This window comes from Delphinus delphis, chromosome 15 (assembly GCF_949987515.2).
Source record: "Delphinus delphis chromosome 15, mDelDel1.2, whole genome shotgun sequence".
Lineage (NCBI taxonomy): Eukaryota > Metazoa > Chordata > Mammalia > Artiodactyla > Delphinidae > Delphinus > Delphinus delphis.
The window spans coordinates 28807889-28928886 of record NC_082697.1 but is presented as its reverse complement, the minus strand read 5'-3'; the positions used below and the strand labels follow the sequence as shown (position 1 = coordinate 28928886).

The following is a 120998-nucleotide window of genomic DNA, read 5'->3' as shown; positions in this document are numbered from 1 at the left end:
CTACTGTTTTCCAAATGCAGACACAGGTCCCACACTCTCAACTCCGTGCCTCTACTCTGGCTGTGCCCTCCAGCTGTAGTGCCCTCACTTTTACAACACCTTTCTTCTCTGGGAGGCAACGGGGTCCACATTCTTTTCACGATGATTGAATGGCTTTGGTGTTGCAAGTCTTCATGGTTCTAGAAGCCTCTTCCTAAGGTAGATTTGGGGGATAGGTGCTCAGAATTAACCTGGGCAGAAAGGGGAGTCACTCAACCCAGAGATGGGCTCCTGACTTGTGTGGGTTTCTATCTTGTATTAACCACATGGACTAGAAAGAAACCAACCAGGATGGTGTTTGAGGCTTCCCAGGGCCTGCAGCCCCTGAGAAGGTCTTCTGGGTTAGAGCCGCTGAACCAATGGGCAAGGCCCTGGGTGATGAGAATACCAACTGGGCCCAGCAGGGCAAATTCTGAGTCAGCTTTTGGAGTCAGAGGTAAGTATCTCTGCTTTAGATCCAGGAAGTCTGTTTCTTGGAACTCCTTGTGTGTTTTTATTTTGTATTTTTTATCTTAGTTCCTTTGACAAAGTTCTCCTCTCAAACCGTTGTAGCTTCATGAGACAGGGATTTGGGGGCCTCCCGTAGCTGTGTTCACAGAGAGCTGGAGGGGTGGTAGTGACAGATAGATGATGCTGGGTCCAAGGCCACAGAGAACGCCAATCCTTTCTGGCCCAGGCAGAGGCTCACCCCAAGCCACCAGTCCAGAGCCTCTGACCTCATCCTTCTCCATCATGGACATTTGTGCTCATACCACAGGAAGGGTTCTTGTCATGTGCCTGGTGCTAGAGAATAAGCAAAGCCTAAAACACAGGCTGTGTCTTTATGGGTACCACAGTGTGGTGGTGGGAGATGTGTAAACACTCAGTGTCACTCCAGAGTGACCTGGTCTGATAAAGATGCAGGTGCAAATACTGGGACCAGCACAGAAGAAGGGCCTGAGCCTAAGAGGGGAGAAAGCGGTCTTGGGCAGAAGGATCAGCATCTGTAACGACTGGCAGAGCTGAATGAGTGGGTTTGCAGCACTTGCTTCAAGGTAGAAGCTTCTAGCACCTGGAGCATCATGCTTGTGCCTAGGATGCCATGCTGAGGAGCATGGAATTTTTCCTGTAGGCCTGGGCCTTAAAACAATATTTAAAAAATCAACAGAACTCTCTCTCTCTCTCTCTCTCTCTCTCTCTCTCTCTCTCTCTCTCTCTCTCTCTCTCCCCCACCAAAGGGGGGTGCAGCACCGTAGAAAACAAATCCAAAGTGGCACATTAGGCAGAAGTGCCCTTGACCAGACTGTGTGTTGGGCCATAGAGCCCCCTGGAGGCCCCAAAGTGTTAAGCCAGCACTCGGATCCACTTCATGTCAACTTCCCTGATGGGAATTAAAATATAGGAAGAATTTAACAATTAAAGCATGCACTAAATATGGCTGTTCGCATAGTTCTGTGAAGAAACAGAAATGGCTAGGGCCATCCCAGAAGGCTTCCTGGTGGGCATGCCCCAGCTCTTAGCCTTCCTCCCTTTTGCCTCCTGAGGTCTTTTCAACTGCTTCAGGAAAACTTGCACTACAGGTGTTATTTGACCTTAGGATCCATCCCATTCCCCGCATCGAGGCTGAGTTATTAAATTTTATATAATAACTCAATGGGAGCCACAATGGTGGACACTTTTGTCAGGAGAGTTGTACTCCCATCTTCAGTCTCTGGGCTGGAGCATAGGCTGTGTGTCCCCTCAATATTCCAAGTTGTTCACACCCCTTCCAATCACAAACCATCTCAAAGACAACCAATCTCAATCTCAGTCCCTGCTGAGGAAGAGGAAAGGAACCATTTCCCTTGTGGAGCAAGATCTGCACAGGGCTGACCCTTTGTTCATCCTCCAGGTTTCAGAGAGGGTCCAGGACCTGCAGGTTTCTAACCTAAATCTGTGACAGCACCAGCAGTATCCCTGGAGGGCTGCCCCTTAGCTACCCACAGGCAGTGGCAGAAAGTCTGAAATGACAGCATCAGCCCCCACCCCCAATTGTGTAAGCTTCAGTCAGCAGGGAGGAAGGCTAAGAGCTGGAACATACCCACCAGGAAGCCTTCTGGGATGGCCCTAGCCATTTTGTTTCTTCGTGGAACAATGTGAACAGCTATATTTAGTGCATGATTTAATTATATATATATATAACTTGGCATGGGGAAGGTCAAATTTCTTTTCTGATTGCTGTGGGGTCAACAAGAAAGGAAGCCATCACCCCTGAAGTGGAGCAGGGTGGGTAGGGGTCAGGGGAATGGAGTGGGTAGGTTGGAGGGGGCCATTGTTCACCTTGTCCTGGGTGAAGTGGGGAGAAGACCTGGCAGAGGCTGATTCTCCAGGAGGCTTAAGCTCATCCACACAGGCCCTTTCCAAGGCCCTTCACAAACTCCTTGCAATGTGTTCCCATGCTTATATATAATTGTGTATTTGTAATGTTGTATTTTTCTTCTTAGAGGGCCACCCTCCAATTGTATAAGCTTAAGCCCCACCCCACCCCTCCCCCAAACCTAAATCTTCCCTTAGGATCTGGAGTTGGGTAGGAACAGTTAGGTAGGCTACATACTCAGTCCCATAATACTCTGTTTCTCCTTGGCCCTGCCTGACTCATCCGCCACCATTTCTTCACCCCAAAAAACATCTGCCACACCCTTCAGAACCCTTCTCCCTAATTAGCCAACTTCCTCATATTCTCAACATATATTTTAAAGGTTTCTCTCATCTCTAGCCTTAACTGAAACCTGGATGACACCTGTTATGGACTGACTCTTTATGTCCCTTTGAAATTCATATGTTGGAGCCCTAACTTCCAATGTGACTGTATTTGGAGACAGGGCCTGTGAGGAGGTGATAAAGGTTAAATGAGGTCATAAGGATGGTGCCCTGATTTGATAGGGCTGTGCCATTAGAAGAGGAAGAGATACCAGAGCTCTCTCCACCATGTGAGGACACAGCAAGAAGGCAACCATCTGCAAGCCAGGAAGAGAGTCCTCATGTTACCACATCGAACCTGGATTTGCTCTCCTGATGTGCAGCAAAGCAAATCTACTGACATTGGATTGTGGTGATGGAAAGTACAGCCTTTATTTGCAGGGCGCCAAGCAAGGAGAATGGGTAGTTAATGCTCAAAAGACCCAAACTCCTCAATGTTTTTTAGGGAAGTGTTTTTGAAGGCAACATTAGGGTTAAGGGTTGTGGGGTGCATGATCAGCTCACGGACAGTCTTCTTATTGGTTGGTGGTGAGGTAACAGGGTGGTGTTTTGGGAATCTTAATCATTAATCTTCTAGCTCCAAACAGTCTAAGGTCTTTGTGTTTGTGGTCAGCACTTTCTATCCATTGGGGTCCTGATTTCTGTAAAACAACTCAAAGATATGTGTCAGATTGTATTTTTACCCCTTGAGGAGGAACTAGGGGTCCTGTGACTCTATTTTATGGCTGAACTATTGTTTAAGATATTATTACTTTTCTTGCTTGACTGATTTTCCTTTATTCTCTGTATTCCCTCACTTCTCTAATTAGTAACTGCTTGAGTCTGCTCTTTGGAATGTGGTCAAGGCCTAGGATACTAAAGCCTTTTTTTTTTTTTTTACAAACAAGAAATGGGGGACCCAGAGGGGTCTGCCACTGGGAAGGTTCTGCAGGCTTCTGCTCGGTTTCACTCACCAGAACCTGAATTGGCTAGCGCCTTGATCTTGGACTTCCCAGCCTCCAGCACTGTAAGAAAATAAATCTCTTTGTAAGCCACCCAGTCTTTGGTATTTTCTTATGGCAGCCTGAGCAGACTAAAGCAACACCCTAGGACACCCTTTCTCCTAAGGCTCTTTCCAGCAGTTATTGTTTATTTTCTTTCACCCCATGACATGTAAGTACTTGGAATTTGATTTTGCCCTACTTTCAAGCTAATAGGTTTACCTGTTACTGTTTCATGGTTGCTGGCAGAAGACATGAAATTCCTGGATCAGAGACAGAGAACTTTATTACTCAAAGCAAAGCAAGTAGCAAGAGCATCATGCTTGCATCAGTTCCTCTTGCCCCCACTCCCAAGTCCCATAGGGGCAGTGTGAAGGAGCCCTGCGGGTGCTCTGCATACAAGTGGGTTTGTGTTGCATCTGAGCAACAGGAGAATGGGGGACCCACCTCTTTTATAGAAGGCAATAAACAAGCTCTTTGTCCTGGAGAGAGAAATTACTTTGTTCCTTAAGGTTGCTGTATGCACACACAACCCTGAGAAATAGTGCAGGCAGAGTGGTCAGGACCTTATATTCTTGGCATGCCACGTAAAAACGTGCAGTGATGCACAGGGCCTGTGGTGTCCAAATTCTTTCAACAATTGGCCCTACACATTCTTGGCTGAACTTGACAATTCACATGAATATGCCACTCCATTTGCCACACTGTTTAGTCTGATCAAATAGAGGCTGAGACCAAATCTGCTCAATCTGTCTCATACAGAATTTAATTAAGGCTACTATCAATAGAACTTCAAGAAGGAAGATGAGGCTAACCTGAAGTGTTGGCTTCAACCATGCCACCCAGGGTCCCAGATTCAGTCATCTGTAAATCCCAAGGGGATCAGTAGGTCTTATTTCAGACAGCCAGGATATAGTCTAAACCCAGGTTATTATCCACTAAAATTCTCACAAGTGAATTTTAGACTAATCTGCTGATCTTTGGTGTCATTGCCAATAATTATAGGAGGCATTAGATGGGCCCAAAAGTACTCCCCATCCCTGATGGAGAGACATTCCATGGCCCACATACAAACACACACCCCAATAGGTTACGTGTCATTCCAGTTTAAGATTTCTTGTTAAATCTGATTTGCATCACCATGTGGTTAAGCCACATGGGCAGTGTCACCAAATAGTTGCAAGCTTAGTTGCCATGTAGGAAGCAAGGCCACCCAGGTGACAGGAAAATTATGTGCATTTGTACCAGTTGGATTGAAACAAGGTTGTGCTGGATGGCTGGATGGTGTGTTTGTACTACCAGCACAGGGAAGGGGGGAGGTTCCATGTTCAAGAGCTGCCGCTGATGGCAAAGGGCACAGCCAAATTGTTTCAGACCAGCCATGCCCACATGGGTTTCCTGTTTCCATAGCATGTGGACAGGATGACAAACCTAGAGGGAAGGGATCAGATTGCCAGCTGAAACTTGGCTCATGTGAATGAGGTGATGGTGTTGCTAGGCTGCACTGCTGCATCTAGGGGACAAAGAGAACACTAATCGTCCCCCCTCCCTGTACCTGCTGGCACCTAAGATGTCTTCTCGCCAGTCCTCCATAGCCACGGAAGCAGTGTATCCCACGCCAGTACCCATATCTTCACCTTTTCCCCAGTATTCCCCTACTCATACCCTGACCTTTTAATTGGAGGGGCCAGGTGTGAGGGGAGCAAAATATACAGAGACCCCTTCTATTGATATATCCCACCTTGGACTGTGTGCGCCACTGTAGGGGGACTTGGCAAGCAGTATATTCAACCAAGTGGTCATTACATTTATGATTCAGGATCACGTTAATCCACCAAGAGAATCTAGGTGGCTAAACCAGAATTAAGTTTGAACCCCCTAGGCCCCCTTTTGCTAATCTGACACCTGGAGGTTATACCACCTTGGTTAGCCTGGGATTGTTGTTAGGGAGAAAAAAGAAGCACCATGCCCAGGAATAGTCAGAATCCCAAATCTTCCTCCACGCTTTTTGTCCTGATCATTAACTAGGAAATGGCTGAGAGGAGATGATCCTTGTCTGGGGATGGCTGCATTCAGTGACCACACTGCCTCACTGAGGTGTGTGGACAAAAGGAGATGAGGGAAGTAGTCAGAAGTTTTTGTGTTTATTTTTGAGGAGGCCATTCCAGTGCTCAATAATACAGGGTGCCAGCAGGTGGTAGGGAGTATGGCACGGCCATTGGATACCTTGACTATTGGCCCCTGGTTGAGTGGCTTTTGCAACGAAGGGTGCATCACTGTCAGGCTGTGGATGATCTGAAAAGCCAAAAACTTGACATGGCTTAGTTACAAGGGCCACAATGGTGGTGGCCAGAGTCTCCTGATCAGACTAGAACAGCAACACTGTAACTTGAAAATGTGCCCCAGAGCAGTGAGGCACCAACGATAGTCCAAAGAAGGGGTCAAAGGTCTGGAGTAGTCAATCATCCAGGAGTAGGTGGGAGCAATGCCCTGTGCAATGTGGCCTCTTTACTATAAGACAAACAGCTCAACTTTTGGGAGGTGTCACAAGTCTGGTAGGTAGTGGTGGCTTCTGCATCAGAAACATATAGTTCTTTACTTTGTGCCCCATCCATGATGGTGGATGTGTTGCTGCGTCTGGTGCAAGGATGGATCCAGGCAGCGATGGTGGTTGTATGGGCAGTACAGGCTGGATCAGCAGCTTGATTTAAGTTGGTCTTATTAGAGAAGGGCCCTTACCACAGGCATCTCCATGGGAGACCCAGGTTGTCTGATTGGCAGCTGAATTTGTTTCCACAGTTTGCAGCTCCAAAGAAGAATGCCTTTAATTTGCCAGTCTTGCAGACAAGACAGCTAGGCCGTTGGCAACAGCACAAAAGTCAGTAAAAATGTCCTAAGTTTCTTCAGGGGAGGTATTGGCCAGGACTATGAGCACTGCCTTGAGTTCTGCCCATTGAGCAGAATGACCATGCCTGCTTCTGATTCTGCATAGCTGATGCTGAGGTTGAACATGGACATTGCTGGTGTGCTTGAAAACCAGGCAGGCACTTAGGGGACCCTCTGTGAACTGAGGGTCCCATTGAGCTAGCAGTTATGCTTCAGGTGATGAAGTGAGGAATAAAGTTTTTCCCAAAGGGATTGCTGCCACCCTTTCATGTAAAACCCAGATGTAATGTTAGAGCTAGGTCAGGTGTGCTCTTGAATACAGTAAGTCCACTACATACAAACCTTCAAGTTGCAAACTTCCAAAGAGGCGAACGTGTGTTCCCATGTCCAATCATGTAAGTTAGTTCACGCATCTGGCGTACATCGTCACATGCGTGCATCCTCTACACAAGTGGTTGTGCTTTGTGTACTTTACTGTACAGCATTGTATAGAGTACGGTAGTATAGTATTTTTATTTCAAGCCCAGGATGTGCAGAAGCAAGAGTAAAAGCAGTGGTGATGTAGCTGGTACTGCTAAGAAGCGCCAAGTGATAAAGATGGAAACAAAAGTGAAAATAATTGAGAGAGTGGAGTGAGGCAAAAAGATGGTAGACGTCTCTTATTCTTATAACATGAATCATTCAACCATTGGCACGATTCTAAAGAACAAGGACAAGATCATGGGGCATGTGAAGTCTGCTGTGCCAATTATGTCAACAATAATATCGAGGAAGCGTGGAAAAGTGATGGAAGAGGTGGAGAAACTTCTCAGTGTGTGGATACAGGATCAGCATCAGTGTCAAGTCCCACTCAGCTTAATGCTGATTTAAGAGAAAGCTAAAAGCCTTTATGAAGACTTGAAGAAGAAACACAGCGAAGAATCAGAGGGTGCAACTTTTAATGTCAGCCATGGTTGGTTTCATTGCTTCAAGGCTAGAGCCAACCTTCAGAACACAAAAGTAAGTGGCAAGGCAGCGAGTGCAGATACAGTAGCTGCCTGGGAATTTCCTGAAACACTTCCAGAAATTATTGATGAAGGCACATATTTACCCGAGTAGGTTTTTAATGTGGATGAGACAGGACTGTACTAGAAGGGGATGTCAGACCGAAGTTGCATCAGTAAGGAGGAAAAGTTGATGCCAGGTTATAAAGCAGCAAAGGATAGGCTAACTCTGTTGTTTGGTGGCAATGCCTCTGGTGATGTGAACCTGAAGCCTCTCTTAGTTTATCATTCAGAGAACCCAAGAGCCCTTAAAAACATAGCCAAGGGCTCTCTTCCTGTTGTATGGAAGAGTAACCCCAAAGCCTGTGTTACACAGGCCATTTTCCAGGACTGGTTTTTCCACCACTTTATCCCAGAGGTAGAGAAATATTGCTTGGAGAAGGACATCCATTCAACATTCTTTTGCTGCTCGACAGTGCTCCAGGCCACCCCCCATTCATGGACGACTTTCATCCCCATGAATGTCAAAGTAGTGCATCTGCCACCAAATACCATGTCGCTTATCCAACCTATGGACCAGGGAGTTATAGCGACTTTCAAGAAATATTATTTACGTCACACTTTTCGTCAGGCAGTAAAGGTGAGTGACGAATCGGGAACAACTTTGTGACAATTTTGGAAGGACTATAACATCTACAAGGTCATAAAAAACATTGAATTTGTTTGGCGTGAGGTTACGGCTGTCACCATGAACGGGGTTTGGAAGAACCTTTGCCCACAGTTTGTTCATGATTTTCATGGATTTGAGAAGTTGGATGAAGAGTCCAAAGAAGTCTTCAGCAACTTAGTGACCCTCAGCGAGAAGCTGCAGCTTGTTCCGCAAGAGGACGACTTCATTGAACTCTTTGCTGCGCAACACGAGGGGCTTACTAATGAAGACCTGATGGAATTGGAGGCCCAGAGAAAGCATGAGGAGAGACAAGAGGAAGAAGAAGTAACTGAAGAACCGAAGAGATTCACGACGTGGGAAATGGCAAGTGGGTTTTCTTTATTTGAGGAGACACTGTTAGTTTTTGAGGTGCAGGACCCGAATGTAGAATGGTACACGAAGTTTGCAGGAGCCATTCAGAATGCAATCCAGTGCTACTGTGTCATCTATGACGAGAAAGAAAAAAAAAAAAAGAGCTGCTACCCAGACATCACTGGATCGTTTTTTCAAGAGGGTAGATAGAATTGAATCCAGCAAGGAACCAGAACCTGTGCCATCAACGTCAGGCGTGAATGAAATTGCAGCTTGCCCTCCATCTCCTATTGCTGATGATCCTTCAGCTCTACCATCTCCTACCTCCTCTCCCTCCTCCAGTCAGTAACTCTTCTTGCCTGTTCACTCGATGCCAGCCCCTGTATTCCAGCTGTTGTACTGTACTACTGTACTTTTCAAGGTACTGTACTGTAAGATTAAAAATGTTTTCTTTACTTTTCGTGTTTGTTTTTTATGTATTATTTGTGTGAAAAGTATTATAAACCTATTGCAGTACAGTACTATATAGCCAATTGTGTTAGTTGGGTACTTAGGCTAACTTTGTTGGACTTATGAACACATTGGACTTATGAACGCGCTCTCGGAATGGAACTCATTCATATGTAGGGGACTTACTGTATAGCATTTCCATTTGACTAGCAAGGCCTTTTGTTCGTCCCTGGATAGCCACCAAATCCAAGTTTACCCATCCCCAAATGGGAATGTCAGGTTGAAGAGTCACAGGACTTCTATGGGTCAGTAAGTAAGAAATTAGCAGGTTCCAAAAGGAATGTACTTGGTGACTGTGTCCGAAAGGTGATGCTGTTGTGCAGGAAACTGGCCTCCTCTGAGTAATCGTGACCACTGAGTCTATTTCTTCCCGTTTTCCTTTCTCTTCTTGGAAGCCTATAGGGTTTCTCCTGGACCATCTTGGAGGATTCAGGAATCACCTCTGTACATACAGCAATCCCTGAATGAGCGAATCCCCTCTGACACTTATGGGCATTCACAGTACAAACCTGTACAAACATCAGTACCAATTATACTTCCAGCAGTGGCAGCTCCAACAGCAGTACACTGAATTGACCCAAAGGACCCACCGTAGGGCCAATTTAATTTCCTGTCCCCACTTTAAACTTTGCTCATAGCCCGTCAGCTGAAATTGGGTACTTTTTTTTTCTTCCAGTTTTACTGAGATATAATTGACATTCAGCACTGTATAAGTTTAAGGTGTACAGCACAATGCTCATATACATCGTGAAATGATTATCACAGTAAGTTTAGTGAGTATCCATCATTTCATAGAGATGCAAAATTAAAGAAATAGAAAATATTTTTTCCTTGTGATAATTCTTAGAATTTATTCTCTTTCATATATAACATACAGCAGTGTTAATTATATTTATTGTGTTGTACATTACATCCCTAGTACTTATTTATCTTATGGCTGGAAGTTTGTACCTTTTGACTACCTTCATCCAATTCCCCTTTTATACCACCCCGTCCCATAACCACAAATCTGATCTCTATTTCTATGGATTTGTTTGTTTGTTTTTGAAGTATAAGTGACCTACAACACTATGTGAGTTCCTGTTACATGACATAGTGATTTGATATTTCTATAACATTTCAAAGTGATCACCAATATAAAGTCTAGTTACAATAAAGTCTAGTTACAATATGTCACCTTACAGACATAAAAACCTTACAGAGGTTTTTTTTTTTTTTTTTTCCTTTTGATTCTCTGGAAGTTTTAATTTGTTCTGTCAATGAAACTCACACGGCATAAGGACTTAGGCCCTCAGGCTAGGCAAGACATCATGGCCCTTGGAAGAAGCACCAAGGCTGCCTGCAGGAGACGGTAAGATGGACTCTTGGTGGGAAAGGAATGAGCTACACAGATGAACCAAGGGAAGGTTTTAGGGGTCAGGGCCCAAGTGAAAAGGGGGATGAGGATGGACTGCCATAGCCTTAACCTAGTGCTTAAAAAGAAAAAATACCCTTCCCTTCAGTTATTAGGGAGAGGTATGAGTGGAGGGGTTTCTTATTGCTTGCCCCTCCATGGACCTATAGGATCTGAGAGCAGGGGAGAAGAATGCAAGCAGGCTGGTAGGAGAACCAGAGTGAGAAGTCACACAGTTCCCTGGGTGGATGAGTCAAACCCTGGGCTTGGACTTCAGCCCCAAGGGCCAGAACAGCATCTCTTTCTTCTGAAGAGGTCAAGTCGCCTGAGCTCACAGGACTAGGAATGTCAGATTTCTAGCCCCTCCCGATCCATGGTTGTTGGGATTCCCTTGTGTCTCAAAAGCCTTGGAGCAGTAAAGAAAAGTTTCTCTCCAGGAATTTCTTTCCCAGTCAGTAAGCAGCCAACTTTTCTGGCAGAAATGTCCTTTCTGCCCAATCTGCCCCCAGGAGGGTGGGAATGTGGCTAGCCCTCAGGAAGTGTCCCAGAGGCTCATATGGCCCAGGATGGAGAATGTGCACCTTCTTCAGAGGCTCAGAACTCCCACTTGTCCACCTCCAGCTCTTCCAGGTTTGTTACCAGGCCAAAGATTCCACTGTGATCCTGAGACTGGCTGCCTTCAAAATTGGTGATGGGGGTGACAGGACAAAGCAACTCAGGCAAAGCCTCTGAGGCACGTCGCTTGATCAGCTTGAAGAAAGAATGGTTCAGGAGGGTGCAGGCACTTGGTCTTACATCTGGGTTGTGCTGAAGGCACTGCTCCACAAAGTGGTGGAAGTGGGGTGAGAAGATGCGGTGATAGGGGTGGGACAGTGAGTTGCCATTGGAGGTCCTGGGGGTGCTGGTGGTCAGGCTATCACTCAGGCCAGAGTTGGCCACTGAGCGCGAGATGCTCATGGTAAGCTCCTGGGCAGGGATGGTGCTGGTGTCCAGCAGGCAGGGCACAATGCCGTTCAGCTTCTCCAGTAACATCTGGGGGGCAGGCATATCCTTTAAAGGGGACATGGCTATTGGCCAGTTCACAGGCTGTGATTCCCACACTGTAGATGTCAAACTTGGTATCATAACCCTGAAGATTCTGCTGGAGGACCTCTGGGCTGAGCCAGGGCAGAACCTTGATACTGTACTTGGTAAAGTCGTGGACCACACGCTGCTGCTGCCAGTGGCTGATCATGCTGAGGTTGCTGCTTAAACCGGACAGGTAGACCTTCCCATCTGTGGAGATCAGAATGTAGGTGCCTGGCTTTGACACTCCTGTGCATATATCCAATGTGGTGGATGTAGTCCAGGGCCTTGAGCACCCCCTGCAGGATGTAAGCAATTCACAGCTCATTCATGCTGTCCATGAAGTATGTACAGATGAGGTCCTTTGCAGAGACATATGCCATGAATGATGTGATAACCCACAGCTCATTGTCTGTAACAAAGGTGGCTTGATATGGCAGGATATTGGGATGGCTGAAGATCTTAGAGACATGGAGCTCCCCTTGCAAGTATGTCACCAGCTCATTGGAACAAGCTTCTAGGTTAATCCTTTGTACAGTCACATACTTTCCCATTGGTTTGTACCTTGCTAGATTCACTGTCATCAGGTCCTCGAATCCTTTGCCTGTAACGGTGAGTAGCTCATAACACCCTCCCTCTGGCAGAAAGCTACTCATGATCTCCTGTTTAGTGAAGGATGCTATCGACTCTGAGCTTGCCTCGTTGGTCTCCATGGTTCCAAATCTCTTAAGCCCTCAACAATGAACTTTTCCGAGACCAAATGGCTAATTCACTCTATTTACTTACAAGAAAAGACATGAGTTCCTAACATGTAGACCTACTTTAATTTCAAAAATTTAAACCCAGCTCCACCTCCTTGGTTTAAGGCTATACCAACACCAGGCCAATTGCTGGGAGACCAGAGTTATTGACAATATTCCCCATACTGTACATTTCATACCACTGATTCATTTATTTTGCAACTGGATGTTTGTACCTCTTAATCTCCCTCACCTATTTCTTTCCTGCCTCCACCCCTCTCCCTTCTGGCAACCAACTCTTTGTTCTCTGTATCTATAACTCTGTTTCTGGATTCCACATATAAGTGAATTCATACAGTCTTTCTCTGTCTGACAATTTCACTTACCATAATACCCTCTAGGTCCATACATGTTGTTGCAAATGGCAAGATTTCATTCTTTTTTATGGCTGAGTAATATTCCATTTATTATATATACCACATCTTCTTTATCCACTCATCTAAGTGGACACTTAGGTTGCTTCTATATCTTGGCTATTGTAAATAATGCTGCAATGAACATAGGGGGACATATATCTTTTTGAACTAGTGTTTTTATTTCTTTGAGATAAATATCCAGGAATGGAATTGCTGGTTTATATGGTAGTTCTATTTTTAATTTTTTGAAAAAAAAAAACTCTCCATACTGTTTCCATAGTGGCTGCACCACCACCAATGGCATACAAGTGTTCCCTTTTCTCTGCAACCTCGCCAACATTTGTTAATTTATTGTCTTTTTGATAATAACCATTCTGATGAGTGTGAGGTGATATCTCATTGTGGTTTTTATTTTTTTTCATAAATTTATTTATTTTATATTTTATTTTTGGCTGCATTGTGTCTTCATTGCTGTGCTCGGGCTTTCTCTAGTTCCGGCGAGCAGGGGCTACTCTTTGTTGAGTGCACGGGCTTCTCACTGCAGTGGCTTCTCCTGTTGTGGAGCATGGGCTCTAGGCACGTGAGCTTCAGTAGTTGCAGCACGCAGGCTCAGTAGTTGTGGCTCACAGGCTCCAGAGCACAGGTTAAGTAGTTGTGGCGCATGAGCTTAGTTGCTCTGTGGCATGTTGGATCTTCCCGGTCCAGGGCTCGAACCTGCGTCCTCTGCATTGGCAGGCAGATTCTTAAACACTGCTCCGTCAGGGAAATCCCTACCATACTGTTTTGATGACTGTAGCTTTTCTTTCTCAAGATTGTTTTGGCTATCTGGGGTCTTTTGTGTTTCCATACAAATTTTAGAATTATTTTTTCTAGTTCTATGAGAAATGTCATTGGTATTTTGTCAGGAATTGCATTGAATCTGTAGATTGCATTGGGTAATATGGTCATTTTAACAATATTAATTCTTCCAATCCATGGCCATGGTGTATCTTTCCATCTGTCTGTGTAGTCTTCAATTTCTTTCATCAGTGATTTATAGTTTTCTGAGTACAGGTCTTTTACCTCCTTAGTTAGAAGTATTCCTAGGTATTTTATTCTTTTTGGTGTAATTGTAAATGGGCTTGTTTTATTAATTTCTCTCTTGCTGACAGTTCGTTTTTAGTGTATAGAAACGCAACAGATTTCTGAAATTGGGTGATATTTTTACCTTATGGGAAAACAGACCAAGGGGTTTAATGTGTGTGGATCAGGAGCTACTGCAACAGCTTCAGGAGATCATGGTATTCCAGAAGGGAGAGCAGGAAGTGCTGGGTGGCAGGAGAGGCTAGTTCATGGCAGGGGGCAGGCAGCTGGAAGACTTTCATTTTCTCTTCGCCTCTGGCTTCAGGGTTGGAGTGCCACTGCCTCCTCCCTCATGAACCTCCAGCATCAGTCCAGGGAGAACCTGAGCCCAGGACCATTTCTCCCCCAGTCCACACTGCATCCCTGGGTGCCTTCAGCCACCCCTGCCTGCATCCATCCACAGGACTGGATAAGATGCTGACATGGACATTGGGTTTGTAAGGGTTTGAGATCCTCAGCTCCATGAAGTTCCCAGCATACTCTGCTATTTCATCAAAGCAGCTGAGGGTGGAGTGTGGATGGGAGAGAGGGATAGGGAGCACAGGGTCAAAGAGTGGGTCTGTGCCAGTAAGCAAGGCTTTGTGTTTGTTCACTTTGGGTTTGAATGCCATTTGTGGGGCTCAATCAAATAAACTTGTAATGTTTTTGGCTTATCTAAAGCTCTATTCCAAACATCCTGGCTGATGCCATTTATTTCAGCTTTGGGGACCCTTTGATTCAGCAGCCTCATCCACATTGACTTTTGGGTGGGGCTGTGCAGCTTGCTGCCCCATTGTCATAACATCCTTCCTCCTCCTGCATGGGGGAGAGTGAGCAGGAACCAAAGCACCATTCAGGTGGCTTGTTTCAATCCTGCCTCTCACTGCTTAGCCTCGTTGACAGGTAGGACAATGTGAGACGCTCACTCTAGCCACCCTTACCCTGCCACCCACTGTTTGGGTGAGAGGATTCACTAACATGTGCCAGGGAGTCTTTTCATATCCCCTGATCTGGTCCACAGGGTCCTTTGTCCTTCCTATTCCAGAAAGCCATATCTCTGTCAGCACCCTATCCTCATTGCCAAAACTGTCAGGGTCTGGCATTTGAATTTACCCTGCTGATAAGTGAATAATTAGCCTCTTACTGTTTCATAGATGCTGGCCAAGATGAGACTCTAGTGACAGAGACAAAGGACTTTATTACACACGGCACATTAAGCAGCATAAGCATAATGTTTACATTGGCTCCCTTGCCCCCCCAAGTCCCACAGGGGCAGCATGGAGGGCCCCAGTAGATGCCATGCATACAGTGGGTTTGTGTTGCATCTGAGTAACACTGAGCTTGGGGAACCCACCTGTTTTATAGCAGGAAATAAGCAAGCCTGCTTTTTGTCCTAGAGGGAGGTATTACTTCATCCCTCAAGGTTGCTCACTACAAACAAAAGCCTGAGAAATGGCAAAGAGCAGTTAGGACCCTGTATCCTTGGGATACCCAGGAAGACTGGGCAGGGACGCCAGGGCTCATGGCCGGTTGCCTCTCCTAGTAGTTCCTACTCCATGTCCATTTCCAGGCCACGCTTGTCTCTTTTTTAAAAGCTCCGTTTCTCAGTCCTGATCAGCAGGACCTGTTGCCCTTCTCTAGTCTGCCCAGACTGGACCATGGCAGCAGAAACAAAGAAAAGAGAAACTCAAGCTCTTTTTTTTTTCCCCACACTGTGGCACGTGGGATCTTAGTTCCCCTACCAGGGATCATATCCACATCCCCTGCATTGGAGGCATGGAGTCTTAACCACTGGACCTCCAGGGAAGTCCCCCCAAGCTCTTTTAAGATCACAGATGCAAAAGACTTAAATAGATCTTAGCAGATAAAATACAGCAGTATACTTAAAGAATAATATATCATAACCAAGCTTTTCTAACATATAAGGATGGCTCAGCATTAAAGTTTATCAATATGTATTAACAGATGCAAGGATAAATTTCATTCATTCATTTAGCAGATACATATGGGCCCAGGGTTGACAAAAATGACAAAATTCCAGCCCTCAATGAACTTACATTCAAGTGAGAGACACAGACAGAAAACAAAGAAACAAATACATAATATGACATCTAGTAGTGACTGGTAAAACTGAGAAAATAAAGCTCCAGTGAAGTGATAGATATCAGCAGTTTCACATGGTTTCACCTAATATATATGTGGGAATTTAATATTTGACAAAAGTAGAAATTCTTATCTGGAGGAACAGATAAATGATACTGAGGCAATTAGCTAAACTTTCAGAAAAAATAAACATAGGTATTTATATTTCACCTTTTATAAAACTACATTTCAGATAAATTAATGACCTAAACCAGAGAAACACACAAGACCATAATAGCATTAGAAAAAATGTTGGAGAATATGCTTATCACCTTAAGGTACAGGAAGCCTTCTGAAATGAAAGCTAGAGCATTGGAGACAGACTGACACATTTCTTTCTGTATCATGTGGAAGGAGAGAAGTGGTGTGTGCAACTGGCAGGAAGTGTCATTAAAGGGATGGGGGACTCTGCTCTCCCTCTTCCCTGTCCTCCTTCTTGCTGGGTGGAATGCATAAATGGTGCCTGGAGCTGGAATAACTGTCTTGAATCAACTTGGGAATGAAGACCTTGCAAGGTAGACCAACAGGATAATGAAGTCTGAACCTCTGACAGGATGGAGGCCAATCCAGCCCTGAACCAACTATCACTGAACTCTTATGTGAGCAAGAAATAAAGCCCTTTCTTGTTTGGGTTGTGGTTATGTTGGGCACTATCACTTTGCACCTGAATCTAATCCTAACTGATACACCTTCTCAGCCCTAGGTGAAAGATCATGATTGTTTGTGTAAGCCACTGGTTCTCAACTCTGGTTAACTTTTACAGTTATCCAGGGAGCTTTTAAAGAACACCAGTATCTCACCCCAGACCAATTACATCAACACCTCTGGTGGTAGGGTCCAGACATGGGTATTCTTAAAAAGTTCCCCTATGAGTCTAATACGCAGTCAGACCATGAAGAATTAGTTTAAGCCAATAAGGACAAACTTCTTCCCATCGTTCCCAGTCTCCCTTGTAGTAGGAGAGGTCATGGACCTAGTTCTGGCCTGTGCTACCTAAGTGGAAATCCGCGGGATTTTTTCTGGGATACTGTTTACATTTCTGATAAAAAGGAGCATATGTGGCTGTGACTGTTCTTTCTCCCCCTTTCTAGCTTTTTTTTTTTTTTTTTTTTTTTTTTTTGCGGTACGTGGGCCTCTCACTGTTGTGGCCTCACAGGCTCCGGACGCGCAGGCTCAGTGGCCATGGCTCACGGGCCCAGCCGCTCCGCGGCATGTGGGATCTTCCCGGACCGGGGCACGAACCCATGTCCCTTGCATTGGCAGATGGACTCTCAAACACTGCACCACCAGGGAAGCCCCCCTTTCTAGCTTTGAATCCAGAAGTGTTGTCCAGAGCCACAGCAACCATATATGGTGAGTATGAGGCACCAAGGATGAGGATACTAGACAATACACTAAGGCTGGCAGAGTGAAAATTTCGAGAGCCTGGATCTCAGGGTGCATCACCACACAACTAAACCAATCCCATAACTCCTTACCTTCAGAAAAGAAGTGAAAAAACCCAACAACGCTTATTTGTTTAATGAGTTTTCTGTTTATTGCAGCAGGTCACATTCATAACAGAAACATATACAGGTGTTTTGGATGCACTTTTGTAACATTTATCATGTGTACAAAAAAAATTGTACACGAATGTACACAGCAACATCGCTGGTAATAGCCCAGACTAGAAATCACCTAAGAATCCATTGACGTGAGAAAACCTCAATAAATTTAGTAAATTCACATTATATAATACTATGTAGCAAAGTAAAACAATAAGTCTGCTCATTTTCTAAAACATGGTATCTTAGATCTCTAAGACATGGTGCTGAGGGAAAAACGTAAATTATAAGACAGTAAGTATATAGAGTATGAAACCATTTATTCTGAAGCACACACCCATACACTAAAAACAATACTATATATTATTCCGTACGTGTAAGGGGGTGTGCTTGCATATGGAAAACGTTTCGGGGGAGACAGCTAGCTGCCTATAGGGACAGGGCAAAAGGATTGGGGCTGTGGCTGGGGTGGTAAGAAACTTTGGCATTATTTATAATTTATAAATTTTTTAAAAAGGAATGTAATCATTTACCTACTGTCCAATTAAAAATACTCAAGCAAAATTTTATATTAAAATTAACAAGAGGGGCTTCCCTGGTGGCTCAGTGGTTGAGAATCTGCCTGCTAATGCAGGGGACACGGGTTCGAGCCCTGGTCTGGGAGGATCCCACATGCCACAGAGCAACTAGGCCTGTGAGCCACAACTACTGAGCCTGTGCGTCTGGAGCCTGTGCTCTGCAACAAGAGAGGCTGCGATAGTGAGAGGCCTGCGCACCGCGATGAAGAGCGGCCCCCACTTGCCACAACTAGAGAAAGCCCTCGCACAGAAACGAAGACCCAACACAGCAAAAATAAATAAATAAACTCCTACCCCCAACATCTTCTTAAAAAAAAAAAAAAAGGTAATAGTCTAAAATTAACAAGAAAAAAGAAGTTCTACTTTTTGGGGACTCTTCCCACTGAAATCACGTTTCTCATTCTCTGCCATCTCTGACCTCTTGGTCTCTCCTGTTCATCAAGAGCAGGCCCCAGCTCCTGGATCCTAGCCTTTCTCCTGCCTCTGCCATGACACTATCCTAGGTGACTCCCACGGGGACACAGATGACCCAATGTAGGTCTGAGTCCTCTCTGCAGAGGTCTCCTTGAGCTCTCTTTGGGATCACTCCCATAGTCCCATCTGGGACTCCTCTATCACTGGCATCTGCTCCATTTCCAAAACGGCTGGTGGAGACGCCCTCCTTTCCTTCCATCTTACTTGCTCAGTGACTCCCACGAGCACTATTCTGACTATTTTGGGATCTTTGATCCTTTTCTCACCTTTCTATCCATTAGATCACTGTCTTCACTTCCCTCCCGATCCCATTTTGCCAACACCCTCAACTCTCTTGTACCTCTCTCTGGCAAAATACATCTTTAGATGAACCCAAGTGTTGGCTTTCTCCATGAAATCACACATAATCATATCATGGTAAATTCATGGTCACCATTCCAACAGTGTCCTTAGTATTGCTTATTAATCCCTCTCCATTTCTCTCAGCTCTAGAACTTGAACCAGTCTTACTCACTACTCCTTACTGTACCTCATCTCCTCAAACATGCCTGCTCTCCTCACTGGGTCCCAGTGCACCATGGCCATTCTCACCTCCACAGAATAGTAGCTGCCTTCTCCAGTTCTTTTTTGCCAGCTGGTGCATCCAGTCCAACTGCTTCTGGTGTTGGTCATTAACTGCTCACAGCTACCCACTTCTCTGGGAGGGTTGTCCATGGTCAATGGAGCCTCCAAGAGCCAGAGATGCCTGGAAGATTAGCCCATGCAGGGCTGAAGCAGAGTTACTAAGCCTTGCCTCAAATTGGGACAACCCTGAGACATCATTCCTGCTCCAGGGCTCCCCAGAACAAGCTGAGGTAGACTCCAGCTGAGGCTACATCTTGCTGAGCTCCATCCCCTGCCCTCTTCTTAGGAAAGGATTCTAAATGCACAAACCAAAACAAATAGGATTACAAATAAAACTCATTACACTGATAATAATAATGCAACCTTGTAATACAGTGCTATTTGTGCTGCTTTATTAGTGCATTAAATAACAAAATCTAGCATTAGGTCAAATAATGTCAAAGTAGAGATCAGAGTAAAGGATATTTCAGGATATCTGCCACAACTGAAATGCGGTATGAATTATAATTTCTATTAGTGACAAAGTCAAGGGTACTAAAGGTAGCACTACAATTTCACTCTACATTCATAATGATAGGAAATACTAAATTTCAGTTAGAGTTTAGTGAGAATAAAGATGTGATTTTTTTTGATTTTCCCCTTCCAAGTTCATGGTACTGGTTTCTATTCATGGACACCTGGAGCTCTGGTTAGGACCCCATTCTGGACAATTTATAGGCCTAGGAAACTGACATTCAATTCATCCAGCCTCATACTGAACACTCATATATGCTTCATAACAGTTAGAAGGGACAAGATGGTTTAACCTCCCTCACCTGCCCAAGAGTCTGGTTAAGGAACTTTTCAAGGGTCCTGACTGAACTTCCCTATTCTCAGGTAGTATCAGCGAGAGATGCCTTAATAGGGACTCGAAGTCCAGGAGAACTCACCAAACTCACCAGAAGAACACAATGGCCTTAGACAGTGATGGTCACATTTCCTTGGCCTGAATCAACTGGCATCCTTCATCAATTCCTTTCACCCTTTTGACAACCACATGGTGTTATACCAATTAGCAGATGTTGTTTGTCAGGCTGGGCTCAGATCTGTGCAGAATTTAGGGATGGAAATAATGTTGTAGTTGCCCTCAAGAAAATTAATATTTTCTGGGATGAAAAATAGATTATCAGAAATTAGACCAAGACGGCACTCTCTTCTTTCCCACCCTAAATTTCCTAAAGTAACAGAAAATATGGTTTTTAAAAAGTGTAAATCTCCCACTTTTTCTCCATTAGAAAGAGTAACATTTGGGGCTTCCCTGGTGGCGCAGTGGTTGAGAGTCCGCCTGCCAATGCAGGGGACACGGGTTCGTGCCCCGGTTCGGGAAGATCCCACATGCCGCAGAGTGGCTGGGCCAGTGAGCCATGGCCACTGAGCCTGAGCGTCTGGAGCCTGTGCTCCGCAACGGGAGAGGCCACAACAGTGAGAGGCCCGCGTACCACAAAAAAAAAAAAAAAGAAAGAGTAACATTTGGAAGAGAAAAATGGTGGTGGATGGCAATAGCAGTGTGGAACCGGTAACTAGGGAGTCTAAGGAGGCAAGATGGTGTGAATGTTTTCTGGTTTTGATTCTGGAGATGGAGGAGTATGTCATATTAATATTATACATTGATAAATTATTCAATTAGCTACAATATTAACAGCTTTTTCAGGTGTTCAAGCACTTTTCATGTGTTCAGGTTTCTTACGCATTTATTATCTAATTTAAATCTTTTCACCCAACAGTAGAGAATGTCCTTCCTAAAGGAATGCAGAAAAGAGACACAAAGCTTGTGCTTTATCCCCAAGATTAGAACCACTGCATTCTTTCCCTTGGGCTGGGAGAATGCTCTGCACCTTTTTGGATGGATTAGGTATACAAATCACCTAGTTAGTGGTTCGTAAATCTGTGTGTATTACCTGGGGGAGCCTGTTAGACATGTATTTTCTGGCGCCCCAATTCTGAGATTTGGATTCAGCAAGTCTGGCGTGACACTCATAAGTCTGCACTTTTAACAAGTGCCCCTGGTCCACTTGTGTCATCTGTTTTAGCCATGTCGTTTGTAAACAGCATGTGACTGGAAATTTAAAAATAGGTCTTCAATTCCCTTTTAGTCACACTTACAAGCTTGTAATTTCTGTCTCCAATTACGATCCTGCTCAGAGGAGTTCAGGCCTAGGATACACTATTAGGGAAACAACTGTCAGAGCAAAGAACAAGCCCACCTAGGAAAAAACAACAAGGAAACTTGATTAATACAGAGTAACCGGGCAGGCTAGGAGACTGAAGAAGCCAGACACACACACCTTCTCCCATGGATTGTGTGGCGTTCATTAATGCCTTTAGTGTCGGACATACGATTGTTCAGTGAGAATTGATTAAAAGAATAACAAATACGTGGACACATAAACATTAAGAAAAGACAGATTCTCCAGTATTGTTTTTCAACTTGTTATTAAACTCGTTTGATAAAATAAAACCTCATATTCGCCTTTAATGTTATTTTGAAGTTTCAACATAAATACGGTGTCTGAAAATAAAGCAATAGACAAAGCGGCGCTGTGCAGCATCACGGTGCAAGGGAAGTGGTGAGTAGAAATGGATGAAGGCGGAGGAAGAAGAAACGGAGGAAGAAGAACGGATGGGAGGTTTCGGCTGGAGAAAATGAGCTTACCTCCCAGCATCAGTCCCGGACCGGAAATAGGGGCGCCGGGCCGCGCTGGCTTCCGGCGTCATTTCGCCGCGACTTCCTGTGGAGAGCATGGCGGCCCTTGGCGGTGTCCGCTGGGTGACCCGAGTGAGGCCCGGGGCATGCTGGGGTAGGCGGGAGGGCGGCGGGTTTGTACCGGGCTCACCGAAGTATTCGGGGAGCGAGGCTCCCAGATCCGACCTCAAAGGTTTATGTGACTGTCGTAGACGCTGGTCGCCGCCCCGAATCCCGGGGCATGGAGGAGCCTGTGTACCTCGGCCGTAGTGCAAGCCGCCTCGCGGAGCCAGGTAAGTGCAAGTCCGGCTCCGGTCTGGCCCACGCCCCGACCCCTCCTCTCCTGGCCTACCCCAGGACTCCTGCCCCAGCCCCAGCTCTAGCTCTGCTGACCCCGCTCGCAGGGCGAGGACGTGAGGGTGGAGGGCGCCTTTCCCGTGACTATGCTACCGGGAGACGGCGTGGGGCCTGAGCTGATGCACGCTGTCAAGGAGGTGTTCAAGGTGAGTGGCCTGGGGGAGTCAGCCAGCAGGGGCGATGGCCTGGGTTGGAAAGGACTTACTCGATTCTGACCCTGCGATTTTTGACACCTGCCCCTGAAGGCTGCCTCTGTCCCAGTGGAGTTCCAGGAGCATCACCTGAGCGAGGTGCAGAATATGGCATCTGAGGAGAAGCTGGAGCAGGTGCTGAGTTCCATGAAGGAGAACAAGGTGGCCATCATTGGTATGCGTGCCTCCTTGCTACCCCACCCATGTTAGTTAAAATCAAACGAATAAATGTTCATTAATCTTACCTCAGCACACACATAATACATTAACTCTCCCGATCTCCCACCACTGGATTGGTGGCCATCAGTGAGAGCCCAGTTGGAAACCCAGGAATTGAGAGATCGTGTGCCTCTCATGCTGTCTATGCAGGAAGGCTCCATGAGTTTGTAGTCTGTCATGGGGCTACATTATGGGTCACCAAGTCTTGTTAACTGTGTTTCTAGAATGCCATTTCTAGCTGCTTCTTTTCTTTTGTCTTCCCTTCTGCTTTCCTACTGTAATCACCTCATTAGATTTTTTGGCTTTCATTTCTGCCCCTATAGTCCATCCTCTACAGCTCTTTTCTTGGAAAAACCAGCATGACTTTCAGGCCCAGCCTTAGTGTAGGAGAGTAAGCTCTTTATGAGCTGACCCTCAGCTTTTCTGCCTTTGTTTCTACAACACTTGTTGTGTGCTTTGGTCACACCAGACTATATTAGTTTCCAAATACATGTACTGTCTTGACTTTTGCTGTTTCTTCTGCCACAGTGTTCTCCTTTTGGTGCCACCTGTCAGAATCTTCCTCACTCACTGTATTAGTTTCCTAGGGCTGCCATAACAAATTACCACAAACCTGGTGGCTTAAAATAACAGAAATGTATTCTCTCCCAGTTCTGGAGGCCAGAATCCTGAAATTAAGGTGTAGGCAGAGCTCCTTCTGAAGACTTGGGTAGAATCCTTCCTTGCCTCTTCCAGCTGTTGGTGGCTCCTGGCAGCTGCTGGTATTCCTTGGTGTTTCTTGGCTTCTGGATACATCAGTTCAGCCTCTGTCTCTGTCTTGATATGGTTTTCTCTACTCTGTGTCTGTATATCTGTTTCTTCTTCTTTTCTTGTATAAGGACTTGTCATGGGGTTTAGGACCTACTTGGATCCAGTGTGATTCCATCTCAAGATCCTTAACTTATTATATCTGCAGACACTGTTTTCCCAAATAAGGTCACATTTACAGGTTCTGGGGGTTAGGACATGGGCATATCATTTGGGTGGTTCACTATTCAACCTAGTACACTCACTCAGCCTAAGGTCTGGCTGAAGTGCCAGCTGTTCTATGATACTTCCTGATGTTACCAGAGGGAATTTCTTCTCTGTGCTCCTGTGCGTGTTGGTAATATCTCTCCCATTGTATTTATCATTTCTTTCATATTAACTGTCTTCCCCCAATGCATTGTTTGCCCCTTGAGGACAGGAATTTGTGTTTTTTGGTTGATATCCCTAGTACCTGACACATGATATTCAATAAGTGCTGGTTGAAAAGATGTCAAATACATAGACATAGAAACATCAAGAAAGGTCATGGATCCCCTAGATTGTTTCTCAACCTATTAAACCCAGGCTGCTTTTTTTTTTTTTTTGAATATATTTATTTATTTATTTATTTTGGCCGCACTGGGTCTTAGGTGCGGCACACGGGATCTTTAGTTGTGGCATGCATGTGGGATCTAGTTCCCCGACCAGGGATCGAACCTGGGCCCCCTGCATTGGGAGGGGCGAGTCTTACCCACTGGACCACCAGGGAAGTCCCGAAACCCAGGCTCTTTGATAACATGAGAAAATTCTTTTCTGTCCTTTTAGGTCATTTTGAAGTTTCAACATAAATTAAATTTGGTGACTAGAAGTGAAACAGTGGGCAAAATGTTTCTGGTTTTAACTACATTATTTTCCTTTGCCCCGTGCCTCCAGAGGCATTTAATGTCACTCATTTGGGAGTGGGAGATGGGAGTCTGGGGGGGATCACTGAGGGGATTGGACACCAATCTGGGTTCCCTTGGGCTTGGCCTGTGCCTAACCACCCCCCACCTCAACTTTGTTTATGCAGGAAAGATCCACACCCCGATGGAGTATAAGGGGGAACTAGCCTCCTACGATATGCGACTGAGGTAGGTGGTGGGAGGACATGGGTGAGTGGGGTACTGGGGCACCAGGCACAGTGCTCATGGCTCTGCCCCATCCCCAGGCGTAAGTTGGACTTGTTTGCCAACGTAGTCCATGTGAAGTCACTTCCTGGGTACAAGACTCGACACAACAATCTAGATTTGGTGATTATTCGAGAGCAGACAGAAGGGGAGTACAGCTCTCTGGAACACGAGGTGAGGCCCTAGAAATCGCAGAGGGCAGGGGTGAAGGGGGGAGAGAGGCACAGCTCCTTCCCTTTTTTCTAGCGTCCCCCAGCTGCTTCTCTCTTACGCAGAGTGCGAGGGGCGTGATTGAGTGCCTGAAGATTGTCACTCGAACCAAATCTCAGCGGATCGCAAAGTTCGCCTTTGACTATGCCACTAAGAAGGGGCGGGGCAAGGTCACAGCTGTCCACAAGGCCAATATCATGTGAGGGACGTGGCTTTGCATGGGGTAGGTTCATGGGAAGGTAGCTCCCTGCACTCTTTCGGCTGAATGTTCCCTTTGGTCCATGGACAGGAAACTGGGGGATGGGTTGTTCCTGCAGTGCTGTGAGGAAGTTGCTGAACTGTACCCCAAGATCAAGTTTGAGACAATGATCATAGACAACTGCTGCATGCAGGTGAGGCCCTCCCGGTGTCCCCATTCTCAATGCTGAGCAAGGCAGGGAATAGGATTTACGTCTCCTCCATGCCCACATTTTGCTCCCAGCTGGTGCAGAATCCTTACCAGTTTGATGTGCTGGTGATGCCCAACCTCTATGGGAACATTATTGACAATCTGGCTGCTGGCCTGGTTGGGGGAGCTGGTGTGGTCCCTGGTGAGAGCTACAGTGCAGAGTATGCAGTCTTTGAGACGGTGAGTGAAGTCACCACCTCCCTCAGCCCTCTCTGTGCCCTTCTTCTGACCTCAGGTCCCCTTGATAGCTCTCCCCCAGTGCATCCTCCTCCTAAGTGACCCTGGCCTGCTTCTGTCCTCCCAACCCTTACATCTTCTCGGTGTTCCTGGCTTGACCTTTCATCCTAATGCCCTTCCCTGACCTCAGCTTCTGCAGAATGTCTGCCCCCAGTGACTCTGGCCTGCTTCTCTTTCCACAGGGTGCCCGGCATCCATTTGCCCAGGCGGTGGGCAGGAATATAGCCAACCCCACGGCCATGCTGTTGTCAGCTTCCAACATGCTGCGGCATCTCAAGTAGGTCACTGTCAGCCCGGGGAGGCAGCTGGCTGTTGTTCGGGGAGCACAGGTGGGGAAATCAGGGGGATGATGTGGGGGGAATCTCAGTTTCTTTCTGTCCACATTGACAGTCTCGAGCATCATTCCAACACGATTGCAGATGCGGTGAAGAAGGTGATCAAAGTCGGCAAGGTGAGTTTAGAAAGGCTGTGGGGTTTAGGGTCTCGGCAGGACTTTCTGGGGAACCTGAGTTGGGGCCTCCTTTCCCTCCAGGTCCCAGGAGCCTCTGCTCTCTGCTTTTCCCCCAGTCCTGTCAGGGCTGTTCATTTCCCTTCTCTTGGCTGTTTCATCCTCTTGATCTCTCCTTTGCCTCCTAGTTCCCATCTGCTATTCCCTCTTTCCTGCTCCGTCCATTGGCACTTTAATTGGCCATCTTAATGCAGAACTTGCAGCTTCCTATCTAAGGGGAGATGGAGGAGCAGAGGGAGATAGCTGGCAGGATGAGGCACCAGTGCCACTTCCTCCACACCTGGAAGCCCATCATCTGCCATTCCCCTGCCAGTCATCTGTGCTTCCACCTGGTCTTCTCTATTTCCCCCGAGGCATCCTTCTCCTGTCTCCAATCTGCATTTCCCTTCTCACTCATGCTCAGCTTCCCACCATCGCCCAGGCCACAGCAGAACTCGGAACAGTGGCTCTGGCCCTCAAAAGACAGGAATGGATGGGTCCATGCTCTTCCAAACCTGGCCACCTCCTTGCATCTCTGCTGCATTGTCTTCTTTTTCTGGCCTTGTCACCCTCTTTGGATTCCATTTCCATCATACTTCCCTGCCTTCATGGGCTCTCTTTTCTTCCCCACGGCTGTTGCCGGTGGTGGCTGTAGGTGCGGACTCGAGACATGGGCGGCTACAGCACCACAACCGACTTCATCAAGTCTGTCATCGGCCACCTGCACCCCTATGGGGGCTAGAGCCCTTTATTCCCTCCAGCCTCACAAGGACCATACACCTCCCTTCAGTACAGTGGACCAGAGAAGAGCCCTAAACCTGTAGACGATTATCACCTTCTGGGCAGAGCCTAGGTTGTCTGGGGCTGGCTTCCTTAGGGAACTTAGGTGGTGGGGGGTTAGGGATGGGGCCCAGGCCACAGAGGTGATGACAGTTCTCCCCCACAGGTTCGAACTTCTCACATGGGTGGTTATGCCACCTGCCAAGACTTCACTGAGGCGGTCATTGGTGCCCTGTCCAACCCATAGGTCCCACCATGTAAGGTGTCCAATAAAACATATGACATGATATGACTCGTGAATTTGTTTTTATTTTTATTGGGCTATAGGGGATGGGCTGGGAAATATCTCTGTAAGTTATGCCCTACTAGGGAAATGTCCATTCTAATTTTCCTGGGATAGCTTTCGGAGCTTTTTCTTTTTCTTGGAGCTGCTGTTCTTGCTGGCAGCAGCCTCTTCAGGTCCACTGCTAAGAGGCTCCTCCTTGGCAGAGAATTTCCTCTTTTTCTTGGGGACCCTCTTGTTTCCTGACTCTTCAGGGTCACTATCTGGTTCCTCTTTGGGGAATGATTTCTTTCTCTTGGTAAGACTTCCACTGCCAGCTGTCTCTTCAAGATCACTAACCAGCTCCTCCTTGGGAAAAGATTTCTTTTTTTTGGGTTTGGAGGAGACAGATGGGTCTTCCATTCCATTCTCCTGAGGAGCCTCCTGGGGCTTTTGCTTTTTCTTCTTTTTGGGTCTTTCACTTGTCTCCTGATGGCAGAAAGGGAAAAATGGGCATGAAAGAGTGTCATCCATTGTATGAACACGCGCACACACCCCGTTAGAATTCCAGCTGTTAAGTACCCAGGGCAGAAAGACTGGTGGATAGAAATGGTGTTAAAATTGTCCAGTGTTTCTGGGATGATTTTTAAATTGTATGGCTCTAACTCTGGAAATGCATGTCAAAGGTGACACCCCCCCCCCGCCCCCCGGCCAATCACTTAGAAGGTAGGGAGAATACACAATTATCTAAACCCAATAAGTAATTTACAGAAAGCCCTACCATGCTGGTTGCAAAAGAATCATGACACCAAGTTCCAGAGTGGACCCTGAAACATTGGCAGACTGGGCACAACGACAATCCCAGGGAGAATGATTCTAACATAGCACACTGGAGCCCTCCCTGCCCTCAACCCCCAGTATGAAATGCTACCATTTCTAGATATGTCTGGGAACAAGCAGAGCAGGAATTTACACTACCCACAGTTGAGGACTCCTGGGAAGCAGCCAAGGACAAAACACACTAGCCCAGTGAACAGGTGTTGCTACAAACCAGCGCTCTGGGCTCTTGAGCGAGTTCTCTCAGCACCTATCTCCTTCCTATAGAATCAAGAGGTAGTTTTAGAGGTTTCAGATCCTTATTTCAGTCCAAAAGCCTGTATTCCAGACCTTGACTTGAGGTGGCATATCCTCTGTTCTGCTGTTTTCTGTCCTATGGCTTAAGATCTTCACCCAGGGGTAAGGGCTGTCTACTACTGACCTCACATTCCTCCAGAGTACTACTGCTGTTTTCTGAAGACGCCAGGGCAATCGCAGCCAGCCTTTTCTTTTCCTTCTTCAAGCGTTTCTTCTCCTGTTTCTCCAGCTTTCTAGTAATCTCAGCAGCCGCTTCCTCTGCCTGGCCAAAGAAAAGTGCTGAGAAGGCTTGAAGACCTCTGGTTCCCCAGGTCTCTCTCTTGGCTTTATTGGATCAGGCTCATTAAATCAGTTTTATGCCTCCACTCTACATGGTCAGGCTAAGACAGTTCATCAACTCCAACAGCCAGCTCTGGTTCTCCCCACCTGACCTGACCCAAACTGACCTGAACCATTGCCTCCTTCATGACATCCAGATTCTTTCGTGGAATCTCTCCAGTCTCATAGAAGGACAGCCGCTCCTCAACTTGTTCTCGAAGCTTCTCCCCAAATACACTGGTAGGTACCTCTGGATATGCATGTAAGTAAACATAGCACGTCAGTCTCTAAAGGGACAAACTACTCACCACCCCCAGTATTCCCTCTACCCTCAGCTTCACTCAGACCCAAAGTTATCAACACTCACTAGGTGAACTGCTGTTGACGAAAAATACTGCCATCATTGTAGAAGCTGCTAGGGTAGTCAGCCTCCCTCCCTCCCAACTGCCAACTTCCCCACCCATACCAGAGAAGCAATCGATTCGTGAGGCAATACTGCATTTGTTTGCCAGGTATCGTGAGATGCGGCCTTTGTTCTTGGCAGCTGCTCGGCCAATGAAGGTAGAGTGGAAAATGAGTCCATATTTTGGGGTGTTACCCCTTGTCTTCAGGGCTCTGGGAGAAGAATATTCAGCGGAGAGTTTTAAGATCAGAAATTTCAACCGCGTTAGCTAAGGCAGCGCCTCCCTTCCCCTCTTCCCCGTTTCCAGGTAAGCCTCAGGCCGGGATGGGTCTCTACCCCACCTCATGCCAAGCCACCACTCCCAGAGGCAGAGGGAAGGCATCCAATGTCGCTGACCTGGAAAGTTGGTCCCTGTGCTGGGCCCAGGGAATCACTCAGACACCAGGACTGGCCATCACCCCCATAGCAGAGGCCTGTACAGGTCAGGGAGCCCTGGTCAACCATCACCGTGATCCCCAAACAAGCAGTGGGCACCAGAAGTGGCACCTGAGTGTGGGCAGGTGCCCTCACTGGTACCTGAACAGGGCCTTTTCAGCCCCAAGGATCTGCACTGTGGATGCTGGATACTTGGCCAGATTGGTGAGACTGCCAGCGTGAGCAATGAGACGTGCACCTACCTGGAGAAGGATTCAAGGAATTAGAGAAGCTGGGATTGCCAACCTACCAACTGCATAATCCTGCTTCACCTCCTCCCCATCAAGTACAACTGAGGAAGATATGATGGGTCAGGACATACAGCAATACAAATATACATGGTAATTCCTTAATCCCCCATTTTTTGGTTTCCCATGACGCACCGCTTCCCCAATCAGGGCGGATAGGCTGGGGGCTACTTGGCTCATCTTGGATCGCAGGTAAGTGTGTAGGCTTTGGCGGTACTCTGACAAAGACACCACACGACTGGAGAAGCTCTCGATGTTTATCAAGTCAATGGCTGATATGTCCATGCCTAAGGGACATCAAGTATGAATGCAGGAGCCCAGTATTCAGAGCCCTGTACCTTATTTTGGCTGCCAAGCTCTATACTGACCCATGGAGGACCGCGAGGCATCCAGAATAGCCTTAGCCTTGGCTGCATCCATTGTCAGCTCCTCCAGCTTCTCCAACTTTTCTTCATTCAGCTCCCTTCGGTTTCCAATGAACTGAGCAAGGCGGCAGTATGTAGCATTGTCATTGATGATCTTTACCAGCTCAGGAAAGTGATATCCATACCACTCCCTGCAAAGAGCCACAATCACTCCATGGCCCAGCTGCCAAGTCTCAAAGCTATAGCCTCAGCCCTCTCCAGATCTACTCTTTGCCTGGAGGAAACCGGAACAAATCAGATCCAAAACCTCAACTCCATGTCCCCCCATTCACAATACAGACCAGGCAAAGGGCCTGGGCTGAGGTGTATATGAGGTGCGTTTACTCTGCCTCCTCTTTCTATACAGTCAGTGTAAGAACACAGCCTGTGGTAAGCACCAGGAGGCCCAGCTCCACCCCACGTGGTTCTACCCACAGGAGCCAGTCCTGATTTCAAGATTCAAAATTAGCTAAACCACAGACCCAAGACCTTGTTTCTAAGGGGTCACCCCTGCACTTTACCTGACACGCATGGAGAAGGTATTGATGTCCTTATCCAGCTGGTCCAGGAGGCTAATGGACTGGATAATCATATTGTCCACTCGGTTCACATTAAACTTAACTTTGGCACGAGAATAGCTGTGTCCCAGCCCCAGTTGGGCTTTACAAGCAGACAGATCAGTCAGACCCTTCACCAGGTTGTGGAAGTGCAGACGGACTCCTGGAGGAGGGCAACACTGTGAGCAAGGAAGGGCTGAGCTAGCTCCTGCACCCACGGGCACCAGCCAAGCAGGAGGGCTTCCAAAAAGCAACCTTAAGCCTAATGAGTTTCTAGACACCCCCACCCAGAATTCAAAAATGTCAATAGATGGTCTCACCTCGAAGGATCTCGGCTATGACACCTCCAGTCTGGCAGTTGTACCCTAACTCCTCTTGTATAGCAGCACCTATCTTGGGGTCCCCAACCCCCAGGAGCACTTTCTTCTTTTTGGATGGTAGGTGAGTCTCCAAGAGCAGGCGGAGGTCCTCATGAACAACACCTCAGGGCAAAGAACAGAGATCCCACTAACATGCTGAAGGATGCTTAAATTATAAAAAGGAATCCTGTCCCCTCAACTGATCACTGACAGACTGATCTTACGTTGGTCTTGCAGAGCATGCTAGGATGGTGTGCCTAGAGCCCTCCCCTTCAGGCTTTGCTCAGAGACATGGAGACATCAGTGATTATACTCAGGGGATTGACAGACTCAGGTCATCACTGCAAAGCCTGCATCAACCATGGGAGGAACACGACTCGGGCCCAATAACGTAAGTATAAAATACATTACTGAAAGCTTAAAAAACACCCTGGAGCACAACAGCATTTAGTACTGGATTTACCTTCTGGGACCAAACCTCTTTCTCTTGGGTTTTGGTATCCAAATCAATTGAACAAAGTAGCAGAAAACCACATTTGATTGGGTCTAGTATTATACCAGTCCCCCCACCCCAGCCAGATTTCATTTAGGAATCATTTATCACTACAGTGCCCACAAGAAATAAAGCCTACATCCTAGACTGTGCAATTTAAAAGGTTAACAGTAGCAGGTTATCTCCCTAAAATACTTAGTGGCAAACTCACCTTCAGACACAGCGTTGGCATTTTCCAAGGCAACCTGGGACGAGGAAAAGGGACAAAAAGCCACGAGACGAACGATGTTGTGGAACTTGCCCAGGTTCAGCACGCACTCCTCCACCTGGGGGAGAGAAAGACGATGAGTAGTTTCCTTCCCTCCCTCTTGCCTCTAGGGCGCAGTAAAGCAGCTGCAGGTCTGGACCAACCGAACACTTTAAAAATGAACGGATCACGGGCCCTAAATCCCGGTTCCGCTTCATCGGTACGGGGTGGAGTCCGGGAGACTTACTTTCTTATATTTTTGCATTTTTCATACAGAGTTTTATTTGCTCTTTACGCAAAAATGAAAATCTGCATTTTGTAGAGAGTGCACACAGATTCGAATGCGGGAGACTTAAATGCTTCTGACACGATTCTAATCACGAATGCAGGTAAGCACCCCCTGCTCTTGAGCTGTAGCGCACAGCGCACCCCCCAACGCGCGGCCGGCCACGTGGGAGCGCGCGGTGCATGCTGGGGCCCGCGCTGCCCGAGGGGCTGCGGCGCGGCCGGGAGAGCCCACCGCGTCCACTCACCTGCGGCAGCAGCAGGCTTATCTCCTCTACTTCCTTCAGCGCCAGCAGCGCGTAGCCAACCGCATGCTCGAAGAGCACGTGCAGCAGCACCTGGAAAAGGAGCCGGGGCGCGAGCGTCAGCGCGGCCCCCGCGTTCGCCTGGCTTCGATCCCCGGGCAGGCCCGGGCCCCGGCCAGAACCCAAGCCCAAACCATGGCCTCCGCCTCGCCGGCAACCCGCAACCACTCCTCACCATGGCGCTCGCTCCTGGCCCGGCTCGCACTGCGGCGAGCGGGTTCTGGAGCGCAGAACCAGGCTCCGGAGGCCGCGCCCCCGCGTCGTCGGCCAATCAGAGGCCGGGGACTGTACCTTTCCGCGCCTTCGGAGGGGGTTCGCCGGGGTGGTACGGCCCGCAGGGCTGGGGCGCAAGTGCGGACTAGCGGGCTTTTTCCGGCCTCGGCTGAGGCTTGGTTGCAGGGGACGCGCGGGGCCGAGGGGGCAAAACGGTTTGGAAAGGCTCTTTTCCGGATAACTGTCCAATCCCTCATGTTTTCATCCTGTAAATTACGGGCAGCAGAGCTCTGTGGAATCCGGGCTGGAGGCCCCCGCGCGGGCCGCGGCGATCCTTCCGGGCAGAAACTATTGCGGAGCCCACTGTCTTCAGCGCCGGGGATCTCTGGACCCAGGCGACCTCATGACCCCTTTCGGCCCCGCCGGGCACTGGGGACGACCCTGTCTGGAGCCCCGGGTCCGCGCGCCCTCCCCTCCTTACCGGAACGGAAGCGGGGCCTGGGGTGGGCTGGCGCAGACCCTGAGGCATCGTGATTCCTAGTGGCTGGCTTCGTGCTTTTAAATTGTTTTTTATTTCTTCTTAAAAATAAGGGCGTCAGACGCTGAAGTAAGAAAGAACGATGATCCCGCCTCTTCCTAGGTCGGTTTCTCGTTCCCTGCTTCTGCAGAACCCTGCTCCTTTTGCGGGGCCACGTGTCGCTCGCCCTAGTGCACGGCCCTAAATTCTTAACACCCGGTTAGCTCCGAGTGAACTGGAGCTGCTTCCGTGTCCTCGGGGCAGCTTTTGGGCACTCGGGCGACTATTTTGAAATTACTTTTGCTTTAATAATTAATATTAGAGTTATAAATCCAAATCCTGGTTACCCCAAAGTGGTATATATGCTGGTAAATTTAAAAGTAAGTCATCTTAAGGAGATTTTTTTATAACTTAAATTCCCACAGCTAACGTGCATTTATAATTTTAAGATATTTTCTTAAGCAGTTCAGTTATTTGATAAGATCCAATTACTGAGCTCACTCTTTTTTTGTAATTATTATTTATTTTATCTATTTATTTTTGGCTGCGTTGCGTCTCTGTTGCTGCGCACGGGCTTTCTCTAGTTGCAGAGAGCGGGGGCTACTCTTCGCGGTGCGTGGGCTTCTAATTGCGGTGGCTGCTCTTGTGGAGCATGGGCTCTGGCGTGCAGGCTTCAGTAGTTGTGGCACAAGGGCTCAGTAGTTGTGGCTCACGGGCTCTAGAGTGCAGGCTCAGTAGTTGTGGCGCATGGGGTTAGTTGCTCCGTGGCATGTGGGATCTTCCCAGGCCAGGGATCAAACCTGTGTCCCTTGCATTGGCAGGCAGATTCTTAACCACGGCACCACCAGGGAAGTCCCTGAGCACACTCTTAAAACCTAATAAACTTTACTTAATCTTAAATCTTAAAATCGCATAGTCTCAATATTGCTTGCAAATGTGCTTGAATTTTGTTACATGTATCCACTTACAGTCATGAGTCTGAATCAGTCACTCCATCTCACATTTTAAAATGGAATTGCAAAATTAATCTATTACATCAGAATATTAAATTTTCTTAAACATTATAATTACCAGATTAAATAGAAGTTTCCAAAATGTGATGGAAGGGCTTCCCTGGTGGCGCAGTGGTTAAGAATCAGCCTGCCAACACAGGGGACACAGGTTTGAGCCCTGGTCAGGGAAGATCCCACATTCCATGGAGCAGCTTAGCCCCCGTGCGCCAGAACTACTGAGCCTGCGCTCTAGAGCCTGTGAGCCACAACTACTGAGCCCACATGCCATAACTACTGAAGCCCACGCACTTAGAGCCCATGCTCCGCAACAAGAGAAGCCACCACAGTGAGAAGCCCGTGCACTGCAACGAACAGTGGCCCCCGCTCACTGCAACTAGAGAAAGCAGTTTGCAGAAATGAAGACCCAATGCAGCCAAAAATAAATAAATTTAAAAAAATGTAATGGAAAATGTTAATGCTATGACTGATTTACTTCGTACTTCTGTACTTAATCCTAAATATTCCTGGGGTTACAGGTGCTTATCTACTAAGGTAGGGGGTTTCAAAGGAGAAATTGAACTGGGATTGCAGAATTAATTTAGACATTCTTGGCCAGCATTAAAAAAGTAGGATGAAAGAATATATGAAATAATAATACATCACATAGAGTAAGGAGTATTGATTTATAAAACTTTTGTCTCAAACATACACATGTATACGTGTAAATATACACATATACATGTATATACAAATATATATACCATATATGTAAGTTATATAAATGCACACTTCTGTGGATTAAATACAGAAAGCCTGAGAGTCACTGAGCTGAAAGTTAACCAGAGTCATACTTTGACTTAGAGAGTCATACTTTGCTAACTTAGAGAGGTGGCTGAAGAAAAGTGCACTTCCACTAGTGAGGCAGAAAAGCTTTTGATTAGATGGGGACATGGTATAAACAGTAAGAATATTTCTTTGGCTTCTTTACCTCCCTCTACTAAACTATCTTCCCTGGTACTTCATAATCCTGACCTCCATGGGCATCTCTGTAGCATGTGATGTCAAAGACCATATCTCCCTTGCCTTTGGGCTGTTTGTTAGGTTCACCAAATTTGGGGATGATTTTTAAGCAGCAGTGAATATGAATGAGGCAGCAAACCTGGGTTCAGATCCCAGCTCTGCTACTTACAAAGTGACCTTATGTTAATTGCCCAACCTTCCTGAGTTTTCATTTCTTTTGCAGAATGAAGATGGAGGATTCATTCATCCTGTCAACAAACATTTTACTGAACATAGGCCAGGTGTGACAGAGGTGTGGTAGCTAGTATGTGACACAGATGTGGTACCTGGCATGTAGTAGGAACGAATGTTAGTGGACTTTCATCTTGTTCTTTTGTCCCCCTTATCAATAAATAGTGATACATTTTTTTATCACAATATTTCATTTTACCTATTCTCAGTTGAGTCTCAGTTCTCCCATCACTTCCCATAAAATCTACTAAAACCCCATTTTTTATACACCCAGCTGCTCTGATTCATTTCTATCATGTTAGCCATTAACTTGCACATGTAGACAGAACACCTCTAAACATTTGTTTCACACAGGAAACAGTTTTGCATTTCATTTTTCAACTTCCAGTGGCAGTAGATGGACAGTTTACTGATTAAATGTTGTTGGAACCTGTAAAATATGTTCAGTGTGTAAACTTGCCAGTTACTGTTATCTCAGTTGTTTCAGGTTTAAACGGGGTTGCTAAGAATCCTTCAGATTTCCTCTCTTCTTCAGGTCTTTTCAAAATTGCACTAGGGGGCTTTCCTGGTGGCGCAGTGGTTGAGAGTCTGCCTGCCGATGCAGGGGACACGGGTTCGTGCCCCGGTCTGGGAAGATCCCACATGCCGCAGAGCAGCTGGGCCCGTAAGCCATGGCCACTGAGCCTGCGCGTCTGGAGCCTGTGCTCCGCAACGGGAGAGGCCACAACAGTGAGAGGCCCGCGTACGGCAAAAAAAAAAAAAAAAAAATTGCACTAGGGTTTATGGGAGCATTCTCATACCCTAGTTGCAGGGGAAAAGGGGGGCTCAGTTCTCTGTGCTCAGGATCTCTGTGTCTCAGTTCTCTGTGCTCAGGATCTGGTGCTGTGTCTTGGGACCCCATCAATCCCTGCTATAAAATGGCTGCTTTGGACTGGCCCCTGGACCTGTGTACTTTGTCCTCTGAGACACACTGATCTCAGCCAGGTGCTTGAAATCTCTGAGCTCTGGGTCTCCTTATGTCAGGCCTCTACTGGTTCCATGCCATGTGGCACCAGTGTATTTCCTCACTGAGGCAGGCGTGGTCTTTGGGATCATCTGCCTGCCACTCGTAGGCTGAGAGGACCAGGCTCATTACCAGAGGAACTTTTATCCTAACCTTTCCCTCATGAATGCTCTATAAGCTTTCCTGTGTTGCACTGACCATTGCATTGGGGTGAGTGTGGGACCTCTGGAGCGAGGTCAGTAAACCATGACCCTGGGACCAAATCTGGCCTGTGGCTTGTTTTTGTAGGGCCTAAGAGCTAAGAATGATTTTCACATTTTTGAAGGGTTATAAAAAAAAAATTGTGACAGAGACTATATGTGGCCCACAAAGTCTAAAATATTTATGATCTGACCATTTATGCAAAAGGATTGCCAGTTCCTGTTCTTGAGGTATGCGGCTTCATCTGTGCCATGTTCGGGGAGCATGGCAGAAGAGAACAGATATTATATTTGTAGAAATGAAAAACTCGTTGAAATTTAAAAGAAATGCATCGATTCATTAGCAAATTAGGCATGGCTTAAGAAAGTATTAGTGAACTGGAAGATCTAACCAAATAATTTATCCAGAACGCTACAAAGAGAGATAAAGAGGTGAAAGAGCGATTAGGAGATATAGAATGTGGAATGAGAGAATCTAGCTTCTGTTCTGCCCAGAAAGCAGAAAGGATAAATAGGAGTGTATTAGTGAGGGTTCTCCAGAGAAACAGAAGCAATAGGATATAGCTATAGAAACAGATATAGATATAAATATAGATAAGAGATTTATTATAGGAATTGGCTCACATGGTTATGGAGGCCGAGAAGTTCCTTGGTCTGCAGGCTGCGAGCTGGATGATGTAATTAAGTTTGAGCCAGAAGGCCTGAGAATGGGGGTGGAGGCAGCTGATGTTACAAACCCAGGTCTGATACTGAAAGCCTGAGAACCCAGAGTGCCAATGTCTAAGGGGAGGAGGAAATGGATGTCTCAGCTCAAGCTGAGATGGAACTAATGTGCCCTTTCTTCACCTTTTGGCTCTGTTCTGGTGCTCAGCGGATTGGAGGATGACCACCCACGTTTGGGAGGGCCATCTGCTTTACTCAGTTCAATTCAGATGCTAATCTCTTCCAGGAGCACCCTCACAAACACACCCAGATATAGTGTTTTACCAGCTATCTGGGCATCCCTCAGCCCAGTCAAGTGTACAACATAAAATTAACCATCACCAGGAAGAACAATATTTGAAGAGCTGGTGGATGCAGTTTCCCCAGAACTGATGAAAAGCATGGATCCAAAGGTGCAGGAATGCATCTCAAGCAGGATAAATAAAAAGAAATCCAGGCTTTCACCCATTGTAATAAACCAGCAAAACACCAAGAACAAAGAGGTCTTGAAAGCATATTTTAAATTATTAATTCAAATTTATAATGGCCACAGATTATTCAGGATTTCTACTTTCTTGGACCATTTTTGTTATAGTTTTCTGGGAATTTGTTCATTTCATCTGTGCTTTCACATTTTATAGTATAGATTTGAATTGGAGAATTTTTTATGTTTTCTGCATCATCTGTAGTTGTGATTTTTTTTTATCCTTAATATTTATTTTTACTTTCTTTCCATCAGTCTTGTCAGAAAGTTTTTAATCTTATTACCATTTCAAACAATGAACTTTTGATTTTGTTGATTCTCTCTATTGTCTGTTTATTTTCTTTTAAATTAGTTTTTGCTCTTATATTTATTATTTCCTTTCTTCTACTTGTTTGGCTTTATTTTGCTGTTCTCTGTTTCATTTCTTAATATGAATGTTGGTTCATTGGTTTAAACTTTTCTCCTTCAATATGCATTTCCCTCTAAGTACTTCTTTAGCCGTATTCCGCAAATTTTGGCGTGCAATACTTTCATTATAATTCAATTCCAAATTTATTCTAGTTTCCATTATGATAGCTTCTATGACCCACACATTGTTTAGATGGGTGTTAAAGGTTGAAGTCTGCCTTGCTTTCCATTGCTGCTTTCTAAGCATTATTTCCTCCTCTTTTAGAAAATCCCCAGCCACCCATCACTGCCTGGTAGCATCCAATTTTGCACTGGAAAGGACACTACTTACTTTTTGGATGAGGAGGCAAGATGCTATTGATCAAAACAGTTTTGGGGTGCCACAAGCTGTTGCATTTCCTCACCTCAGATTTACTATCCTGATTGCATTGTTCCAGCTTCTGTCAATGTCAGACTAGTTCTTTAAGTTGCCAGTGTGGCCCTGACAGCTGGCATCATTTTATGTGTGTGAGGCCCAGGCGACTCATTTTAGTCTGCCGACACTTCACAGACAGGAAGATTGAACTGGTGGGGGTGGTGGGAGGGTGAGCAGAGAAATGAGCCCAAAGCTGCATCTATTCATCTTCTCAGAACCCAGACTAAGCAATGTAATTCAGCTGGTCTCTTTTGGGCCCCTGAGAACATAGGTATGTTTTGAGCTAGCAGGCACCTTGGAGACCATATGATCTAACATCCTCTTTTGTGGATGAGGAATCAGCTATAACTGTTAATGTTCAAGAAGCTACAGAATCAATTTTTCCATTCACCAAAAAAAAAAGGAGGGGGGGAGCTTCTCTGGTGGTCCAGTGGCTAAGACTCCACACTCCCAATGCAGGGGGCCCTGGTTTGATCACTGGTCAGGGAACTAGATCCCACATGATGCGCCTAGGAGTTTGCATGCCGCAGCTGAGGATCCCGCATACCACAGCTGAGGATCCCACATACTGCAACTAAAAGGTCCCACATGTCACAAGGAAGATCCTGCACACAGCAACAGAGATCTGCGTGCCGCAACTAAAACCCGACGCAGACAAATAAATAAATAAATACTAAAAAAAAAGTGAGTGTGAAGGTACTGTAAGTGTACTTAAAAAAAAACAGGTTTTGTGTGCCTATTGCATGCCAAGTATCTTTTTAGGTGCTGAGGGTACAGTTGTAAACAAAACCAAGTCCCTGCCACCATGGAGTTTACACCCTAGGGGAGACAGAAAATCAAGTAAATACGTAGGACATCAGGCTTTGGTACGTGTTAAGGAATGTTGCATTGTTTTATAGAGACCATTGGTGAAGAGGCGACATTTTGAGTAGAGAGCTTAAGCGGATAAACCATGCAGAGATCTGGGAGGATAATAAAAGCGGTAGTAGTACTAACCCACGACCTCTTCCTTCAGAGACGTCACTGAAGACTTCATCTTCAAGTGCTAAGATGTTTCACCGTGGGAGGCTGACCAGGGTTCCTGAGGAAGATTTCAGGGTCAGGAGGGAATTTAGGTATTCACAGAAGAATGTGTAGGTCATTTGGAGATGGAGGGTGGAAAGAGAGTGAAGGCAAGAGGTGTAAGATCCATTCTGGTCAGTAGTTGGACAAAAGACTAAAGGATCTAGCATGTAAGATCCAGGATGTAAGAAGCCTTGAATGAAAGCCAGGATGAGTGGCTTGGGTCTGATGAGACTCTTACTCTCCATAAAGCAGTGTTTGATTGGAGATTAGTTTGGAGGTGACGTACAAGACAGATTTCTCACCAAGTTCCAGCTGAGAAAATGTCCTGCACGGGCAGCAGGTCTGAAGCATGCTCCAGGCTCAGCTTTAAAAAGCCACATGGCAGATCTTCCCTGGTGGCGCAGTGGTTGAGAGTCCGCCTGCCGATGCAGGGGACATGGGTTCGTGCCCCGGTCCGGGAAGATTCCACATGCTGCGGAGCAGCTAGGCGCGTGAGCCATGGCCGCTGAGCCTGCGCGTCCAGAGCCTGTGCTCCGCAACAGGAGAGGCCACAACAGTGAGAGGTCCTCGTACAGCAAAAAAAAAAAAAAAAAAAAAAAAGCTATGTGGGTCTTTTCTTTTCTCTGTGTTCACCCATTGGGAAGGATAATACACTATAGCATCTCTTCCTCTTTTCTTTTGCCCAGCCTTTGGCTCACTGTGTCATTTTGGTATAAATTAACACAGAGTTTTTACTCTGGGCAACACTAATGGGGATCTATGGAAATGAATGTGCTATTTAAGTTCCAGGGACCAGGGAAAGTTTCAGGAAAGGACATTGCATGAAACAACCACAGGATGGCGGCACTTCACACTCACTTCGTGAATTTTTCACATCAAATTTCAAAGGCTTCTAGCAATTCCTAGGCCAAAGAAACCCTGCAACATTCTTTGGTAATGAGTTACACATATATGCAACATTTCCTCACAAAGACTCAGAAGAATGGGAAGCCTTCTAGGACGATCATTTAGGAGTACAGGGTAAAAGTTTTGATCAGTCATTGCTGCTTGTGTTCATAACCTGAGCCTGAGGATGTTTGATCTTATAATAATATGTGATAATATCTGTTATTTATGGAGCGCTTAGCCTAATGCTTGGCACTTAGTCTTACATGTGTCTGCTTGTTGAATCTTCACAACAGAGTTTAGAAGTTGGGTTTATATGGTTAATTCTCCAGACACAGTCAGTGATAGAGAGATCTGTATGATCTACATACCTCATCTGCCTGACTATGATGCTGGGCCTTTCTTTACATTTTCCAAACTAATACTGCATTGAAGAATAAATTATGTGGCACAATACTACAGACAGCTCTCTTTAATAGAAATCTTCAGCACTCAAAACCAATCCCAATTTACAGAATTGGATGGCATGCACACACCTGGTGATTTTGCCCTTGAAGATTGAATTTCAGTTTTTGTTCCCTAGGAACCAAAAAGGATAAAGTCCATATGCACCTGTCCTTAGGTTTTAAAGGTATCCCTTGGAAACAGCACATGAGATATAAAAATATCCATCTGATGATCTTTGTCTGCTGTCTGGAGGGTTTAGTCCATTTGCATTTATTTTGATTCCTGATATATTTTGATTTATTTATATTTATATGCTTTGTATTTTTTGTGCTGTTTTTGTTTCTTTGCTCCTCCCTCCCCCCCTTTTTCTTGGAGGCACTAGTAACCCAAGATCACTTTATATTTTTATTTTTTTAGTAGCTAATGTTCTTTATTATTTTTCTTTTTTTAATTAAAATTTTATTGAAGTGTAGTTGATTTACAATTTTGTGTTAGTTTCAGGTGTACAGCAAAGTGATTCACTTATGTATATACATGTATCTATTCTTTTTCAAATTCTTTTCCCATTTAGGTTGCTACATAATATTGAGCAGAGTTCCTTGTGCTATACAGTAGGTCTTGTTGGTTATCCATTTTAAATATAGCACTGTGTACATGTCAATCCCAAACTTAACTATCCCTCCCACCCACCCTTTTCCCCTGGTAACCATAAGTTTGTTCTCTAAGTCTGTGAGTCTGTTTCTGTTTTGTAAATAAATATCTAGGAAGATATTGAAATACAGTTCCCTGTGCTATACAGTAGATCCTTGTTGTTTATCTATTTTATATATAGTAATGTGTATCTGTTAATTGCAAACTCCTAATTCATCCCCCCCTTCCCCTTTGGTAACCATAAGTTTGTTTTCTATGTCTGTGAATCTATTTTTGTTTTGTAAATAAGTTGATTTGTATCATTTTTTTAAGATTTCACACATACGTGGTATCATATGATACTTGCCTTTCTCTGTCCGTCTTAGTGTGATAAACTCTAGGTCCATCCATGTTGCTGCAAATGGCATTATTTCATTCTTTTTTATGGTTGAGTAATATTCCATTGTGTGTGTGTGTGTGTGTGTGTGTGTGTGTGTGTGTGTGTGTGTGTGTGTATATATATTCCATGTATTCTTTATCCATTTATCTGTTGATGGACACTTAGGTTGCTTCCATGTCTTGGCGACTGAAAATAGTACTGCTATGAAGATTGGGGTGCATGTACCTTTTAGAATTAGAGTTTTTGTCTTTTCCAAATATATGCCCAGGAGTGGGATTACTGGATCATATGGTAACTCTATTTTCAGTTTTTTTAAGGAAACTCCATACTATTCTCCATAGTGGCTGCACCAATTTACATTCCCACAAATAGTTTAGGAGGGTTCCCTTTTCTCCATACCCTCTCCAGCATTTATTATTTTTAGACTTTTTGATGATGGCCATTCTGACAGGTGTGAGGTGATACCTCATAATTTTGATTTGCATTTCTCTAGTAATTAGTGAAGTTTAGCATCTTTTCATGTGCCTGTTGGTCATCTGTATGTCTTCTTTGGAAAAATGTCTATTTAGGTCTTCTGACCATTTTTTTTTTTTTTTTGCGGTACGTGGGCCTCTCACTGTTGTGGCCTCTCCCGTTGCGGAGCACAGGCTCCGGACGCGCAGGCTCAGCGGCCATGGCTCACGGGCCCAGCCGCTCTGCGGCATGTGGGATCTTCCCAGACCGGGGCACGAACCCGTGTCCCCTGCATGGGCAGGCGGACTCTCAACCACTGCGCCACCAGGGAAGCCCTGCTGCCCATTTTTTTGATTGGTTGTTTTTTTGATATTGAGCTGTATGAACCGTTTGTGTATTTTGGAAATTAATCCCTTGTTGGCTGCATTGTTTGCAAATATTTTCTCCCATTCCATAGGTTGTTTTTTCATTTTGTTTATGGCTTCCTCTGCTGTGCAAAAGCTTTTAAGTTTAATTTGGTCCCATTTGTTTATTTCTGCTTTTGTTTACATTACTCTAGGGATGAATCAAAAAAAACTATTGCTGTGATTTATGTCGAAGAGTGTTCTGCCTTTGGTTTTCTCTAGGAGTTTTATAGTATCTGGTCTTATATTTAGGTCTTTAATCCATTTTGAGTTTATTTTTGTGTATGGTGTTAGGAAGTGTTCTACTTTCATTCTTTCACATGTAGCTGTCCAGTTTTCTCAGCACCACTTATTGAAGAGAGTGTCTTCTCTCCATTGTATATTCTTGTCATCTTTATCATAGATTAATTGACCATAAGAGCGTGTGTTTATTTCTGGGCTTTCTATCCTGTTCCATTGATCTATGTGTCTGTTTTTGTGCCAGTACCGTACTATTTTGATTATTGTAGCTTTGTAGTATAGACTGAATTCAGGGAACATGGTTTTTCCAGTTCTGTTCTTCTTTCTCAAGATTGTTTTGGCTATTCAGGGTCTTTAGTTTTTTCCATACAAATTAAAAAATGTTTTGTTCTAGTTCTGTGAAAAATGCCACTGGTAATTTGATAGGGACTGCACTGAATGTGTAGATTGCCTTGGGTAGTATGGTCTTTTTAACAATATTGATTCTTCCAATCCAAGAACACTATATCTTTCCATTTGTTTGCATGGTCTTTAATTTCTTTCATCAGCATCTTATAGTTTTCGGAGTACAGGTTTTTTGCCTCTTTAGGTAGGTTTATTCCTAAGTATTTTATTCTTTTTGATGTGATGGTAAATAACCTAAGATCACTTTAAATTAAATTTTCCATTTGAGTTTTTTTTTTTTTGAACATGCAGCTGGTATGGGGATTTTGATTCTCTGTGTGAGCGCTGCCTTGTGGATATAAATCCTCAAAGGAGACTTTTTGTCCACCACTTTCTGCTGAGGTCAAGAGAGACAAATGTCCCTTTTGTTTGGCAGGCTTATTCCTTATTGTCTCTTATACAGCATGTGGAACTTTGGTGCCCCAGCTTTGGGTAGGGCTCTACAAAGCATATCTGAATTGAGGATCACCAGTGTAGTGGATGCTGTTGGTACCCTGCCCAGGTACCTACTGGCTGGTTCATCACTCCCAGTTTCTGTGAGTGTGTGAGTCACGGGGTGATCAGGTGCCCCCTTGATCTTCAGCAAAAGTGTGTTCCTACTTATGTGGTTCTGTGTATAATGGAGCTCTTTATAGACATTGAGCATGTATATTATTAGAAATGAAAGGATCAGCCTGTAGAAATAGTGTCTGACAGAAAAATTCAGTGTCTCTTTCATTTCCCTCCAGTAAGACAAATTCACAGACAAACTAAGGTAATATCAGTAAGATACCAGTTATATTCCTATGGATGAATTATTAAATGGACTTTCTAGTTCAAATCATTCTTAGGTGAGCTGAGGAAAGAAAGAAAGAGAGGAAAGAAGGAAGGAAGGGAAGGAAAGAGGGAAGGAGGGAAGAGTGGTCTTCATGCTTGATGACCCCTGGATAGGCTGAGTAGCGAAGCTTTAAGATGGAATTAGCTGGAAGATCAAACCTGAGAATGCAGAGATGAAAGCACAATTTAGACAGTTTTCTAACGACATGTCCCAGCTGTAAAGCCACACCACATGAACATCCCTCCTCTCTTACCCTTGCCTTCTTTCTCTACCCAACTCCCTAGCTCACCTAGTTTCCTGTTGCGCTTGACAGTAGCAGGAGCCATCATTAATGAATCCTCTGACGGATGTCTTTCAAAAAAGCTTTAGCGTTTTCTTGATAGAGATCTGGTAACTATTCGAATTAGGAGATCTCCTGTTAAAATATGTCCAAAAATTCTTCGAGAGATGAAGCCAAATTTCCTTCTCTTTGAGTGTAAGCTAGACTTAGTGACTCCATTCTAATGAATAGAAACTGGTGGAATTGATAGTGTAACTTCTTAGAACAGGTTATAAGAGGCCTTGTGGCTTCCTCTTTGCTTTCTCTCGGATCACTGGCTCTGGGGGGAAATCAGCTGCTGTGTTGTGAGGACACCCAAGCAGCCCTATGAAGAGGTCCACGTGGGGAGTAATCAAGTCTGTGGATAGCCAGCAAAGAACTGAAGGCTCCTGCCAGCAGCTGTGAGTGAGCCATTTGCAAACATATCTTCTAGCCCTGTCAAATCTTCTGATGACCATAGCCCTGCCTCAGATCTTGACTGCAATATGCAGAACCAGAACTGCCCAGTGAAGCCAATCCCAAGTTCTTGACCCACAGAAACTATGTGAGATAATAAATGTTTATTGTTTTAAGCTGTTAAGTTTTGGGGATACTTTGTTATGCAGCAACAGATAACAAATACATTCCTTCACATAAACTTGTGCGTCATCAGAACAGGATAATTTGTCTGTGTTTGTGGTGGGTGTGTAGGGATATTGGTTAACCTTGGAAGCCTGAGGGTAACCATTGGAAGTCCTGGGTTGTTACTGGCACCCTGCTGATACTTGCCCTTGCTGGCAAGGCCTCTTCAGTGGTCAGGCCTCCAGGGCTGATGCTCCCATGAGACTTCTGCACAGAACCAGTATGTGACACACAGCATTGCCAGAGACAAGGCTCTGCACTGCACCCTTTGCAAAACTCCCCCCAAAACCATCTTCCGTGTCCCTTTATAATAAACAATCAAATTCCTTTTAGAATTTCATGCATGAGAAAGATTTTTATGCCCTGAGAAATATTTTGTTTCCTTCAATTAGATAAGGAGAACCACACTGCTCTCTCTCCTTGCCTTGCTGCCAGGGAGGCTCCAGTGCATTTTTGGTGCTTGATGGCATCAGCTCCCCTCAGGCTAGTTTCTGGGGAATCACCATCTTCCCACTCACTAAGGCTGGACTTCAGTTCATTTACTTTTATTTTCATCGGCTTCTTCAACCTTTTGTTTACACTGGCTCACCTCCTTTGGATAGAGGTGGTGATCAGGAATGTGGGTCCCTCTGCAACCTCCTCCCAGTTGATGGGGCTGCCAGAAACCTGTCCCAACATGGGCTCCTTGCAAAAAGTCTATGATGGTGGTCATGGTCCTGCCCCCTCTTCCCAAGTCTGGAGCCGAGGGAAACCGCTGTGAGTGCAAGGTCTAGAGCTGCCTGAGCCAAGATACAGGGAAGGGCAGTTAGTGAGGGGAAGGCTCAGCTCTTCTAAAAAGTGGATAAAGCCACTGTCCTCCTGTTTTGGTAGCAAACAAGGGCTTGAGACTGAGTAATCAAGGTTCCCACGTTCACTGAGAAGGGGGAGAATGTGCATGTGTGTGAGAAGAGAGAGGAAGAGAGAACGATTTCCGGGGGTGAGATGAGCCGGTGGGAATCCAAGGATCAGCCCCAGGACCCTGCTCCATTAGTCCCAGCTGTCAGTGGGGAGGTCTCTGAGCACTCCTTCCAGAGGCTGACCTCCAAGGACGAGCCTGAGGCTGGGCTTGGCCAGAGTCTGGTCTGACGCCAGGGGGTGCTGGGAGGCAGGCGACACAGTCCTGCCAGCAGAACTGGAGGCCCTAGAGGCCCTAGAGCCCTGCGCCTTCTGGTCCAGGGTCTGGCTTGGGCTAGCAGGGTGATGTGCGGTCCCTGCAAAATGAACAAGACAAGAATGAGGATGTGGGAGATTTCCCTACAGTTTTCTGGTGTGGAACTGGAGCTCTCTGGAGCTGCCCTGTGCTGTCATTAGCTTTCAGTCCTATTTAGTGATGTGAGAATGGTCGGATCACCCTCAGGCAACTAGGTGCACCTTGGCCTAGTCTTGGCATAAACAGCTGTGCAGGAGGAGCTGGCTGGAGAACTAGATTTTGAATGCTGGCCTTAGGCTAGACTCTGTGAGCCTGGTTTTCTTGAGAATAAAATTGGAGCAATAATAACGGCCTCACAGGTGGCTACCAGGGTCAAATATGACAATAGGGTTACGGAAACTGTTTGGATCAACCCCAGAATGGTGCTCCTGCTAATCAGATCCATTTCCAGCTCTTTCTCTTACTTGTTTCCTTCCTTCAACTCTGAGTTGGGGGCAATTACTGGCTTGTTCTTCACCAAATCCAGTTCCAGGGACATAGAGATAGACTAAGTTTACATCGTGGATGGTATGGCCTGTGGCTGAAGCCCCGGCTTTGATGGGCACCATGTCCATGTGTGACCTCCAGGCTCCTCCCCGTCCCCGCTTGATGCAGGTAGAATCACAGGATGGACAGAGCCAGGGTTCCCCACATCACTGTAATGGAGCAGGACCCCATGGGGCCTTCCTGGGACAGGCTTTCCCCCATATCCTCTGCTTTAGCTCTTCTCTGAAGTACATAGATAACAGTATTTGATGCACATTTCCTGAGTTGTTTTATAGATGTGAAAACACCCCACCAAATGGAAGAGGTTAACTACTTGATGACCATGAGCACATAGCCCCAGGCCTCCTGGAGCCTAAGGACTGATAACATTAACCCCTGTGACACCACCCTGTTTCCTCACCATCAGCCAATCAGAGAACTGTGCATGAGCTGATCACACACCCTAGGATCCCCTTCCCTCACGTGGCTTTTAAAAATGCTTTGTCGAAACCCTCTGGGGAGCTTGGGACTTTTAGGGCATGAGCCACCTGTCTCCTTGCATGACACTGCAATAAACCTTTCTCTGCTCCAAACTCCGACGTTTCAGTTTGTTTGGCCTCACTGTGTGTTGGGCATGTTGCAGCAAAAATAGAAATAAGACTTAAATAGAAATGAGACTTTTCTTTTCTGATAAACAAGGAAAATAAGGAAACAATGAACAGGCTGGGGAAACAGAATAAACAGGCCTGAAAGAGTTAAGCAATCTTGGTTATTCTTTAGCGGTTACTACTAACAAACACTTGTAGCTAGACTTGTCCTTCACAAAGCTAAACAAAGCTAATTACTCTCTGACTCCATAGGAATTGTTCTCTGCACCTGGCATTCTTCTCCCCCTACACTCCCCTGTAGCATTCTGCATTTCAAAAAGAATGTCTTGACAACTTCAGGGACACCAGACCTGGTTGCTGAGCTGCCTGAGGCCAGCTTTGGCTGTAAATTTGCAGAAGAAAAGAAAAACATGCAAGACCTTCATTACTTTGAGCCTGACCACCTACCCCTGGGATATAAACCTCTATTCCCCAGGGAGGGGAGCACAGTTCTTGAGGCCCTAGCCCACTGTGTTCCCTCTTTGCCTGGCAAAGAATAAAGGTACTCTTTCTCGTTCCTCCAAAACTCTGTCTTCATATTTCCTTTTGGCATCAGTGCACAGAGAGCCAATATTTTGGCATCAGGCACACAAACTTACGTTAACATTACCACTTGGGAAGAAAGTGGTCATCAAGTGGAAACACCCAATTTGGACATTATGGAGTGAGAAATAAAGTTTTATTGTGTTTGAGCCATTAGCTGTTTTTGGCCTGTTTGTTACATCAGTGTCATTCTAGTGCTAACTTCAAGAAAGAGAAGCTAAATGAGGGCAGCAACAGAGGCTACTGGAGTTTTCCAGGGAAAGATTAACCATCTTCCTCAGCTCTCCCCCACACCCTAGTCCCACTGATGTGTTCACATAACCCTTTCATATACTGTAATATTGACTTAATCAGCATAAAATGGAAAGAAAGAGCTTTTGATCTGAAATAAAAAATTCAAATTTGGAGAGGGGCAAACTTTAGATCAGCAGCAGTAGAGAAAGGAGGGGAAGGGAGTGGGTAAGGTGGACAGGAACAGTGGGACTGTAGGTGAGGTAGGAGATAGATGGGGCCACCCCACAAGGGTAAGCAGCTGGAGTTCATTCCCCGTGGACGCTCAAGAGAGGAGGCTGGGTCCTGCCCAGATAAGAGATAAAAGACCACATATTTCTCATTCTTGAAGTCAAGGAGACCTTCCTGACTAGAAAGCTCCTTGGAGGTCAAAAGGGGAGTGATGTCAAGGCCACCCATAGGCCTCTTTGCTGGAATCCATCTTAGCTGAGAGATGCTCACACACACAGGGGAGGACCCTGAGATATACCAAATACAGACTCAGAACCAGGCAAATCAAAATGATAGGCCAAAGGAAACCCAGAAGAAATGCCCCATAGAAGTGATTTAAATTACCACAAGGGCGTGACTCTCTCTCTGAGCCCACCCGTGTGTCTATCCACAAGTACTGTACTTTTTCCTCCTAATAAACACTTTGTTTCACTACTTTCCTTCTTTGTGGGAACTCTTTTCTGCAAAGCTGAAGGGTCAGGGCCTTATCACTGACCATTTGTCTAATGGCTAGGATTCTGCACTCTCACTGCTGCAACCCTACCTTAATCTGTGGCCGGGAACCAAAACCTTGCTTAAAGCCGCTGCAGGCCGAGGCCACCCAAGATCATGGGCACGTGAATGGACCACTGTCAAACCAATGTAACTTTCTTGCTTTCTCATGTTAAATGTTTTATAAACCTATTTTTTCCTTCCATCGGTGTCCAAATAAGTCCATTCCATTTTTTTGTCTTGTTTTTGTTGGTGATATGACAACATAGTATCACATTTATTCCATTTCCTGCCCTGTGTGGAAAAATTAGGTGAATTCAAACACCTTCTATAGGGACTTCCTTGGTGGTCCTGTGGGTAAGACTCCACTCTCCAAATGCAGGGGGCCAGTGTTCAACCCCTGGTCTGGGAACTAGATCCTGCATGCATGCTGCAATTAAGAGTTCACATGCCTCAACTAAGAGTCTGCATGTCGCAACAAAGAGTCCACATGTCACGACTAAGAGTCCGCATGCCGCAACTAAGTCCGCATGCTGCAACTAAAGATCCTGCATGCCACAATGAAGACCCAGCGCAGCCAAAATAAATAAATAATAAAAAAAAACCAAACAAAAAAGCCCCCCCAAAACACTTTCTTCTGCTCCACAATAAGTGCCAGCCATTCGCTCTTCTGCATTCCATCTCTCAATGAGGCTTCCAAGCTATTGATGGACTGCAGCTGATCTTGCTGACAAGAATGTCTGTAGTTTTGAAATGCCTTCCATATATTTTGGAGACTTACCAGGAATAGGTTCTACATTGACACAGACCTCTTGTCCTCTTTTTGTAACATCCACTTGTTTATGGCTTATTTGAATACTTATTGCTATTCCAATATCAACAAGTGTTTGCTAGGGATACACACAGGTGCCCTTTTTTGCTCCAGATCTGCTTCTACAGTCACTCTTTGCACTATTGGAGCTCGAGAACTGAGGATTTTCATCTTCAGGGAAATACTGCTATGTGCTTAAATTCTTCTTGGTTCTGTTTCCTAGAGATGCCTATATGTTACAAAGGCATCAAATAAATGATAAGTAATCTCTGCACTAAAAATTCTAACTCCTAAACTCTCAGCCATTTCTTGAGCATCTCATTCAATTTCCACATCGAAGGTCAAAATTACCGCATATTGACACTTTAATTTTGACACAGGGACAATCCTTGGAAAATGAGATCAGATCAGAGATGGTCTCTTTCAATTTGACCTTTCCTCACTCCCAAGGTAGAGATGGTCTGTGATTATTCCCCTTTGAAGCTCTGTGACACCTTTTTTGGAATGTGTGTGGCTTTTTCTCACCCTGTTATCCTAGCTATTCCAGTGCTGCTCTTTTCTCTAAGAGAGTACAAACTGGTTCTGGTGGGAGTAGCAGCTGCTAGATGCAAATCTCCCTATTTCTCCTCCTAAAGAAAATGCTTAAAACAACACACAAAACAAATACCTCCTCCATCCCTGGCAGCTGTGATCCATGTCAGCCAACTTCAGAGCATCTTAAAGGATCTGGATGGGACACAAACCCAATGCTCCTACACTGGGTTAAATAGCCAGATATTAAGAGGATCGGACACGGGAAATGACAGACTCGGGAATGAGAGTGAAGAAGACAAAGTCACTTCAGAAACGAAGATGAAATGACTAAGAACCACCACCATAGAAAATGTGAGAGACTCAGGGGATAGAAATGAGGGAAACAACCCTGGTATTTCCCCATTTTACAGACAATCCTCCTCCTCCTACCAGCTCACGTTCATTGGTTCTCTGTGCCAGAAAGTCTGTGTAGCACTTCACATGCATAATCCCACCTCACTTGTACCGCCCCTCGAGGTTGCCTGTGATTCACTCTTGTTTTATTTTGCCCAGCTTCATACAGCTAATAATTGCCAGAAATCTGATTTCAATCCCAGATGTATCTGATTTCACAGCATTTGCTCTTTACATTTTCCCACGTGGCCTTGTAAAAGTAATCATCGTGAAATAGAATTTACCTTCTTTGGTGAGCTGGGTGGCATTTTTGGAGTTGCGTTTAGCTGTGTCCTCTGAATCTCTGGCTGTGGCTCTGCCTTTGAAAGATTTGTGGCTCTTTTCAACTTCACGTAGCTGCAGGAAAAAAAATGAAAGGTTGATCCTGGTCAGGGAAATGAGTGTTTGAGTTTCGGAGCCCAGGATGGTGAGATCTAGAGGGCAGCCACCTTAAATAGCCGGTTCTTGTCCTCACCGCTGGTTGGAGACGGCACCTGGGACTCAGGTTTGCATGGCATTTGAAGGAACATCTGGCCAGGGGAGGACAGAACCTCTGCCAATCCTGTATTTCAATGGTTTTCTATACCTGGGCAGGAGGAAGTGTGGGTGGGGAACTGGCAGTGAGGCTGATGAGATTAGTTCCAGAAGAGGGGGTGAGGAAGCAAGGAAGGCAGGGCTTAGGGAGGGTTGGTGTAGAGCCTTTACCGCGTGAAGAAGGTGGGGTTGGGGGCTGGGAGAGCAGAAGAGGCAGTCAGCGTGTCAGCAGATGTTGAGAGAGGCTGCCCCAGTGTGGAGGGGACTTAAGAGACTCCTTAGGTCATGGGGCACAAGCACTATGTTGTTCTGACAATGCTGTTTTCTTTAGTATTTCTAGTTTTAGTTTTAATAGGTAGGAATTACTGTGGGTACTGGTTTTATTGTGTATGAACATTGGTTTAATCTATTGAGTTTCTCCTGTTCTTTAGCAACCGCTCAAAATTTAAGTCATTACTGTTATGTATTCCCAAATACCCTCAGAATATAAATGCATGTCATTGAGTCTCTCAAGGCTGCTTCCTACCATGCAGATAATTTGGGGTTTGGTTTAGAGGAAAGCCATTTAAAGAATACAACTGGGCTCAAAGAGCAAATCAGCAAAAACCAAAAACATAACATCTTTTTGAATGAAAATGCCCGACAGACTCACCGCTTGGATTTTCTTTCTCAGCTGGGCATTAGCTCGGGAAAGGCTTTTGGAAACTGAGTTCAGGTAGTAAATGGCCAGGCTGCAAGAGAAAAGCATGCTCCGGGGGTACTGTGATCTTGGAAAATGGCAAGAGCTGGACACCTTTCCCAAAGAATCACAGCAGGCTTCCCGGAATAGGTGACCAGGCTTTGCCCCTGGGCAGGGTGGAGGGAGGTCTTAGCATCATCTTAAGTTCTCCACTTAACATCATTGACAAGGTCTTGGACATCCCTGTTCTCTCTCTATTTTTTTGAACACATTTCTAGTTCTCAGAGTGTTTAATAAAGGTTAGCTAAAGGAATCAGTCCTCTTCTGGGGAACCTGAAGAGGCAGGGAAGAGGCAGGGTTTCTTGTCTGCAGAAACAGCTGCTTGTGTTTCCTGGATACCTGCCCTGTGTCAGGCTCTGTGCCATGTGCATCCCACTCCACGTCTCACTGGTTTTGATGAAACCCTGTGAAGAAGAAAGGATGACTCCCGTCTTTACAGGTCAGCATCCTGGAATGCAGAGAGTTTAAGTCACTTGCCCAAGGCCGCCCTATCTATTTGCACTTGTCGGAGACCACATTTGATGCCAAAGCCTTCAAGTGCGGAGAGAGGAGAGAGAGGTGCTAAGTGACCTGCTCCAAGCTTGCCTAGAAACACAACTGCACAGACCCCAAAGGCCCTCTACCCAGGGTGCCCTGATGGGAATGTCTGTCCTGGGCTTGTGGTTTTCAGAGTCCAGCCCCCACTGGCTGACTGGGTGGCTGGGTGTCCTTTGAGGCCATAGCCTGGGCTTCCCTTTCACAGGATCTAGGATTTGGGGCTTGTCCTGGATGTACCACCTGAGAAGGAGGGGCCACAAAAGCCCGGGATGCCTCCTGGACTGGGTGCTCCAACAGCCTGTCCTTATCTGTCACTTTTCTTGGGTCTTCTGATCCTTGCCCTCAGGGTGGATCCTGAGGTGGAGCCACTTCAGCAGAATCCTCGAGCTCTCTTACAGGCAGAAGGGAGGAACCACGCAGCCTTTGGTAGAGTATGGGTCAGAGGCTGTCCCGTGAGCTTCCTGAAGCAAAGACTCAGAGGACCGTGGGCGACAAGAGGCCAGAAGGAGGACAAGCAAGGGACCACCATCTGCTGGGAAGGCGCCCATGAGGCCTTGCCCTCTCTCCTAATTCACAGCCCATTTGTTAGGGAGGAACCAGAGATCAGAGAAGATAAAATGCTCCTGGGTGGCTGTGTTCCTCCTGAGGCTGTTTCCAAGCTTAGCATTTCCCTGTGCCGCCCCCGTAAGGTCAGGTTTGGTGTCTGGGTTCCAGAATTTCCTCAGGTGGTTGTCACTACCATGTCAGCCCTCCTTCATGCCGGGACTAGAAGCAGAGGATGTCTGAAGTCAAGGATGTAAGGAAATACACCTATTTTGGAGAGCAATTCAGCACTATCTTCAAAGATTGAAGAAACGCATACCTATGACCCAGCAATACCACTTCTAGAAGTCTATCTTAGAGAAAACTGTAATATGCACGCAAGGAGACATATAAGGAGATAGCCAAAAAGTGGAAACAACCTATCTCTATGCAGAGAAATGGTTAAACTGTGGTTTAATCACACAACTGATAAAAGAAATTTTCATATATTGAGGTATGGGGAAGTCATTCTGGCTTATACATGAGCTAACTTGAATTTTATGCTAACTAAAGCAGCCTGCTTGTGACCTATCAAGCATACGTTGTACATCTGCTTTTTTTTTTTTTTTTTTTTTTTTTTTGGTGACCTCACGACTTGCGGGATCTCAGTTTCCTGACCAGGGATTGAACCCGAGACACGGCAGTAAAAGCCCAGAATCCTAACCACTAGGCCACCAGGGACCTCCTATATCTATTTTAATTATGAAAGAAAAGGGCACATTGACCAGAAGTAAAGAATGTCCATGTGAAAAATAAAGATTAAATGTCTCCTTTCCTAGGATTCCAATGCTGGTCCTCCTTTGATGATAAGATTCGCTTCCCAGATGCCAAGGCCATGCTGACTCGCTGTGTGTGTGCTGATCGGTTTTTTTTTTTGAAATCTTGAAAGAATGTATCCCTGATTTGTTTAATGTTCTTTGTTCTGTCAAGATATAAAATTGTGCTGAAAACCATGCTTCTCTGGAGCAACTTCTCAGAGTTATCCAGGAAGCTGTCTTCTGAGCTATAGTCCTCAGTTTGGCTCAAATAAAACTCTTTTCTATTCCTATTACAGATTGTTTATTGATTATTTTTGTGACACAGTGGAATACAACAGAGCCATGAAAATGTGTGCTCGTGTATCCACATGAAAAAGTCCCCCAAACATAACGTGAGTGAGGAAAGCTGTGTAGTCTGAACGAGTCATGAAAAATTTTTGAACTCAGAAAGCAATAGTACATACACGTGATTAAATGGTCCAGATTGGAAATGATGAAAACGCATCCAAATAGTGGTCACCTTTGGAGAGGGAGGGAGAGAGAAAGACTGGGTGGGGCTTGAAGTATAACATTTCTTTCTTTTAAAAAGAGAGACTGATCTGAAGCAAATATTGCTAAATGTTAACATCTGTTTAATCTTGTGATCTTGTACATGCTTGTCTGTATGTTTCTGTACGTTAGGAATATTTCACAATTTCCTGCCCTGCTCCTTCCTTGAGCGTTCATTGTTTGCCTCCTATGCCCCAGGCATGGGGCTGGTGTTGGGGATACAGATATCGCCAAGCCCACCCACATCTTCAGTCTGTGAGAGGGATGGTGACAAATGCACCGAACACTCTAGTGCACGGGGTGCTCTGTAGAGAAGTCCTGCGGGCCCAGCCAGGGACAGGCTGCATCAGGCCTCAGCTTTCTTGGGGAAGGGGTCTTTGATATTTCCAGTGGATGTTTTGGAGGGTGCTGCAGACAATGCCAGTACTCACCTTATGCTTTGGGCCCTATCTTCAGTGTGCTCACTGAAAGACTTACAGCTGCCAGTGTAGCCCCGCCCCACACTCAGAAACCATTCTGTCCATGAAGGCAGCTGGCCCAAACTGCCGGGCAATTAACCAACGCCTCTTCCCTTCCACATCTCCCAGCAACACTCAACCAGTGATGGATGGGACCTGGTCTACAGATGTCCCGGATCCCTCACCCTTGAGCGGGATAACTCAGAGGCACACTTTCTCAGAACTCCCAGCAGGATTAAAGTCACCCCAGTAGTAAGAATGCACCTTCCTGTCCCTTCTCTGTCTTACTTCCCTACACACACTGCTCCCTCCAATTGCGATTTAGATTGCGTTTAAGTCTTTGTCTGAGGATCTGCTTCTGGGAAATCCAGATTGAGAGGGCAAGAAAGAAGGACCTGCCAAGGAAGTCTCGGGGAGGTTTCCACGAGGCAGAGCCACGGCCCCTGGCTAACTTACAACATCAGCAGGATGGCTGGAATGATCAGGCCTGGATTGGCGAGGAAAGCAAAAATCTTGCCCAGGAAGGTTGGGAAATCGTTTTCGACCGTCTCTTGGATGACGTCATACATTCTGTTTTTCCCACTGGAAAGAGGAGAGAATACATTATAGCGTGCTGTGAAGTTCATACGGCATAAACAACTGTGTCCATACCCTGGAGGGTCCAGGCTGCCACTCACAACTACTCTCCTGGAAGAACAGAGCTCTTCTCCACAGGGACTGCAGTGGAAAAAGCCCCCACGTGGGGCTGCCCTGTAGGCGAGGGCTTAGAGCTGCCTCAGCACCCTGGCTCCCCAGCTTCAAGTCCTCGGGGCCTCACAACCTCTCAAACTACCTCGGTCTCCTGTGCCTGGTACCTTCCTCGGCAAGATGAAAATGGGTTTTCTCCTATACTCTCATGGGAGAAAATGACCTGTGATGTAGCTATGAGACCAACATGGAGCTTCCTCTGGGTCCCTGGGCCTGGAGGCAGCTCTCCAGATACTGATGTGATGGACAGCCTCATGGTGACTCAAAAATACCTACAATTAGTCTTCAGATGAGAATTCCAGTATTGCCTAGGGCAGGCTCTTGGACTGTTCACAACAGTGATTTTGATTTTCTTCAAATACCTAAGAACCATTATGCAGACTGCCTTCTACAAATACCTGCCCAGAGATTACTGTCTGCTCCTGGCTTTTGGTTGGTAGCTTTGGTGCCAAGAACAGGAATTTATGGTTTGAAATTCCTGGTTTAAATCCTCTCTCCTCCATTTATTAGCTGTGGGACACCATGGACAATTTACTTACTCACTTTCTGCCTGTATTCATACCCTCACTCTCCCCACTAGAGCTGTACTTTTCTTTTAGAGGAGCACAGGCTCCGGACTCGCAGGCTCAGCGGCCATGGCTCACGGGCCCAGCCGCTCCGCGGCATGTGGGACCTTCCCGGACCGGGGCACGAACCTGTGTCCCCTGCATCGGCAGGTGGACTCTCAACCACTGCGGCACCAGGGAAGCCCGAGCTGTAATTTTCAATGTGGTTATTAAAATTAAATTAAAAATTCAGTTTCTTAGTCACACATTTCAAGGAGTCATGTGACTAATAGCTACTATATTTGAGGAGCAGATGTGGATTTTTTCCCCTCATATAGAAAGTTCTATTGGTTAGTGCTGCAGAGGTTTGATATCTTTGGGCAAGATATTGAAAATTTCTCTGCCCTGATTTCCTCGTCCGTATAATATAGTACAATAATAAAATAGTATATACAATATGGTATTATAAATATAATAACAGCATTTGTCTCAGATTGTTTAGAGGACATAGACATGAATTCATATAAAACATTGAGTATGGGGCTGTCAAATTATAAGTGCCCTCCAAAATGTTGCATCTAGAAGCTTCATTTTTCTCTTATGTGTCAATCAGGGGTTAGCAAACAATGGCCCATGGACCAAATTTGGCTTGCTACCTGTTTTTATAAGGCCTGTGGGCTAAGAATGGCTTTTACATTTTTAAATAACTGGAAAAATATCAAAAGAAGAATAATATTTTGTGACACATAAAAATTGAAGTATGAAATTCAAACTTCAGTGTCTGTAAATGTTTTATTGGAACACAGCCACGCTCATTTATTTATGTATAGTCTCTGGTTGTTTTTGTGCTATAATAGCAGAGATGAGTAGTTGTGTTAGCAAACATCTGCGGCCATCTCAATGCTTAGTACTGCTGCACAGCACACTACAAATTGCAATGATGTAGTTATAACATGACAGCATTTCAAGTGCCATGCATATCACCACATCATAACATTTAATTTATCATTAGTAGTATTATTTGGCTGTGCCCTGCAGCTTGCGGGATCTTAGTTCCTCGACCAGGAATTGAACCCGCACCCTCGCCAGTGAAAGTGCAGAGTCCTAACCACTGGACCACCAGGAAATCCCTATTATTTTTTAAATTACTACTGCATACCCATTTTGTAAAAACAAGAAAAGTGGACTTCAAATGTGATGCTTAAGTCACAAGAGAATGTGGATTATTTTGTCATTGAATTATGACATATTAGATGATGCATTAGTTTTCAGTGACTACTGTGTAACCAATTACCACACTGGAGGCTTAAAACAATACAAATTATTTTCTTACAGTTCTGGAGGCCAGAAAGTCTGAAATGGTTTCACTGGACTGAAACCAAGGTGTCAGCAGGGCTGCTCTCCTTTCAGAGGGAGGCTCTAGGGAAGAATCTGTTTCTTTTTCTCAACTTTTAGAGCTTCATTCCCTGCATTCCTTGGCTCATGGTCCCTTCCTCTATCTTCAAAGCTAGCAGCATAGAATCTTCAAATCTCTTTCTGCTTTCAAGGTCACATCACTTACTGCTCTTCTAAAGTCAAATATCTCTTTGCCTCCCTCTAATAAGGACACGTGATTTAGGGCCCATCTGGGTAATTCAGACAATCTCCCCATCTCAACATCCTTAATCAGATAAGCAAAGACCATTTTGATGTATAAGGTAACATCCACAGGTTCCAGGGATTAGGACCTGGATATCTTTGGGAGCCATTATTCAGCCCACCAGTCTGCTCTCTGGCCTCCAAACATTCACACTCATTCCACCTGCAAAATATATTCACCACCATCCCTACATGCCCCAGAGTCTCAACCTATTACAGCATCAACTCAGAGTCCAAAAATCTCATCTAAATATCATGGACTCAAAAGTCCCAAATCTCATCTAAATCAGGTGTAGGTGAGACTTGGGGTGTGATCCATTTTGGGGCAAAATTTCTCTCTATCTGTGGAGCTGTGAAACTAGAAAGCAAGTTATTTACTCCCAAAATACAATGGTGGGTCAACCATAGGATAACAGTTATAGATATTCCAATTCCAAAAGGAAGAAAATGGAAGGAAGAAAGGAATCACCAGTTCCCAGCAATTTTGAAGTCCAGTCAGCCAAATTCCATTAGATTTCAAAGGCCTGAGAATGATTTTCTCTCGGCTCAACCCTCTGTGCCTGCCTGCAGCTCTGTCCTCCAGGCCCAAGACTCTGGCCTCAGAGTCATCCTTCCTTTTTCTTGAAGAGTAGCACAGGTTTCAGCTGAGTAGATTTGATCAGCCTGTTTACTGACTATAGAATATCTGGAGTCCAACAGCTTTCCTCTTCTCTGCCCCTTTCAGTCCAAGCTCTGATACTGCTCATACAACAATCTCAAATACCTGGTGGGGCTTCCATGTATGTTGTGGGAATTCAGTCCATTACACAAGAGGGTCCTACACAGATCTTTCCTGGATAATTCCATTTCTATTTCTGGCTTCTGCTGAGATGGTTGAGAGGATCCGAGTTACATGCTTAAAAGAATCATCTGTGTGAATGAATATTCAGATCCTTCAGAAGCACTAGCAAAATGTTGTCCAGCCTCCTCCTTGGCTTTCTCCTTAGAGCATGCTTTCCTAACAGTGGACCTGTTTTTAGAGTCTTCTGCAAACTGGACAGACTGAGAATTTCCCAAATCATCAAGTCCTTGTTCCTTTTTGCTTATCAGTTCTTTCCTCAATTTATCTCTTTCTTCTCACATTTTTAGTATAAACAGCAAGAAGAAACTAGGCTGCACCTTCAACACTTTACTTAGAAATATCCTCAGCTATAATCTCCAAAATATACAAACAGATCATATAACTCAACAACAACAACAAAACAACCCAACTGAAAAATGGGCAGAAAACCTTAACAGACATTTCTCCAAAGAAGACATACAAATGGCCAGTAGGCACATGAAAAGATGCTCAATATCACCAATTATTAGAGAAATGCAAATCAAAACTACAATGAGGTACCACCTAACACTGGTCAGAATGGCCATCATTAAAAAGTCTACAAATAACAAATGCTGGAGAGAGTGTGGAGAAAAGGGAACCCTCTTACACTGTTGGTGGGAATGTAAGTTGGTGCAGCCACCATGAAAACAGTATGGAGGTTCCTCAGAAAACTAAAAATAGAACTACCATATGATCCAGCAATCCCACTCCTGGGCATATACCTGGACAAAACTATAATTCAAAAAGATACATGCACCCCTATATTCATAGAAGCACTATTCACAATAGCCAAGACATGGAAACAACCTAAAGGTCCATCGACAGATGAATGGATGAAGAAGATGTGGTACATATATACAATGGAATATTCCTCATCCATTAAAAAGAACAAAACAATGACATCTGCAGCAACATGGATACAACCAGAGATTATCATATTAAGTGAAGTAAGTCAGAAAGAGAAAGATAAATATATGATAATTACTTATATGTGGAATCTAAAATATGGCACAAATGAATTTATCTACAAAACAGAAACAGACTCACAGATATAGAGAACAGACTTGTGGTTGCCAAGGGGGAGAGAGGGAGGGGAAGGGATGGACTGGGAGTTTGGGATTAGTAGATGCAAACTATTATATATGGGATGGATAAACAACAAGGTCCTACTGTATAGCACAGGGAACTATATCCAATCTCCTGGAAAAAAAACATAATGAAAAAGAATATTAAAAACATGTATATATGTATATAACTAAATCACTTTGCTGTACAGTAGAAATTAGCACAACATTGTAAATCAACTATACTTCAATTAAAAAAAAACACAGAAAAAAGTTTTTACTAAGATTGATCTTCAAAAAAAAAAAAAAAAAGAAGTATCCTCAGCTGTGGACTTCCCTGGCAGTCTAGTGGTTAAGACTCTGTGCTTCCACTGTAGGGGGCGTGGGTTCAATCCCTGGTCGGGGAATTAAGATCCCACATGCCACACGGTGCAACCAAAAAAGAAAAAAAAAAAGAAATATCCTCAGCTAAATATAGAAGTTTATCATTTACAAATTCAGCTTTCCATACAACTGAAGGACATAGTTTATCTAAGCTTTCTGTCTCTATATAACAAGGATACCCTTTCCTCTAGTTTCCAAAATCATGGTCCTCATTTACCAGTGATGAAGTAATTAAATTGTAGGAGCTGAAGGAATGTATTCAGAGAAAATATACTTAAGACTTTTAGATTTTCCAGCAAGAGCAGTTGCTTGAAGAGTTGAGGACATTCAAACACAAGGCAAGTGATCTCAGGTGGTTTTCTTTGGCTCTTAATGAGTCAATAGATGTTTCTGATACTGCTTAGTTGTTATTCGAGGAGTTAATGCCAAGTCTGAAGTGACTGAAGAATTAACTCCTATGAATATTCTGTGCAGGACATATATGGGTGAAATTTTCTCAAAGAAATTGAGAAAACACTAATTTAGTACAACTGAATGGAACGGAATTCAGTACAACCGAAATGAAGTGGAATCTGCTATGATGTGCTACAGCTGATAATGGTCAAACTATATGTAGAGCAGAAGTCAGAGCTGAACAAATTAACAAAGCTTGTGAAAATTTCAGTGTGTGCACACTGATTATTCATTTTCTTATTCATCAGTAATTTGTAGAAAATATTTGAATCTATCATGTACAATTGAGTCAATAGTGTCAATGGTAAACTTCATTTGCTCTCATGACTTAATCATTTTCATATCTGTGAATTTTTATCAGAAATAGAAACCGAATATCCTGACTTGCCCTACTGCACAGCAGTCCGATGCCTTGGCAGTAATGAAGCTTTATGGCAAATTTTTTTTCTATGGTGGTAGATGTGTTGCCATGTCTGGCACAAAAATTGATCTGGCAGCAAAGATGGCTATCTGGGCAGGACAACTGATTTTTGATGATACAGAATAGTAACTCTGAACCTCTATTATGTGAAATATCACCTCCTTCCCCTCAAAAGAATTCCATTCTTCTCATTGGTAGTCCTGTATTACAAAAAATTATACTCTATTATTATTATCATATTTTGAATTTTGCCAGTAAAAACGTTGTGGGCATTTGTTTCTCTCCTGTTATATAAGTACCTACATAATAGTCTTGATTTTGTCTCTTGATCCTCAAAGCCTAAAATATGTACTATCAGGTTCTAAAAGAAAAAAGTTAGCTGATCCCTGATGTAGATAATGCTTCCCACCTCATAGCATTGTTATGAGTACCAGCTACCCCGAATTCAGGCAGGGCTCAAGCTTAACAAATTCGTATATATGCCCTACTATGGGTTAGCACACTCCTCCAAGTACTTTACAGATAACAGCACACTAAACCCTCACAGCAACAACTGAAATAAAGTGGAATCTGCTGTGATGTGCTACAACTGATAATGGCCAAACTATATACAGAGGAGAAGAAGGCATAGCTGAACAAATTAACAAAGCTTGTGAAATTTTCCATCTCAGAGGCAATGAATCTGCTGTGTAACTTGCTCAAGATGACCCAGCTGGCAAACGACAGAGCCAGCTCTAGAGTCTATGCTCTAAATCAGGAGTGGGGGCAATTTTTCTCCAAAAAAGATTTTAGGCTTTGTGAGCCAGATGGCCTCTGTTGGAACTACTCAAATTCTACTGGTGTAGTTAGAGAGCAGCCATAGATTATTTGTAAGCAAATGAGTGAGGTTGTGTCCTAATAAAACTTTATTTACAAAAACAGGTGGTCTGGATTCGGTCCACGGGATGTAGTTTACCAACCCTTACTTTTAACTATACACTCTACAATGCTGCCCATCTCACTCATTTATCTTGCCTGCCTGGATCTGGTCCCAACCCTAAAAGTGAATTTCTGCCAGGTGAAGGGTCTGGTTCAAGCACTGACCATAAATTTTCTCCTAGACACTGGGAGTAAAGCAGGGAGAAAGGAAGAAAAAAAAAAATCCCACCTGCATGGAGCTTATGGTCTGGTGGGGGAGATGGACAGCAAACAAGATGAAAAAACAAAAAGAATGGCATGCTAGATGTTGGTAAAGAGATGTGATAAACAGAAGTAATGACAAGACGTGCGTGCGTGTGTGTGTGTGTGTGTGTGTGTGTGTGTGTGTGTGTGACTTCAGTTAGGGTCTCCAGGGAAGGCCTGAAAAGGTGACCATTGAGTAAAATTCAGAAGCAAGTGAGAGGACAGCTGTGAAAATGCTTGAGGGATGAATGTTCTCGCTGTTGGTGTTTTTTTTGTTTTGTTTTTCTGTACGCGGGCCTCTCACTGTTGTGGCCTCTCCCGTTGCGGAGCACAGGCTCCAGACACGCAGGCTCAGTGGCCATGGCTCACGGGCCCAGTCGCTCTGCGGCATGTGGGATCTTCCTGGACCAGGACATAAACCCGTGTCCCCTGCATTGGCAGGCGGACTCTCAACCACTGCGCCACCAGGGAAGCCCTGTTGGTGGGTTTTATCAGAAGAGTGACAGGAAGGAGGTGGCAGCCACGTGTCCTCCTGGGCTCCACTCGTGGGTCCCTTCCTCTGCTATCTGGGTGTCAGCTGTCAGGGCCTCAGGGAGCAGATGAAGCAAGAGTGGGGCAGGTGGCGAGGGCCAGACACGACACGGGCCTACTCACTGGCCTCCTGCCTGGAACAGGTGGGTGGTCTGGGCAAAGGGGCACCGGCTGAACCTTTGCACCCAGAGCCCAGCCCTCCAAACCTTGCTCAGGAAGAAGCCTAAAGAAGCTTCTGCCACTTCTGCCATGTGGTTTTCCCTCAGCCTGGTGCCCAGGCCTCCTGCCACTCAGCCTGGTCCTCCACTCTGGATCCAGCCCCCCTTCCCTTCTATCTGGACCCCCGTTCAGCCCCATCACACTCTGCTGTGAGCTCTCCTGCTAACGACTCCTCTGAGCTCCCACAGCCCTTGCTGTGGGGCACCAAGCACAGGGCTTTATCAAGGTCAGTCTGTTATAAACTGAGAAGTGTCAGTTCAGCATTTCCCAAAGCGTGTTGATCCACCTTAGTAGGCAGGGTTGGGACTGGAATGAGGCAGGTGAGGCCCTGGGGTGCACAGTTTAAGGAGGTACTGCCCTCGGGGTTGTGCAGGTGCAAGGTGGGCACCTTACTAGCCTCACCCTCCTCCCTGCCCTAGATGGTGTTCCATGGAGCAAGGGTCTGTGGTCAGCAGGGACGGAAGCACCGGCTTGCACACGGTCTCTCACTGCACGTTTCTTCAGAGCCTTGAATAAAGGAGTGTGCATTGTGCATTTCTAAGCGAGGAGGTGGCAGATAAAAGGGGCAGCATGTCCCAAACTCTTGAACCACAGAATCCCTTTTTATGCAGAAAAGAAAGGGCTTTGTTTTCAGAGGGTGTCGCATTTGGAAATTGAGCAGTAGATGCACATTCTCTCTCCATCTACCTCCTTACATAGTTGTTTATCTCTTTATATACAATGTCCAGTCTCTGAAACTAGTCTGGCTTATACCTTGAGCCTACAGTGCTCTGTAGAGCATGAGGGCCCTGTCAAGAGTCTCAGTAGCGGCTTCACATTTGAATGGGACTTGTAAATGTACGGTCGTTTCATTTTCAGAATGCCCCCTGTTACTCATCCCACGGCAAGGCAATCCAGGGCAGTAGGCTATCCATATGTTAAAAGGTTAGAGCTGTGCTGTCCAATATGGTAGCCATTAGCCACTGGTGGTTATTTAAATTAAAATTAATTTAAATGAAATAAAATTAGAAATTCAATTCTTGGTCCTCATTTCAAGTGCTCAACAGCCACATGGTGGCTACCATATTGGATGGCACAGACATAGAACACCTCCATCCTGCAGAAAGCTCTGTTGAACAGCATTAATGATTTTCCCAAAGCTCCATGGCCTTTCGCAGGCTGACGTGACACCAGAACTGGAATTCTGAGCCTGAGATCTCTGAGCAGACTGCCCTGGGAGAGGAGGTGCCCTCCTGCAACTGAGGCTGTGCACCTGAATGGCCCGCAGTCAAAGGAGGGTGGAAGGGACATGACGGTGTAGGCCACCGGCAGGAGGCTGAGGAAAAGCACCAGCAGCAAGAGGCCCATGTAGAAGTTGTTGGATCGGGAGGCTTTGAACACGCGTTCGTGGGGGACGTTGCTGCTCATCACTGCCCAGCACTGGAAGTACATGGAGGTCAGCAGGCGCAGCACGTTGATGCCCACCAGTCCTGGGGCATAGAAGGAGCCCATCCTGGAAGGGCAGAGACCGCACACCTGGTTGGCTCGACAGCAGAAGAGGCCGGGGAAGGACGACACAAGGAAACGGGACTGATGGGCTAGGGGCAGGAGGCCTTGTTGCTTTCTCTGTAGGTCCCAAGGGAAGGGGCCTCCCATTTAACCAGGACATTTATCACCAAGCCATAGCCATCCATTCCTCAGGACAGGGACTCTCTGAGCATTCCTGGCTTGGGTTCTGGCCAGGATTTTACCACTGCCCCACCGCCAGGCATGGAGCAAATTACATGGCCTCTTGTCTGTTTCTCCATGGTGTCCATGAAACAGCACTGCTGCTCAGAAAAGTATTTGACGTCCTTAACTTAAAAGAATTGGACATTGGCTTGCTATGAGCCTTTGAAAGCCTTTGGCTGAAGTCAGGCAGCCTCCTCTAACTCCTTCTCAGAGGGAAGTTCCTCAGTTCATTTATCTCCCTCCCTCCTCTCTTTCCTTTCCTCCCCTTCCTTCTCCCTCCCTCCCTTTCCTTCTCTTCTTTCTTTCCCACCCGACTTTTTTTTCCTTCTTCCCTCTCTCCTCCCTCTTTCCTCCCTCTTCCTTTTTTCCTTCTCTCTCCCTAGCTCTTCTCTCCCCTCTCTACATATATGGTAGCAAGTGGGTAGGCCAGACATTGTCCTGGTTCTCCTCTAGTCCTGTTCAAGCAAAAGAAGGGAGCTCAGAGAGGCCAGATGATTTGTCTAGCCTCTCTCTAGCTGGTTGAAAGGCAAAGCCTGGGATTCCAGCTTTTTGACTCCCCAAATGAGGTGATCACCAGAGGAAATTGATAACTCACCAGATCATTCCTTGGTTGAAGATCAAACCAAGCACATTTCCACTAATATCAAACTCAGCATATGAGGGCTGGAGGGAGAGAGAGAGAGAGGAGAGAGAGAAAGTCTGTTAGGTCGTGTCAGCCAGACCCCACTACCGGTCAACTGACCAAGCCACTCCATCCCAAAGAGCCTCTCTGGTGACCAGAGAGGAACCTTAGATTCAGATTTCTATTTCTTTAACATGTTTTCAAATTTTAAAAAAGAGTTTTCAAGTTCTCAAACTTGAAACTTTCTTCAGTGTCTTCTCCAATGAAAATAATGAGAATTTTTTGGGAATTCCATGGCAGTGAAGTGGTTAGGACTCCACACTTCCACTGCAGGGGTCTGGGTTCAATCCCTGGTTGGGATATTAAGATCCCGCAAGCTGTGCAGCATAGCCAAACTAAAAAAAAAAAAACAGAGAGAGAATTTTTACTTTTTATGGCCTGCAGGCTGACAGTGTGTTCTTGGGAGACCCCAAGAGAACATTTTATCAATGTTCTAATCAGAAATGTAACTTGAAATTATAAGCAAGGAGTAAATCAAATAAATAACAAAATGTAAATAATTAAATGAGGAGTCAAATGTAAAGAAAGCTTTAAAAACAAAATAAATAAATCCTCCAATTCTCTTTTCTCCTTCTCATCATTTTTTCAAATTAATTAATTAATTAATTTTTGGCTGCGTTGGGTCTTTGCTGCTGCACGTAGGCTTTCTCTCTAGTTGTGGTGAGCAGGGGCTACTCTTCGTTGCGGTGCACGGGCTTCTCATTGTGGTGGCTTCTCTTGTTATGGAGCATGGGCTCTAGGCGCACACGCTTCAGTAGTTGTGGCTCGCGGGCTCTAGAGCGCAGGCTCAGTAGTTGTGATGTACGGGCTTAGTTGCTCCATGGTATGTGGGATCTTCCCGGACTAGGGATCGAACCCGTGTCCCCTGCATTGGTAGGCAGATTCTTAACCACTGCACCACCAAGGAAACCCCACTGTCATCTTCTTTTTCATGGAAAGGAACCACCTCAGCCAGATGCAGATTTTCAACCTGACTCTGATTTTCAGAGTTTTGGAAATTTGTCAACTGTTTGAAAGAACATAAAGTGTGTGAGCATTAGGGAGTAGTCGGTGTCTTTGTGAGGCCACCTGAAACCTGTTTCCCAATTTGTCTTCCAGAAATGGAGATAAAAAGTGACAAGAATGAGAGAAGGAGGAAAACAAAGTGAGGAGAGAGAGAAGGAAAGTCAGGTGAGCGTGGATTAAAGGAAGAAACATGCAGAATCCAAATATAGGAGGGTTAAATCTTGGGAATTTAAAATTTAACATTTGAAAATATTAAAAATACTTTTTAGGGCTTCCCGGGTGGTGCAGTGGTTGAGAGTCCGCCTGCCGATGCAGGGGACACGGGTTCGTGCCCCGGTCCAGGAAGAACCCACATGCCACGGAGTGGCTGGGCCCGTGAGCCATGGCCGCTGAGCCTGCGCGTCCGGAGCCTGTGCTCCGCAACGGGAGAGGCCACAACAGTGAGAGGCCCGCGTAACGCAAAAAAAACAAACAAACCAAAAAATACTTTTTATCTACTGGATTTTATGTCCTGCTTAGAAAAAATGAAATACCACTCCACAGAGTAGAGACTGTCATTAAGCATCTAAAGAAATGCACAGAATGCATCTGACTGTAACAGAAAGGATGATTGGAACGCCTTTCTGCACAATGTCCATGAAGTGGTGACCTACAAATCCAGCCTCCAGGTCCCAGCACCAGCAGTAGTTCATGAACCGGACAAAGCAAGCCCGCAGGAAGTCCCCCAGCAGGATGGTGATACACGTTACCAGCATGTCCGACACTGTCAGCCTCATGAATTCCTGCGAGGAGGAACATAGAGAAAGGGGATGGTCAGGGTTTGACCATGCCTGCTTCTCCCAACTGACTGCATGCCAACGCTCCCCCACCCACTCTTATTCTTCTCTGTGACCCTCTGATTAATGGTCGTGCAGATAAAAGACCCCATGCTTTGAAAAATGCTTACTATAGGTTCCAGCTCTACAAGTTACTAATTCATTGCTTTGGAATAGTCTCTGAACCTTTTGAAGTTGATACATTAACCTTGCAGGGTTACTGGGAAAGTTAGTGATTATGTATGCAAATTGCCTAGCAGTTGGCAATACCCAGTATTTGGTAGTTATCAGCACTATTGCATAGATGTAGGATCTGAAGGCTCACTCCTTGCTTCCCCCATCTTCTCTGAAGTGCCAGCTGCCGCAGCTAAGACTGAATCTGACCACTGTCCCTGGGGACAGCTGCTGGTTTTCTTCACCCCCTGCTAACTGGATTTTTTTTGGGGGGTATGTAGAGAAAATAATGTAGGTTTTTCACAGAGGCACATAGAAGAAGAGCCAAAAGCAAAGGAACAAAGTTTTCTTTGATGTGTAGAGTACATATAATTTATTAATTTTTTTTGAAAAGTTGGAAAGACCTACCCGACTTCATCACAATCTTTAAGACATCTAATAGACTTGGAGTTCCCAGGGGACACAGGGTCTGCTCTATTCATTTTTGTATCTTCCAAGATGATTAATAAATGCTTGCTGGATGAACAGCTGATGAGTTTTCAGGGTTTTTCCTTAACAAGAATTCAGACTCTTACTCTTAAGTAAAACACAAACTGACTTGTATCAGGTCTCCACGTCTATGCAAGGTGATGCTCTGGGGCCTGGGGTGAAGGTGGTGGTGGACATAGGTGAGCAGGACATTATGCCTCAAACCCATCATTACCAACAAACTCAGAAGGAAACAAGTTTTAATCAGTGGTGGGCATTCAGGGAGGAGGGCAAGAGAGATGCCTTCCAAGATGTGAGGAAGGAAAAGAGAAATTCTATAGCAGAATATTCCAAAGGAATCATATAGGTAACGAACTCTCTTTTGTCTTCTAAAGAGGGTAGGTTTCACTGACTTGAAGGTTTTCTCTGTTACACACTGTGATGGGTTTAGAAATGTGAGCTGCTCTACATATTAAAGATGAGGATGATTTGAAGAGAATGGGGGAATTTAGACTGGAGGAGATGAGAAGTCATGAGTCTGAGCCTTCTGTGAAGGAAGCAGGGAGAAAAAGCCCCCAGGACCCCGTGGAAAGGAAACCCTGCCTCAGGAAAATATCTGCTGTTGGACTTGTAGGCAGTGTTTGATGAAGTGTGTGATATAATCCTCTCCTCTATGGGACTTCATCAACCTCCGTTAAGAACACTGTTGTCCAATGCTCTATGGGCATGGATTCTTCAGGGGTGGCAGGTGAATAGAAACCCCATGCAAAGAGATGGAGTTGAGGAAGAGAAGGCAGCTGATCCCTGTGTTACCTGTGAATACTTCAAGTTTCTGCCTAGGAAGGCAAAGAACACTAGCCTTTGAAGTCCACACTGTGTAAGCTACAGGAACAGTAGTGAAAGTGGATAAGGGGAAATGGTCGTTGTTAATTTTTGACAATCTAATGAAAATCTTTAATTCTCTTTACAGAAAAATGCACAGATGCATATACACACAAAATCTTGTATACAACTTTTAGGAGTTGTATTCATGATTTCCAGGTGGAGAACCTCAGGCTTTCAGTGAAATCTGCAGTAAAACTCCAAATAAATCCAAGTGGTATTAGACTGCTAGAAGAAGCACAGAGAGAAATGTTTGGGACACTGAAAAAAAGATAATGTGAAAAGGTGGAACTTTCCTAAGAAATGCTAGCTTGACATTTTGGTGGCTTAAAAATGGAAACATCAAGAAGGGACAACGAAGAACTGAGAACAGGGATCATCTTTTCAGGAGAGCGTAACTACTCACAATGCCCACAGCTGTCTCCCAGCAAGAACCCCGGGGCACATCTGCAGGGTGTAGGGGTGGCCGGGGGACGCTCTCATTCCAACCCGAGGAGTTGTAGTAGTGAAACAGAGTCCAGTGAGTGATGTTCTTTATTGTCTCTTCGTTAGAAAGCTAGAATGGAAGATGGAGATGTGGGGTTGGAAGGAGCCAGGGAAGGTCCAATGTTTCTACAGGAACAACAAATAGAGCCAGCATATGCCACAACCCTACCATCTAGCGCCTGCCCTACCCCTCAACAGGTCTCTCCAGAAATGCCCTCCCAGCCTTTCAATCTATAGAGGAGAGGGGGGCAACTGGCTAAAGTCCTTGGGTCTTTTCCAGGAAGTTTTCTTCTCTGTTATTAGTCATCTGTCCCTTCATCCATTTGTCCATCCATTCGGTTACTCATTGTTCTTTTGAGATTAATTTATTCAGGGTCTATTCTGGGCCTATAAGGCAATGGTGACACAAGAGTGAACAGGAGTGACACAGGAGTGAACGGAGCTTTCCTCAGAAAGTTCATTGTCTAGTAAGTGACAGAGATGAACAGACAATTACAGACCAGAGTGATAAGAGCTGTGGGAAATTTTCTTTGGGGACTGAGGAAATCCACATCAGACAACAGGGCCCTTCCTGGGGGCAGTGACATCTGAGCCACACCGCAGGAGGATTAGTCAACTAGTCAAACACGGGGAGAAGGATGGAGAGAGAAGCAAGAGAGAATTTTGCCCCGTGGAGGAAATGTGAGTCTCAGGAGGGTGAAGGAGTTTACTAGGGTAGGAGGGAAGCAAGAAATGAAGATGGAGAGTAGGCAACGGTCAGATCCAGTCACTTCCATGCTGAGAAACTTCCAGTAGCTTCCTGTTAACCTCAGGAAAAAGTTCATGAGGAGGGACGTGTGGGAAAGAGGAGCATCATAATCTGGCCCTTCCCCCAATTTCACTTTTCACTTCTTCCCCTCCACTCTATTGTTCAGCTAACTCATAGTTCCCTGTGTGCATGAGCTGTTCCCTCTGCTTTTTCCAAGGTCTGCTAAGATCCCCCACGGTGGGGTTTGCAGCCCCTCCTGTGTACTGCCACACTGCCCGGGGCTTGCTCCCACTGAAGCACCTGCCCCAGCATGCTTCGATGAATGAGTCTGTCTCCCCTGGAACAGGACCGTGTCTTACTCTCTGCTGTACCCCCAGGGCCTGGCTTGGTGGGTACGCTATATCCACCTGGTGAGCAGTGATGAAAGGTTAACTCAACCATGACTTATCAGCTCAGTGGGCACATACTGGGCTGGTAAACATTTATGGTAGCTAAGAAACAATATGGAAAAGCCTGCAGATAAAATATTAAGGGTACCAAATGACATGCAGATGATGTGAAAAAGCCTAAGAAAAAGACAGTAAAGAACTGAAGCAAAATGTTAACAATTGGGTCATAGGAATCTGGTGATATTTTTCTTCATTTTACTTTTCTGACCTTTCCAAAAAATTTTAAATTGATATAAATTATGCACAAGGAAATTATTATATTTAAAAAAGAAATTTGGTGGGCACTAGGAATTGGGGGGATGTTTGTGGTCTTTACCTTCAGGTGGACGTCATCCATCAGGGCCAAAAGAAACGTGTAGAGGTTTCCCAGGAAGAGTGCAAAGATGCGTCCCAGCTGCCACTTCAGTCCAATGCGTGGGTGGTAATTCTCCAGGGCAGCAATGGTTTCAAACAGAGGGGGACAAAACATCCCAAGCAGGGACATCACAATTTCTACCTGAGAAATTGGGAGAGCTGGGTTAGTTTTGTCATCAATATCACTTGCTTCTCCACCATCTCTGCACCCCCAGGGCCATGCATCTCCATCTCCTTTTTGCCCCCTCCTCTGCCTCTGGAAATGCCCCGGGGTCTCCACAACTTGCTCTATGACCCTGGCGAAGGCACCAACAAGCCCTGAGCAGTCAGTGTATGTTCCACAGGTCCTAACTGCTCTGTGACTGGTTGTCACCACGATTGCTGTTATTAGCATTGATAAAAATAGCAAACTATCTTTGAGAAGTAAATGAATTAACATATGGGACAGTGCTTTGTGTTCTGTAAAAGCTGTGAGCTAGGTAAGAATCTCCTCATCTCAGGAGCATGCAAGACCAGAAACTCAGATCACAGAACGGAACCAACAGTAGAGGGATGTGGTGCAGGGTGTGGCCTTTGGGGTCAGCTTCATTCACACATCTGGTGGTGGATTTGCTGTCACCTAAGGTGATGAGATAATTGGGCCATGTGCCGCTCATCATTTAGGAGGCTAGCTGGGCATCATTCACATGGTGGAGGTCTCAGGTTCCCAAGAGAGCAAGTTCTAAAATACAAGCACTTTTCAAGTCTGCTTGTATCATTGCTGCTACTGTTTCACTGACTAAGGCAAGGGATGGGGAAACAGATTTCACCTCTTCATGGGAGGAACTAGAAAACCACATTGCAAAAAAATGTGGATACAAGGATGGGAAGAATTTGTAGCTATTTTTGCCAACTACCACAGATGTCAAATTCCCAGGAGAGATTTATGGATTCAATGCAAGTGCAATAAAACCTTAATGTGTGTTATTGTGGATCTTGATGAGAGAACTCACTCTGTCAGATATCAAGACATACTATAAAGCCATAGTTAATCAGTGTGTTATTAGTGCAAGAATAGACAAATAGACCAATGGAACAGAAAAGGAAGCCCAGAATCACACCCATGCATTACTAGACAATTGATTTATAAGCGATGTAATTTCACTTTTTAAAATTAGTCCAATAGTCCAGAATTCAATAATTCAGCTGAATGGCATAGGAACCAGGGTAATTTCAGTATTTTCCTGAAATATTCACTTCAGCAGAGATGCCCTCCTCACCTCATTTCTTTCATACCAGCTGACATTCTGCATTTTGGAGAATTCTTGGGATCGTTTCACCACAAAGTAAATGAGGTACCCACTTCCACACAAACAGCAGATGATGAGAAAGTTGGCCAGGACACGGAGAAATCTTGTCAGATGGACATTTTCTTCTTTGTTACTCTCTTGTTCATCCACTATTGATTCCTTGATGTGTGAAAATGAGATGTGAATAATAACAAGAAACCACTGTTGTTGGGTTCCTTGAGATTACTACTTTCTATATTTCCAGAAATGAAAGAATTCAGAGGGGGTGGTATATGGATAATTCTTTTCTTTAAGAAAATATATTTTGAATAGGTGAGGGAGATTAAGAGGTACAAACTTCCAGGTGAAAAATAAATGTCACGAGTATGAAATGTACAAAGTGGGAAATATAATTAATGACTATGTAATATCTTTGTAGGGTGACATATTATAACTAGACTTACCATGGTGGTCATTTTGAATTGTAGAGAAATATCACTCTGCTGTATAACAGGAACTAACATAGTGTTGTAAGTCAATTATACTCAACAAACAAACAAACAAACAAACAAACTTATAGAAAAAGAGATCAGATTTGTGGTTACCAGAGGTGTGGGATGGGGTGGATGGAGGGAGAACTGGAGGAAGGCAGTCAAAAGATACAAACTTCTAGTTACAAGATAAATAAGTACTAGGGATGTAAGGTACATGTTAAATATAATTAACACTGCTGTATGTTATATATGAAAGTTGTTAGAGTAAATCCGGAATTCTCATCACAGGAAAAATTTTTTTTTTCTATTTCTTTAATTTTGTATCTATATGAGATGATGGATGTTCATTAAACTTACTGTGGTAATAATTTCATGATGTATGTAAGTCAAAGCATTATGCTGTACACCTTAAACTAATACAGTGCTGTATGTCAATTATATTCCCTTGCGCCTCCAGGGAAGCCCAGGGAGCTGGCTTTTTTAATTAAAAAGTTCTGGCCAAGTTTTTTTCTATTAGAAAACCAGATAGCAAATATTTTTGGTTTTGCAAGCCACGTGGTCTCTCTCATAGCTACTCAACTATGTCTCTGTAGCATGAAATCATCTATAGATAATATATAAATAAATGAGCATGATTTTGTCTCAATAAAATCTTATTTACAAAAAGAGGCAGGGCTTTCCTGGTGGCGCAGTGGTTGAGAGTCCGCCTGCCGATGCGGGGGACATGGGTTTGTGTCCCGGTCCGGGAGGATCCCACATGCCGTGGAGCGGCTAGGCCCGTGAGCCATGGCCGCTGAGCCTGCGTGGCCGGAGCCTGTGCTCCGCAGTGGGAGAGGCCACAACAGTGAGAGGCCCGCGTACCGCAAAAAAAAAAAAAAAAGGCAGCAGGCTGGATTTGGACCCTGGGCCGTAGTTTGCTGACCTCTGTTCTAATCCATGGGCATGGTATATTTTTCCATTTATTTAGAGTTTCTTAATTCCTTTCAGCAATGTTTTGTACTTTTTGGTGTAGGCAGTCACACATTTTTTTGTTGTTGTTGTTAAATCTATATTCCTTGAAATTTTTTGTACTTTATGTCATTTTATTGAAAATGGAATTAAATTATTTTCTAATTATTTGCTGCTAGTGTATAAAAATACAATAGATTTTTTATTATTAACCTTGTATCCTGCATTAGTAAGTTTTTCATAGAAAGACACAATTAGTACATGGCAGAGCCAGGAAGGAAAATGAGGTCTCCCGGACACCAAAGTACCTGGGAGATTTTTTTTTAATTGAAGTGTAGTTGATTTACAATGTTGTGTTAATTACTACTGTACAGCAAAGTGATTCAGTTTTTTATATATATATATATATATATATATATATATATATATATATATATATATATATATATATATATACATTCTTTAAAAAAATATTCTTTTTCCATTATGGTTTATCATAGGATATTGAATATAGCTCTCTGTGCTATATGGTAGGACCTTGTTGTTTATCCATTCTATATATAAAAGCGTCCATCTGCTAACCCCAACCTCCCACTCCCATTCCTCCCCCACCTCCCTCCCCCTTGGCAACCACAAGTCTGTTCTCTATGTCCATGAGTCTCTTTCTGTTTCCTAGATAGGTTCATTTGTGTCATTTTTTAGATTCCACATGTAAGTGATATCATATGGTGTTTGTCTTTCTCTTTCTGACTTACTTCATTTAATATGATAATCTCTAGTTGCATTCATGTTGCTGCAAATGGCATTATTTTGTTCTTTTATATGGCTGAGTAGTATTCCATTGTACCACATCTTCTTTATCCATTCATCTATCAATGGACATTTAGGTTGTTTCCATGTCTTGGCTACTGTGAATAGTGCTGCTATGAACATAGGGGGTGCATGTATCTTTTTTGAATTACAGTTTTGTCTGGATACATGCACAGGAGTGGGATTGCTGGCTCGTATGGTAATTCTATTTTTAGTTTTCTGAGGAACGTCCATACTGTTTTCATAGTGGCTGCACCAACTTACATTCCCAGTAACAGTGTAGGAAAGTTCCCTTTTCTCCCTTTTCTCCACCTCGTGTGAGGTGGTACTTCATTGTAGTTTTGATTTGCATTTCTCTAATAATTAGTGATGTTGAGCATCTTTTCATGTGCCTATTGGCCATCTGTATGTCTTCTTTGGAGAAATGTCTATTTAGGTCTTCTGCCCATTTTTGGATAGGGTTGTTTGTTTTTTTGCTGTTGAGTTGTATGCACTGTTTGTATATTTTGGAAATTCAGCCCTTGTCGGTTGCATCATTTGCAAATATTTTCTCCCATTCTGTAGGTTGTCTTTTTGTTTTGTTTATGGTTTTCATTGCTGTGCAAAAGCTTGTAAGTTTGATTAGGTGCCATTTGTTTATTTTTGTTTTTATTTCTATTGCCTTGGGAGAAGGAAGGAGATTTTTCAATCAATTAACAGTTATTGTGTTCGGGTTCAGTTTCAACTAACTCATCAGGTAGTTAGTATACATTAACGCACACAGTTCTCACGACATGTGTCCTGTTATATAAGTGGTTTTTAACAGACTCAGAGGGGAAGCCTTCTCCTTCCCATATGTTCAAAGTGTTTCACAGGCATTGACCTTCTTTGTCTCTCTCTAGTGGTCCCGAAGGAAGGGTCAAAGTCCTTGTTGACCCCTACCCTGCCCTTGGATGCTCCACCACAGGCTTCGCATTGCTGAGAAGGAGAAGGAGAAGGAGAACTGAGCCCGCTCCCTGCTCTACCCACTGCCAAGCTGACTCTGGGGCTCATGAAACCCATGTAGTGAGTTGCTGAACCCAAGCCCTGTCCCTGGTGGGTGTACCTGTCTTCTGTAGGCAACGATTGGTATCAGTGGGCAGCAGCCCACTTCTCCTCCCAGAAGGGCCAGGAGAGAAGAGAGAGAAGAAGGCAAGACAACCAAGCACCGTTGCGGTGTAGATCTGACCTCTGCAAGGTTCTGGGGTAAAAAAGTCTGACCGATCAGACAGGAGAAGCATTGGACTATCAAGAACTTTATTTATCTTTTTTTTTGAGGACTATCAAGAACTTTGAATGGTTTTTAAGAAAACATACAGATGGCCACCAGGCACATGAAAAGATGCTCAACATGCTAATTATCAGAGAAATGCAAATCAAAACTACAATGAGGTATCACCTCACACCTGTCAGAATGGCCATCATTAAAAGGTCTACAAATAATAAATGCTGGAGAGGGTGTGGAGAAAAGGGAACCCTCCTATGCTGTTGGTGGGAACTGCAGCCACTGTGGAGAATAGTAAAACTAAACATAGAGTTACCACATGATCCAGCAATCCCACTCCTGGGCATATATCTGGAAAAGACAAAAATTCTAATTTGAAAAGATATATGCACCCCCAATGTTCATTGCAGCACTATTTATAAGCACCAAGACATGGAAGCAATCTAAGAGTCCATTGACAGATGAATGGATAAAGAAGATGTGGCGTACACACACGCACACACACACACAATGGAATATTACCCAGCTATATAAAAGAATGAAATAATGGATGGACCTAGAGATCATCATGCTAAGTGAGGTAAGGCAGAAACAGAAAGACAAATACCATATGATATCACTTATATGTGGTATCTAAAATATGATACAAATGAACTTATTTACAAGACAGAAACAGACTCATAGACATAGAAAACAAACTTATGGTTACTAAAGGAGAAAGGGGGGAATAAATTAGGAGTTTGGGATTAGGCAGATACAAACTACTATATACAAAATAGACAAACAACAAGGTCCTACTGTATAGCACAGGGAACTATATTCAATAACTTGTAGTAACCTAGGAAAAGAATATGAAAATGAATATATATGTATAATGGAATCACTTTGCTATACAACAGAAATTAACACAACATTGTAAATCAAATATACTTCAATTAAAAAAAAAGAACTCTATTTGTAGTGAGGTGGATGGACCTAGAGTCTGTCATACACAGTGAAGTAAGTCACAAAGAGAAAAACAAATACCGTATGCTAACACATATACATGGAATCTAAAAAAAAAGAAAGGTTCTAATGAACCTAGGGGCAGGACAGGAATAAAGACGCAGACGTAGAGAATGGACTTGAGGACACGGAGAGTGGGAAGAGTAAGCTGAGACGAAGTGAGAGAGTGGCATGGACATATATACACTACCAAATGTAAAATAGATAGCTTGTGGGAAGCAGCCACATAGCACAGGGAGATCAGTTCGGTGCTTTGTGACCACCTAGGGGGGTGGGATAGGGAGGGTGGGAGGGAGAAGCAAGAGGGAGGAGATATGGGGATATATGTATATGTAGAGCTGATTCACTTTGTTATAAAGCAGAAACTAACACACCATTGTAAAGCAATTATACTCCAATAAAGATGTTATAAATAAATAAATAAAAAAGAACTCTGAATGGTTTTTACAGTCATGGAGGGAAAAGTGAGATGTGCACTGCTTCTGCCTTCATTCATCTGCTCACCCTCAGGCTTGTTTTCGTTCTATATTCTGTAGGCCACCTCATATCTCTCTTGTGAACAAATTAATAGATAATTAAGTGTGGAGTTGTACACTTAATTGATTCCTTTATTCCCACACCCCCAAACCGGGTTCTCAACTCTTTGTGGGTGTTCTTGGGGGATTTTTTAAAAAACCAATGCCAGGGGCTTCCCTGGTGGCGCAGTGGTTGAGAGTCCACCTGCCAATGCAGGGGACACAGGTTCGTGCCCCGGTCCGGGAAGATCCCACATGCCGCGGAACGGCTGGGCCCATGAGCCATGGCCGCTGAGCCTGTGCTCCGCAACGGGAGAGGCCACAACAGTGAGAGGCCCGCGTACCGCAAAAAAACAAAACAAAACAAAACAAAAAAACCAATGCCAGGACCCCACCCCAGACCAATTACACCAGAATCTCTAGGGGTGGGGCCCAGAAGATTTTTAATGCTCCTTAGATCATGCAAACATGTGTAAATGTTGAGAACGGCTGCCCCAAGTGTGTCCTTTCACTTCCTCCAGCAGAAAGCAGTTCCATGAGGAAAGAGGCAGAACCAGGGACCAGCTCCATGATTCTCTGCCATGTTAAGAAACAGATGGTGGGTACCAGCCATGAACATTCTTTCTTGAAGGCTTGAGAGCTATGCTCCCACTTCTGGTAAAGCTCTTACCACAAATTAATCAGGGATCTTATTTCCCATGCCCCAGCTGGGAGAAGTCTCCCAATGAGAGGAGGGACCCAAAGTTCCCCCGGGAAGTGGGAATGGCCCTGAAGCGACTACCTTGAAGCTGATGGTGATGGAGGCGTATTTGTTGTCGGCCGTCTCTGAATTCCCGATCAGGTAGTCCCAGCTGGTGAACATCTTAAAGCTGAATGTGAAGTTATCGCTCTCCCCGTCGTTCGTGCTGCCCTGGGTGTTGCCGGCCATCCTGTAGGGTGCACACTGCTGTTGTTATGTCTGCCCCTGTGTCTACTGTGTCAGCCCAAAGGAACCTGGCCTAAGCTAGTCTTGGGCACAGGTGGCAGATATCCAGTGAAGGGAAAGAGCCAAGATGGATTTGAATCAGGTTACCGATAGCCAGAGCACCTTCCCCCCAAATTCAGAGTCCCCTGCGAGCACACATGGTGTCAACTGCGTAACAAGGAGTCTGCAGGGTACAGAAAACACTAACCATGTTTTCTACCCTGACGTCTGATGTCTTGCAGCTTGACTCACCTGCAAATGTTTTAGAATTCTTCATTCTCACAGAGAATATCCCCTTCTAATTCATCTGTTTTCTTGGATAAAAATCATATTTTTCTGATGTAAAATTCAATAAGCCCTGAGGCAGTTAGTACTACAACCAGATAATACGCACATCTTTTTCTTAAGCAAGCTCGGAGGAAAGTACCTTGGACCTGCCTTGATAGCCCCCTATTTCAACCTACCTGTCCTCATCCTCTTGAGACAGGCCTGGGACCTGAGACCCTTTGCTGCAGTGCTGGACACACCTCTCCTTGAGCTACAAAATACAAAGAAACTATATGGGACTAAAAATAACTGTGTGCATGCTCAGTTGGGGCAAATTCTGGACCCAAAAGATACAAAAAGACAAAAGAAAAAACAAAAAAAACCCAACTGCCATTTCTGAAGAGCCAGGAGCAAAAACAGGGCATTGGGAGCAAAAGCAGAGTACTGAGCATGCCTGCACACACCACCTAAGGAATGGGCAAAACACCTAAGCCACACCTCTGGCCTGACCCCTGGACACGCCCCTACCTTCACCCCATATAAGAAACAAGCTTTCCCCCCCTCAGTGAGCAAGCAAGGGAACCTGCTGTTTGTTCTTGCTCCTCCACTGCTGCAGCAGCGGCCCCAGGAAAGGCTTGCCTGAATTTCTCATCTGGCCTCTAGTCAATTTCTACTGATTAAGGAAGCCAAGAGCCCTGGTTGGTATCACTCTCTTTGTGCTTCCTGGAGATCAGCCCTGTGGGAACCATGGAATCCCAGGCAGGGGTCCCATCAGATACAATGGGGGTGGGGTTGCCCCTCTTTGACGCTATCTGATGTGTTAGGCTTTTGGGATTTGCAGTTCCAGGGGCCTGGTTGCCTTAGCTAATTTTTTGGTTCAACAGAGAAACATTCCACATCCTTAAATCTGGCAGGGAAAAACATAGCAATGTGAAGGCTAAGAATAAAACCAAGCCTGTCTCGCCTGTCTCCTTTTTTTTTTTCCTTTTGTTTGATAGAGCTGGGCAGCCACATGTCACCTAGTGGTCACTGTCTTGTGCCAGGCAGGCTCTTGTAAACAGCAGCATTTTCCCCTGAGACGATGAGATAGAAAACCCAGCTGGGCCCGCACATCGCTTTCCGCTTTCCGGGGGTTCTAGCCGGGCTTCAAGGGCGCTCTGTTTCCTGTGCACACACAGCGGCCCTGTTCTTCTCTTGTGGCTCTGCTGAAGGGTGAGTGGGCCTGGTGGTCAGGTCTGTGCACAGACTGTGTCCCCACCCTGCACAGCCTGTGCTAACTGGGGTCCTCTGACTTAGAAGAAGGCAGTTCGGGCTGGGCCAAAGTTTTTCTTCAGAGAACATGAATTAAGAGGCACAGACATATTAAAAAGCCATTTCTGACCACAGAGACAAGTAGAGTTGGGGCTGGAGAGGACACCAAGGTTACTCACTGCCATATACACTGGTTTAGCCTCATTGTATCTTTGTAGGCACCAGCTCAGTTCTCACATGCCAGCTAGACAGAGAAGCAGAGGGTTTTTCTGAGGATGCTGGGCTCTGGGGAAAATAGAAACAGGCCTTGGAAACTTCTCCAGCCTCTCCTTAATTAGGGTACCATGTTCCCTTTCAAGCCACACTGTTTTTTTTGACCGTTTTGGGGACTCAGTAGGATATTTGCTGCCTCAGGGCCTTTGCACATACTCTTGCTTTGTCTAAAGTGCTGTGCCCAGCCTCCTCTAAAGGACTTGTCTATCCCATTTCCCAGAACTTCCCACATTACCCTGTCTATGTCTTTTATACCCCATATGACAATCTGCATTTGCTTTATTTGTTTCCTTGTTTTCTCTCTAAATCCCCAACAAGAAGGTAAGTAGGCACAGTGTGGCCACAGGAGTGGGCTGTTTCTGGGAAGAAAATTAAAAGCCTGTAAATGAGACAGTCATACTTACGATCTAATGACGATCATCAGGCTGTAGCCGAACACGCTGACCCCCACCATGAAGTAAGCCATGGGTAACCTGTACCTCAGCCACCCGATGGTCCTCTGGTTGTTGTAGTAGCCGTAGAAGAGAGCGGAATACTTGATGTAGCCCTGTGGGGCAGCAAAGCCAAATGCTCTGGGTTTGTAAGCTCAACGTGACCGTCATCGGATGCTTCCATCGACCTGGGGTTTCTTTCTCGGGTGTGATGGGAGCCGGAGGGGAGGAAGGAAGGGTTCTCGATGTTCCTGTTCTTCCCTTCACTCCCCCAGTTGCCCCAGAGTCTATGCCTGTCTCCATGTCTCCCCTCGTCTTTCTCCTGTCTATTTCTCCGTTACACAGAGTGCATGGAGACACAGCACGGGGAGGAGAGTGTTGTTAACATTCAGGACAAATTAGGGATAAGGGGTGTGTGTGTGTGTGTGTGTGTGTGTGTGTGTGTATGTGTGTGTGTGTGTGTGTCTGTGTGCACATGCACACACGGCTCCAAATTCCCCCTCCAACCCCCACCCAGTGCTCAGGGTCTTACACTCTGGAACTAGAAGGGAGTCCGTGAACTTTCTCAGTATTTCAAAACTTCTAAAGAAAACTATGTGATAAGGCTCACAATCTAACCTGAGCTTCAAGTTTCATTTTGGTTTTTGGTATAATTGGCTTTACGTGTAATTAGCACACTTTTTAGGTATAATTATTTAGGTGTAAAATTAATTTATAATTTTAGCACTTCTTTTATGTCTTTGCTGAATATAAAACGGGATTATTCTGGCCTCACACAGATATGTAGTTGGACAGGGGAGCCAAATTTTAATAGTATTTTTTCATATACTTGGGGCTATTTCTTCTTCGATATCATACCTCAACCCAATAACTAAATAGTTATTTCTTAAAGGTTAGTTGCAATGTGGAATATGAATCATATAATGAACTTTTTCATACCTTAAGATCCATTGCTCTCCCCCAAATACTAAGTAATTAAAAAGGGAAAAATACTAACTTTACAGCAGAGAATTCTGGCAGATATCACTTTTTTTTTTTTTTTTTTTGTGGTACGCGGGCCTCTCACTGTCGTGGCCTCTCCCGTTGTGGAGCACAGGCTCCGGACGCGCAGGCTCAGAGGCCATGGTTCACGGGCCCAGCCGCTCCGTGGCACGTGGGATCTTCCCGGACCAGAGCACGAACCCGTGTCCCCTGCATCGGCAGGCGGACCCTCAACCACTGCACCACCAGGGAAGCCCAAATTCTGGCAGATATCACTTTAACCAAGTGGTCAACATAATGTAACCCTGATTTGACACTCTGAGAAAGGCACGCTACCTCCCCAACAATGCATAAGCTTAATACAATCATGAGAGAACATCAGACAAACCCAAATTCAGGGGCAAACAACTGACCAGCACTATTCAAAAGTGTCAAAGTCACTGAAAGATAGAGAACAGTCACAGATCGGTGGAGAGTAAGGAGATGTGACAATTAAATCAATGTGAGATTGTGAGTTGGGTCCTGGGATAGAAAAAGAACATTAGTGGAAAAACTGGTGAAATACAAATAAATACTATATTTTAGTTAATAATATTGTATCAAGATTAATTTCTTAGTTTTGATAATTGTTCTATCGGTATATGAGATGTTATCATAAGGTGAATGGGTGAAGGGTATATGGGTACTCTCTGTACTATTTATGTAACTGTTCTGTAAGTCTAAAATTATCTCAAAATATAGTTTTTAAAAATCTATTGCTCTGTCTTTTACTATCAAGATGTGGGATCTTTTACTCACACATGATTTTGTAACATCATGTATTGGTCATCTGGAAAGTAATGGTTCATTGAGTTGTGAACATATGCCAAATGTTGACACATTTCTTATACAATATAAAAAAAATCACTCTGTTAATATCTCCATTGATCTCATCAGAAAAGTATTTAACTACTGAGAAACTGCCACTGTCATGGTGATGGATATAAGTTTTCCAAAATTTTAATTTTTACTTGAAAAATAAAAATTTATCCTTGGCAACAACAACAAATACAACATGGGATTGTTGCTGAATAAATTGTTGGTTTTGAGTGGATAGGACATTTCAACAGCAGCCCTTGGGTGAAATAAAGAATAAAGGAAATTCTTAGTAGTAGCATATAGTGGTAGTAGTAATTCTTAGTGGTATAGTAGTTATTTGGAACACCCCTGTTCCAAATGACTTAGAAAAATACTCCAACTTACTTTCGCACATTTCTGAGGTGTCTTGAATCTGACTATGAGAGTGAAGGATGGCAGCAGCAAGATGTGTTGCTTGAACCACCACCGCCAGTCCTCCTGCCTCTGGAACTCCTTGGAGCTGCAGACCAAGGCCCCCAGAGGCACGGGGGTATGAGGATTCCAAAAAGAGGGAGGGATGTTCCAGGCATAGGATCGTGAGCAAAGGCAGGGAGGCACTGGACTTCCCCGAAAGTTGATAATATTGAGGCATGAAGTGTGAGGTCTTAGACAGACATGGGACTGGGACTGGAGAGGTAGAGGGCAGCCAGGTCATGAACAATTCTTTTGTAAACACAATTCAGAACACTCGGCTTTATTCCATCTGGGAGTGGGAATAAATGAATATCGGAGGTGGGGAGTGACAGGGTCAGGTTTACATTTTAGAAAGGTCACCTGGCAGCAGAGGGAATGGAGATTTGAGGAGACAAGCCAAGGCAGGGAGGAGAGGTAGCAGATTCTGACAGTGGTCCTGGAACAGTGAGGTTTGAGGAGAGGTGCGAGGGATGGAGAAAAGGAGACTGGTTTAAGAAACGTTTAGTAGATAGGCTCAGATTTAGTGAGTGATTTGATGTGAGGGGTGGTGGTGAGGAGAGGAAATGTGGGATGACTTTCAGGTTTCAGACTTGAATGACTGGATGAACAGTGGTTCCAATAAATGAAATGGGAAAAAGTGATGTAGGTTTGGTTGGATAGTTGTTGGACTTGAGAAGCAGGTAGGATATTCAGTTGAAGATGTCACGTGAAGGTTGGGGAAAGGCTGGACTGGCAATAGCCTGGGGGTCTTACTGTGGTTATGCCGAGATAAAACCATCGTGTAATATCACCTTACATAGATCTGGCAGAATGCGGGGACCAGTGGCCTCATGGGGAAGTCACGTTTATCAGAGTGTGTGATAAAAGGACCCACGAAGGGGGTCTAGGAGGACATGGTTGGCTAGCTCATTTTGCACAGTGCTAGGATCCCATTTGATTAAAGCACTGGCTTTCCAATAATTAAACACTTCACACTCATCCACAATCACAAAATGGAAGTGCATTGGCATGTTGGTACCTCAAAATCCCAAAGGACGGAAAAATCCATGGCTTTTTCTTCCTCAGCCCGAGGCACCGTCTTTCTGGGTATGCTTCCATAGGGCATGCCCATCAGCACCTTGTGTTGGGACAGAACGACACAATTACACGTGGAGAAGATACAAACACACGGAGATGTGCACATAGTGGGCTAAATCTCACCTCAGAGCAGGAATATCCATTCTTTTTCCTTTAAATAACATTAATCACTTTTCTGATTTTAAAAGTATTACATACTCGGGCTTCCCTGGTGGTGCAGTGGTTGGGAGTCCGCCTGCCCATGCAGGCGACACGGGTTCATGCCCCGGTCCGGGAAGATCCCACGTGCCGCGGAGCGGCTGGGCCCGTGAGCCATGGCCGCTGAGCCTGCGTATCTGGAGCCTGTGCTCCGCAACGGGAGAGGCCACAACAGTGAGAGGCCCGCGTACCGCAAAAAAAAAAAAAAAAAAAAAGTAATTAAAAGTATTACATACTCATTGTAGAAAATGTGAAAAAGTATAGAAGAATGTTTAAAAAATTACCTGTCACCTTCACATCCTAAAGATAATGACTGTTAAATATTCATGTATTTCCTTTCAGAGTTTCTGAGTTTTATATACGTTTTAGCTTGATTATCTAGCTTAATATTATTTTATGACCAATTCCCTATGGCATATGGTATTTTTCAAAATAAAATGACTTTAAAATATCTAATCACATGTATATACCATAACCTTACTTACAAATCCCCTACTGTTGGACTAATTGGAGTATTTCTAGTTCTTCATGTGTACATAATTCTGTTATTAATACCCCTTTATATATATGACTTGATTCACAGCCTTAATTATTTAAAAAATAAGGATTGTATTAAATTTATATATTGATTTAGGAAGGATTGATCTTTTTTATGATATTAAATTTTCCCTTCCACAAATGTGCCTTCCTGTTTATTCAGTCATATATATATTTTTAAAATATTTATTTATTTGGCTGCTCTGGGTGTTAGCTGTGGCATGCAGGATCTTCGTTACCACATGTGGGATCTTTAGTTGCAGCACACGGAATCCCTAGCTGCGGCATGCAACATGTCAGAGAATCAACAAATGTAAATGAGAGAGGAAAAAATTACACTATCATGCAAAGGGGAGTATAACTTCAGATACATGAGTGATTTTAAAAAAAAGAAACTATGTTATTTAACTTTAAGCCAATACATTTTAAAATGTAAGTTGAAATGGAAAGTTCAGGAGAGTGATTACTTGTGAGAGTTATGTGGGTAACATAATTGGGGAGAAGTAGATGGAGGACTCTAGCGTGTGTGTAATTTTTTATTTTTAAACTTAGTGGCAGGCAAATGGGCTCATTCTTTATACCTTTGCATATATCTGAAAGTTTTAATAGTTATTTTTAGAGGAAGTACCCATATGAGGCTTACTGACTGACTGCTGCCTATGTGAACCCTAGAGCAGAACTTACAAGATATTTTAAAGAATTATTTAATTAAATTAATTAAGGTACACCAGCAATGTTCACCCTGGCTGCATATTAGGATCACTTGGGGAGCTGTATTTGTCATCTATTTTTGTATATCAAATTACCATAAAACTATCTCCTCGTTTCTGCAGGTCAGGAACCTGGGTTGGGCTTAGCTGGGTCCTTTGCTTCAGGGTCTTTCACAGGCTTCAGTCAAGATGTCTGCCAGGGCTTTGGTCTCATCTGAAGGCCTGGTGGGGGAGGATCTGATTCCAGATGCACTCCCGTAATTGTTGGCAAGATTTAGTTCCTCATGGGCTGTTGGACTGAGGGCCTCAGTTCCTTGCTGGCTCTTGTCCAAAGGCCACACTGAGTTCCGTTCCAGTGGGCCTCTCCAGTCTGGCAGGTTGCTTCATCAAAGCATGCGAGCCAAGAAGGGAACCAAGAGAAAATGCCACATGGAAGTCACAGGCATTTATAACCTAATCATGTAAGTGACAGCCTGTCACTTTGGTTACATTCTATTTGTTAAAAGCATGCCACAAGGTCTAGGCTTTACTCAGGTGGAGGGGATTGATTATACAAGGGCATGCTACCAGGAGAAGAGGATCACTGGCGGCAATCTCAGATGCCTGCCTACCATAGGAACTTTTAAAATAGGGACACCAGAGCCACATTCTCAGAGATTCAGATTCAATTGATTGGACTTCATATTTAAAAAAAAACTCCCCAAGTGATTTTCATATGCAGCCCATGTTAAGACAAGAAATACATGAGCTCATCGTGTAGCAAGGCCTTGATAGCGAGCTCCTGCAGCATAACTGAGGGCACTCCTGGGACCATGAAGGCATTCTGGGATCTGCAGGCAGTTGTCATTAAAGCCGAACAAGATTCACTCAAGCATTCAGAGAAGTTTGATTCCATTAAAATGTATCAAGGATTTGTGGCAAAAGAAGATGAGTATGAGGAAAAATTCTGTTAAAGTTGTCTAACATTTGAGCACTTCTAATATTCTTATTCCTAGACCCTCTGAGTCACGGTGGTTAGCCTTAAAACAGCCATGAGCCATAGGAATATCTGATCATTAGGTTTAGGCTTAAAACCTTTGGGCCCTGAAGTTAGCCGTGTCCTTGAACAAACAGGTCATCTCCTCTACTCTACCTGCAGTGAATTTGGATGTGTCAGATTCCCATGAAGCCAATTTCCCACTATCCTAATTAAGAGGGCATCTTAGGATACCCCACATTCTCAACTGCTGTTATCCAACCTATCATCAAGTCTTGTCTGTTCTACTCTTTCCCTGTCTCTCTCTTTCTCTTCTTTCTCCCAACCTACTCCAAGACGGCTTCCCAAACACCTGCCAATCAAATCAAGGTGTTCTTTCCTGAACAGTTCAGGTCTTGGCTGCTTCATTGGAATGCAGCAATCACTAAATTTTCATTGTTTCAAACAAATGTCCCCTTGATAGGAAATATTTATAAATTATATCAATTTATATAAATTATATAAAATGTAATATTCTCTTTGAGGAAAAAAAAAAACCTCAGTGTTTTAAAAATTATTCACCTTTCCCAAAACACTGCCTTTCTGGACCACTGTATAGCAAAATTCTAGTGATGTCTCATAGGCCTACAGCCTTTAAATGTAATCTGTTCTCATGGAAATAAATCTATTTGGAATCAAAAACTCCCAGGAAGAAAGCAAAGAGTCTGTGAGAGTAAATTTCCCCAGTAACTACTGGGGAAAACTGTCTCCTCCTTGGCTATGGAGGGGAGAAGTAAAACTTCTATTTAACTTCTGACAATACTGGGGAGAACCAGATTTGTTTTCAAGAGCATTTGTACACATTTGCCAGAAGGTTTAAAATCTTTATCTCTGGGGACTTCCCTGGTGGTGCAGTGGTTAAGAATCCACCTGCCGGTGCAGGGGACACAGGTTCAATCCCTGATCCGGGAAGATCCTACATGCCGTGGAGCAACTAAGCCCACGTGCCACAACTACTGCCTGCGCTCTACAGCCCATAAGCCACAACTACTGAAGCTCACGCACCCTAGACCCCGTGCACCACAACTACTGAGCCTGCAGCCTGCAACTACCGAAGCCCGTGCACTCTAGGGCCTGCGTGCTGCAACTACTGAAGCCCGCATGCCTAGAGCCCGTGCTCCACAACAAGAGAAGCCACCGCAATGAGCAGCCCACGCACTGCAATGAAGAGTAGCCCCCGCTCGCTGCAACTAGAGAAAGCCTGCGCCCAGCAACGAGACCCAACACAGCCAAAAATAAATAAAAATTTTAAAAAATGTTCATATGGAATCATTTAACAAAATAAAATAAAATCTTTATCTCTGTATTGGAGAGTGACAATGGTTTAAGAATATATATAGGACAAAGTGGACTGACTCATAATCCTTGATTTCCAGGTGTGCACATAAAGGAGTATAAAGGTTAGTTAATGACATAATTGTAAGCATACTCTTTGGGTAATGTAGAAAAGAATTCAATGGTTTTATCAATAATATAACACTCCTTTGCTACCAAGTACTATTATAATAAACCCTCCACTTCTTCTAACTAATCTGATTTAATTCACATTCCATGGAAGTCTTTTAATTTTGTGAAAAATAGATGTTCAGGAAAGTTTCCCAAAGATGTGACTACAGATAGAGTTGACTGTAATATTCTCATGGAATCATTTGTAATAAAGTAGGAATCAGTAACCTATCATAGAGCCAATTAATAAACCTAAAAGGAAAAAATACTAAATGCATAAATATCATTACCCTGTAGGCTGTAAAGGTAAATCCACTTGTGTACCCAGCACAAGCACCAAATGGTTCAGGCAGGACTGTAGCAATTACTGTGCTAAGCGCTAATGGACCACAGGCACCCCTGGAAAAGGCCCCAGGCCAACACTCTGGAAACCTGGAATCTCATTCACCACAAATTTACTGTGTAAATTTGTACAGGTCATTTGTTCCTTTCTTGTCTCTCAATTACTAAGCTATAGGTAAGGATCTACCTACACCCATAATAAGATTGTATCTGGGAGAACAGTGAGGAGTGCTATTCAAATGCAGGGTTTCTTTGGGGTAATAAATTATGATATAATGCATTCTATCTCTTTTTTTTTCAAGGTGAAAGAGAAAAAAACCTCACTGAGATATTAATTCTCCACTAATTTTAAAGTAAAATGAAAGGTAGAAAAATGTAGGGTCCACCTGTTAATTCAGAAATGGAAATATTTGGTTCCATTCTTTGTACTCGGCTATCTGGGCAAATGATGTGAGCACAGAATTTAAAATGAATGACGGATTCTTTGTAAAACAGAGTATTTGATTTATATAAATGAAGATGGCTGTCATGATAAGCCTCAACACTATCTGAAGTTGTAAGCAGTTCTTTTCTTACCTCTGGGATTATGACTAGACCAAATATTAAGCCAAAAAGGACGAGGTTAACTCCATACATCCATCGGAGAAAGATGAAATATGATGCCACTGAAGAACCAAAGTGACCTGAAGAGAGAAAGATGGTGGATGTAAGTGTTGCAGAAGGACATTAACATAAAGGAGGACTTTATGTGTGTGATGGATTCAATTTTCATGTCAGTCTGTGGAATATACATCCCTTTTCTTTTTCTAGATGAAAAAAAGGGCCTAACCGATGTGAAGAAGCACATCTTAAATTTTGGTCTGACTAGTCCAAAGTTCATCTTTTTTCTTTTTTTTTTAATATCTTTATTGGAGTATAATTGCTTTACAATGATGTGTTAGTTTCTGCTTTCATCTTTCTCCTAGTACAACAGAACCTATAACATAATCTAGTCAGTTAGTCAAGAACACAGTCCAAACCCTTGGAAAACCCTTCAGCAAACGAACTAAAAACAGTGACACCAAAATACTCACTTTCAATGTCCTTGATCTTCATTTCCCAGGGAATACATTGAGTCTTGAAATTATCAAAGTCTCTTTTAAACTTGACCCATTTCTGAAATTAAACAGGCAACACCCTTAGTTCATTAACACGCTGCCTTTGGGCCTGGAGGGGAAATTGGAGGTGCATGTAGATGTTGACATGTTGACATGTGGGTGAGGCTGCCATGTTGGAGCTGTTGAGCCTAGGCTGTCAGAGGTGGATGTGCACATCTTCACTTTCCAAAGTCAGGTGTGAGTCAGAGAGAAGCAAGGGCAACACAATACTTTGCATTTGTCTATAGTGCTGATAAAGTTTCAGGTTTGGACACTTTACATATGAACTTAGAAAGTCTGTGTATAATTTATGATTTGGGGAATCAAATTGGCTTAGCAAACTCTGATACAACTTCCTTCATCTTAAACCAAAAATTCAAGAGAAAAAAGAAATTTCATAACTCTCATACCTACATTTGGCAGACAGCCAAGTGCCTTAATCTGATAGGAACTATTGCTAAACTACAAGGCTGGTGGAAGTGGTAAAGAGATCTCAGCCCGTGGCTTCCCATTCTTCTCCTAGTGAAACAGCAGCCTGTTTTTTTTTTTTTTTTTCCTAAAAGTAGTTGGGAAGGCATTATGCCCCTTTCCATGGTCTATTCCAGCTCCGACACTTTGTACCAATCAGAAACTTGAATAGCTGTCTGTCTGCCGGCTGCGTGAAAGTTTGTCAACTCTTCAAGGGGCTTCTCTCCAACATCCCCACCCCCTGGAAATAAATCCATTTGGAATGAAAAAAACCCAAAAACACCTCATAGAAAACAGCAGGCAAAGAGGAAGTAGGGAGAAAATCCTCAGATCAGTTTCTATTATTACAAAGGTCTCAAAAGAACTTATTCATGAAGGAAATGAGATTTTCCTTTGTAAATTCGCTAAAGGATAAAAGGGAAATTTTATCTGAAGGAATCAGACGAGCTTCCAAACCTGAAGGCTTTGACTATATCATGATTGGATAATTACTGTATAAGGAAGGAAACCACCTGTCAGAAGAGGGAAATGTTCACAGATGCCAAGGAGAAGAGGGGTTCATAAGCAAAAGACAGGTTGATAATAACAGCAAAGATCTCCCTAAGACAGGAAGGGATGTGGGGAATGGCAGATGGTGGACATGGACACCCCAACCCCATTGCTTCCTCTCCCTTCCCTAGTTCTGATTCTGTGCTCAAAAACCATCTTTGGCTTATTTGGCTTCTTATCTAGGTCTGTCTCTAAGGAAAGCATTTGCGCATCATCTGGGCTGTGAATATTTTGATTTCTATGGCAGTAATTTTTTTCATTGCAAATTAATAGATTGGAATTGGGATTATGGTTTAGTTTCCCATATAACTAACTGTACTATCAAAAATAAAAGGCACTGGGCTTCCCTGGTGGCACAGTGGGTGAGAGTCCGCCTGCCGATGCAGGGGACACGGGTTCGTGCCCCGGTCTGGGAAGATCCCACATGCCGCGGAGTGGCTGGGCCCATGAGCCATGGCCACTGAACCTGCGTGTCCAGAGTCTGTGCTCTGCAATGGGAGAGGCCACAACAGTGAGAGGCCCGCATAATGCAAAAAAAAAAAATTTGTTTTTCATTTCTTGCACCAGTTATTCCTCCTTGTAGATTAGTAATCTGGTATCTGGTTTTATATATCAGTCTCATAAGCTTTATTAATGTGAGTCCTCCCCCGAGAGACAGATCCCCTGTCAGGGTGCTGATAAAATCAGTATAAAATATAGCCTTGCAAGGCAGAGGACCAATGGAGTAATGAATGTTGTCAAGTGAGGCCCCTGGAGACATAGCCTGCCAGTTGATCACTTGGCAACCACCTGACAGCCCCTCAAGGCTGTCGGCATCTTGGCCTGAAAAGATGATGCCTGGGGGCGGGGGGCAGAGGCAGAGAGAGGCCTGGGAGAAGCTCTGCATTGAAGCTCTTTCCTTCATTGGTTTAGAGAATCAGAAAACTGAGCTTGGGCGTGGGCGGGAGAAGACCCCCAACTCCCTTCCTCAGAGCTGTGTGATTTGGTAGCTGCCGTCCTCAGACTGGGTTACTAGCTGTGCATGTCATCTTACTAGTCAGCTGTATATAGGAAAACAGATTTCAAACAGTGGTCGAACAAGACACAGGCACATCCTGTCCATGGATGAAATCTGGATCTGAATAACTAAAGACAACCAGTGAAGCCTGAGAATTAGTACGTCAAAACAAGGAAAAAGTGATGCCATTCTTTGAAATTTTTGGAAAGCATTTCCTCCAGGATACATAATTAAATTTTGAGAAATGGCTCAATATTCTTAGTAGGATACAAAAAATATGGCTTCTAGAGTACAGGTTAGCACTTAGAGAGTTAAAAAAGAATACAGGAGGGGAAATTCCTGGCGGTCCAGTGGTTAAGACTCTGCATTTGGTTGGGGAACTAAGATCCTGCAAGCTGCATGGCGTGGCCAGGGGAGAAAAAAAAAAAAAGGTTACAGGTGAAGTATGGAAGGATTGATTACAAGGTTGCTAAAAGTTCAGTAATAGAATGAAAATAAACATTACACTTTGAGACAGAAGAAAATTGATCCAATGATATTGAGAATAAACCTGAGAAATTTTTGAGAATGCAAAGAGAGAGAAAGCAAAGAATTAAAAACCATGAAGGAAAGTAAACACAAAGAATGGAGAGTTGGCAGCCATCCTTCTGCTAACAAAGAAGCTAGAACTGTTTGAATAGAAACACGATTGAATAGACCATTTATCAGGTATATGTGAAGAACACATTCCTTAATTGGGAAAAAAGTTCTGAGTGTGCAGTTGTTAAGTGGTAAATGGTTTTTAGATAAAATTAATAAACGACCCATAGATAGTTGTCAGGCAACTATAACTGAAAAGGAAGAAAAAAACAAAATTAGGAATAAAAGAGATTAAAACTCAACATATGTAAAATGTAATGACAAAAATTATGGGACTACCTATATGCAACTTTCTGTTAATACATATGAAAATCTTAATGAAATGATCAAATTTGGGGAAGAATATAAAACATCAAAATGGCCCCAAGAAAAAGTTAAAACTTGACTACACCAATTGGAAAAACATTAAAAAATTATCAAGATATTCTATAAAATGCTTCCTGATCTGTACAGTTTTAAGGGTGTCATCTTTCAAATTTCCAAAAAAATGAATGAGCTGTACAAACTGATTTACAGCATAAAAAGGAGGTGATGCTATTCGTTTAATATTATAAAGCAAGTGCAGCCCTAATATTAAAATATGTCAAGATAGTGTACGTGCACGTATGTACACACATAAATTCAAATCAATCTTATGAAAAGTTATGTAAAAATTATAAATAAAATACTTGAAAAATCAGATGTGCCTGATAAAAGTAAGTGTATGAACAGAAGGGAAAGGTATTTAATAAAATCTAACATCTATTTCCAATAAAATGGAAGTCATTAAACTAGAAATAAAAGGATAATTTTTTATTGGGAGAAAGAAAATCTATTTCAAGGCAACAACTCCCATCAACTTAGTGTGAAACAGTAGAGCCATTTTCATTAAAGTAATGGAAAAGCAAAGAGACCCACTATCACCATCATCAATTGAAACTATTCTAGGATTGCTAACCCGCACTTTAGGACAGGAATGATTTAGAAGAACCCAAGAAAAACACCTTTACATACACAATCAGATGAAAATGATTAGAACTAATAAGGGAGCACAACAGGGGAACCAGATTAAAAAATTAATATTCAAGGACTTCCCTGGTGGCACAGTGGTTGAGAGTCCGCCTGCCGATGCAGCGGACACGGGTTCGTGCCCCGGTCCGGGAAGATCCCACATGCCGCGAGCGGCTGGGCCCGTGAGCCATGGCCGCTGAGCCTGCGCGTCCGGAGCCTGTGCTGCGCAACGGGAGAGGCCGCAGCAGTGAGAGGCCCGCGTAACGCAAAAAAAAAAAAAAAAAAAAAAAAAAAAAAAAAAAAATTAATATTCAAATACGTAGCTTTCCTACATACCAGGTATCTCTAGTTATTAAATAAATGGAAAAATGATTCTATTCACAAAAGCAACCAAAACATAAATTTTGTAGAAATAACATATGACATGGAAAAGATCTATATGAAGAAAATGACAAACTTTGCTGAAGGTTGTAAAAATAAGGCTCGAGAAATGTATGGTATTCTTAGATGTAAAGACTAAATATTGTACAGATAAATCTTCCCAAATTAAATCAAGGATTTAAAAAAATTTCCAATCAAAATCTCAATGGGCTATACTGGACCTTGGCAAAGTGATTTTAAAAATGCATGTGGAAAAAAAGAATGCAAAGAAAACAAAACAAAATGCATATGGAAACATAGGCAAGACTGGCCAAAACATTTCTGAGAAAGAAAGGTAAAAGGAGGAAGCCCTATGAGCCATTAGAATTAATCAATAGCTGAAAGGATGAATTCAAATAAAAGCTCCAAAAAAGGCCCTATACAAGAATTAAGTGGATGAAAATGATAGTTTTTCAGATCAGTAGGTAAAGGAAGAATACTTCCATAAGTTCCACATTAAATATCCAATTAGAGATCATTACCCTAGCCTGAATCAGAAGCTCAGTTTACGGCATAACTCAATAAACCAGAGCTGCCCCCAATGCCCCGTCGACACTACTGTTGTCCTTCTGTATGACCCTGATTACACCATGGCCCTCTGGGTCTCCACCAAATCAAAGTCTTGATTTGGGGGTTTGGAAAATAAGATCCCAGTGGATTCAACATCATTAATTCTGTGAGTTTAGTTCTTCACTGGAGAGGAAACAAGTCTCAAGTATACTGAAGCCCTCACAGATAAGTAGAGAGAAATGGACAGGATACGGTTGGTTTCCATTCTTGGATAAATTGGAATGGTTGACTGGACCTCACGCTCAGGATTCTGGGGGAGGTGGACACAAATGGTGAAGCTGGGCAGGCACTGTGATGGTCACCCAGATTCAGGAGTTGAGCAAGTCCCCCCACAGGTTTGCGCCTCTGCACCACACACCTTAGCCATCAGCATCCTATAGGCGTAGAGTCGCTTGCCTTTCCCCTTTCCCAAGGCTCCTTCATACTTCTCCACAAATTCTTGGGCCTCCCTGGTTAGCGGGGGGGAAAAAGGCAGAAATTCAATTAATGCCCAAGCAAAAGAAATCTGAACTATGAGGGTGTATATGTGGCTGAAAGCCTTAAGTGTTTTATATCCCTAGTTAGAATGTAAGTTCCACGAAGGCAGGGCATTTTGTCTGTTTTGTCCACTGAAGTTTCCCAAATGCCAAGAATAGTGATTGGAACATGGTAGGCACCAGTAGGCAGAATTTTGGCTCTCATGACCTTTGCCCCTTGGTGAATGGCACAAAGGATTCTGCAGATGTAATTAAGATTACTGACTTGAAACCAGGGAGATTACCTTGGATGTCTGGAAGGGCCCAATATAATCATGTGAGCCCTTAGAAAAAGAAGAGGAAGGCAGAAGAGTCAGAGAGAGATGCAGCAAAAGGGGAAATCAGAGAAATTAGAAGCAAGAGAATTCTCCACCCTCTGTTGCTGGGGCCCCTCTGGAGGATGCCACACTGGAAAGCAAGAGAAGAAAATGAATTTCTATCAAAAGTCAGGGAACCTGGAAGAGGACCTCAAGTCCCAGGTGGGAGGGAACCACAGCCCCACTGATACCTTGATTTTAACCTGGTGAAACCCTGAGCAGAGAATCCAGCCACACCAAGTTGGACTTCTGACCAACAGAATTGTGACCTAATAAATGAGTATTGTCTTAAACTATTAAGCTTGTAGTAATTTGTTAGAGCAGCAATAAAAAAACCAGTACAGCATTCAGTAGGTATTTGTGGAGTGAATGAACGCTGGATGAGTGAGTGAACATCCAAGGAAGACGGCACGGGAAACACATGGATGGGTTTGTCTGTTAAATATTCTGGGTGGTGTGCTGGAGCTGGTGAGGGCTGGCTTCTGAGAACCAATTGTTAAATATTCTGGAACTTGGCCAACAAATTATTAAACTGTTGGTAGCTTGAAATCGGCCATGGTGGGAGTATTTAGACTATGGGATTCAGCAAGTGCTCCAAATCAGGGTTCCCCCATCCATCCCCCCACAGAAACAGTTTATCAGGAAACACTGGATAAACCCACACAAGTAGATGAAGAATGAAGTCCATCTCAGGGTGGGTGGAAGAAGACATTGGGTCCTGTGTGTCTGACTGCTGTTGTTACAGCGCCCCCTGCTGGCAACACAACCTAAACCACCTCCAAAGTGCAAACGCAGGTAGTAGACACCTGTTAAAGTTACATTCTAACCTGGGGTTAAATCCAAGGTTGGTTTTATTAGGATGTCTCAATGATGTCCTAATGTTAATGAGGCCAACTGTCTAGCTTCTGAGTCCAGGGTCAAAAGCTGGATTGTATGGGATTAAGACTCCTTTATGGGGTCAGCCCCTGTTTTCTCCCTAGGCAGCGCTCATTCTGGCAGTGAGTTATCTGTGACTACCAATGACTCCAAGACACCAAAGAATGTTTTCATGAAATTCATATTTTTGTCCTCTTCCTATATCTTATGAGTGGGTAGAGACTCCTAAGCATTTGAGGTTTGTGAATTTAAATGTGATAACTAGTAAGATTTGAAGACTTCTGATAAAAATTCTCAAAAGTAAAGGCCAACTCTTATGCCTGCGCCATTGAGCCTGGCACCAAATGCTTCTCTTCTCAATGTCCAGACTGTGTCCAGATGCCCAGAGGGCCCTCAGGAGAACAGAGGGCCCTGCCCAGCGCTGGGTGCAAATTCTGAGGACCATTCACTGCAAAGAGAACAACTGGTCTAACAGTTTTGATGGACACAGCAAGCTTTTTTGGATCCACTGAAAGTATATAAATAATCACAACTAACATTTTTACAGCAAACCCCTTTAAACATGTCATACGTGATCAGTGTTCTTCTTACTAGAGATAGTAGTTGGTTTATGGAAATACTGGCTCTTGCACTGCACTTCCCAACTGTTGCAAATCTTACTTCTTCCCCTCCCCTCCAACAGTTTTGCACATCTTACTTTTTTTTTGTTTTGGCTGTGCCACATGGCTTGCAGGACCTTAGTTCCCCAACCAGGGATTGAACCCTCACCCTCGGCAGTGAAAGTGTGGAGGCCTAACCACTGGACCGCCAGGGAATTAATTCCCTGAAAATCTTACTTCTTCTTTTTTATTCCCCTAACAGTTCTGCAAATCTTACTTCTGTAGGGTGCTTCTGTCCCCTCCTTTCAAATGGGGAACTTTCTGCAAGCTCATCTCTCCTTTTCCTCAAACCAGATGGTGTGTGGTAAATGAAGTAAAAAGGCAAAAGAAGAGAGATCCTTTGCTTTGTGGAAACTTCTAGGGGCCTGGATCTCAAGGTCACTTTTGGCAGGTGATTAGCAACCCCTCAGGTCCCTCCAACACTCAGGAGAGGAGGAAGCCATTGAGGCAAGGCTCTCCTGGGCAGCCATCCACAGCAGAAGACAGCACTTCAGCAGCCCCTCACATTGCCCTAGAAAGACCCTCCTTGTCGATAAAAGGGCCCAAATAACAGTTTGGAAGACACAGTCAGGGTGGCCAGCAATTACTGCTGGGAGAGAAGGGGTGTATTGTGTGGCTTTAGTGCCAGAGAGAGCCAGGCAGGATTCTGTGCCTCTCAGGGTGGCAGTTCTCATCTAGAAATGGGGACAATGTTATGAGACTTAAACGTGTGGATGCATGCCATGTAAGCACAGCAATTTCATTTACCAGGCAGTCACCCTTCTCCTTCTGGGGAAACAGCAGCTCCTGGAGTGGGCAGCTGATAGGATTCTTTCCTAGCCCAGGGGGCTGCTGTGAGGAGACTTCTGTTCCCCAGGGGTCTGGACAAGGGGCACAGCAATGCCGCCTTCCACAATGAGAATACTCTGAAGTTGATCCAAAGCATCTCTCAGAGACTACATATTTCCAAAAACTATCCCCTGGTGAAGGAGTTCAGATTCAAAATCACACTTAATTTTGAGATGCAGAGGTATAAATAGACACAGGGCAGCCCGCATTTGATGGCATCCTTACAGAGCTTTGCCGTCCCGTGCAGAACGTTGGGAGAATGTATCAGCCAGCCTGAAATCCAGAAGACAACCAAAGGTAGGGAATACAGGTGGCCAAAGGGAGGTGGCTACAGGTTGGAGGTGGTCAAGAGGTTGAAGGTGATCTGGGCTATGTTGGTTTGGTGTCTCCCTTTGTCCCTAAGCAGTTTTTATTTTTCAGTTATGGAGACAAAGATCAAACAGAGGCTGAGCTCACTCTAAGTGGAAATTCAGATGAGTCAGGTGATGGCATCTGTTCTAGAGGTGTCACTGAATCAATTTAAGGGCAGTTGAGTTTAACCAAGCATGCCTGGCTTCCCATATGTGGTGGTTTTAAACTATGTCAGCAAATTATTTGACATTCCTCCCTTTAAAATGTAGAACTGGGGAGTTCCCTGGCTGTTCAGTGGTTAGGACTCTGCGTGTTCACTGCTGAGGGCCTGGGTTCAATACCTGGTGGGGGAACTAAGATCCCACAAGCCAAGCGGTGCAGCCAAAAAAAAAAGGAATTGAATTCTCCTCCACTTGAATGCAGGGCAGACTTAGTGATGTGCTTCCAATGAATAGAAGGTGGTAGAAGTGACAGTTTATGACTTCTGAGACTAGGACGTAAAAGGTATTGTGACTTCCCCCTTGAAATCCCCCTCTTCAGTGGGAAGCCGGCTGCCATGTTATGAGGACAGTGAAGCAGCCTGTGGAGAGGCCTGTATGGAGAGAAACTGAGGCCCTTACTAACAAACAGAACCAACTTGCCATCCATTTGTGTGAGTAACCTTGGAAGTGGATTCACCAGCCCCAGCCATCTGAAGCCTGAAGCCCTGACCAACACCTTGACTCAACCTTATGAGAGACTCCAAGTCATAACTGACCAGCTAAGCTGCTCCTGAATTACTGACCAACAGGAGATAATAAATGTTTATTATTGTTTTAAACTACTAAGTTTTGGGGTAATTTATTATGTAGCACTGGAAAATTAATACTCTGTAGAATCCAAACCACTGATCTCTTTGGTGCATATACATTTAGGATTGTCCTGTTTGCTTGGTGGATTGACCCTTTTATCATTATGTAGTGTCCCTCTATGTCCTTGGTAATTTTCTTTATTCTGAAATTGACTTTGTCTGGTATTTACATAGTTTCTCCTGCTATCTTTTTTTTTTTTTGCGTTACGTGGGCTTCTCACTGTTGTGGCCTCTCCCGTCGCGGAGCACAGGCTCCGGGCGCGCAGACTCAGCGGCCATGGCTCACGGGCCCAGCCGCTCGCGGCATGTGGGATCTTCCCGGACCAGGGCACGAACCCGTGTCCCCTGAATTGGCAGGCGGACTCTCAACCACTACGCCACCAGGGGAGCCCTAGGTGGTGTTTTAATTTTTACTTCAACTGTCAAACATAATTTTAAAAATCAAGAGGAGAAGGAAAATCCATGGTATTTTCCAAGATTTTTGCTCTCACCATGTTCTTCCTTCCTGATGTTCCAAGATTCCTTCTTTTACCATTTCCTTTATGTTTAGAGAACTTCCTGTAGTTATACTTTATGGTAGGTCTGCTGGTGACATGTTCTTTTAGTTTTCCTTCATCTCAGAATGTCTTGATTTCTCCTTTATTCTTTGTTTTGTTTTGTTTTTGTTTTGCGGTACGCGGGCCTCTCACTGTTGTGGCCTCTCCATTGCGGAGCACAGGCTCCGGACGCGCAGGCTCAGCGGCCATGGCTCACAGTCCCAGCTGCTCTGCAGCATGTGGGATCTTCCCGGACTGGGGCACGAACCCGTGTCCCCTGCATCGGCAGGCAGACTCTCAACCACTGCGCCACCAGGGAAGCCCCGACAATTCTTTTCATTTAGCACTTGAAGAATCTTTATGTCACCTCCTCTGTCCTCTATAGTTTCTGATGAGAAATTTGCTGTCATTCTAATTGTTCGTCCTTTATAGTAATGCATTGTTTCTCTCTGACTCTTATAAGTGTTCAGAAGTTTGACCATGATGTGTATTGGCATGGATTACTCTGGATTTATCTTGTTGGGGTTTTGTTTAGCTTCTTGAATCTGTAAGTTTTGCCAAATTTGAGAAATTTTCAGTCATTATATCTTTGAAGACTTTTTCAGTTCCACCCTCTTTCTCTTCTTTTGAGACTCTATTTTCTTCTTTTATCATCTAGGGATTTGGAGGAGACACTAATGTTAGATCATTTATAATAATCCTACATGTCCCTGAGGCTCTGTTCACTTTTTTCCCCAGACCATTTTCTCTCTATTGTTCAGGTTGATTTGTCTTGTTCTACCTTCACTTTCACTGATTCTCTACTCAGTTCTCTCCATTCTGCTGTTGAGCCCATTCATTGAGTTTTAAAAAACTTTAGTTACTATATTTTCCACTTCTAAAATTTCCACTTGTTCTTCTTTATATCCTCTATTCATTTTCTGAGACTTTCTATTTCTTCATTTGTTTCATGTGTTCATAATTGCTCACTGAAACATTTTTATGATGGTTTCTTTAAAATCTTTGTCAGATAATTCTAACATATATGTCCTCTTGATGTTAGCATCTGTTGATTACCTTTTATCACTCAAGTTTGAGATCTTCCTCGTTCTTGGTATGATGACTGAGTTTTCAACTGAAGCCTGGAATTTGAGATACTATGTTATGAGACTCTGGATCTTATTTAAATCTTGTGTTTTAGCAGGCCTCCTCTGACACTGCTCCAGTAGGTGAAGGGGGATGCTGCCTGCTTACTTCTAGGTGGAAGTCCAGATTATTCACTTGGCCTCCTTTTATACCTGGGGCTGGGCTGGAGCTCCTTGTTACTGCTGAGCAGGGATGGGAGTTCAGGCTCCCACAAGCCTTCCACTCATATCCTCCTGGCTTGAAGAGATGCCTTGTTACTTCCAGGTGGTGGTGAAATTTCAGACTCCCCATGTAGTCTCCACTGACACCCCAGGGAGAGGGAGGGCTCATTACACTGCCCAGTGGGGATGAGAGTCCCTGCTCCTCACTTGGCCTTCTCTGACATTTGATGGGGGTGTTAGGGGCACCATGTTACAGCCTGGCAAGGGAGGAAATGTAGGCTTCTCCACTTGGCTTTTGCTGCCAGGGCTGGGGCTACAGCTGCTCATTTGTTTATGATGTTTGGCTGGAGTAGGTTTGTTATTGTTTACAAGTCTTCTGTCTTGCCAGGCTGTCCCTTTTCTGGTCCTTTGGCTGGAGACAGCAGACTTTTCTTGAGGTGCTTTTGTGTGTGACTGTCAGTGTTTGGGGGCAGCCAGCTTCTCCAATATCCAGTCTGGATATACAGGCAAAAAGGAAAATTGGAACTCAATGCTCTGTCATTCATTTGACCCTGAGGTCCTTAGCCAGTCTGCCTTTCTTCTCTCCACCTTTCTGAGTCTCTTATGTTTGCTTTACACATAATATCCATGGTTTCAGTTGTACTTAGTGGGAAGACTATGGAGAAGTATATCTACTCCATCTTCCTAGAAGTGGAATTCTTCAGATCTCACTTTGGGTAATTTTCTAACACATTAGGTTTCTGACAAAGCTGAGTGACATACCTGATTAATTCTATGATTAAAGCAAACATCCCTGACTCATGAGCACTAGAAACTCTTTTGCCAACATCACAGCCTGCCTCGTGTCATTATTAATGATGTGCGTTAATAATGTCTTCTCTGATTCATCTTTGTTCCCCATCCTCATCTCTCAGGGTTCAGCACAGTGTCTGGAACAAGATGTTCAAGCTTTAATAGCAATAATTACTATCTATTAATTGCATATTATATGCTGGGTATTTAAATATTTTTTATTTGTCAGAACAACTCTGCAGGTAGATATTATTATTCCTACTTTACAAAAGCCAGCTGTGAGGCTCAGAGAGGTTAAGAGAAGGAATCCAGCCTGAGGGGATTGAATAGCCAGTCAAACCACACAGATATGGTAGAGGTGTGAAGGCAGGCTTGCCCCAATTCACTGCTGTTGCTCTTTATGCCTTGCCATCCTTCTTTGATTGTCTACAACAACTATGCCAGCTGCCTGAGTGGGCCAGAGACTGGGGTCCCCACACCATTGCTTCTAAAAAAAGATGTAGTCTGGACATGTTATCTGCAGATCTGCAATTGAAGACTTTACTGCCAGAAGAGGAAATCATACAGGAGGCAAAGGGGTGTATTCTAGAATGTCTAGTAATCCTAGAGAAGCAGTTACAATTTAAGAGTGCAAGTTCTGGAGGCAGAATTCCTGAGTTCAAATTCTGGCCAGACCACTAAACTCACTGTTTAGCCTTGGACAAATTACTAGATTGCTCTGTGTCTCAGTTTGCTCATCAGTAAAATGGGGGCAATAATAATGGTACTTACATCAAAGGGTGATTATGAAGATTAAATGAATTGTTACACACCCAGCGCTCAGAACAGTGCCTGGCACATAGGGAGCACCCAGCAAATGTTGGCAATATATATTAAAAAAAGAATATTAAAAGATTAATAAAAAACAGCTCTGCAAACAAGAGCATCCAGTCAAGTGAGGGCCTTAGGGGTCAGAGAGGCCGTAACTAACTCAGCCTGAATGCAGGGAGGGGCAATGGGGACTTCCCTGCAGAGGGGACACCTGGCCTGAGTCTCAGAGTGTGGGAACTAGCCAGGTGGGAGGGCAGAGGCACCAATGGAGCTGAGACCCAGAGGCTGGAGAGCCTGAGCCTGGGATAAGGAGTCTTGCAAGAGGGAGAAGGAGGGGAGACCTGCTCCAGTGGGAGAGACAAGTCTTTTCAGCTTCTAGGGCCTTAGCCACTTCCCACCCCCACCAAGAGCAGGAACTCTGCCCCCAGGCCTGGAGGAGATGCAGACTTCTCCTCAGGGCAGCTGAATGGCCCTCAGGGATTTTCATGGTCCCTGAGACTTCCAGCCAGCTGGAGATCTCATTTCCACAAGCATCAACATTGCTCTTTTTCCACTGTTAATAAAAGATGTGTTCCGGTGACACCTGAGTTGGAGTGAGGTTCTTTTAGACTGACAGATGGAAGGAGGAAGAACTCGGCTCTGGGGGAGCAGGGAGAAGAGACTCAGAAAAAGGGAGGTGGGAAGGCAGACAGCCTGCTGCATGAAGCTGTAGCTACTGCCCAAACTGTCGCCACCATTCACCTGTGATGATTTAAATTTAAATAAATTAAAATAAAACAGAAATTCAGTTTCTCAATTGCACTGACTACTTTTCAAGCGCTCACTAGTTTCATGTGACTGAAGGCTACTCTATTAGCGCAGATTTAGAACATTTCCATCATCCCAGAAAGTTCTGTTGGTCAGCACTGGCCTGGAGGCACCGCAGGGAGGCATTTCTTCCTGCAGCTGAGTTGTAGACAACGTAATAATTTGCAAAACAGTGGAGTAAGCTCTGTTTACCAGGCTCCTTCCTAGTCAGGGTTTGCACAGCAAGCATCTTTGTTGTGCCTCCGAGACACAGTGAGGCTGAACGTCAAAATATGTCTGCCAGGGCTTCCCTGGTGGTGCAGTGGTTGAGAGTCCGCCTGCCGATGCAGGGGACACGGGTTCGTGCCCCAGTCTGGGAAGATCCCACATGCCGCGGAGCGGCTGGGCCCGTGAGCCATGGCCGCTGAGCCTGCACGTCCGGAGCCTGTGCTCCACAACGGGAGAGGCCACAACAGTGAGAGGCCTGCGTACAGCAAAAAAAAAAAAAAAAAAAAAAAAAATGTCTGCCAACCTGTTCTATGTGATAAGGGGTGAGGCATTTGACTTGAGCAATGAGGAAAATCAGGTGTGAGAGGAACCAGGGAAAATGGCTTCTTACACAGAGGGAAGGAGGGAGTCATTCCAGTCTTGTGGCAGAAAGACCGAGGTGGGACTTGGAGGAAGATGGTAACACTGAATGGGATTTTTTCAGGAAAAACGTCCTGCCCTTCTCTCAAAACTTCAGCAGAGAGTCAAGAGCCATAAAATGCATGGTGGGCTGGCTCATCATATGGAAACCAGGGAAATAGCCGAGTTGCAAATAGGAGTCAGGGGCGTGGGCACCAGGCCACGCAATATTCATGGAACCTCACTGCAAGCTTGGCCCTGTGTTAGGCATTTGGACACAAGTGTAGCTAAGACAGCCCCTCCGCCTGCTCTCCACACTGTAAGGGTGAGTGTGTGACACGGGGAGAGATTCTAGTGCTTAGGGAACACAAAAGAGGTCTGAACTTGTTGAGATGGGGGTCATGGAAAGTCCCCCCCACCCCCAAGGAAGGCGTGTCTTTTTGGTTGTGAGGGAGGTGCGGAAGCCACCAGATGGGGCACGGGACAGAGAGGTGACCTGACAGTGGAGGGGGGTGCGTAGCCGGAGGGCCACGATCCTCCTTGGCTTCCGCCAGGCCCTGCTCGGTGCTGGCCAACAGCAGGGCCCGATGGCCAGTTGAGTGCTGGGGATGACATGACCAAAGCAGGGTAGGAGGGTGAACCCCCCTTCTTGTTGAGCCCCCTTGGAGTGGAGAGGAGGAAGGGACTCCTGCGCCCATCAGAGGAGCTGAGCCTTCTGGATGGGGAGGGCCCTGGTCGACCACCACTGCTCACCTGAGCCCCGCCAGCTTCCTCGCCATGGGCCAGGGCTTGGTCCGCATGGTGGCGATGAGCTTCTTCTTGTCTTCCACCTGCTCCAGAATCCGGGCCAGTTCCTCCTCAGACAGAGACTCCCCACCGGAGGTGCTGGAGGCCAAGGAGGATGACCTGGAGCAGAGGCGGGGTGGAGCAGAGGGGAGTGAGGAGGAGGCCGGGGTCCTCAGGGGCACTGTGGGATGTGAGGGGCCCACACAAGATGCCCCCATCTCCCGCCCACACAGGCCTGCCCCGCTCAGAGCCCTCTGCGACTCTCCCCACCTGGCAGAGGAGGCCACTTCTCCTCCTGGAGCCCAGGGCCCCTCGCGGGCTGCCTCCTCAAGCTCCATGCCCCTGAGTCCCCCCCACGCTGCACATCCTCGCTCGTGCAGGGCTGCCCAATGGGAATATAATGTGAACCATGTATCGTAACGTTAAGTTTTCTAGTAGCTATATTAATATGATAAACGGACATGGACATATTAATTTTAATAATACTTTTCATTTAACCCAGTATATGAAAAATTTATAATTTATAATTACAGTAATGTAATCGGTGTAAAAATTATTAATGAGACATTTTACATTCTTTTTGTACTGTCTTCAAAACCCAGGGTTCATCTTGTACTCACCACGGATGTCAATTCAGGCACAAAATTTTCATTGAACATATTTAATCTGTACTTGGATTTCATAAAATTTAGTTGAAAAAGTAGATTTACATATCCAAATTTTTAGACATACTTAAAAGTTTCCTTGTAAATGAATAAAGTAACATAATATCATTTTCCTTTGATGTTCACATCTGCACTGACAAAATTAGTTTGTGTTTTTTTTTTTTTTTTTTTTCCAGAAGAAATGCTTTGGCTTCAAAGTTAAATCAACTTCAAAACTACATCTGGGGCTTCCCTGGTGGCGCAGTGATTGAGAGTCCGCCTGCCGATGCAGGGGACACGGGTTCGTGCCTCGGTCCAGGAAGATCCCACATGCCGCGGAGCGGCTGGGCCCGTGAGCCATGGCCGCTGAGCCTGCGCGTCCGGAGCCTGTGCTCCGCAACGGGAGAGGCCACAACAGTGAGAGCCCCGCGTACCGCAAAAAAACCCACAAAAAACAAAACTACATCTGTTTGTCCAAGTTCAGTAAATTTTTTAACTCAGTGGTATTAACATCAGATTAAAATTAAATTGAATTAAAAATTCAGTTCCTCAGTCACACCAGCCACATTTCAAATGCCTAGCATGTGGCTAGTGGCTATTGTATGGGACAGCACAACTGCAGAGGCCTTCCAGCTGGAGGGTGTGATGACCCTCACCAGCTCACAGACAAGACTGTGTGCTCATCTGCCACAAAATCCAAGTTCTTGTCTGTGCTACTCACAGCCTCCTTCACTCATAAAAACAGTGACTCTCAGCTGAGATGGCAGCAGCTGACAGGGGGTGAGGGAGGGGCTGGAGAAGTGTTCTGCCTGTGCAGCCTTTTTAGCACGTTTGATAAACGGAAATATCAGGATGTGGGCTTGGGTTACCACAGGTTTTAGAGACCAGTTTGCCTCTGTGAGTTTAGCTTCTGATCAACTCCTAAGGAGCAAGGAGAGGTCACAGGAATAAGGTGGAGAAGGGGGGGACCCTAGCTCTTAAATGCTGGAAAGCCTAGAGCACAGGGACATTTTGCCTTATCTCACCCCCCCCTGCCCCCCAGGATATCTGCCTTTGAGTCTTTGCATAAGTTGTTCCCTCAGTTTGGGTGGTGGTAGGGGGGTGAGACATTCAGTCATTGCTTGTTCAAATTCCACCCGGGCTTTAAAGTCTTAACGAAATATTTACCTTCCTCATGGAGGAACCACAGCCTCCCAGCAACATGCTCTTAATCAAATCCTTTCTTGCATACATATTGCCTTCTGCTTTGTGTTGTGATAGCTGATGCCCATGTCCTACCTCCCCTGCTAGACTGTCAGTTTCTGAGCAACAGGACTGGATATTTTTCATCTCTCTATGCCCTGCCATGGCACTCAGCTGAAAATGGCACAAATGGGTCCTTGTCTGCATCCCTTACTTTGCATCTGCCACCCAGACCGCCTCCTTCTAAAGTTCCGGACACTCTGGGGCCCATCAATGATGCATTCAAGTTCTCTCTAAGTTGCTAAGGACACCATGCACCCTTTACCCTGTTAGCTCAGGTCTACGGACAACCAGACAGTAGACAAAAGCCCTAACTGAGCCAGGGATGGCTGGCAGGGGTGACAGAAGAAATCAGTGGCCCTTGTTGTGGGCCTTAATTTCCTCTGTAAAGTTGGAGATGTACAGTGGAACACCTGAGTGAGGGTGTGGGCAAGGAAGGTTTATTAGAAACCATTGGAAGGAGCATCAGCTCTTTGCCATAGTCCTGGTATCTCTGTTTCCAAAGCCTCCCAGCCCATTATCAATGGGGATTCTTAAAACATCCTGAGAAATGATGCAAAGTAAAGTGGAAGAAGGAGGCAAAGAGAGGGAGATGTCCCATCAAAATTGGTAGCGAAAAATGAAACTAAAATCCCAACTTGCTGATTCCATAAACTGGCTCTATCCACTAACCCCCGTATGCAGATGCTAATGGAACAAAGGAAACACAGCAAGTAAACCAAACCCCCAAATCCTAGAATTTCAGAGCTGGTAGAACTTTTGAAGTTCTAGATCAAAGCCACATTTCACAGAAGAGGACACAGGTCACCTTAGGAAATGGTGTGCTTAAGCCCTGGAATGACTCCTAAATCCAATTTTGTTAATTTCTCTCAGCTCCTCATCAAGAGCCGTGGTGAGTCACCAGCTGAAATTGAGAATTGGGATCTTTTCTCACCCTGCTGCCATATCACCTCCCCACTCAGAGCTCCACTTGCACCTGTGCTCCAGGAGGGCTTTGAGTCGAGAGTGTGCGGTGGCCCCTCAACCTGGGATGGCTGTGACCCTCATCCCGGTTCCGCCCCCAACCGCGAAGAGCTTGGCAGGGGCACAGGCAGGGACTAAGAAAAGAGAGCAGGGGCCACCCGTTTATAGGAGAGAATGAGGGGGGAAGACGACACCTGACCCTTATCAAGGGAGGAAGCAGGGCTGGAAGGAGAGGGAGAGCGCGGACTGAAGCGCGCCTGAAGCCCGGTCACAACACACCTGTGTTTCTTCAGCTGCTTCCACATCTCCTCCTTCCTCGGCACCTCCTTTTCCTTCTTTGGAGGTGCTCGGTGCTCCCTGAGGGAAGCTCTCCCGTCCCTCTTCCTCCTTCCTCCGCAGGTCTTCTCTGCCGAGCCTCGCTCCGGTTCCCCCAGCTGCTCTCTGCGTCCCCTGCGCTCTGCCTGCTTCCTCCGGGGAGACCCCGACCCCGGGCTGCCCCCGGCCCGCTCCTTCTGTCCAGGCGGGGCTCGGCGCCTGCCTGGCGCGTTCTCGGCTTTGTGAGTCCGCTTCCTCGAGGGTCTCCTCCCGGACCTGTCACCTGCAGGGGCAGGGAATGAACAGTTCTGGCCTCACGGGCCTCGACCCCAGGAAAGTGTCCCCAGCTGTGAGAAATCAGATGTACAAGATGCTTCCTGGACCTTATTGGTTCCAAAAGCCACCTCTTTCAGACAGAGCCTCTGGTCTCGGCTGAGAGCTAATGTCTCCCTCCTCTGACCGGCTGGCACTCCCACACTCTCACCTAAACCTCAGCTAGAGACCCAGACACATGCCTTTCTCTGCTTGGGGGTGCAGTCCCTTGGGTCAGAGCTCAGTCCTCTCCTGACGCCCAGGGCCAAGGCCAAGCGTAAGCCTCTGTTTGGTAAGGCTGGAAGACTGAGACGCGGAGGGCCTGCTGGCTCCGTTCTCCAAGGGCTGTCCCCTCATGTGCCCCACCTGGCATGAGGGAAGGGACGGGGGGTGGTGGTGGTGGTGAGAGCAGCGGAGTCGGTTCCGATCCTGTGTCTCAACGCTGCTCCCACGTTGTTGCTGTTATTTTAAACCATGACTTTATAGCACTGGCAAATGGCCTGGCTGAACAGAATCTACTCTCAAGTGTGAACTTTCCCCAACAGCTTGCCCAACACCTAGTGTAAACACAGCTATCCCAGCTGGGCAGTTACACATTAAATGCAGGAAAAATTGTAATGAGGTTCTGGTATTAATAAGCAACCTCTCCACCACTTACTAGCAGGGTGTCTTTGAGCCAGTCACTTAACCTCTCTGAGTCTCAGCTCATCTCTAACATGGGAATGTTACTACTCCATCAGCTTGTTAATGAACATGACACAATGACTGACTTCTGAGAACGGAAGTCATTACCCTGATATTCTTATCCGGAAATAAGATCTTTTTTTTTTTTGCGTATGCGGGCCTCTCACTGCTGTGGGCTCTCCCGTTGTGGAGCACAGGCTCCGGACGCGCAGGCTCAGCGGCCATGGCTCACGGACCCAGCCGCTCCACAGCATGTGGGATCCTCCCGGACCGGGGCACGAACCCGTGTCCCCTGCATCGGCAGGCGGACTCTCAACCACTGAGCCATCAGGGAAGCCCGGTCAAGATCTTTTTACTTGTATAAAGAACACAGGTTTGGAGCTAGGCCAGTCTGCCCGAAAATATCAGTTCTATCATTTACTTACCTCTGTGACCACAGATAAATTACTTAACTTTTCTGCACCTCAGGTTCCTCACCTGTAAAACGGCTCTAGTAGCCACTACATAGTTAGGTTAGGTTAAAACAGGAATAGTTAGGTTAATTTAAAACAGGAATAAAGGGTCTGACTCATGAGAGGTACTCAGCAAAGGCCCTCCTCCTTCCCTCCCACCTCCAGCCTGCCTTGCCATTTTTGTGCTCTAAGTGGGCATCACCTGGAACCTGATCTGTCTGCAGAGCACAGGTTCTCACTTTTCACAGTGGCTCCCCATCCAGGCTTTTCTGCCACCACTAGGCAGATTTTCCCAACAGAGCTGTGAGAGCCCCAACTTTGGGCAGGGCAGGGCAGAGTGGAGTTTCATCACCCAACATCCCCAGCAACAGTCCCATCAGTGATGGAGTCCAGGACAAGGAGTCCCAGGTTGTCAAATTCTTGCCTCTGTCCACCCCTTTTCCAGCCTCTCAAGGTTGTGCATGCAATGTAGCAGCCACAGAGAGTTTTCCTCGCTGCTCCCTGACCCTTGAGCTTTACATTCTGAGAAGCAAGCCACCCCGTGAAACAGCAACCAAAGCTGGTCGCTGGTGGATTTGGGTAGAGTAAGCTGGGGATTCAGAGTCTGGATATGTGGGCCTGAAACCTTGTTCTGCTGGTTATTACCCCGGTAACACTGGGCAGGTTTCTTGTTCTCTCTGAGTCAGTTTTCTCGTGGGTGTGCTGTGGGTGGTCTACCCAGATCTCCATTGTCTGGCCGTGGCATTGTCCCTTAGCTGCTATGCATGTTGGCTCTTACCGTTCACAGCTTCTCCCTTCCCAAGGGACCCGTGGTTGATGGAAACCATCTTGGGAAATGTCTGGGAGTTTACACCCCTCCCCTCTCCTCAAGTCAGCTGACAGCCAATTGCTAACTGATATGGGGTATAAAAAGTCCAGTCCTCTGGCCTCCAGGCAGAGCAAGTCTGTGGTTCATTCACTCTCCAGAGCTCCCTGTGGGATCAGGCAGAGGCTAGACCCCAGCTGAACACACAGCTTTGCTCAGCTCCTTCCCTTGATCTGTCCTGATTCCCTTACTCCTTGTCTCCTGAGAGCTGCCCTCAATAAATCACATGCACAAGAATCCCCATCTCAGGCTCTGCTTCCAGGGGACCTGATTTATCTATAGGCATCTATCTCAAAGTGTGGTAGGTAAATCCAACTGAGATAATATCTATACAAGTGTGATGTAAGGGGAGCATGCTGGGTTTAGCAAACAGAATTTGCTCTGTGGTTCAAAGATAAACTATCCAGAGTTCTCCTCTTGGATCTCAAACTAGGATACTGGTAGAATCCAAGAAGCACAGTGGTGGGCTTCACCCAGACCTGAGGAAGATATTCTGGAGGAAGAAACTTCTAAGCTAAGACCTAGAGTGAAAATAGAGTGTGTGTGTGCAGCGAGTGGGTATAGGGCAGGGTTAGGTAGTGAGTGGGTAGGAAGGATGCCAGAAAAGTTTTACGCAGAGGTGACATGGTCAGTTTTGTGCTTTTATAAAGGCCCCATTCAGTATTCAAACCCCAATGGAGGGAGTTTCTTGATAAAGATACTTCAAGAAACTGTAATCATAAAGGATACTGGAAAAAGAATTGTTCTGCCTTGGCTAAGAAGATAGAGAAAATAGGTAAAAAATGAAATGATTGGACTTCTGGGTTTCACTCCAATGTGTAAAGAGCTCCATCCTACTAACAAGAAAAAAGCTGAACAAACTGAAAAACAATTCTTTTTAGATCCATCAGAAAATTGAGTTTGTAGGGCAAGCTACTGTCCGCAAACTGGAGAGGCAGAGAATCATAGCTTACCTTGAGCAGAAGCCCTCCATGGGAGCCAGTGCTTATAGTGCTTAAAGGGAGAGTATTCAGGACTTACTTTAATTAGGTACGGTAAGATACTCAGACATGGAAATGACTGTCATGGAGGAAGAGGTTTTTGGACTTACAGATCCCAAGCAACACCGTGTCACATAGGGCCACATGAGGAAGCACAATGTTCAGTCAGTAGCAAGGCAGAGAGGAAAAATGTGGGCATGAGCCTTTATTATGGTTTCTAAGGAAAGGAAGGGGTGAGGCAGGGTAAGCAGGTTTAGGATTGGCTAATTTGAATAATTTCAGTGGGCCCTGGAGCATAGGGGCATTCCCTAGTTGTTCTGATACCAGGCCCTGGGGTGAATAGGGCAGGTGGATAGAGGCCCAGAGTATGAGCTTGATAAAGATTGAGGTTATAAACCTGGGTTGGTTGGTTTGCATACGAAAGGAAAGCTTGCAGATGAGTTGTTTGCTATCTCTAAGAATTAGCTAAAACTGGGAGGGCTGTCCTTCCAGGGTCAACAAAGCCTCAAGGTGCCAAAGGATCAGAATATAGAAGATAAAAAGCATGGCTATTACTGGTAGGAATACAAACTGTAATTGATGAAATGCTGGAGGCTTATTGTGTGCTAGCTTGAGAGTTAAAAACTATGGGGCCCAGTCTTTGGAGGAGGGGGCACACTTTCGTGAATTTTACCTCCTGGGAGCACTAGCAGGTTCTCACTGTGAAGACTGGAGGAAAATGCATGGTGCTTCCAGCAGGGGGAGGGGAAAGTACTCATTTTAAAATATGAAAAGTAACCCAGATTGTCCTGTTCTCTTTAACAAAGGCCTGCTGTGAGATAATAGAAATATCTATTGGTCTGTGTCCCCAGTTCCAGGCACAGAGGTCCTAAAATCTTTGTAAAATCCTAAGAGCACTAGGAACATCTATTCTTCTAATGAGATGATTCTGATGGGCTCCTGAATGGCTGGATGGGGACTGGTCACCAGAAAGACAAACCCATGATTAGAAGCTTGCAATTGTCAGCCCTGCCCCACCCCCAACCTCAAGATGGGGGAGAGGGGCTAGAAATGAAGTTAAGAATTGATGATGCCTATGTGAGGAAGTCTCTATAAAATCCCAATAACAGTGGGTTGGGAGAGCTTCTTGTTGGGTAAACACATCCACATACTGGGAGGGTGACACACTCCAACTCCCAGACCTTCCCTCATGTATCTCTTCATCTGCTATTACTCTGTATCCTTTATTATATCCTTTAATAAACTGGTAAATGTAAATAAATATTTCTCTGAGTTCTGTGAGCCACTCTAGCAAATTAATTGAACCCAAGGAGGGGGTCTTTGGGACCTTGGATCTATAGCTGGTTGGTCAGAAGGACCTGGGCTTGTGATTGGTATCTGAACTGGGGGTAGGTTTCAATCTTGGGGAAATCAGCCTGTGGGGTCTGAGTAAGTAGTGTCAGAATTGACTTATACTGTGGGACACCCAGCTAGTGTCACACTGTTGTAAGGGAAAACTTCCATACATTTGGTGGCAAGAAATATCAGAAGTGAAGTGTTCTGTGTGAGTAGTAAAGGAGACACATAGGGAAGAAACTCACAGTAGGGAAGAAACTCACAGTAGGGAAGAATTGGGTTTTTCCCTATGTGGGAAAGAAAAAAAACAGAGTGTTTCCTTTACACCTATGCTCCAGGGAAATTATTTTACCAGAGTGAGCCTAACTGACCAGAGTTTACCAGCTTTATTGACCTGGAGGAATGGAAATACCCCCACTCCAGCCACCTTTAGACTTCTTGTGTCACCAAAGGCTGGGGGGAGAAGGCTGAGAAGCTCTTGTGAAGGTCACAGCCTAGAGGCACAGGCTCACTAAAGATTGAAATCTAGTCATAGGATTATAGCATTTCCCTTGCCCCATACTTCACCACCACATAAACAAGACTCCAGTATAATGACAGGGGATGACAACAGAAAAAACTGCAAGGCTCAGACTCAAAAAAAAAAAAAAAAAAAAAGGAGTTCCTAGGGAAACTCAAAACAACAGGAGAGACAAGAACAAGGACACTAAAGGAAATTGAGTCCTCTGACACCTACAGCTACAGTGAACAATGAACATGGCCTAACAGCCAGACAAACATAAAACAACATACTAAAGGCCTATTTACCTCAGTTCTGTTAACCCAGTACATCATGTTTCTCTCAGCAAACAATTACAAGGCATACTAAGAGATAAAAAGCACAGTTTGAAGAGACAGAGCAAACATCAGAACCAGACTTGGATATGGCAGAGGTTCTGGAATTATCAGACCAAGAATTTAAAATAACTATGATTAATATGCTAACAGATCTAATGGAAAAGGTGGACAACATACAAAAACAGATGGGTAGTGTAAGCAGAGAGATTGAAACTCTAGAGAAGAATTGAAAGGAAATGATAGAAACCAAAAACACTGTAACAGAAATGAAGAATGCCTTTGACGGGCTCATTAGTAGACTGATCATAGTCAAGTAAAGAATCAGTAGAGTGGAAGATATGTCAATAGAAACTTCCCAAACTGAAAAGCAAATAGAAAAAAGGATAAAAAGATAGAACAAAACATCCAAAGAACTGTGAGACAATTACAAAATGTGTAACATAGAGTAATGGGGATACCAGAAGGAGAAGAAAGAGAGAAAGGAATAGAAGAAATATTTGAAGTAATAATGGTTGAAAATTGTCTAAAATCAATGACAGCCACCAAACCACAGATCCAGGAAGCTCAGAGAACACCAACAAGGACAAATGTCAAAAAATCTCCACCTAGTATATTGTATTAAAATTACAAAGAATCAAAGACAGAGAAAAAATCTTGAAAGAAGCCAGAAGGGGGAAGAAAAAAACTCATTTTACCTCTAGAGAAACAAGGATAAGAATTATATGATTTCTCTTCAAAAACCACACAAGCAAGAAGAGAGTGAAGTGGAATATTTTAAAGTGCTGAAAGGAAAACAAAAAACAAAACCCCATGGTCTAGAACTTTGTATCCAGCAAAATTATTCTTCAAACATAAAGGAGAAATAAAGACTTTCTGAGACAAACAAAAATTGACCAGACTTGCCTTGAAAGAAATGATAAGTTCAAAAAAGAAATGGTAAGTTCTTCAGAGAGAAGGAAAATGATGTAGGTCAGAAACTTGGATATACGTAAAGAAAGAGCATTCAAGAACGAACAAACAAATGACGTATAAAACTTTTATGTTTCTTACTTTTAATCTAACAGATAAGAGTTTTAAAATAATAATAGCAACAATATATTAGATGACTATAGCTAATGGATAAGTGAAATGAATGACAGCAATGTTAAAAGGATGGGAAGGAGGAATTGGGAAGACTCTGTTATAAAGTACCTGCACTACCCATGAAGAGGTATAGTGTTACTTGAAAGTGGACTTGGCTTAGTTGTTAATGTATACTGCAAACTCTAGTGCTAAAAAAAGTGAAAAATGTAGTATTTAGTATAATATGCTAAAAAAAGAGAGAAATTGGAATCATATAAAATGCTCAATCAAAACACAGAACAAGAGTGGAAGACAAGAATAGGAACAAAAAACAAGGGCAGTGAATAGAATCAGCAAAAAATATGGTAAATATTAATCCAACTATATCAATAATCACTTTAAATGTCAATAGTCTAAATGAAGCAATTAAAGACAGATTGTCAAAGTGGATAAAAAAAGACAACTATATGTTGTCTACAAGAAATCTACTTTAAATATAAAGACACATATAAACTAGAAGTAAAGGGATGGAGAAAAAAATATCATGCTAACACTGAACAAAAGAAAGCTAGAGTAACTGTACTAATTTCAGACAAACAGATTTCAAAGCAAGGAAAATTACCTGGGATAAAGTAGGGTATTACATAGTGATAAAGAGGTCATTTCTCCAAGAAGACAAAATAATCTCTTATATGTTTGCACCTAACAACAGAGCACCAAAATATGTGAAGCAAAATCTGATAAAACTGCAAGGATAAATGGACAAATCCACTACTATAGTTGGAGACTTCAACACACCTCTATCAGTAATTGAAAGATACAGTAGGCAGAAAATCAGTAAGGACATAATTGAACTGAACAGCACCATCAATCAACTGGATCTAATTGACATTTATAAAACACTTCATCCAACAACAGCAGAACATACATTCTTCTTGAGCTCACGTGGAACATTCACCGAGATAGACAACATTCTGGCCCATAAACATATGTTAACAAATTTAAAAGAATAGAAATTATTCAAAGTATGAGGTCAGATCACAATGGAATTAAACTAGAAATCTGTAACAGAAAAATAACTGGAAAATACCAAAATATTTGAAGATGGAACAACACATTTTTAAATAACACATGGGACAAAGAAGAAGTCTCAAGAGAAATTTTAAAATACTTTGAATTAAATTTAAATGAAAATAAAACTTATCAAAATTTGTGGATGCAGCAAAAGGAGTGCTTAGAGAGAAATTGTAGTACTGAATACCTACATTAGAAGACGCTTAAAAATCTATAATCTAAGCTTCCACCTTGTGAAACTAGAAGAGCAAATTAAATCCAAACTAAGCAGAAGAAAAGAAATAATGAAAATTAGAACAAGACATCAATGAAAATTAAAACAGGAAAGCAATGGCGAAAATATGAAACCAAAAGCTTTTTTTTTTTTTTTTTTTTTTTAAAGAGCAGTAATATTGATAAACCTCTAGTCTGGAAAACCAAGGAGAAAAGTGAGAAAACACAAATTTCTAATATCAGAAATGAAAGAGTAGCTATCACTATTATCACATGGACTTTAAAAAGGGTAGTAAAGGAATATTATGAAAAACTTGATGCTTATAAATCTGACAGCTTGGATGAAATAGACATTCCTAGAAAGACACAATTTACCAAAACTCATACAAGAAAAAATAGGTAATTTGAATAGGCCTATATCTATTTAAGAAATTGAATCAACAATCTTAAACAAACAAACAAACAAAAAGAACCCAAGCCAAAAACCAACCAAACAAACCCAAAACCAGGCCCAGATGGTTTCACTAGTGAATTCCACCAAATGTTTAAAGAAAAAATATAATTTCTTTACAATCTCTTCCATAAAATTTCTATTAGGGAATACTTCCCAACTCATTTTATGAAGCTGGCATTACCCTAATACCAAAACTGTACAAAAATATTACACAGAAGGAAAATTACAGATCAATATCCCTCATGAACGTAGATGTCAACATCCTCAATAAAACATTAGCAAATTGAGAGTTCCCTGGTGGCCTAGTAGTTAGGATTCCAGGCTTTCACTGCCATGGCCAGGGTTCAATCCATGGTCAGGGAACTGAGATCCCACAAGCTGCATGGCATGGCAAAAGAAACACAACAAAACAAAACAAAAATATATATATGAAGAATAACATACCACAACCAAGTGGGATTTATTCCAGGTATGCAAGACTGATTCAATATTAGAAAATCAATTAATATAATCCATCATACCAACATGATAATGACAAAATGTAATATGATCATATCAATAGATTCAGAAAAAACATTTGAAAAAATACAAAACCTATTCATAATAAAACCTCTCGGCAAACTAAAAGTAGATGGGAACTTCCTCAACCTGATAAGGAATTTTTACAAAAAACCTACAGCTAATATCACAGTTAATGGTGAGAAACTATATACTTTCCCCCTCAGATTGGGAACAAGATGTGGATGTTCCCTCTTACGTATTCAACATTTTACTGGAAGTCCCAGCTAATGCAATAAAACAAGAAAAAGAAATAAAAGGTATACTGATTGGAAAGGAAGAAATAAAACTGTCTTTGTTTACAGATTATATTATTATCTATGTAGAAAATCTCAATGAATCCACAAAAAACCTTCCTAGAACTAAAAAGTGATTATAGCAAGGCTGCAGAATGAAAAGCAAATGTGCCGGGGCGGGTAGTGCGGGGGCGAGTCAAGATGGCTGTGTGGGAAGACGTGGAGTTTGCATCTCCCCACAACTAGGGTGCCTGCTGGACGCTGGTGGGGGACCCTGATGCCCAGGAAGATGGGAGGAACCCCCAAGCAACCGGCTCATTTGCTCTGAGGGAAGCCGGCCACCATGTTGTGAGAATGCTCAAACAACTCTAGGAGGGCGTCGATGTAGGGAGGAACTGAGACCTCCTGCCATTGGCCAGCATCATCTTGCCAACAGCCATGTGACTGGAGCAGATACTCCAGCCCTAGCCAAGCCTTCAGATGAGACTGCAGCTCCAGCCACCATCTCACCCACTCCCTCTTGAGAGATCAGGGGTCAGAACCACATCGCTAACCACCCTCAGATTTCTGACCCACAGAAACTGTATGTGATGATAAATATTTATTGCTGCTTTAAAAAAAGAATGTAATGTGCCAAAGTCCTATATACCAGCAATGAGAAAATTGGAATTGAAATTAAAAACAAAACATCATTTACGTTAGTACCAAAAAATGAAATACTTAGGTATAAATCTAACAAACTATGTAAGGTCTATATGAGGAAAACTACAAAACTCTGATGAAAGAAATCAAATATCTGAATAAATGGAGAGCTATTTTATGTTCATGGATAAGAAGCCTCAATATTACTGAGATATCAGCTCTTCCCAATTTCATCAATAGATTCAACACAGTCCCAATCAAAATATCAATGAGTCATTTTGTGAATTTTGATACATTTATTCTAAAGTTTATATGGAATAGCAAAATATCCAGAATAGCCAACATAAGAGAAGAACAAAGTTGAAGGGCTGACACTACCCAACTTCAAGACTTACTATAAAGCTACAGTAACAAGGCAGTGTGATATCAGTGAAAGAATAGACAAATAGATCAATGGACCAGAATAGAGAGCCCAGGAATAGACTCACACAAATATAGCCAACTGATCTTTGACAAAGGAGGAAAGGAAATTCCCAAAATGGTACTGGAACAACTGAACATCACATCATATGTCAAGAAAAAAAAATCTAGACACAGACCTTATACCTTTCACAAAAATAAACTCAAAATGAATCATAGATCTAAATGTAAAATGCAAAACTATAAAACTCCTAGTAGGTAACATAAGAGAAAATCTAAGTGATCTTGAGTTTTGAAAGACTTTTTAAACACCTAAAGCATGATCTGTGAAAGAAAAATTTGATAAGTTGGACTTTATTAAAATTTAAAAGTTCTGCTCTGCAAAAGACACTGTTAAGGGGCTTCCCTGGTGGCGCAGTGGTTGAGAGTCCACCTGCTGATGCAGGGGACACGGGTTCGTGCCCCGGTCCGGGAAGATCCCACATGCCGCGGAGCGGCTGGGCCCGTGAGCCGTGGCCGCTGAGCATGCGCATCCGGAGCCTGTGCTCCGCAACAGGAGAGGCCACAGCAGTGAGAAGCCCGCGTATCGCAAAAAAAAAAAAAAAAAAAAAAAAAGACACAGTTAAGAAGAAAATGAAAATACAAGCCATATGCTGGAAGAAAATATTTGTAAAACACATATTCAACAAAGAATTTGTACACAAATACACAAAGAACTATTAAAACTCAACAGTAAGAAAAACTCAATAAAAAAAAGTGGACAAAATACCTGAACAGATACTTAACCAAAGAAAATATACAGATGGGAGATAAGCATATGAAAAAATGTTATCACATGTCATCAGGGAACTGCGAATTAAAACAAGAAGATACTACTACACAGCTACCAGAATGACTAAAATTCAGTAGACTAACAGCACCAATTGCTGGTGAGGATGTAGAACGGCCACAACTATCATTTATTTCTAATAGGAATACAAAATGGTACAGCCACTTTGGAAGACAGTTTGGCAGTTTCTTAAAATGCTCAACGTAGGTTTACCCTATGATGCAGCAATTGTACTCCTAGATGTTTACCCAAATGAATTGAAAACTTAGGTCCACACAAAATACCTAAAAATGTTTATATCAGCTTTATATTTGCCAAAAATTGGAAGCAACCAAGATGTCCTTCAATGAGTGACTGCATAAACAAACTGTGATACATACAGACAGTGGAATATTACTCAGTGTTAAAATGAAATGAGTTATCAAGCCATGAAAAAACGTGGTGGAACCGAGACCTCCCTGGAGGTCCAGTGGTTAAGACTCCACGCTTCCACTCCAGGGGGCGTGGGTTTGGTCCCTGGTGGGGGATCTGTCCCGCATGCAATGCAGCGTGGCCAAGAAAACCCACAAAAACATGGAGGAACCTTCAATTCATATTCCTATCATATTCCTAACTGAAAGAAGACAGATTGAAAAGGCTACATACTGTATGATTGCAACCATATGACATTCTGGAAAAGGGAAAACTATGGCGATGATAAAAGATCAGTGGTTGCCAGGAGGGCAGGGGAAAGAGGAGGGACATTTTTAAGGCACATCATTCTGTATGATACTGTAATGGTGGATTTGTTAAAACCCATAGATTGTTTTATACTTCAATTTAAAAAAAAGGAAAAAAACCCATAGAATGTACAACACAAGGAGTGAACCCTAACATAAACTGTAGACTTTAGTTGATAATAATGCATCAATATTGGTTCATCAATTGTAACAAATATAACACACTAATGCAAGATGTTAATAATAGGGAAAGCTGGGGTGAGAGGAGGAAGGAAGATTATATATGGGAACTCTGTATATTCTGTGCAATTTTCCTGTAAATCTAAAGTTATTCTAAAAGAGAAAATCTATTAAAAAATGAAATCATTGGTCAATGAGATGCTCCAAGGGACATCTAAAGGAGAAGTTTCTCTAAAGATTAAAGGAGCTCATTTGATTTGTTTATAAGATATCAATGTGTTTATATAAATTAAATATTCCAAAAAATCGTAGAAATTTGGTAAAAATTTGGCAAATGAACTAGTTTATTATGTCTGGTTTAATAAAAAGAAACATGCCTTCTTTGATTTTTCAGCATTAAATACAACACAAGATTATACTTTTATTCTACTTAGGTATCCTAAACTTATATAGGTTCATTGATTAAATATGCTAGTGATACTTCTACTTAAAGTTTAAGATTATGAAATACATAAATTTGTGCTTAATTAAATTGATTCATCATTCTGAACATTTGATTTCAATAGATTTATGTTTTATAGTATTCCAGCTGCAAGATTAATTTCCAAGATTTATAGGTATCTTGAAACTTTGGACTGATACTAAATTGAGCTAATGGTATTCATTGGATGCCTAGATCATTTCTAAGTAAGATGAAATTCTGAAACATTGATTACTAAGCAAGATTTTAAGTTTGTATCCTTTTGCTTCTGTTTAAAAAATATGCTACCTAGAAGTAATATCTTTGTGTCTGTAAATGAACATGTACATTTCTGTCCCTTTGAAAAATTATGTGTAGGGTGTGTTTGTTTGCAGAAAGTTGTGTTATGTGTACTCATGAGTTCTGCTAGTCTAAAGTGCTGATGTGTGACAGCTGACAATTATCCATCTTCCCAGCTTATTCTGTGAGATAGAAGTTCCTTCAGTTAACGGTTATAATTCAGTGAGACTCTACTATGATTAGTCTTGACAGAAAGGCACAACTTTGTATGCAAAGTGAAAAATGTGTTTTTGTTAAGGGAGAAGGAATAGGTTTGCCCTAAAATGAAATGACAGGCTGTTGCAGAGTGAATGGAGCATGGTGAAGGACAAAACCTGAATGGATATAGAAAATAGCAGAAGGTTCATGGAAAGGGAATTTTACTAGCCTTGGATTATAGGTGAGTAAATAATGAGTCTGAGAAGCTATGAAACCTGTTAAAATCCTAACAAAATCTGCTCAGTTTTGATGGGCTTGTTTCTGTTTATTTTTATAGTTTACTGTTAGTTGCCTTCATTTATGATATAAAGCACCCCCCCATCCTTTATCTGACTATATAGCAAAGATTCTGAGTCTTCCCACAATAATTCTTTGTGTTGGCTTTATTATGGCTTTGATTATTTAGGAAAACAAAGCTTCCTCACTTATGAAGTGCTAAGGTTCTTGGTAGGTGATCATGTTACCCTCTAAGTATATTTTTCAAAGTTTTTTTTGTCACTTTCAAATGAGTAGCCAAATATTGTTTCTAAGGCATCCATGATCCTATCTTGTGTTCAAATCTGAGAGCTTTTTTTTTTTTTTTGGCAGTGCTGCATGGCTTGCCGGCTCTCAGTTCCCCAACTAGGGATTGAACCCGGGCCACCGCAGTGAAAGCGCCAAGTCCTAACCACCGGATCGCCAGGGAATTCCCATCAAATCTGAAAAATTTTGATTTCATTTTTGTTTCTAAGATTGACTCGTAAGTGTAAAATGAAGTAAAATAACTTTCAGAATATCTTTTGTATCTAAAACTTTCTTTGTGATTTCCTAGAGGGCCCTGGGAAGTCACAAAGATTTGTTTTTCCATCTCTTAAAAAAGAAAGGTGCCAGAAGCAGTTAGGATTATTTGATATGTTACTGTTGGAGTTTCATGGGAAGTGGTGTCAAATCAGAAGAGATGCTTAGCCTTTTCTAGGTTAAACTGGTATAGGTCAAATGTTAAATATTTCAGCAATTGTATGCTCTATGGGTTGCTCCTAGAGATTTTTCAATGCCTTTGCTGCCAGGATTGGTTTCTATTTATCAGAGTCCTGATGATGATTTTCTCATGTTAGGCAATGCTATAATTATCAGTCATAATTCAGTTATCATTTAAAATGTTTATTTGATAACAATCTTTTAAAATTTGAATCTAGTATTTTTAAGGCCAGTGCTGTTCAACTGGAGATGAACATCAGACTTACCTATGGAGTTTTATTAACATAT

General features: G+C 44.1%; 3 protein-coding genes, 5 non-coding genes and 1 pseudogene across 10 annotated transcripts; 1 reads left to right on the top strand and 8 right to left on the bottom strand.

Annotated features, from left to right (window-relative positions):
* Positions 1-11124: 11124 nt before the first annotated feature.
* LOC132438603 (STE20-related kinase adapter protein alpha-like) lies at positions 11125-12393 on the bottom strand (annotated as a pseudogene).
* A 9581-nt stretch (positions 12394-21974) lies between these two features.
* IDH3B (isocitrate dehydrogenase (NAD(+)) 3 non-catalytic subunit beta) lies at positions 21975-27104 on the top strand. Of its 3 annotated transcripts, XR_009522101.1 has the most exons (13): positions 21975-22029; positions 22149-22229; positions 22341-22439; positions 22539-22659; positions 24559-24619; positions 24697-24829; positions 24931-25064; positions 25155-25257; positions 25347-25493; positions 25733-25827; positions 25941-26001; positions 26693-26890; positions 26984-27104. XR_009522101.1 is itself a non-coding variant. In XM_060031112.1 (12 exons), exons 1-12 carry the CDS (start codon positions 21994-21996, stop codon positions 27062-27064), a joined length of 1152 nt encoding a protein of 383 aa, XP_059887095.1. In that variant the 5' UTR covers positions 21975-21993; the 3' UTR covers positions 27065-27104. The 3 variants fall into 3 exon arrangements, 2 of the variants coding, with proteins under 2 accessions (XP_059887095.1, XP_059887094.1); XM_060031112.1 differs by lacking the exon at positions 26693-26890; XM_060031111.1 differs by having other exon boundaries at positions 26693-27104.
* Positions 27105-27115: 11 nt separating this feature from the next.
* On the bottom strand, positions 27116-32505 carry NOP56 (NOP56 ribonucleoprotein). The gene is made up of 12 exons (XM_060031109.1): positions 32482-32505; positions 32250-32339; positions 31681-31795; positions 30938-31099; positions 30582-30780; positions 30025-30212; positions 29792-29943; positions 29511-29611; positions 28998-29146; positions 28660-28781; positions 28338-28475; positions 27116-27568 (listed from the first exon to the last, which is right to left on the bottom strand). The coding sequence occupies exons 1-12, from the start codon at positions 32482-32484 to the stop codon at positions 27200-27202; spliced, it is 1788 nt and encodes a 595-aa protein (XP_059887092.1). The 5' UTR covers positions 32485-32505; the 3' UTR covers positions 27116-27199.
* On the bottom strand, positions 28545-28615 carry LOC132439031 (small nucleolar RNA SNORD57). Its single transcript, XR_009522266.1, has one exon. It is a non-coding gene; the product is annotated as a small nucleolar RNA SNORD57 (small nucleolar RNA).
* LOC132439032 (small nucleolar RNA SNORD56) lies at positions 28869-28940 on the bottom strand. The gene has a single exon (XR_009522267.1). It is a non-coding gene; the product is annotated as a small nucleolar RNA SNORD56 (small nucleolar RNA).
* On the bottom strand, positions 29363-29448 carry LOC132439048 (small nucleolar RNA SNORD86). Its single transcript, XR_009522280.1, has one exon. It is a non-coding gene; the product is annotated as a small nucleolar RNA SNORD86 (small nucleolar RNA).
* LOC132439041 (small nucleolar RNA SNORA51) lies at positions 30336-30467 on the bottom strand. Its single transcript, XR_009522275.1, has one exon. It is a non-coding gene; the product is annotated as a small nucleolar RNA SNORA51 (small nucleolar RNA).
* LOC132439050 (small nucleolar RNA SNORD110) lies at positions 31256-31323 on the bottom strand. The gene has a single exon (XR_009522282.1). It is a non-coding gene; the product is annotated as a small nucleolar RNA SNORD110 (small nucleolar RNA).
* Positions 32506-46255: 13750 nt separating the features above from the next.
* Positions 46256-109158, bottom strand: TMC2 (transmembrane channel like 2). Its single transcript, XM_060030968.1, is given in 20 exon segments — positions 46256-46356; positions 46359-46466; positions 51136-51247; positions 52077-52155; positions 55504-55629; positions 64325-64564; positions 65378-65445; positions 67123-67251; positions 69215-69364; positions 70808-70987; positions 72105-72293; positions 77910-78057; positions 80288-80430; positions 83625-83723; positions 88508-88614; positions 89005-89086; positions 94059-94149; positions 103687-103839; positions 106848-107166; positions 109110-109158. Coding segments are annotated over 20 exon segments (2673 nt in total).
* Between the last annotated feature and the right edge of the window lie 11840 nt (positions 109159-120998).

Excerpts from the sequence above, each read along its gene's own strand:
- NOP56 (XM_060031109.1), bottom strand. Across the intron at positions 31,100-31,680 it reads TGCCAACGCTGTGTCTGAAG|GTGTTGTTCATGAGGACCTC; the intron begins GTGAGTTTGCCA and ends CTTTGCCCTGAG. Across the intron at positions 29,147-29,510 it reads GCTGAAAAGGCCCTGTTCAG|AGCCCTGAAGACAAGGGGTA; the intron begins GTACCAGTGAGG and ends TTCTTCTCCCAG.
- IDH3B (XM_060031111.1), top strand. The coding sequence starts at position 21,994 with ATGGCGGCCCTTGGCGGTGTCCGCTGGGTGACCCGA. Across the intron at positions 25,258-25,346 it reads TAGACAACTGCTGCATGCAG|CTGGTGCAGAATCCTTACCA; the intron begins GTGAGGCCCTCC and ends TTTTGCTCCCAG. Across the intron at positions 25,828-25,940 it reads AACATGCTGCGGCATCTCAA|TCTCGAGCATCATTCCAACA; the intron begins GTAGGTCACTGT and ends CCACATTGACAG.